Source organism: Haemaphysalis longicornis, unplaced genomic scaffold (genome assembly GCF_048455015.1).
Source record: "Haemaphysalis longicornis isolate Haplotype H1 unplaced genomic scaffold, Haemaphysalis longicornis Haplotype H1 scaffold_7, whole genome shotgun sequence".
Lineage (NCBI taxonomy): Eukaryota > Metazoa > Arthropoda > Arachnida > Ixodida > Ixodidae > Haemaphysalis > Haemaphysalis longicornis.
Window position 1 is genome coordinate 164,883,056 of NW_027526422.1, and position 144,179 is coordinate 165,027,234.

General features: G+C 46.6%; 1 protein-coding gene and 1 pseudogene across 2 annotated transcripts; one reads left to right on the forward strand and one right to left on the reverse strand.

The window, feature by feature from the left end:
• Positions 1 to 20,578: 20,578 nt before the first annotated feature.
• On the reverse strand, positions 20,579 to 29,855 carry LOC144146642 (uncharacterized; annotated as a pseudogene).
• A 17,630-nt stretch (positions 29,856 to 47,485) lies between these two features.
• On the forward strand, positions 47,486 to 103,032 carry LOC144147187 (cyclohexanol dehydrogenase-like). Of its 2 annotated transcripts, XM_077679257.1 has the most exons (9): positions 47,489 to 47,695; positions 61,987 to 62,126; positions 71,583 to 71,675; positions 77,294 to 77,432; positions 92,134 to 92,174; positions 96,737 to 96,806; positions 98,674 to 98,710; positions 99,697 to 99,760; positions 102,435 to 103,027. In XM_077679257.1, the coding sequence occupies exons 1-9, from the start codon at positions 47,659 to 47,661 to the stop codon at positions 102,630 to 102,632; spliced, it is 819 nt and encodes a 272-aa protein (XP_077535383.1). In that variant the 5' UTR covers positions 47,489 to 47,658; the 3' UTR covers positions 102,633 to 103,027. The 2 variants fall into 2 exon arrangements, with proteins under 2 accessions (XP_077535384.1, XP_077535383.1); XM_077679258.1 differs by lacking the exons at positions 92,134 to 92,174; positions 96,737 to 96,806 and having other exon boundaries at positions 47,486 to 47,695; positions 102,435 to 103,032.
• The last annotated feature ends 41,147 nt before the right edge of the window (positions 103,033 to 144,179 follow it).

Below are 144,179 nucleotides of genomic sequence, written 5' to 3' on the forward strand. Positions count from 1 at the left end.
CGACCTCAACAAGAACACCGTAGCAGCGCACCGAGCCCTGCGCACCAGGACAGCTCACCGACAGAGACCAACATGTGAGCGCGAACTATTTTGGGGCGCGAACTTTGTTTCCTAGGACATTCACTGTCTTATCTTGATTAGGTTAATGTTGCTTTATCTTTTTTGTCAGTTCTTTGTCCCGTAAATACACGTTGTCCTTGTCCGCAGCCAACAGCCTCGCTTCTCCGCTGGGTAAACTTTGTCCTCCTCATCCAGAAAAACAACCTGCATCACAACGGGACATCCTCGTAACATAGAGAACCAGGCAACGATTATGAATGAGACACATTCTGGAATAATTTTCACACAAATTCGACGTCGTAAACGTCTGATTTTGCAGTATCCACTGTTTCATACAACGTGATGTTGAAAACTGCTATCTTGCAGAATAAATGTTCTTGTTTTCTTCTTTTTTCTAAGTCAGAGACATGAGGGGTTAAAAATTGTTTTTATTTTACGAGTAGCAATCACATCGTGGTATCTTGTTTGGTGCAATAGCATCTGAAGAGGAGGACACTAACCTTGTATTTAAAAAAGAGCTGAGCGCTCCACAAACTCCCCATTCCTTTTGTAGTCGCAAGGTCGAAAACGAGAAAAATCAATACGGCAGTTCATTCAATTACCGCTACGATGTAGTTTAACCTTGTTTCTTGATCAAACGGGATTAGTACGATTCCTTCCCTACCACATCTCAAAAGCCACATTTGAGTGGAATTAGCACGCCGAGGAAAGGGAATAGGCCTTTATTTCAGCAAGAGAGCATTGGTTCGCGGTTGTCGTCAGCCTGCTATGTCGAGAAGGCCGCGAGCCTGCTCCGAATCCAAGGCGCGTTCCGCCAGGGCTTCTTGAAGTTCCAGTGCCTGGCTGGTCAGTGCAGACTCTCACTGCTCAAGGGATGAGTTTTTTAGCGTGGTTGAGGTTTTGTTGGCAGGAGAATGCGAGCTGATGCGTAGTAAGGGGTGACTTGCAGAGCGGGCAGTCTGGTAACAAGATCTAGTTTAACCGTGTTGTATGATCAAACGGGATTAGTACGATTCCTTCCCTACCACATCTCAGAAGCCACAGTCATGGATTTATTTCATGGCTCCACACTATCAATATCAACCAGAAGGCGAAAGCGTGGCGTGCCCGTAAATGAATATATCAAAAAAAGTTTGCATGTTACAGTGAAAATGAGATATAAACTACGCTACTGCAAGCCTACGCTACTACGCTACTTAACAGTAAACTACGCTACTTCACTGTTATACTACATGGTGGCAACCGCATCGAAAAAATGGTGGTGAATGCCTTCCCATTCAGGTCATACTTCACAGCACGTCCAAGCCAATATCCAAAGGCGTACGGGAGCGTTTGTAGCAGACGAAAATGAAGCAACTATAAGTGGTGCAAGTGGAGAGTGTGCGCAAAATACGATAAAAAAGGGTTCTCAGGTTTCTCCTGAGCTTTAATTTCCTCCTTGAGAGTTAATGACAACCTACAGCAAAATCGAGCAAGTGCTGCCAAGTGTCCGATAAGGCTTTTGTTTAATGCCAACTAACTTCTAGATTACACTATTTGCGTGTTTATGACGAACTGCGGCCTTTTAAACTTTTGATCTCCTGCAATACAAGTACAACAGAGCTAATCTCTTTCTGCAAGTGACACCGTGACACATACGTAAGGAGATGCAGACCGAAAGGTTAAACGAAAAACCGCCCGTATGGCTACAAACTTGATCCTAAAGAAACCGAAGTTCGTTATAATCAATTTGAGCCTAAACGAACAGAGGATAACTTTGCCGAAACATGACCGATTGGTGCAGACAAATGATGGTGAATTCAACACATAGACGCAATACTTGACCATGTCTGCGAACGCTGTCACAATGTGACCCCTAAAGTCACAACCCCATTCGTAAATATTGGGTGTTTATGCGTTTTCCCTACCGGGCGTCATAGGCCAAGTTTCCTGTTACTTTCATCTTTTGTTCCTTTAACAGTGTTAATGTTAACAGTGCTAATGTAAAGACCCCAATAATGAAATGCAATCTAATAAAGGGCGCAGTAGTCAAAGGTTCTTTTTTATATGTGCAGATTTGTGCAGCGAACGTTTTGATCAAGTTTTATTCCCTTGAAAAGCGGCCCACCTTCCCCAAACATATTCCTATGTAGTGAGAAAGAGAAACAGTTACTCTTCGGCTAGTGTCCTTGACGATCGACGTTAGCGATGGCGTTAGCGTCACCTTTGTCGATAACGTCCGTGCGAGGAGAGCGTAGTATTTTTCCGCCAATATCGCTGACCTGCTTTACAAATCTTTGGATCTTATCACTAGGACAAAGTGTGTGGACAGTTCAAGATAGCCCGTCTATTTATGCAAGTTAAGAAAATGAATCACTGCCCAAAAAACCGCGTCACTCACTACGTAGGGAGCTTCCGTGATGCCAAGAGAAGATGGTGCCGCCATGACAACCGCCGCAATTCTGAAGACAATCGCTGGCTCTCCCCAGAACTCGCAGTGAACACCCTTCAAAACTCTAGTACGTCCAAGAGTCATCGCAGCGGAAGGATATATGCAGCAATAACAGCTAGTCATCAAAAGAGAGCTGCCAAAATGTAGGAACGTTTTTCAATGAGATTATTAGCAGGTTCCCAAAACAGAAGTTGCTTGGTCAGCCCGTACGTCTCTAACGACAAAGTTGATGCAAGCGGTAATACCTTGCAAAAATATTGGTCCCCAACCAACAGCATTGTTTCATCGCATAACAAGCATTTTAAAGGTAGATAAGGGCGTTTACCACTTTCACTTCATATTTTTGTATATTTCATCGTGCGCTCGTCGGTGTAATTTATGTACGTGTGCTACATACTTGGAATGCTTCCCTACACACTTTATATTCGTGCGGTTCATCCAAAGCAATCACTACAATCTTCGCGACACAATTTGTTTTGTCCTCTTGCATTTGTTGTTTAGAAACTTTGGGTATAGGCTGTATGCTCTGTGTCCTCGCCCACATGGTGGTGCTACCAGTGCGGCACACGAACTCCGTTTGTAATCTTCCCGCTCAGACACAGAAAACGCTTTTATTAACGAAAATATGGTTTGCGGGGTGTTTTTGGCAAGTGTATTTGGGTAGGTGGTATTTTTGCTGCGTCATCCGTGCGTTTGTGAATGCCTTGTCGTAAGAAGTTAGGAGTAATACTTTCACTTCGGAGTGATGCACTGTGCTATTTAGGCTTCGTACAACCGGACTCAAAACGGGCTGCACGACGAACGTTTCAGAAGCGTCTCGTTCTTTGCTTTTATAAAGCAAATGCTAGGAAATTTATTTTATTGTAACCAGGGCAGACAATACGGGACGCAGAGAAGAGCACACAGTACAGGCGTGATCTAACACCTACCATTGATTAGGATGAAAGGAAATATAGAGGCAAAATAAACCACACCCTGAAACAACAACAAAAACACAACAAAAAAACAAAGACGCCTGAAATCACTGCGCAGAAAGGTACTAAAAAGCTACATAGAAAAAAAACGAATATACGCGCCAAAAAGCAATCATGAGGCCCTCAGATATGCTATCTCTTCAGACTGGAGAAACACGCTCGCCTGGCTTACGCAAGTGCATTCCCTGCACGCATTGTGAAAAGCTTCGACAACTTCACACGTAATCTGCCGACCATGTTTAAACAAAATGACAGTGTCATGTAGATTTGGCAAGCAGCCACATTTAATACAGTGTGAAGACAAGTGAGAGGAGGCGGCACCTTTCCATGACAACTGGTGCTTCCGTAAATGTTCATTCAGGCAGCGGCCCGTCTGGCCTGCATACGTCCGCCCACACGGCAGGGGAATACTATAAACAACACCCGTTGCGCACGCAACCTAGCGGTTTCTGTGTTTAACACCGCAGCCCACGACTTGTTTATCAAGACTCTGCTTAGTCCTACTATCAACTTTGGCACAAACTGAGAGGAGCCTATCACGGGCCGTTATAACAACATGCACACAATACCACAAGCTAACTTTATCCAGCATATGCGTGATGCCATGACTGTAGGGAACGACGGCAGCACTTCCTTTGCTCTTTGCTTTATGTTCAGCATCCAGGTTCTTTATTCCACACATAAACGATTTCAGGAGTTTCTCACAGGTGCGAGATCACAGGCCTTCCAGAGATCCGCCTTTTCTTAATTTTTATCTGCCTTTTAAAATTACTTTCTTTCAGACTGATAGAGGACATTCTGACAGCACAACGAAAACCTGATAAAGCTATACCATTGTTTATGAGCTTAGTATGACCTGATGGATTATGCAACAATGCCTTCACAGACCGGGGTGCGTCTCGGCATTCATATTCCTGCAATTTCTAATTAAATATTTATAGCATTTGTGCATAGATAGCCTTTCAACAACGTGAATTTATTCTATATAACAGTAACTGGTCACATATATGGCTGTACTTGGCACCATATATGGGTTGGCCGGGTCATGTATGGTTGTATTTGGCGCCAAATTTTGGTTGACCGGGGCATATATGACTTTAACTGGCGCGATATACAAGTTGGTCGTGCATTTATAGCTCTACGTGATGTCGTATATGGCCATTATTGACGCCATTTACGAGCACACCGCGACATATATGGCCCGATTTTCTGACAATATTGCAGAAACATATAAATTCTAAGGGGATGTATTGCTCAACGCAATTTAGCTAGCGAAAGGCTTTTAATGACCGTGATCCAAGACGGAGAAGGTTCAGAGGCGCGCGCCTGTCGTCTTCATCGTCAGTGGTTTTTGTTTCGGCTGTCACTGTCAATGCTGCTTTCGCGGCTGCTCAGGCTGGCGCGCTGTCGTTTTCTTTTGTGTAGTGCCTGCACCATTCATCTCCTTTAAAATTTTGCTGGGACAAAGAGTAGCCATCCTGGAGACTTAGGGGCACAAAACCATAGAGGATTCGAAGTATCTCTTCAGGCGTGATTCGTGAATGGCCTCTAGGCCACGGCAATGATTGTCAGATGTAGGATTCAGAGGTTCCACCGCATAATTGCCGGCCGACGTCCGTTCGATGCCGCGATACGGCCCTTGGTACTTTGAAAGGAGCTTGCACGACAGCCCAGGAGTAGTGCCCGGAACCCAGAGCCAAACGAGATCATTCGGAGAAAATTATGGGTTAGGCGTCGATGCATCATGGCGGAACTTTTGACGCCCTTGCTCATCTGACGCGAACGAGCGAGCCAGTTGGCGACACTCCTCCGCGCGTCGGGCGACATCGGAGATTCACGAGGCTTCAGACACGTAGGGACTGTAGGGTAGTATTGTGTCAAGCAGACATGAAGGCTCGCGTCCATACACGAGGAAGAAGGGAGAGAATCCTGGCGTGGGCTTCCTTGGCAGAGTTGTAGGCCTAGGTTATGAATGAAAAAACCATATCTCAGTTGGAATGGTCGGATGATACATACATTGCGAGCATGTCCCCCAAGGTGCGGTTAAAACGTTCGGTTAAGCATTTGTCTGTGGGTGATATGCAGTAGTCGTGCGGGGAACAATACGCGAGCCTTTCAGAGCGGTTCGATGACGCCAGAAAAAAGACACGCCCCCTGCCACTGCGAAGTTCCCGAGGGGCGCCGTGACGTAAGATGAAGCGGTTGAGTACAAATGTCGCAATGGCGTCGGCAGTACCGGCACCCAGCGCAGCGGTTTCGGCACACCGTGTCAGCTAGTCGACATCTACCATGACCCACCTACTGCCAGCTGCAGTACAGGGGAGGGGTCCGCGAAGAAATATTCCTACGCGGTCAAAAGGTCGAATAGGGCACGCCCAAGGCTGCATCTCGCCAGATGCCCGAGAGGGCGGTGGCTTGCGCAGTTGACACTTCCGTGCAAAACCGAACCTAACGGCGAAGGAAGCCGTACATACCACGCCAGTCCATACCAGACATAAAGACATACCAGGTCTTTAGCACGGCGGCGCGAGCAATATGCGGGTGCCTGTGAAAATGGTCACACAATTCCAAGCGGACATGGCGGAGAATGACAAGCAGCCATTTGCGGCCAATGGGGTGGTAGTTCCGCCTATAGAGCAGACCATCGCGAATAGCGGAGTGGGACTCTTAGCGCTGAAGTGCTCGAGGTACCGAATAGTTCAACGTGTTCCAAAGGTAGTCGGAAAGCGACATGACACACAGATCTTTTCGCTGTTCGATGTCATGGAATGGACGTCAAGGGGCGATACAAAGCACTCAGAGGGAAAATTAGGCATCTGGTCCGGCAACATTGGGCGTCCGCGTCTGCGTGCTTGCGGTCAGAGCGATACACCATGCGGATGTCCATGTCCTGAAGGTGGAGAGCCCAACGCGCATACCTCGGCAAAGTTGGCGCGGCTCACTCAAACTCACTCACAATTTTTTTTTCGTATCACCACTCACTCAAACTCAGACTCAATGCTGAGCAGCACATCTGCGCTCACTCAAACTCAAACTCACATTGAGCTCAAAACTCAGAACTCACTCGGACTCAAAACTCAAAATGTACTCAGAACTCAAAATCTACTCAAACTCAAAATGTAATCAAAACTCAAAATGTACTCAAACTCAAAATGTACTCAAACTCAATTTGGACTCAAAACTCAAAATGTATTCAAAACTCAAAATGTACTCAAACTCAAAGTGTACTCAAACTCAAAATGAACTCAAAACTCAAAATGGACTCAAAACTCAAAATGCACTCAAACTCAAAGTGAACTCAAACTCAAAATGGACTCAAAACTCAAAATGTACTCAAACTCAAAATGAACTCAAAACTCAAAATGGACTCAAAACTCAAAATGTACTCAAACTCAAAGTGAACTCAATACTCAAAATGTACTCAAACCTCAAAATGTACTCAAACTCAAAATGTGCTCAAAACTCAAAATGTACTCAAAACTCAAAATGTACTCAAACTCAAAATGGGCTGAGAACTCAAAAGGAATTCAGAACTCACATGGCCTCACAGAGATTGAGACAGTCAGAGAGTGAGAGTGAGAGTTTGAGAGTGTGAGATTGAGAGTGTGAGAGTGAGAGTGTGAGTGTGAGTGTGAGTGAGAGTGTGAGTGAGAGTGTGAGTGAGAGTGAGAGTGAGTGTGAGTGTGACTGAGTGAGAGTGAGAGTGAGAGTGTGAGTGTGAGTGAGTGTGAGTGAGAGTGAGAGTGAGAGTGAGAGTGGGAGTGGGAGTGAGAGTGAGAGTGAGAGTGGGAGTGGGAGTGAGTGTGAGAGTAAGTGTGAGTGTGAGTGTGTGTGAGTGTGAGTGAGGGTGTGAGTGAGAGTGAGAGTGAGAGTGTGAGAGAGAGTGTGAGTGTGAGTGTGAGTGAGAGTGAGAGTGAGAGTGAGAGTGAGAGTGTGAGTGTGAGTGTGAGTGTGAGTGTGAGTGAGAGTGAGAGTGAGAGTGAGAGTGTGAGTGTGAGTGTGAGTGAGAGTGAGAGTGAGAGTGAGAGTGTGAGTGTGAGTGTGAGTGTGAGTGAGAGAGTGTGAGAGTGTGAGTGTGAGTGTGAGTGTGAGTGAGAGTGAGAGTGAGAGTGAGAGTGTGAGTGAGAGTGAGAGTGAGAGTGAGAGTGAGAGTGAGAGTGAGAGTGTGAGTGTGAGTGAGAGTGAGAGTGAGAGTGAGAGTGAGAGTGAGAGTGAGAGTGAGAGTGTGAGTGTGAGTGTGAGTGAGAGTGAGAGTGAGAGTGAGAGTGAGAGTGTGAGAGTGTGAGTGTGAGTGTGAGTGTGAGTGTGAGTGTGAGTGAGAGTGAGAGTGAGAGTGAGAGTGAGAGTGTGAGTGTGAGTGTGAGTGTGAGTGAGAGTGAGAGTGAGAGTGAGAGTGAGAGTGTGAGTGTGAGTGTGAGTGTGAGTGTGAGTGAGAGTGAGAGTGAGAGTGAGAGTGTGAGTGTGAGTGTGAGTGTGTGAGTGTGAGTGTGAGTGTGAGTGAGAGTGTGTACCTTTGGCTGTATACCTTTTGCGATATCCTCATAATTATAACCAGAAAGCATTTTCATATTTGTCCAACGTGACCCCCTCGACGAGACCTTTAATTTGATAGCCCACACACCCTAGCAGGGTCATATGGAATTCATATCAGTCAAACTAACCATGACTCATGACTGTAACCAGGACGCATTAATTAGGTGTCCGACATGATTCCCCTAACTGGAACCTTCAATTTGACGCCCCACATGCTTCAGCGGCCTCACCTTGAATTTAACCCCATCTATGACTCATAATGACCATCTCATGATTCGAACTACGAAGCCTTTTTTTTTATTTGTACCACGTGATTCCCCTCTTCAAGACCGTAAATTTGATACCCTACACTCCCTGCGGGGTCACTTCGAATTTTACCCCAATATAAGACTCGCCATGACAATCTAATGGTTATAACCAGGAAGCATTTTTGTATTTCTCCCACGTGATTCGGCTCATCAAGACCATTAATTTGATACCCATCACATCCTAGCGGAATCAATTTGAACGTTAAACCAATGAATGACTAACCATGACTATCTCATGATATAGCCCTACCACATTTTTGTCCCACGTGATTTTCCTTATCGGAACCTTCAATTTGATACCCCGGACACCCAGTGGCATCATTGTGAATTTTAACCTAATTTATGACCCATTTTGACTATGTCATGATAATAATCAGGAAGCACGTGGTTACCCTCATCGAGACCTTTAATTTGATACGCCCTAGCGTCATGAACCTGAATTTTAACCGAATCTTTGATTTACCATGACTACGTCATGATATATCCATATCTAATGTTCGTCCCGAATGATTCCCCCCATCGAGACCTTGAATTTGATTCCCCACATGCCCTCGCAGCGTCATTTTGAATTTTAACCCAATCTATGACTCATTATGACTGCCTGATGACTACAATCAGGAAGCATTTTTTTATTTACCCCGCGTGATTCCGTTAATCCGGACCTTTCATTTGATACCTTACACGCCTTAGCCTCATCAGTTTCACTTTTCACCCAATCTAATGTGGTCATTATTCTGTCTTAAGGGGCGCTGCCCAGTCAATTCAGCTAATTCATTTGAAACAGTAGAAAGGACAGCCCCCGCCCCCATTTCCCCCCGGCTCTCACCTCTTCCTTTGTGACCCCTAGTATATCAAGCCGTTAACAGTAGCAGGCGAACAACCAGCACGCCAGCGCCGCCGTGTGCTTTCCCACCACCCTTTCCCACGCTCTTAGTGGATCCGTCAGGAGGAAAAGTTAAGACAACCCTTTTTTATGACCTCGCCAGTCAATTATCACTCACGCGCCCAGCCGCGAAAATTAGGTATACAGCAAGTGCTTATGGCCATAAAAATTCAACAAGAAACTAAAAAAAATCAGACACCACCTCCCTCCCAACCGATCATGCAGACCGCGATTGGTGCCATACCCGCAGGTAACTTGAATTCCGAGCCCACAGTGACGCATGAAACTTAACAGCCAACCATAGCTACCTGCTAGGCTACTCATATGTACTCAAACTCCAAATGGACTTAAAACTCCTATTTACTCAGAACTCAAAATGTACTCAAAACTCAATATGTAATCAAACTCAAAATGTGCTCAAACTCAAAATGTACTCAGAACTCAAAATGGACTCAAACTCAAAATGTACTCAGAACTCAAAATGGACTCAAACTCAAAATGGACTCAAACTCAAAATGTACTCAGAACTCAAAATGAGCTCAAACTCAAATTGTACTCAGAACTCAAAATGAACTCAAACTCAAAATGGACTCAAACTCAAAATGTACTCAGAACTCAAAATGGACTCAAACTCAAAATGTACTCAGAACTCAAAATGGACTCAAACTCAAAATGTACTCAGAACTCAAAATGGACTCAAACTCAAATTGTACTCAGAACTCAAAATGGACTCAAACTCAAAATGTACTCAGAACTCAAAATGGACTCAAACTCAAAATGTACTCAGAACTCAAATGGACTCAAACTCAAAATGTACTCAGAACTCAAAATGGACTCAAACTCAAAATGTACTCAGAACTCAAAATGGACTCAAACTCAAAATGTACTCAGAACTCAAAATGGACTCAAACTCAAAATGTACTCAGAACTCAAAATGGACTCAAACTCAATCGGACTCAAACTCAGTCGTGATCACTTGGCTCAAACTCACTCAAGCTCAAACTCACCATGCCACACTAGCCTCGCGCTCACTCAAACTCAAACTCACGCGTGAGTTTGAGTCCAAATGAGTCTGAGTGAGTGGACTCATGAGTGAGTTTGCCGACCTCTGCCAACGCGCCAGTCGCTAGACGAAGGGTCGGCCATACACGTATGGAGGCACTTAAGGCAAGGCCCACACAATTGACAAGCATTCCCGCTCAGTTACAGAGTAAAGCGATTCCGCAGTAGTGAGTGTGCGGCTCGCGTAAGCGACCACGTATTCGCGGAAGCCGGCATTTCTTTGAGACAGAACAGCACCCAGACCAACTCCACTTCATATGGTTTATTTAAATTCTAGGCACCGTAATCTATGGATACAGGCGAACTTGTTCTTAGCTTTAGCGTCCCTTCAATTGCTCCCGGCCTTCGTGAATGTGTGTTGTCTTGTGAATGTTGTTTCTCCCCACAGATTTCCCTCGCCCATCGCTATTGAACCAACTTTCATCCTCTACATATCAGGGAATTCCATCTCTGCACTCCCAGTAAACGGCTTTGTTCTCTCTTTTCGGATTGTCCCGCTTTTTGGGGTGACCCCGGCGCTTGGAATTTCCCAATCACGCGAAATGAGTAAATCGCCGCTGCCAGGGTTGCTGCAACACTGCCAAGCTTTGTAATAGTTCACGACGTTCTAGTCATTGACAATGTGCGTATGACCTTTGCGCGCTACGCACACGGTACATTTGTGGATGATTCGAAGGAAGAATTCGGCCGCCTTCGGAACTTTATAACGAAGAGTGAGGAAGCAGCGGAGCTGGTTGTCTTCACTAGCAAAAAAATGGTTTTTCTTAGGTGTGCCCCTTTCTTAAGAGAGAGATGTTTAAGATTTGAAGCTTTCTTCATGAAGAAAGCTGAATCCAAGAACGAATTCGCGACTGCGAAATTCCGATTATCAAATTGTGGAAGTCCGAGCCGAAACTCCACTTCAACTCAGTCAAAGTCTAAAGCCAACGCCCGTGCTACGAACCCAAAGGAAATGCGGTGCGCCCCGCATGCTATGACAGCGCAACAAGATAGACACCGGTTTCTTAACCCTGAATTTGATGCCGACCAAGGGAAGCATTTTGTTTTTATTTCTTGAGGCGCTCACTTCTAACACGTGCCTGATCGCTTCTGGCCTCCTCGCACCACGGCAAGCGTTTTTTTATTTCTTGAGGCGCACACTTCTAACACATGCCTGATGGCTTCGGGCTTCATCGCCACTTAACCTGAGCTTATGGCCTTGTATTTTCCTCCTTCCACTTCACGGAGCGGCCATTTCTGTTAACAATCCGCACGCTCAAAAGAAAGCCTAAACAGCTCCGTTGTTGAACGTAAATCGGCATCTTCGGTATCTTTTTTCAAGTGTTTCAGCACGAACCTTCACTGCAATAAAATATCAAGCCCGAAAACAGGCAGTCTTAGAACTGGTGCCTTGAAAAATGACGAATGCGAACACACGAACATCTATTTTGTTAGCCAGTTGCAGGAAACGTAACGGATAGCTTATCAAGAAAGGCTCGCGTAAAGATGAGTTATTAAAATATTCATAAAGCGGAGATTAGGAACCAAAGGGGTTGAAAACCTTCAGCTCAAAATTAAGAGAACGAGGTCGGCTCAGCCGTTAACTGCGCAGGCGTTAGCTTTATGTTCATCTGTGCACGCAGTGGTGACAACACGAGCGAGTATACGACTGTAACCAAGGGAGAGCCCTTTACTGGCTTGCGTTGTATTTCTGCGAGCAAGGCCTGTCATAGGTCGTTGAAAATGCTTATCTCTTTCGCGTTTTTTAGCGGTGATCATGCGTCTTTTCTTCTGAGAACTTACGTAGCGTATTTGCGAGGATATATCATTCAGATACTGCTTCTAGGGTTCGTTGGTATATATTGCCCGGAATACAGTTGGCGAGATTGACCAGACTAGGATAGCAAGCCTCCTGTTTCGCCCATCGCTCAGCAGAGCCATGAGCGTCGACATTTGCCGCCTTCTGTGGGTGTCCCACTACAAGCTGGCGGGCCTTACATATCGTGAGAAGCCAAACCTGCTTAAAAAGCTCCTTGTGACGAACCTCATCCTGAAGGCCCAGGACATAGAAGATCCGGAAATCCCAACACCCAGCCTCCCCGGCACGCCCAGTGGGGTCGAAATTGATAGCTCCACTGGGAATGATGCAGATCTGTGGGCTTTCGCGGCGGAACTGCAAGCAAGGATGTCTGCCTTAGAGAGCGTCTTTCGTCATTCCGACTCTCCGCCGCGCAACTGAGCGCGGAAGACACCGCCCGACGTCCGTCTTTTGGTCTTGAGCATTCTTCCTGGACGGTAGCTTACACGGGATGCCAGGCAAGTTTTGTTTTCCCGCTTTATCTGCAACGCCGAGAACTGTTCTCAGCGCATACCCATTCCGCTCACCATGACTTAATCATGAACCTGTTCCGAACAATTACGATTTGTGGGTGCTGTCGTGGAACCGATAAAGTGAATCTACAGTACACCAAGTCCCATCATGCGAGTAGTACTAGCCACTGAAGGTGGACGCCTCCGCCGGATGTGCTCAGCCCTTGCGCTTCTTCAGAAACGCCAGCTGACACCTCGTGCGAGCCAAGTTTCAGCTCAGCGACTGTTGCGTAACGCCGACAAATGCGTTCCCAGCGTGGCCGTCCACCTCATCCTGCTCATTAAGGCCGACTGACGCTCACAAACTCGTACTGGAAACTTATGGGTGGCGAAAGCAGCGCTAGATCAAAGGCTGCCGGCATTGAGCTGCGTACATTGAAAACGAGCCATACCAGCAAAAACTGAGCAAGAACAACGCCGTGCGATATTATTGTGTCCTGTATATTCTTTCTCAACGCAAGCGGACACCTAAATCCAACCATGATTCATCTTTCCGACTCTGTTGCAATGCCCACAATTTTTTTTTCATCATGCTTCTCTCGCTTAGCTTATCCCTTCTGCTTCACGCTTTCAAAAACTGGGACCGCACCTTTAACGATGAAGATATGTATGTCACCGTACCGGCTTTGGCAGCATGTGTGCTGCGATAGTGCGTCTTTTGTCGTGCGACTATTCTATCTCGCAACTGAGCGCGGACGATACCTTCAGTCTTGTGCGTCCTAGGTTATCGCTAGTTGACACTTCTTCTCAACGGCGTTTTTTTCTTCACGTCAGTTCTGCAATACCACTTAGGTTATGCTCTAGCAGCTTGCCCGTCCTGTTCAACTACGATTGGTGGGCCTCCGCAGTGTCTCTGAAAACGCGGTTGTGTAACGTACAGTGCTCAGCGATTGAAACGCGATACTCGGAGCGCGTGGCTGCCGGTGCTTGTTGCGCCACCGGTGAGCGCTTGTGAAAGCGAGCTGACGCATTGTGGTATACGGTGAGGGTGAGAGCGTTCGTGACGCAGGCTGACTGCATCCGGGAGACAGCCTTTCAGTGTGTGGTTCTTCGCGGCGCCATAGGGGTGCAACATGTCATGGCTTCAAAACGCTGCGCCTGCGTGCCGTACGCGCCACGATAACCCATCGCGATAAATGCGCATTCAACTTCTTCATAACGCGCGCGGTGCCAGCTCACCCAGCTTCGCGGGGCGCGGCGCGGCACGCAGGCGCAGCGTTTTGAAGCCATGGCATGCAGCACCCCTATGGCGCCGCCAAGAACAGCACACTGAAGGGCTGTCTCCCGGATGCAGTCAGCCTGCGTCAGGAACGCTCTCACCCTCACCGTATACCACAATGCGTCAGCTCGCTTTCACAAGCGCTCACCGGTGGCGCAACAAGCACCGGCAGCCACGCGCTCCGAGTATCGCGTTTCAATCGCTGAGCACTGTACATCTCTTCTTGAGTCATGCCAGCATCCTTTCTAACTGAGCTCTGACAACACCGTGCGACGTGCGTCTTCGGGAGTTGTCCATGTTGACACCTGCTGACACCTTGTTTCATTTGGGCAATGTCAACTGATTTCACGAAGGGCAGTCCAGCTTGCAATTGCCTGTTCGAGACTGCAATTATTGATTTGTGCGTATGTATTTGCTTTGCATATCATGACTTTTAGAAATTTCTGTTTGTAAGCGTAGACCAGGGGACGGCGTTTCATCATGAGGCGCAACTTAAAGATTGTATAACCAAGAAAAGTATTTCCTGAAGCAGCCTTTAAAAGCACTGATGGTCCCTTAAAGGGAAGCTGAGTAGTTCAATGTATTGTTCACATGCTCGTTGAAGAATAAAGGATTGTTCAAGGAAATTTGGCTTCAAATCATATGTGCCCTTAAACACTTTGTATGTGCTTCGGCAGCAACAAAACTGGTGGATACAGTCGACAAAAGGTTTGTCTATTACACTCGAGCGCGTCCTCCGGACTGCGCGGGAGACACCTAGTGATAACGCCTGGTTTGAGATAGGTGGAATGTGAGCATGCGCGGCCCGTATCAGCGCGATGGCTGTGTCCCTCCTCGCTGTGCCCGTCACCTTGGCTTCAACACCTTCTTTGATCATAATAGGCGCTGCATGCCTGCGCTGCTGCGCCGGGAAACGAAGGGGAGATTGCACGTGCTAGCGCGCGCTGCTGCATTAGCTTTGCCGCACAACTTTTCATTGCGTCGTTTTGCCAATACGCTGCATGAATATCGCGTGCACCACTACACGGTTTCTGCGCTTGGCTTTGCATGTCACTGCTGACGGGCTAACGCCACAATACTTAATGCAGTGGGCAAGCGATCACGGACCGACATCTACTGACTCCAGAGCACCATAGCTACACGTTTTCGGCTATCGTAGTTCGTTTTCTCGCATACAAAAAAAAACAAATCCTGTCTAAATTCTGAAAATTAAGCGGCGTTGCACGTAATTAAACGCAGCCAACGACGTACTAACAATCACTAAACTCCACTTTTGTTTCCCAGCCCGGCAGCGCAGGCAGCGCTTCTCACGGCGAAAGAAGGTACGGAAGCCAAGGCGACGGGCACAGCGACAAAGGAAACAGCCATCACGCTGATGCGGGTCGCGGATTCTCACATTCTACCGGTCTCAAATCAGGTGTTATCACTAAGTGTCTCGCGCGCAGTCCAGAGCACGCCGCTCGCGCGTTATAGACAAGCGTTTTGCCGACTGTACATCATTTGTATGTTCGTACTGCAGATGTGGCGCTTAGTCAGGTTATAGTCTTCTTCTGCTCGCGTATGCTGCTGCTGTTCAGCGATGTGGGGGAAAATTTGATGCCTTTGGGCTAAATATTACTTCAAGAGGAATGGGAAAAGGGTTAGGTCCTGCACTGAAAACGGGTTCAGACAAGAAAATGATCTTCGCACAGTGCCATTATTCAGGTGTTCAGCAGCAAGGTACCAAAAATATTGTCACGAAGCCAAAGACAGGCTCACAACGCGGGGCTTTACAGCTGGGTGCTTTAATTTTTTTCGTCAGTGTTCTAATCATTACATTAATTGCCATGCTAACGCAATCAGAGTTTCTGCCACGAGTTCAAAAAGCTATGAATCGGTTTCGCCGCCCATCTCCATATTTTGTGCACACTTTTATTTTGAGGAGATGAACATGCGCCTCTTTGGGAACAAAAAAATCTCACGATTGCAGATCACACTACGAAACGTACTTCCACGTGCGTATAATGGCGCGTCCTCCTACATACATCCCGATGCACACGAGTGAGGGATGCCCAATCTAGAGGCATTTCTCCCTTTGCGGTGTGGCACTAAAAGCACGAACAAGTGCAGTCGACAAAAGGCTAGTCTATAGAGCTCGAGCGGCGTGATCCTGACTACGCGGGAGATACGTGAAAACCTGGTTTGAGACCGATAGAATGTGAGCAAGCGGTACCCGTATTACCGCGATCGCTACGTCCCTTGTCGCTGTGTCCGTCGCCTTAACTTTTGCACCTTCTTTGACCGTGATAAGCGCTGCATGCCTGCGATGACAGGCCAGGACACAAGCTGAGATTACCAGTTTTCCGTCTGCATTAGCTCTTTCGCGCAGCTGTTTATTGCGTCTGTGTTCTTCCAATATCCTGCTTGAGTACCACGTGCACCACTATCCGGTTTCTGCGCTCGGGTCATTGCCGACGGCCTTGCGTCGTAATCACGGGCGGATATACAGTCACTCTGGAACACCAGCCGCATTGCGTTTTCGGCGATTGTTGTTCGTTCATAAAAAAAATACCCTGCATAAATTGCGTAGATTGGCGCGAAAATAAAGCGTTGCACGTTGTTAAACGCAGTGAACGCTATACTAACGCTTGCTAATCCCCAGATTTGTTTCCGGGCCCGGAAACACACGCAGCGCATCTCACAGCGAAAGAAGGTGCGAACTCCAAGGCGACCGGCACAAGGAGGAGGCAAACAGCCATCGCGCTGATGCGGGTTGCGCATGCTCACATTCTGTCGGTCTCAAACAAGATGTGATCACTAGATGACTCCCGCGCAGTCCGGAGCATGCTGCTCGAGCGTTATAGAAAAGCGTCCTGCCAACTGTAGGTAGCGCACTGCCTCTCTGAAACGGGAGGGTTAATTTGGCTGCACGGTTCGAAATCGTTGCGCATGCGCTGATATTCAACACATGAGTTAAGGCGGTTTGCCATAATTTGGCCTGTTTACTTACAGGAGCTGCGCTGGACATTTTGTGTTGCATTTCAACCCCGCTGAGCAGTCGAATAGAGCGCAAAATCTCTGAATATTTTCGGCCACGGATATTTTGCGCATCTGGCAAGGTCAATTTCTTCGGTTAATGCGTAATTGTAATGAATGGGGGCATCTGTCAACTTTAAAGACACGCCCGTATACTCATCTAGCATTTCGACGTGCGCTATGTGGTTTAGCAACAGGCAATCCTCTGTTTACCAGGTAAATTAGCAGGGATATTGCGTCGGGATGGCATATCTCTAAAATGAAGTATAGATTCATGAGTAACCTTATTGTCGCTCTGTTTTACAGTACGCTTCAATTGCTCAGCAGGATCAGATAGCTAAGTCGGACTTTTGGGCTGTCGTGTTTTTTATATTCTATTGGACAGTGCGCCCTAATCAAGAGTTGCGCTTGAAGGTATATATTCACGTGTTAGAAAAAACATTTCGTTGTTAGTCTTTATGACTTTTTTTGTCACCGTGTAGAATTCGGAAAATACCCTCAATCATTCTTACAACGTACCTAGTAATTTTGAAGCAATGGTTGGTGCCATTATTTTTTGTGTCTTTTACCTATCATTTACCCATTACATATTGCGCCATAGGCTGCAAATTCCGTTTACTTTTTACCGTATTTGGCCGGTTGTAACGCATCCTTGATTGGAACGCACAAGTAATAGACGTCGGAAAATCGAAGAACAGTAAATTGACACCGATTCTTCTACGCAGGCGCACAAAAGTGACACCACGTACCCAACTGAAGATATTTTATTTTGCCACGCAACTGTGACACCAAAAATTCCTGTTGTGTGATAAACTTGCTTCTTCGGCTTCCGCTGTGAGTAAAACTGGCGCGGGGACCATTAAAATTGTTCTTCCCATTTCATGAGCGTTGACCTGCATAATTTTAGTTGAGTCGCTACTAATTTAGGAATTTAACCATGCAGTTTTCAGATTCTCCAAAGAATGCGTGCTCAGGGCCGGTGAAGCCTTTCATGTAAATATGGCTTTGCTTTTGCTTTGTCTGCGCCGATCACGAACTATAGTCACCGGATCACTCAGTCTGTACAACGCTGCACGGTTTCCGTCACTCGCGGCAAGCAAAATTATCGTGGGCTTGATGGACGCGTCATAGTTGTACCTAACTGGAGCCATAATGATTTAAAAGAGAGGCTAATTTCAGCAGCAGATATATGGGAAGCAGCTGGTGGATGTATGTTTATTGATAAATGGGTGCACCAAAATTCACTCAAAGGATGTTGACGGGTTGTTGTAGATAGGATTCACTATAAGAAAAACGGTGTGGTAGTTTCACTCTGATGGGTGAAACAGGAATGTATCAAATACTGCTCCATAAGAGGTAGAAACATTTCCCTTTAACCTGGAGGAGCGCCTTTCTGCCCCTATGCGTGGAGGAAGGTTTCCCCCTTTCGTGAGGCAATGGAGGAGCATCAATCCCCTGGCGGCGCCACCAGAGCAAGGCTTGCTATGCGAGAAAGGCCTAGCAAGGTGATCGGTTTGAGGGTTGAGGAAGTACAAATCGGCAGGTTATTGTGGTTGTGCACTTAAAATGCGCTAAAATACCCCAAAAATTACCCACCAAGCAAGAAACTGCGGTTAGCAACCCATGACGCCAATCGTATATGCGCGACTTATTGCATTCGTCCCGCTAAGCCCTCCGTCTACGCGTTTAGCGCGACTAACGCTTGCATACAAAATGGTGCCTTTATTTCCCAGACGCTTGTAATCCCGCTTTTCACAGACACACGAGATCCCAAGCATTGAATGCGGCCGTTAGAGAACAACTAATTCTTGTTAGTCGTCTTACCTTGCAACAACCGCTGCATCAAAACGCGGATATTCTGCAGTCGTGCATCTGAGCGCAAAGACAGTGCAGGCGGCGCGAAAAACGGACCCGCTGCATCCATAGAGATAGTAAAGATCGTTTCACCGAACTCCGGTGTCGATCAGGAACCCAATCGCCCGGGCTCCGGTTGATTTGGCAGGAAGCTGGCAGGGCGATGGTGTGGAAGTTCTTGAAGACGGCGGTTGAATTGACGAACTCGAGGCGTTGAGGTTGATTAAATGAAACGAAGAGTTTATATACAGCTATTTGCAGTAGGAAACTGGGTACATGAGAAATAAAAAGAAAAACTGCAAACTTCACCTACACAATTGCTCCGAGTGCGCACAAATCACTCGAGCTCCTAGGCTTCGTCTAGCTCTCCTATTCTCGGAGCGTACACAAACCGCTTGAGAAACCACGGGCGAGACTCGGTCTCGCCGCAAGATCCGTCTAGTTGCCCGGTACGGCGCTGTACCCTAAACCTCCGACGCGATCTTAACCTCGACTAAAGGCCTCACAACTCCCAACCTAGCGTTAACGGTCGAGACTCCTTGTCCCGCCGGGAACTGCCAGCTCAGCGCTCAGACAAGAACGATTTTCAACGGCCAAGTTCGGTCTTATAAAACCTCGAGATCACCCTCTCTCGGGAACGCCCTTTAGCGTTCGTCCACGCGCAAGGGAGCGCCTAAATTCACGTAGACAGCTGTCACTCAGCACGACACGGAATATTCATTGAGGCGCCGCCACCTTCCGTTCAACGGCACGCTCGCGGACGAGCATGTTCGGGCGACGCCGCGGGGTGAAAGCGAAAGACGGCGACAGTGCGTCATGCTGACCAGGGCGCGACAACAATAGAGACACGCCGGTAATCCCACCACCTCCGCGCGTCGAGCGGACGTTCCTGGAACCCGGCGGCGCTATTTGCTTTCTCAATGGGGGATTATCCTTGAGGTATGCGGTGGGCCAGACGATCCGACTCCCGTGCACGCCGTGACGAATTGGCGGCGGTTGCAGCGCAGTGTCGGCAGTGCTACGTCGCCAGACAGAGCGGCGGGTTCTCACGCGCAGCCCGGGCGCCAGGCCGCTAATCTCATAAGTGGACCTTACAATTCCCCCCTTTAAGAGGGTTACTGGACCTCTTGGTTCAGTCAATCCGAAAAGAATTAAAAAGGGCCACTCGTTTCATCTGTCCTTCCACAGTTACAGCGGAACCAACAAACGAAAAAAAAAACACTTGAAGGAGCTAGGCGTAATTACAAATGAGCCCCCTCTCATTTCTGCAGCTGATCCGAACTCTCTCTCGCCTAAACTACAAAAACATTCTTTTCACAAGCCGTTCAACAGGGACGGAATACTCTAGCAAACCGGAAATACACAAAAAAAAGATGCTAAAAACACTAAGTGCGAGTAAAAAGAAATGGGGTCGTGTCACCGGAGCGCGTAAACGGCCCGATCAACGAGACAACTCAACCTATAACACTGATGCGCGCTATAACTGGAAACACGCACAAACATTCTGGCACTCGACAACAAGAACAAAAGGAATAAGGACTGGCAAACAACACGGGCAATGTTGCCGTCAACAAAGCTAAAACGTTAAGAAAGTTTGCATTGGCACTTTGCGCACGCACGTGAATGTCCTCCTTGACGGCGTAGCCTGATAACGTTCCTTCAAGAATGTTCGGCTGTGCTTTCGCTCACTTGCGGTGCACAGAAAGTTCAGTTCGGTGCGCCGATCGATCAATTCGGTGCACGGATCGAGCACCCAAGGCATCTCGTCGCGCACAACCACGGCGCACACACACACACACACACACCATCAACAAAAAAGACGGGTGAACGGGAACGTACACGTCCGTCGTGGCGGGGTTAAGGCTCGGAGGCAATTCAGTGGTGGCCCCCTCAAGTAACATTGTGAAGGCGCGACAGTGCGTCCGCGTTCGCGTTGTTTGCTCCCTTCCTGTGAGAAACCACAACGTTGTAGCGTTGCAAGGCTAATGCCCTCCTTGACAATTTAGCCCCATGAGGCGTACAGGTCGTCAGGTAAGACAGAGGGCTATTGTCAGACACGACATTGACTTCTGCCCCAAAAACCCAATAATCAAACTTTCTCAATGCCCAAATGATGGCAAACGCCTTGCGTTCGATGGTTGACCAGCCGGTTTGGGTTGGAGTGAAACGATGGCTGGCAAAAGCGATGGGCTTCTCGCGGCCCTCTTTCCCCATCTGCGCCAGACATGCCCCGGCTCCCACCTTAGACGCGTAAGTAACAGCCAATAGGGCTGGGGCGGGTCAGGGGTGTTTAGCGCCGCGGCTGAGCAAAGGGACTCCTTTAGCTGCTCGAACGCCCGCTCGGACTCGCTACTCCAAGGAATCGGGTTCGGTACACCCCGCTTTGTCAGGGACGTTAGCTGCTCAGCTACCTCCGCGTAGTTGTTGACGTACTCTCGGTAATACCCGCAAATGCCAAGGAGGCTTCGAAGCTCCTTTTTATTCTTTGGTTGTACGAGACCTCTGATTGCGGCCAGCTTTTCCGGATCGGGACCGGGCGTTCCGCTGCCCACTACGTGGCCGATGTACTTAATGTGGCCCTGAGCTACCTGGCACTTCTCAACGCTCGCCTTTAACCTCGCGTCCGTCAACAAGCCGAGGATAGTGTCCACGTGCCTAAGGTGTTCCTCCCATGAAGAGGAGAAGACAGCAATGTCATCCAGATAGGCCGTGGCGTAGGACCGGTGTTTGGCGAGCAACGTGTTCATCATCATCTGAAATGTCGCTGCCTTACTTCTGACACCAAACGGCATGACGCGCCACGCGTACTGCCCGTCGTGCGTGACGAAGGCGGTTAGGTGCTGGCTCTCCGGCACTACCGGCACCTGCCAGTAGCCCCTCCGCAAGTCTATGACTGTAATAAACCTCGAGTGACCCACTTTTAGGATCAGCTCCTGCGGTGGAGTCATAGGAAATGCATCGGCGCGAGTCACGGCATTTAGTCTGCGGTAGTCAATACACATTCTCCACGACCCATCTTTCTTTCCGACGCAAACGACCCGGTGAGCATGCTCAGTTTCCACTGGGTAAATGAGGCCCAATTCTAACAGTTCGTCTACCTGGTGGGTGACTTCTTTCCTGAGCAGCTCCGGAACACGGTAACGAAAAGCCCTCTTTGGCTCATAACTTCCATGCAGCTCGATTCGGTCTTGCCCCACCGCGGCGAGTCCTGGCGTTCCATCGAACAGGTCGGCGTGTTTTTCAAATACGCTTGCAATTTCAGAGCCCTCTCGCTCGCTTAAGTGTGACAACTGCTCGATCGGTAAGGGGAGGTACTTCGACGCGGCGACATAAAGCGCGGGGCGCACTCTACGTCCCAAAACTCGCTATCTTCATCGAACACCACCCCCACGTGACTGACGCGACATTAGTAAGGCCGTAGCCGGTTTGCGTGCATCACCAAAGTTCTCTTTTCCCCCATGGTCAAGACGGTATGAATGCTGCCTCTCCTGTGCAACAACCGTGAATAGGCCCAACCATCTCGGGGCCGTCTTACGTTTACCCTCCGTGTCGAACAAAAGGACCTGTTCACCCACGCTGAACGTCTTGTTACGCGCGGTTCTATTGTACGCCTGCGCGTAGCTGCCCTGGCGCGCGCTCGCCGTGAGCCCCGCCACTTCCGCCGCTACCTCTAGCTGCTCGCGCAGCTGCCGTAGGTATTTCGCTGGCTCCTCTTTTAATGTGCCTGGTACGGGCAGTTCGCCTGTCGAACTGTGCTGGAGGATCACCAGCGGTCCTGTGGGGTTCCTGCCATATAGCATGCGAAACGGGGCGACTCCGGTTGTGTCGTGCAGAACCTCTCGGTAGGCCCACAACACGAACGGTACTAGTCTATCCCAGTTTCTTGGATCCTTCTGGATGACGTGAAACAGCATGTTCTTAAGTACCCTATTCCAACGCTCCACCGTGCCATTGCTCTCCGGGTGTTCCGGTGTCGAGAAGCGTGGCGCGCAGCCCAACCTTTCCAAAAAGCTTTGTGTCAGTTGGGACGTGAAGTTAGTACCCTGGTCAGAGCATATTAACTCAGGGATGCCAGTCCTGCTGAATATTGTCAGGAGAGCCTCACAAGTTGCTTTCGCCGTACGTGACCGCAAGCAAGCGACTTCGGGCCAGCGTGTGCAGAGGTCAACCAGACAAAGCGCATACTTGTGGCCCCGACCCGACGGTACGTCCATCGGACCGATGATGTCCACGTTTACTACCTGGAATGGGTGGTCGGGCCTTGTTAGGGGAACAATAGGGAGCCGGTGGCTGAGCCGTCTATCTGCCCTGATTTGGAAGTCATGACATGTTTGGCAGTGATGGGATACGTCTGCCTCTAGGTCGGGCCAGAAAAAGCTATATTTTATCCTAGCCTTCGTCTTTTTGGGGACTAAATGGCCTCCCCATAGTGACTCGTGGGCCAGCAAAAGTACCTCCTCGCGTCTCTCTGAGGGCAGCACAAGTTGCGTTACTTTCGCGCCGGCTATAGTGTCCCTATGAAACAGCAACCCGTCAGAGACAAACATGACGGCTTTCCCTGTTTTCGCGCCGGCCCAAGCTTTCTTTACGCTGTCATCAGCCAGCTGAGATGCCAGCAGCCTTGCCCGTGGGCCCTCAACTTCGACTGCCTCATCAATCTCCTCTGCCGGAGCTTCGGGTGCCGTCTCTCCCGTAATCCACACACGGCAGCCGCCGGTTCCGAGATCGCCCCGGTGCCGACCTCGCAGTCCCCACTTGAGGGACGAAAGTTTCAGCCGTGCTGTTCGCCTCCCGGTTGGGGTGACATTTCGTCAGCAGCTCCAAATCCTCTCTCGAAAGCAAACAGTCTAGTCCTTTGGCGAGATTGTTGGTGACAGCAAAGATTAGCTGCACCTTGGGGCTCCCGACCACCGACACGGCCTGCCTCAAAGTCACAGGCAGGCTGTCCACTCTCGCGCTAACCGACTCGCCAAATGCTGGAACTAGCCTGACGGTGCCCGACGGCTGCATAGCGTCCTGTGGGACTAGACTTTCTCGTACCACCGTAACTTCGCTTCCCGTGTCGACCGTCGCGGTAACTGTCTTGCCTGCACAGTCGAGTTCCACGTGCTGTAGTCTAGACTTTCTCAGCTCGTCAATGCTTCCGAGCGCATTCACCTCGACCACGAGAATTCGCTGCGCCCCACTCGTCAGGCCGGCATCCTGAGCCTGCACTGCACTTGCGTCCTCTACAATCACTCTCTGCACGTGCGCGTTACGCCCTGGGTTTCCTGGCTTCTCAGCAATTTTCGGGCACAGCCGGAAATGTTGACCCTCTCCCTTACAGACGCTACATGTCCACATTCGCTTGACACGGTTGGTATTGCGCGGAGGTACTTGATCTCTACGCCCAACAGCGGAGCCTCTTCCCTTGGCCTGCTCGAAGGTTTGCAGCACGTTAGCTATCTCTGGCGGTTTCAGCCACGTCTCTGCTTCGCGCAGGCGAACCTACTCGAGTCCCTCAGCGCTCAAGCTGTTCTTAATTCTATCGGCCACCATGAGGGCCACTACCTCCTCTCTTGTTTCGACCTTCCTTGATTTCAGGTAGTAGTCAAACTGGGTGCCAACGCGGGAGGCAAATTGCGACCAGGTTTCGTCGTTACGTTTCGCTGCCTTTGCAAATCGGTCGAGGTATTCTGCGTGGCTTAGCTTCAGCTCCTGCAACAAAGCCTTTTTTACCACTTCGTAGTCATTGCACTCACTGTCCCTGAGTTCACGTAACATGTACCTCACCCGTTCTGACAACGCCGGTACAACTAAATAGACCCGACTCGACTCCGGCACACCGTACGTCACAAACAACCTTTCAACTTCGTCGAACCACAACGGAATGTCCGCATCGCACGGCAGCTTAAGCCCTTTCAGGACATTTCCGCACTGAGTGACCGGGTCTAAGCCCGGCCGTCTACCCTCGTCTGAGTCCGAGCCCGTAGTAGTTTGCGTGCCAGCCCTCGTCTCCAGCTCCTACCTTCGCAGCCGCTCATCGGATTCGAGCTGCAGTTTTTGTATGCGTTCTTCCGATTCTCGCGCCTCTCTTCTCTCTCGCTCCGTCGCCTCTCGCGATCTTTCTTCCGCTTCGCGCGTTTCTTTTCTCTCTCGCTCCACCGCCTCTCGCGCTCTTTCCTCCGCTTCGCGCGCTTCTTTTCTCTCTCGCTCCACCGCTTCTCGCGCTTCTTTTCTGTCACGCTCCGCCGCCTTTCTCTCTCGCTCCTGAAACTCCAACTCCATTCGTTTAAGAATTATTGTTTCAGACTTCGCTTGGACCACCTCTTCGGCCACCGTTCCTCCTTGAGGTGGCGCCTCATGTGTCTGACCATTTCGGTCTCCTTCCGCCATGTTCATCTGCATGCTCCGTGTGACTACCATGCGACCCCAGACTCAGCCTACACCGCCACAACGAAGCGCAAGAAATCGCACTCACCGGCACCTCCGGAGGTCGGCCGCTGCGTCGTTGCCCCGTGCGCTGGTTGCCTCTGCCGCTCCACTCCGCGCGGAGCTCGGCCGCCGCCGATGAAGGCGGGCTTGCGTCTGCTTGCTGCCCCTGGTTGCGGCCCGGTGATTTCTTCTGCCAAATCCTGTCGGCTGCGCCAGTAAAGATCGTTTCCCCGAAGTCCGGTGTCGATCAGGAACCCAATCGTCCAGGCTCCAGTTGATTTGGCAGGAGGCTGGCAGGGCGATGGTGTTGAAGTTCTTGGAGACGGCGGTCGAACTGACGAACTCGAGGCGTTGAGGTTCATTAAATGAAACGAAGAGTTTATATACAGCTATTTACAGTAGGAAACTGGGTACATGAGAAATAAAAAGAAAAACTGCTAAATTCACCTAGACACTAGCTCCGAGTGCGCACAAATCACTCGAGCTCCTCAGCTTCGTCTAACTCTCCTATTCTCGGAGCGTACACAAACCGCTCGAGAAACCACGGGCGAGACTCGGTCTCGCCGCAAGATCCGTCTAGTTGCCCGGTACGGCGCTGTACCCTAAACCTCCGACGCGATCTTAACCTCGACTAGGGGGCTCACAACTCCCAACCTAGCGTTAACGGTCGAGAATCCTTGTCCCGCCGGGAACTGCCAGCTCAGCGCTCAGACAAGAACGATTTTCAACGGCCAAGTTTGGTGTTATACAACCTCGAGATCACCCTCTCTCGGGAACGTCCCTGTAGCGTTCGTACACGCGCAAGGGAGTGCCTAAATTCGCGTAGACAGCTGTCACTCAGCACGCCACGGAATATTCATTGAGGCGCCGCCACCTTCGGGTCAACGGCACGCTCGCGGACGAGCAAGTTCGGGCGACCCCGCGGGGTTAAGCGAAAGACGGCGACAGTGCGTCATGCTGACCAGGGCGCGACAACAATAGAGACACGCCGGTAATCCCACCACCTCCGCGAGTTGAGCGGACGTTCCTGGAACCCGGCGGCGCTATTTGCTTTCTCAATGGGGCATTATCCTTGAGGTATGCGGTGGGCCAGAAGATCCACCTCCCGTGCACGCCGTGACGAATTGGCGGCGGTTGCAGCGCAGTGTCGGCAGTGCTACGTCGCCAGACAGAGCGGCGGGTTCTCACGCGCAGCCCGGGCGCCTGGCCGCTAATCTCATAAGTGGACCTTACAGAGATAATACACTGACTCTAGAGTGAAAGCGCGCCGCTTAGCCAATGCATCGGAACGGTACGACACATGGTGGCAGACATGATACAACGATTTCAAGGTTGCCACCTGAGCTTTTGCTTACCAAAAACGGCGAGAGCGATGGGTTGTAATCTGGCAACGTGCTACTGTGCCGTTTCCGCGTCCGGCTTGCGAATCGTGCCGGGATTAATTGTAACATGGCGGACCGCTGGCCAGGCTGATCTCGTGTAGGCGGCATCGACAACATTGCGTAGTTTATCTCCTGTTGGTAGGTAACCGACGTGTTTTCGGTTTAGCGTGTGATTTATATCTACTGCGACTATTTGAGCAAGATGTGGCAACGCTCACACAACACTTGCGCGCAAGCTCGAATGCGACTGATGGCATGCGCGAGGACGCCATGGGATCAGCTGATCCGTACTGGGGCGCACAGAAAAATGAATCTCCGTCATGATCTCCGTGCATTTTTGCGCTGTGCCGCTTTATTTGCCATTCTGTGACATTTTGCGAGTCACTCAATGCTTTACAAACAAAGTGAACCTAGGCTTTAGCTGAATGTAAAACCTTTAATGACACACGAAAAAAAAAACGTTAGCGCATGGGCCAGCGCTGATTTGCTGGTGAGGAGCGGCACTTTGCAAAGGGCGGCGACTCACCGGCAACGAAAGAGCGCGGTCGATCGCAGGCCAACAGAGTGGCAGAATGAATGCCAAGGGAGTCTGCGAAATAGAGTCAGTGGCGTGCCCGTTTACCCTTTTGACTGTACTTGTCAAGTTCTAACTGCTTTCCTCAACTTCAAAGGGAAAGCTTGCGGGAATAAATGGGCAGTAATTTGCCGCACAGACCGCGCGAGGAGAGAACATTGACTTATTGACTTATTGTGACTGATTAAAAAAGAAACCGCATTTCGTTACCTCTTTTTTCGTTCCACCTTCCCTAACATTTACGCGAACGTTCGAAGCACGAAGAGCTGTAAGATTTCTGATTCTGATTGTAGGGTTTAACGCGTTGACGCAACGCAGGTGATGAGGCGCGCCGTAGTGGAGGGCTCCGGAATAATTTTGACCACCTGGGGATCTTTAACGTGCGCCGAAATCTCGTACACACGGGCGTTTTTGCTTTTCGCCTCCATCAGAAAAGCGGTCGCCGCGGCCGGGAATCGAACCCGCGACCTCGTTCTCAGCAGCGCAACGCCTTAGCCACTGAGCCACCGCGGCGGGTAAGAGCTGTAAGAAGGTCCATGAATAAAACAACTGGAACCTAACGATTATAAAATCTCCTTTTATTCCTTTTCCAACGGGAACGATCGCTGGCTGCCACTCCGTAGCCTGTAGTGAACTTGCGGTAGTCAAGGTCAGCTCAGAATCGCTGTTCCGGCGTCAGTTCAGGGGGAAGAGATAGGGTGCTTAACGTGAAGAAATGAATGACAGCCTAGCAAGCGCCCGGGGAGGCACTTGCTCAGCGCGTGCATCCGAGTTGTACCAGTTGCACACGTTTTGCACGCACGCAGATCTGAGCTGGAGAGTGCACCCACACACTGCATAAGGCAGGCAGAAGGGCCTGGCCACTTCCTGGTACACTTCAAGAAAATCGAAACCAAAACTGAACTACGCAATTACTCTTTGTTCGCTATTTGAGCTTATTTACCCTAAAAGTTTGATTTGAGATAGTTTTAATTACTGAGGCAATTATTTGTAACAATTTTGATTCAGTTCTTTGTTTTAGTTAAATAATTACGGAACAACTTTTTAGAAGGCTGAATACAATTGATCTGGCAACCATGGGAATTGTATCATGTCAGCGCGCACGATTTGTACGGTCTAGGAGCTCGCTTTATCCCCCTGGCCGCATCCTTCCCAGCCAGGAGATGACACTGCTCGCCATCTAGCGAGCTCGAAGTAACGCAACCGGAAACGTTTAAAAATGACCGATAGATGACGCAAAAAAATGTTGTGGTGGCGGAGGTGCAACTACTAAGAATCACTATCCGTGAGCGCTTACATCAAGGCGGTTACTCTACGGCTAACGTATATATATATGCAACATTTCAAGGGCCGCACCGGCCGCACGCTGGCGAGTACAAATTGGAAAGAAACATAGCACAACACAGCAACATACCTTCATTGAAGGCATTGGCAACGCACAATACACGCTATAAGCAACAGCGCAAACATAATACACGTGTACCTACACAATGCACAAAACTTAGTACACTTTTCAGATGTCCGCGTGATCACAAAGCCACACTAAACCATAAAGGCTACAAAGTATATATAACACTGATTGGAGAGCATGCAATTAGGAACATTGGGCTTGTTGTTTGTTTCAAATAACCCACAGCACTGCATAAGCCTCAGCTGTGTTTTGTTGTTTTGCCAGATGTAACTCGTGCAATTGCAACCTTTTATTAGTTTCAGGTTTTGTAAGGAACTATAGAAAGCTCAAAGAAGAAAAAAAACTGTAACGAAAGAGTACGGCGCGTATGAATAGCTCACAGAAGAACAAAACGTGTAACAAAACAGTACAGGGCGTATGTTTGAGTAACTACACTCATGGCCTTCGCTCTTATAGCGAAGAGTGAACCGGTGGTCTGGCAACCATTTTGAATCACTGGCCGAAAAGCTAATCAATGGGCCCTTTCGTTGTTGGTAACTGATGCTTCACTATGCGGCTGTCCGTGCTCGTTAATGAAGGAAAGGGCAGTTACAGTATCATCGCTGCCCACTTTTACCTTTGAGCGTGAGTAGAAAGCGCCCACAAATGCGGTCGTTACGTTGAACTGGGTGCAGGCTAGTCGCTCCCAGCAAGCACGCAGCGGCTACCGCAGAACGTCTGCGAAACACACGGCTGGAGGACCGTGCGTTTGCGTGGCGAGCACATGGGGATAAAAAAAGACAGTGAGAGGATAAGGAAGCACCACACTGCAAGGGCGATGTTGCACAGAGTCATCGTGTACGACCGATCGGCCAAAAGCCACTGTGCAACGAAGACTTGTTTTCGTTTTCGACGTCAGAACCGTCAGAAGCTCGCAGACTACAGGGGAGAATGTATGCTCCCCCGTCACGGCGGGACTGGAGGAGAAGCGCTAAGTGCGCGCTCGCCGGTCCTCCAAGTGCGCGCCCGCCACTCCTCCAGTCCGGCCGTGCACCGATGTCCGTGTTTCGTAGAGACTGTACAGAGTGCGCTACGGGTAATGAGCCAAAGGAAGAAATTCGCCGGGCGGGGGAGGAAAACCCGGATTTGTCTCCCTTTTTCTACCTTTTTTCTTAGAGTGTTTAGTTGGATTTCCAGTGGAGTTTGTGTCCGTGGCAATGCTGCCGGCTGCTGTAAAGCTGACTTCGGTTTTAAACCCTATTTTAACACGCCCAGAAATATCAAGGCTACATTCAGGCAAAAGAGGTACGGGTTAGATTCGTGCAAATACGGTACTCGGTAAATATTCCAGCCAAAGCTAATTTGTTGACAACTTACCGGCACAATTTCTCCGTAACCATGCGGCATTTTGCGGTATTGCGTAAGTAATTATATTCGGGGCAATGTTATCACCGACATCTTTATTTCCCGACACTCGCCGCTGTATAGGAAAAATATATTCTCTGCTGGAGCAGAGAGAACTGAACGACAGAGTAATGGCGTATTCGGTTGGCCGCCCTAGTCCTCTGGCTCGGAGTTCCCAGATGCCAAGCCGGCTCGCAATCAGGGCGCGAGGGGCAGAGTACCAAGAGAATGCATCGGCGATCTCGGAGCAGCGCGCCTGTAGCGGTACCGTACAGCCAGCGCGGGAAAACGCCGGGTAAACATTCCTCTGCTGCATCGAAAAATGGCCCCGATCAGTTAGGTGGCCAAGCCGCGGTGTTTTGTGTCACGTGACCCGTCCTAGAGGCCAGATCGCGCCACGCTATCAATTCGAAGTCAAGGCGGTCGGGAGCGCTCCGAGTCGGAGGCGAACGCCCCGAAAGAACAAACCAGAGGTAGTTCGAGCACTCGAATTATACCAACCGAAGGCGCGACCACTTTTAGGAGCACTCCAGAGCGCTTGTAAACGCCCAACCCAATACGCCATAAGTCAGCTACCATTACCCATACCATATACGCTTAATTTATTCTCGACGAAATAACGAGTACCAGTCAGTCGCTTACATAACACCCTGGACGCGAACTGTTCACTTCAGATGTGTTGACTAAACCTCTAAAACACTTTTGAAAAATTTATCATAATGAAAGCTCTACTACACTCTTTCTAGCAAGTTTATTCGTCTCGTAGCAGTGAACGTGAGCCCCCGCCGTGCTGGTATACCAGGTGTAACACCTCGGTACGCAATCCACTCTAGAGGAACGTCTCAGCTGCGCTCACTCTGAGCCACGCAGTTGCTTTACTAAGAGACTATGAAAGGGATTGAAGTCTGCTTTGCCGGAGCTTGGTCTCTTAGTCTCGCCGTGGATGGCGCACGTGCTTGTGCACAAATGACAGACTGAAGGAGGGGTTTCTCCAGAATTTCGCTTTTCTTCGTGGGGAGCGAGAGGGGGGGCAGAGGAGGGAGGTTCGGGGGCGTGGTTGCGGGGGTGTATAAATCCCTAGGCCGGGTGCTCCTGGTTGTGGAAACTTTTTTTGGGGGGCAGGGGGCGGAGGGGTTAGGGGGTATATAAATTCCTGGGCTGAAGCGAATCACACAGTAGATATAGCTTGACAAGTTTCCCAATCTGAAGCAAAGGCGCTTTCCCCGAGCGTATGAACTTGTTGGCAGCATTCGAGAAACACAAAAAGACACACCATAAGACTTTTAACCAACACTTAAGCCTAACTTTCATGAAACTCTCCCCGTATACTTTGCAAAACCAAGAGAAGCAGACCTTTTCGTTTGTGATAACTAGGTTTACAAGAGTTAAACTTTGCACATTTTTGCTTGCAACTCAGCCAGACGAGAAGGCTAAAGCCGAGAATAAAAGACTCTCACCGCTTGTCAAATATTTCTTGCTGACGTGAAATCTCTATTTTGCGGTTTGCGCACCGAAGCAACACATGCGTAATTAGGAGTGTCGTAGTCAAGGGATCCGGGTGTACTCTACTAACCTGGCGATGTTCATCTGCACCAATATCTAAGAACTTAGGGGTTTTTGTTTTTGCCTACATCAGAAACACAGTTGCGGGAACCAGTATCAAGCCCGCGCGTTTTACGCTATGAACCCGCCGCCTTGGCTGCTCGGCACCCAGGCGGGTAAGGCTTTTACCGAAACGTCGCTGGTTTTATTTACAACTCGGGCAATGGCCTCCATTGCTCTGCAAAACCACCTCTTGCGCGTTCTTTAAGCAATTACAACAATTATTTCGCATTGAAATATTTGGAATAATTATTTCATTATGGTGTTCATTCTTTGTTACTTTAGCACTTTTGGCCTGCGCTTTCGCGGTTGGCGATGCCATTCCTTCCGGTGCCAAGAGGTCACATCGTTGTGGGACTGAATCCACAAAATATTATTTCTGGGACGTCTCTTCTGTCAACAAAAAAAGTCTGGCGTCAAAACTCATGTCTCAACACTTTATTACTCGTCGTTCAAAGCAGCTACAAAATGACGCTGCTTATTTATGGTATAGAAAAGTCACCTCAGCAAGATAATCGCTTCGTACATGCAAAACGCGAACTTGACAGGCTATTCATCAGAAACCTTGCAAATAATTAGTGTAGTTATCTGCAAAAATCACATATATTGTTTTTTTGGGGTACTTTATGCAAAACACGCATTACAGCAATTGCATAAAGTACTTGCTGATACCAAATGAAATCACGTGCCACCACAGGTAGCGAAAACGTTTATTCATGTACGTCTGGGAGAACCCTAACTACTCCCGAGAGATCGGCTAGCTGGACAACCTATTAAACGTTTATTTTTAGCTTTCCCATTCCTTGCTTCTTTCGTCTAGCATTGAGCCTAAAACCTGGGCGAAGCATAAGAGCTGACTCCTGAGCCTGTCGTAATATAGGAAACCAGCTTGGCAAACTTCGTCTTGTGAACAGCAGAAATCTGAAAAGGGTACACACAGAGTTATTTGAAGCTACTGCGTGTGTGCGCAGAGGATTTTACGAGCTTTGTTACGGCCAACACTTAATAAATATTTTGCTGTTCTATAGAGTGAAATCTTGGAATTTCCAACTTTATTTATTTAGCGATAATTCAAGCCGGACAATTAGGTCCGCGCTAGCTCGTTAGGAGCCTATGTATCAAAAAGCCCGTTGATTCGTGCCCGTTGAGCACGAGTACTTTACGGCAGGACTAATTCAAACCACGTGCCGAAGCCCTGGTGGCTCGGCAGACGGACAAAGAAACACACCTGTGTGATTCCACGAGACAACAAACATGCGTGCATACGCGCACTGTTTGTTTCTTCCTTTTGATGTATGAGTTATTCCCCAAGCCAGAGAAGAGCTTAAACCTGAATTCTGTTGTCCAGTAGCGTGCTCACTTCGGGACAAAAAAATTGCAAAGGTAGCGCTGGTGACGCACGATTTTCGGCGGCTGTAGTTTTTTCCACGGTTTGATGACTATGACTAAAATACTTTTGAAAATACAAATACACCAAAATGACAAGTACGTAAAGATTGCGTTTGTTCTGCCGTGGTTTTGCCGTGAATAAAAAATCAGCAAGGAATTCTGAAATCGGGCCAGACGCTAGATTGCCGCTTACTTCGACGCGCCCTATCTCCTTATCTGCAATTGTGACCCACTTTTAAGGGCTAGGTAATGTCGACCACACATTTGTAAACATGCCTGCAAAATATAGCTTTTCTAAAAAAAAACACGAAAATACGCCGAAAAAGATAGAGTGCGGTGCCTTTATTTTTTCTAAAAATGCCTAAGGTGAAAAACCAAAATAAAAACCCTCTTTTGATATTTTTCAAAATTAGGCAAACTAAACTGCACGAGAGGGCCAACTACTTGGCTCAAAAAAGATGTTGCATCATTTCGTTTCTACCGAAGAAGTTACAAGCGGCTGAAATCAAGCGTACGAGACGCGTCTGCGTGCCGTGTGCTTCGCAACTGCGCTGCTTTTCTTGCTTGCGCTTTAATAAAAAGTGTCTGTTCGCAATCTGCTGCCACACCATGGGCTTTTCAGTTTTAGACGTTCTTCTAAAAAAATAAATCCGCGTTTTTATTCATGTATTTGCGATTTTTGACTGAATAAGCGCAAGCAACGCTACTCCTGCGGCGAAGGCCCGCCAGAAAGCGCGCTTTCGCAAGCGTAATATTTCTTTTAGCAAAGTTAAAGAGTGCGGTTACAAAATACAGTGTTATTTTTTGGTGTGTCGATGGCCGTAACTGACCCAGTGCCACCCACTTGATAAAATTTGGATGCATGTTTAAAAATGCAGAAGCAGTTTACATACAAAAAATTGAAATCTGCAGATAAATTTGATATCAGAAAACGCAAAAAAAAATTTCCAGTACACGCCTGTAGCGTGCAGAGACCGCCCGTTAATTTTACGTATAACCGACTTACAGTATCAGCACAAGTGAACTGACAGAAAAAGTCGTAGGAAATAGTTTTGGCACGATTAAAGGGAAATTACGTGGATGCCTGATAATTTCTTGGATAACGTGGCTGAGATTCCAAACAATTTCTATTCTATTTAGGCCTCCCAGACAACCTGATCATAAACATAAAACTAAAGTGCAATGCTGATATCGTTTTCGTTACAACTTGGGCGCCCCCAGATTCAAGCACAGCACACCAAATTTCTTGTAAGGGGCATACGAAAGGTCCCCCTTGCTGCTGAGTTATTTAACCGAAAAATAGACAGGGCTGCATCATAAAGACCACAAAACAAATTTTAGACAGCTTTTCCAGTTAGGACTTTTATTGCAAGGTAATCTTTACCTAGCCTCCCGCTAAGTTAACGCGCTCGCGGCATGTCCCAGCATCGGCGCGTCACAGCCGCTACTGGCGCCATGGTTGTCCGTGCGCAGAAGCTCGCCACCCTATTGGTTGTCTCAATGTCGGTATAGCTGCAACCTCTGTGAATACAGATGTCATTTTTTTGTTGGAGGGCGCCCAACTTCCGTTGCCTGCGGAAATGCGCTCGTCGAGGACAAGCAGCGAATCTTCCACTACATTTACTATTGGGAAGTCAGGGCAACCCCTCTGTTGCACCCTCCCGGCACTGAGTCAGTTACAGCAGTAGTAACACCAAGAAAGCTCATCGTTTAGTTTCCCGTTGTCTTGCCGACGGGCAACAAAACATCCGTTACCCGTTGTTTCATTGTTTGAGATGCTGTTGTCTTGACGACTGAGCTGCCCCCACACGTGGAGACGGGGAGACAGACGGTGGTTTGTATTCAGCGTCTTGGGAGAGGGAAGGGCTCTTCGTGGAGTCGGCACAAGAAATAAGAGTGAGGGAGAGGTAGGAAAATTGGTGATGCCATCTCCTCGCGTGCCGCCTACCTTCTAACCCTTCTAAAGACGCTTATTTCCATTTTATTTCTGCCGACGCCACTCCGTACGGGACGCCGCCCCGGCGAATTCCAGATAACGACTGGAAGACACTCTGGTTGCCCTCTGTGTGGAGGCACGTATGTGAATGCAGGTAATGCCGCATGGGTAATCGTTGTGAGAGTCGCTTACAGCTTCGCAGTCGAACCGCCTTCTCTCAGCAGCGGTTGCGTGTCCTCTAAAGTACAAAGCAATTTTCACTCCATGTTCACAGGTGCTGTCTTTGATATTATGAAGAACTTCGCAACACCGGTGCTTTCTTCCAAACGGGTGCTTTGACGTGTGCCCGTACACACGTGCAAGCTAAATATGCGGAGTGTAAAGTTTTCATTGATGTGATTTGCGGTAACTTAGAATTTTTTGAATATTTTACCTGGTTATTTAGGTGGTTCTCTAAGGTTCTGCAAAGGTTATATATAGCGAGAATTAAATCTGGCTTTCATTTATTCCGAGGAAAGCAAATAGAAATAGTGTCACTGGTTTTTCTTTTTTGAGTCATTGTATACCACAAGTGAGCTCAAGCTTGTTGTGTTGCACAGAAAGCGCAGAAGAAAACGCGTTCAGATATCAGAACAAACCCACGCCCACCAAATACTTGTCGGATGTCTTTCCAATCAGGCTATCTGGACTACAGTATTTTTCGCTTCATTATGGAGTATTTATGTTTATTACAACGGTGTCTTTCGGTTAAAGGGGGCAGCCATCATCAATCTGACAGTTTAGGGTGAAGGGGACCTTCATTATAACCCCCGAGTCATGATTCGCACATCTACAGCGTCTCAAAAGCGTCGATCGAAGGGAAAACCTTCTATGCTCTCTTGTGCACTATGGTGTGGCGCAGCTGAGCCCACGGCGATGCTTGCAGCCCAATATAGTCAGCAATGAGGGCTCGTTGAAGAAATACAACACGGCAAGCCAGCAATATGGATCGCGAATAAAAGCGTAGGGTAACAGTTTGATTTTTTTAAAAAGTTATGCGCCCTGAATAGGTGTTGCGGCTTGCGATGAAAATCTCATAAAAAATGCCTGCGACACTACCTTCTGCACGTGCTGCCATGAGCCAATAAAAGGAGATCACGAAAATATAAACCGGTACCCGCAGATAGCGCGATGTCGTTCGACACAAGTCAAATTGAAGGGTGGCTTGATTAAAGTACGAAAATTGGGAAACGTGGCTTTCGAGTATGCAAATGCTGAGCCAATATTAAACCACCGCGAACAGTATTGTTTAGCTTTGAGTGCTCTCGTTCATATTTTCTCGGTCGCATTTCATTTCTTTATGGCTGCTCATTGGCTCAGAGTAGACCAAATTTACAAGCAGTAAGCCGAACATTGGGTCGTAAATGGTGCAGTTCTGTTCGAACTTTTGATACAGGGTGCAGACAATACGAACTATGTATGGTAGAACGCATTGCTAACCTAGACTGCATTACACGTTCAGTGACAAACTATTTCAGCAAATTGATGGATTCTTTTATAGAACCACCGACACCACACTACTAGATTACGTTGTTTAACAATTGCACCAAGTGTGCTCAAAAGAGCCAGAGAAGGTGTCGAACAGGCAGGAAAAATGGCGCAATGATGTCTTAGCGAACATTTTTCTTTACAACAAAATCTTAGCACTGCGAGCCGTGCTCTCTATGCTGTTCATGAGAAAGAAGATTGAAAAAATGTCACAGACAAACAGGTTGCGTTACTGTAACTGAAGAAACAAATCCACAAGAAGGTATTCTAAAGTGTTAATCCAGATTTCAGCACAGATTGAAAACTCCCCCGAAATACCTAAACTGAAATATAATAATAATAATAATAATATTAATACTTTATTTTCAGCAAAAAAGAGAAACTGTACAGAAGTCAGGCCTACCAAAGCCTCATAGGGCTTGAATGGCAGTGCCTGGCAGAGCGGACAAACATGCTACACAAAGAAACCTAATATAACAGAAATTTGTAGCTAACTAGCAAACAAACATAACACTGTTTACTGGGCAGTCAATGAGGTAAACATCACCAGAATACTGAAAGGACTTATACAATATAATGTCTTAACGCTTTCCTTAGTTTATACTTAGTTTGAAAAGAGAGGTAGTTTGGAGGAAGTTGATTGAAGGCATGGGGCACATAATAAATTCGACTTCTTTTTCCGTATCTCGTGGCGCATCTAGGTATCAGATACGGTTCTTTAGGGCGGAGGCAGCGCTTCGGAATGTAAGGAGTCTTAAAACTACTACTCCAGTTATGCTTCATTACAATGGTTTGTAGCAACAGTGAGTCGAAATTTGGCATAGATAACATAAGTTTACCTTGATAAAGATAAGTTTACCTTGATAACAAGTGCGTGTCTAGTTCCACTTAGAAAGCGCTTTGGCAGTGGTAATGGCGACTGCAAGGAAAGTGGAAGTAATTTAAAAATGTTCCTTTCAGCTCATGAAGGATATATTGATACCGGGGAAGGAGGAGCTCACCTACTAGCACAAAGGGATGATTCAAAGAGAGAAAATGCGAAAAATAATTTTACTGGCTGGCACGAATTCGGCCAGTAACACAAAATTGAAATTTGTAATTTTCGTTATCTCACCCTAATAGAATGATGTACAACCAATGCTATTCGAGTTAGGAATTCCAGTGCAGACTCTTTAGGTTTTGCTTAAAAGGCAGAAACCGTACACGTCTTAGCCCGTATCAGCCACGCAAAAAAGGGCTCCTGGAGGAACGTTTAGAATAAAACGGCATCATAGATTAGGGATCCACTTGTGTATAGAAACACACACTACCCAAAAAAATTAGGTTGGGCTGGGCTTGCAGTATTCAGCAAGGTATATAAAAGGAGGACTACCCTTGTAACTGAACACTACAATAAAGGCGCGGTTAAAACTATCAGGTACAAAACATGCACAAAAAATAAGGCACCTAACCACTGTTTATAAAGTAGTAAATGCGAAAACGTAAGGGTTGAATGTTCTGAAGTATATATGCTGCTATTTACCTGGAGCAAAGTCGGTTTGTGGACGGCGTCGTGCCGTGATAAAACCGTACGATCCCTGTTGCGTCACAGCCGCGGTAGAGGTAAACGCCTCGTAGTTAAACCCCGTAGCTCCATCTCAGTCGCTGGTGTAGCTCGTGGTTATATCATCCCGCCATTTCCGCTGCTCCGTTCTCGGTTATGTTCGCAGTAGACGACTGGGCGTCTGTGGGCGCTGAGTTGACGACGAGGTAACGCTCTTGGCCGCGTTCTGAGACTTACAATGCTCTTTAGCGACCAATTTTCAAGGCTTATATACATGTACGCAGTTGGCAGTCGATGACTGTATACAATCCCGCCGATAAAATTTCAGTAAAAATATCTCCTGAAATGTAGCGCGCATACTCATAATGTAGCTCCTACGGCGGTACAACTTTCTCATATTCGCTTCAAAGGTGGGGGTAGAGAGATATGGCGGTTTTCTCACAGTACCAACAGGTTTATTTCCTTCTGTGTCTTGTAGGGGTGAAGTCGTTTAGGGGCTGTGGCTGTTGGCGTCTCCTGTCATCGTCGTAAGCGTCGTCTCATGGAGTCACGGTAATGAAACACCAGGAAACTCGTCTACGCCTCGCGCTAGAGCGCTTCGTAATGCGTACTCGAAAACACGGGTACACTTTTTTACGCCTTGCGCTAGAGAGCTTCATGCTTCAACAACTAGAGACTTTTACATCAAAACTGTATACCTTACCCCCCAACGGTTTCATCTCCGTTGGTAAAAAATATAAAGAGGCCAAGGATACACCTATACACTGCATGCTTCCTCCCTCCTCTTGTTTCAGGTTAGTGGAGATGTGTCGGGATTTTTTTCTTCCTATCATTGGTACTCTGCTAGAAAGAAGTGGGGCATCGTCCTCGAGAACAGTATTCATTCGATTTCATTTTATTTATGCAACGTTAAGGGCCCGAATGTATTACATAAGGGGGGGGGGGTGCACATCGAAGTTGGAATTTTCATAGCAATGTAACAATATGAACGTACCCAGTGAATACAATAAAAATAAACAAAACAAAAAGAACACGCATAACAAAACAATAACATACATGACCTGTGATAAATTCTGCGAGTGCAGTAAAAATACATATATAAACACAAGAGGTAAATTTTTTGTTAGGGTGTATCATTTGAATTTGGAAAACGGGTTAGTTTATCGCAAAATATTTTGCGGTCTCTGCAAGAAAAAATATTATCTGGCAGTGCATTCCAGAGTGTTATGGCATGAAGGCAAATGAGCTGCTCATCGCGTCGTCCGGCATTTTATGGGCATCAAGGGGTGCGTATGGGACAGGCCAGATGATGTTCTTAATGGGCGTTTTACTGGAGGGTGTCCCGATCTGCTGAAGTAAAGGGAAGTGTGAAGGAGGGAGACACGAGAAGTTATTGGACGTTGCGACGTAAAGCGAGCGATGCGAGTGACAAAGTTTGTTCTAGTGGGGTTACGCTGTGTGTGGAATATTGTGACGTAATAAAAAGAGCGGCGCGGTTTTGAACAGCTTCGAAATCATCGGCGAGATAAGCTTGTGAGGGATACAGATTGACGACGCGTACTCGTGTTTTGGCCGCACATATGTTAGATATGCGTTTTTTTTATGTCGGGAAATGCAGATCGCAAGCTACGCCATAGATAGCCTAATGTGCGAGAAGCTTTTCAACGAATGGTTTCAATACGTTTCACCGGTGATAGTAATAACGTGAGACGAACTCCTAGGTATTTGTGAGTGCACGTGCAGTCAATGGGAACCGAATTAAGGCAGTAGGTGTTGTGTGTGGTGGTGTGTTTATGCGTGACGGACATGACTTTGCATTGAGTGAGGTTTAGAGGTATATGCCATTTTTCGCACCATGAAATGCTGGTATTAAGGCCGTGTTGCAGGGTGATTGCGTCGCTAGAAGAATAAGGGGTTATAAAGAACGCCGTCATCTGCAAACAGGCGCAGCTGTGCTTTTATGTTGCTGGGGAGGTCATTTACGTAAACAAAACTAAAAAAGGTGATAAGCCGGTGCCATGGGGAACACTATTACCCAGAACGTGCTTTGCTTGTCGCCCTTTCTTCACTTCTGCAATGAGCCTGGGTGGACTGCCCCAGTTAGGCGGCAGTACGTCTCTCCGACACGTGCATCAAACTTAAAGGCCTACTGTGTACACCTGTACTGAATGAAATCATTGATTTGTGGTGCTATAGCGCTCGCCTCACATTTTTGTGGTGCCTGATTCATATAAAACGAGTGCCAAATTTACCAAATTTTATTTTAGACTAACGTGTTTACTTTTTTTACAGGAGGTTTCTATGGTTATGGCATATGGCCTTACTTCGGGCATGAATTGATCTGTTTTAAAGTGAAGAGCACTTTAGTTTCAAGGCTTTTTGTCATAGTTCTTCCGCTGTGACGCTATCTAGCCACCCCAGTAACCGACGTAACCGACCCAAACGGAGCCCCGAGGCGTCACACACCCTTAGAGAGGCCCCTTACACATATCCCTTGTCCCTCGATTCAGCCTTCCGGGCAAACTTCAGACCATATATATAAGGAGACCCATTCGAAACCCCTCAAATCGCTGGCATTAGACTACATGTCCCCGTTTGTAGCGCAAATGAAACTTCAGGTACACGTGAGGCAAACTATATCTACTTAACGGGCAATGTCCGCGTTCATGTAGTTAGAAATGCTTGGTGGGTTGCTTTGCAAGCGAAAAAAGTGGACTTTGCAGAAAAATTTTAAAGCCCTTCCACTGAACATTGAGACTTTCGGAAGTGCCGAGCAATGATTCGTGAAAATGGGCTGGGGTGCCGTTATTCCCTCACTGCTACCACCGATCATGTTTTTCGCCTCCCCGTATTGTTGCTCTCCTAATGAATCGAACGGAGGTCTGTCCAACACAATTCAAATTTCCCACCTTCACAGTGCTCGCCCACCCGCGGCTTGAAAAAGCGGGAGCGGACTGGCGCCTCAGTGCGCAATTTTGAACGCGTTCTTTTTGGCTGCCGCTTTGTTTCTTACTACCGTAAGAACCAACCCAACAGGCGTCCTCCACTAAATGGACAGAAGGGAAGAGAAAAGGGGGGGGGGGGGCGGGGGCTGCCGGATTTATACTTAGATTTTGATTGAAATATACCTGCAGTCCTTTTTACGCTAAACAAGGGGGGATGTAGACGAAGTGCAAGCGGTTTAGGAGTTTCGAATGGTCATGACTATATAAACTGCTTGTTTTTCGAAGCTTCTGTCACGGGCTCCACATGGGTACGTCATCTCGCTGCACCGCCTGATTCCGGCAGTTGTTTCTCGTCGTGGATCGTGACAGCGAATGAGCTACGACGACAAGGCGAGCCCCTAACGCGCTCTGCACCTAAAAAATACGAATTTAACATGGGGAATGTTAGCGTGTTTATGGATTACTGACTAATCGCAATGATTACGTTTATTTTTTATGGCACTACTTGCCTAATTTATTTATTTATTTCACGTACATTTAATCGCGAAAAAATTTAACAGGGGTGAGGGCTTTGGAAAAAAAATACAAGTAAAAAGTAACAAAGTGGCAAGAAGCAAACAGAATACTTATGCTGGTAGTACATACAACAAAAATACCTAACAAATTGCGCTAGGGATTCTTCTAGGAGGATCTGTAGAAATAATTGCATTGTAAACAGCAAGCGGAAAGCATTCGCCGGCTACAATGCAAACAACGCAAAGTTTCCAGTACTACACAAGAAATGAAGAAAACATGCGTTCAACAGCAGTTATTTAGGATAAATAAAAATAAGCAACAAACAAGAACAACACCAAGAGCAGAAGGAAATTCACATGCAATCACTACACCCGAAAAAGTCGAACAACGATGGGCGAAAATATCTTTATCGGCTATTGATGCCATATCACCGGGAAGGTGGTTCCATTCGGTCGTGGTTTGCGGCAAGAAATAACAGGCGAGAAGATGGCCTTGCAATTAATTTAGTGGCTAAACACTGGTGGTGATAAATGTTATTGAATAAGCATAGACGGAAAACTTTTCTTCGTAATGATAACAGCGACAGTTGCAGAGTTACCTTCACTTGTGTTGCGCTAGGAGTTATGTTGTAGTTTGAAAGGATGAAACAGGCAGCGTTATTCTGAACACGTTAAAGGGTGTATTGCAAAGAAGTTTGATTGAGATCCCACATTTAGGCGGCCTATCCAAATTTTGGTCTTTGGTAGAGTTTGGTAGAATAACAGCTTTATTGATACGGGGGCTTTGCGGAAGATTCGCCGAAGGTAGCCCAATGTGCGTTTGGTATTGCTGGTTATGTATTCGATGTGTGCTTTCCATGAGAGAGTTGAAGTTATAATTTCTCCTAAATAGCGAAAAGATGAGACGGACTTCAACTGGGTGCTACTGAGTTGGTAAACTGAAAGTGGTTCGTTCTGGCTAGAAAAGCGCATTAATTCGACTTTGTCGGGTATCTACATTATGACTTAAAAAAAATGGCCACAAGTAATTACATTTTACGTATTTACCCCTTCCTAATGATGTTTCGACAACTGAAAATGGAAAGTTCAGAGTATTTCACACAGAAAATAAACCCACACATATGTGTGGGGTGGGCTTCTATTTGTATGATCTGCGGGTAGTAAGATTACCTTAAAAACGGCATCAGGCACACAAACCTTGCATTTTTACACATTATTTATAGGTTTTATATTCTTTTCATGAGTTCTTATAATATAGATAGGATTTTGTGAAAATAAATATAGTGAAGTTTATTTAATATAATTAATTATTAAAATAATATTATCACAAGTAATTACGGAACTAGTCAAAGGTTAGGGTGCAATAAAACATAACCAACGAGCTAGCACAAAACCTCAAATAAATGAGACACCAAGGGAAATAAAAAATAATAAAAAATAATTTATCGCCAGCGCTGTAGTGCACGAGCCCGCCACCCTGTACCGCCCAACAAAATTTTCGTGACAACGAAAGCCCAGTCCACACACACGTGTGGGTGCTTTTTTTCGAGCGTGATGGCGGAACGCACATGAAGGGAACGGGTGAAGTTTTTAGCCGATCGTGTTTTACCAAGTCTTGAAAGTCGTGTCTTACGCTTGTTATTCGGAAAATACGAGAATAGCAAGAACAAATATCAGTTTTCACCTTGGAGGCGACTAGCGCGATCGCGCCGGGAGGGGCGCCGTTTTTAGTGAGCGATTTCTCACCCCCCGGGGGCGCAACGAGTAAACTACCGAAACCAATAAAGTCTCGGAAGCGTTTGCAGCGAATACACCGGGCTGTGAAACCGAAACTGAAACCGTTGCCACTTAAGTAAGCAAATTTTTTGACCCACAAGTTTGTGTGGGCTGGGCAGTAAAGGGCCAGGGTGAAAAAGGGCTGACCCAACAACCAGTCGACGCTACCTCAATATCAATAATGAATTCCCCAGTTGAACCCTGCGTCAATGTGCTTGTCTAAAGCTGTCGGTACATAGCCATGTCTTCGCGATATAACCGATTTCGAATTGGATATATTCTTTGTTCTATGCGATAATGGCCTGGGGTGTGAAATCATCTGCTTGTGATGCTTTTGCGTGTTGTGCTTATGGAACTGTGGCTGCGATGCCACACAGATATGCAGGGATTGTATGAGCCCAGGCAGCGTCACTAGCTGCTCGGTTCCCTACCAGGGATGAACGAACATAGCAAATGCCAGCTTATGTGAATGGCCACCAATTACCGTTGTAAGGATGAGATATCAGCAGCTGTTGTACAGATGCGTCCATTTTCAAAGTTTTGTTTATAGTTTTGTAGTTCGATATGACAGTAACACGTTCTTTGCCCGTGGTAGCTGAAAGAACCATGGCTGCTTCCTCGGCAGTGTCGATGTTCTTTGTGGGCACGGAGGCACAGTTTAACGACATTCCCTCGTTGTTAACTACGCTGATAGCTTTGGCTGATCGGTTAGTGTATAGAGCAGCGTCTATCAACCTAATGTCAGCCCTTATTCCGGATTCAGTTCGGAGAGCTTGCCTCTTGGCTCGCGTAGTTCTTTGTTGTCGGCCGGATAAATGTTACTTGGTAATAGCGAGACAGTGATCTGCGCTCTACCATGTAGAAAAGGGTGTTTTTTAGCGTGTTATGCTGTTCGCATTTCGTAACAGTGTATTTCTAGGGCGAAAATGTTTTAAAAGCACTGGTCAATACAGAATTCCGGGGACATTTAGGCCGTAGATGCGTCAAATCTCGTCGGACTGCTTCTTCAATAGGTACCAGCTGTCGCTATTTAGCATCCAGTCATGACGTTAAGCCTAACGTCTAAGCTTTGGAGTTTGTGATGTACGCCTAGCCGAACAGGATGCCAGGCGTCGTTATACTCATTGTAGATTGAGCTGGGTTATTGATTCCTGAAGTTACTAAGCCCAACTGTTAACCCATTTTTTCGACATTTCACAAGGTACCGATTACGACTTCTTCGTTGGGCACGCGGTAATATTTATCTGCTCCACTTTAGGAAAGAGTGCTGGCAATCTACACTCGTGCTTCCAACTAGTAAGAACATTTAGTGACCAACTGTAAAAATATTCAGCTATTTCTATATATTTCTAAAAATAATCAGGATTCAAATTAGTTTGAATTATAGTTGCTCCCGCACTTTCGCGCACGCGGCGCAGTAGTATTTCTTTTCTTTGTGGTAGGGGTGGTGGTTACGGCAAGTATGCGGATATGTTTCACGCAGTTGTGATCATCTTAGTTGCTAACATGACCGAATTTTACAAAAGGGTACGCTCGTGAGTTTCTATTGTTTTTTCGCTTTTCCGCATTGGTTAGCAAAACTTGGCAGCACTAAGAAATATTTTCACGCACATAAATGTTAACGCGTAAGCCATGTTACCTGAAAACCCAGACTCGAGACAATTCTGAACGAAATTGCGAAAGAAGCCATTTAGGCTATTGAAATTGTCAATGTATTGCAGATGTAAATCATTGGAAGCAATAATTCAGAAAAAAATGACGTGCAGCAAAGCGATGAAAAAACATGGTGATTTTCGCTATTGGTTGCCATGCCTACACATTTGACCAAATATTATTGGAAACATAAATAAAAAGAAGATTAAAATGAAGTATCAGAATCAAATGCCTATGTTTTTCATGGCCCTCGGAATCGTCAGCCAAAAACAAACATTTTAGGAACAAAAACTAATCAAGAAGCTGCATATAAACTGCCAACCTTAACAGTTTATGGTGGTGTGATGCTGATGATGATGGTGACGACGGCGGCGACGACGACCATGATGATGATGAGTCACCTCAGCTGCTCCACGCCCCAACTATCCACCCCCATCGTACAACAGAGAGTCTTGGGATAGGGCAGTCGAATCTGCGGAACTAACAGTTCACGCTGGCGCAGAATTTTTTTTTCGCCAGTGCCCTGGGTGAGTTTACTTCGTTTAGGACAAGACATTGACAGGCTTTACACACAGATCTCGACCATTTCATGCTTTGGTATCAATACCCTATTTTTTTGTTCAGTTAGAAAAAAAAATAGCGGCGTCCCTAGATCCAAGTTGCGTGAATGCGTCATAAATGTTTTTATTAGTTTGTGCAGCCAGTACATCTCACAAATATAGCCCTTGGCTGCGCCTGGCCTACAACGTTTCTACTATTTTTTTTCATCAGTATGTGGAGGCTGACAATTTGTTAGCTTCAAGCGGGGGTCTCTCACGGCCTGATGTCCCCATTGGTTATCTGAGGGCGTCTCGTTAGCCCTAACGTCCTGCTTTGCTGTTCAACTCTTTTAACCGGTTATCCGAAACTTCACGTACATTGGTCCAGTTTTACGTTGCTTGATATGTCATCTGAGTAGACATCGCGGTAACCTAACTTCGCGGCTGAAAATAGTCCTATTGATACACCTAGCCAGGTGGATTTGCCAGTGACGAACACCGCAGCAGTTATAAGCTTGCGGTCAATTCATATATTCTTATTTGACTTCCGCTTCAACATATCTCCCACAATTTGAATTATTCGTTCGGAGTATTAGTATAAGGGTTGATGAAAAATTATGAAAGGATTCTTTCGAAAATTTTAAGTGCAATGCACTTCTTAAGCGGCCCTGAACCGGCGTCCACCGGCGATGTCCGCGCACGTGGAGATGGGCGCGCGCAGCCTGGCCGCTGACATAGCACATACCCACGTGGGGGATTGGCCAGGAATCTCCTCGTCTTCCTTGGCAACGGGGGGAGAGGGGCGCGCGCTGCCTGGCCGCTGACATGGCACATACCCACGTGGGGGATTGGCCAAGAATCGGGCGTGAGAAGGGCTAATGCACCTGCTTAAAGGAGTACTGACACAAAATTTCAAAGCTGAGATCCGCTCTAGCAATCAAGTACAACAACAACACAAATAGGTGTCTGTGAATAAATGCATCTTTCTTTCTTTGTAGTTGTGTGTGTGTGTGTGTGATCTCTCTTTCGCGAACATTACCGAACCGCGCAAATTCAACTCGTGCATTCGCACTTTCACATTCTTCCCCCCGGGGAATTGCGGGGAATTTTTTTGATTACATTGTGGGCTCATCGAGATAGGAAGCGGTCTTTGCCTAAATATGTAAAGCTTATTAGTGCCTACTAAGCGATTTAAAGGTTTGTACCCGGCAGTTCTTAATGGGCGAATATGATTTTAGAGAAAACTGACTCGGTTTGCGTTTTCTACGGTGCGCTTTACACCCGCCGTGATAGCCGCGCCGCTTGTCCCCAGTTGTTGCTACTACAAGTGTATACATGTAGTTCCTTTAATGCGTTTTTTCAACCACGAAAAAATTCTAACAGGAGAGGCAGAACGAACTAAAGAAGAAAGAACTTGAGAAACTATTTTTACGTGCAACTGCAGTGCAGGATTCGTTTTCCCGCCGAGCTTCAAGGCACATAGCATCGCAATATTGTCAATTCCAAGGCAGTTCCTAGAGGCTTGCTTTGCGTTTGATATTAACGTTAATGGAGTAGTTCTACCACGTTTAATTAAGATTGAAGCCGTCACAATTAACAGTGCGGGAAGGCCATTTGAACGAAGGATTGCGCAAAACCACAAAGATTTCTGATAAGTTATTTTGCCAAATGATAATAAAAGCGAGTGCACGCCGTGGGCAAACTACATCGTTTATTAAGAGCTCCTAATGAAGGCAGTAAAAATATGAACAGGAATGATTGTGCAATCTCTCTTAAATATGTAGACGATATTCACTCTGTTCAGCACAGTACAAATCACTGTACAATGCAAAAAAAGGAAATAACGAATTTCTATTCTGTGTAACATGTTCTGTTACAGAACTAACCTAAGCTGCTATAAAGTAGATTTGTCTATGGCTGCTCGAAAAGTGCGCAAATGGTACGTGGAAGACAAAAAGAATGTTTTAAGAATATGTATTACATCGTTTCTGTTTGCTTTAAATTCAACCACTGCCCGTGCGACAATACCAAAAACGCTATATAAAAGTACGCACATAAAAACTTCTTATCACGGTTCGTACTAGCGTACGAGAGGGCGAAGCAGGATGTGAAACAGAGGCACGCAGACCTTTGTAGCGTCGCCCCACTCTACTGCACATAAAACACGATAAGAAAGCTTGGCAAGTACCGCAGGAGTCCCGCTGTATACCGCAGCTTCGTTTGCGGACGCAAACACCTGTGGCGCTAGGACTTCCCCACGCCACTGCATCCGACTAGAAGCCGGCGAGAGTGCACCTGCGCTAACAAAACGCAGCTTTTCACGGGGATTGAAGCGGCTGTTTAAGCGCATCGGCATTCCGTAATCAAGCGAGTCACCAAAAATGGCTGGCATGAAGATGAAAGTGGCCTTGATCACAGGTAGGTGATCAGTTTTAAACGTGTGGCCTAAATTTAGGCCGAATAATACCAGAATGAAACGTAAAATATTCCAGGAGGCGAAGCTATAGATTTCCCTTCACCCTATGTTTTGGCCTTTTAGAACTTGTAGTATAATTTGTGTGCCGCCTGTTTAAAAGGCTGATCGAAAAAATGATAAAGGAGCGAAGGATAGGATTTATCTCAGCTGTAGTGCATTCGTAGAATACAATCAAGTAATGTAGTAAAATACCACTTGGACCAACGTCTTTTAAACGAACTATTCGGTTGCACGAACGTTTTTTTTATATATCACACAGTGAACCTCCTTTGAAGCCAATGCAAACGCCTTTCAGTTTAATGAAATTCAGCGCAGTGCGCACTTAGTTTATGAACCTATTCCTAGACGCCATCGTATGTTTCCCTGGTCATTACCATCCCTTCAACATGTACAGTCGGGGACCTAATTTTGCAGACCACGCGAGCGCGTGGCAAAAGCCACCGATGCGCGCTCTGGAGGCCCAGCCCCTGTTGTCGAGACCGGCGCGGCGCGCGTGCGCGTCCAGTTTTACTCGCACGCACGCCAATTTTCTCGCTAACTGCAGTGGTGCTGCAATGGTTACTCAGTCACCTCATAGCGACGCCTTTGTAGCATTCCTTTCTTCGCGATGGCACATTTGGGGCCTAACGTGACGATTGCGAAGGCTTTGGCGCAAGTGCTCCTCGCGTCATGATAAACACTTGAGCGTAATGTTTTCTTTGTTTGTTTTGTGCTTTATCGCGTATATACGATGAGACTAGCGGCTTGCGAACGGCGTCCCCGAAAGAAGCACGTACGAAGCACAGTCTCACTAGAGTGAACTAGTTCACTGTAGTCTCACTTGTACCGCTCTACCGACGACTAAATGCCAGCTGTATGAATAGCGAACATTTATTCACGTTGTTTATTTTGTTATTTTCCACTGAACATATATTTCAGCTCGCTCTCCGCTGCCCATAAAGTTGGAGATTTGTAAGTTTAATCAAACAAATTATTTCGATGTTTTTGCTGCCAACTTCATCACTTAAAAATGATAGAAATGCGTACCCATATACATTGTCTATTTGCTCTGCCCGTCGCATTCGTAAAAATGGTACCTCGGGTTCCCATTGAATGCCGTAAATTTATTCGCTACTTTTGAAAAGCCGGTTTTCAAAGGGACATTTGCCGGCTTACTAATAGGCCAAGAGGTCTGTTAAGCGAGAAATTCATGCCTATGGGGATAAATTGCTCCAAGGCCGGAGCAATTCTTTACGGTCGGCATGCATTGATTGATTATGAGGTTTTAACGCGCGGATGCTATAGTATACACAGGCTATTAGGCACGCCGTAGTTGAAAGCTCCGAATTAAATTTGCTTCTCTGGTGATGTGTAACATGCACCGAAATACCGAATACACTTGAGCCTTTTCGCTTTTTGCCGCCATCAGGAAAGGGCCACCTTGCAGATGCGCAGCGGAGCGGAAGGACAAGTTTAACAACAAAACAGGAGCTGATTGTTTTTCAGTTTTTCAACACCCATTCATTAGTGACAAAAGCATTCGGAAGGCACTAAGTGGCGAATAATATCATGGCGAAATGTAGTGAATAATGTTATGGAGTTCCTCGATGGGAACCCGAGGTGTCGTTTTGAATAATGCCGACGCGCAGAACGAACAGACAATTTATATGGGTACGCATTTCTATCATCTTTAAGTAATGAAGTAGCCAGCAAAAACACCGAAATACTTTCTTTTATCAAACTTGCAAATCGCCTGCTTCATGGGCAGCGGAGAGCGAGCTGAAATATATGTTTAGTGGACAAATTCCAAAATAAACAAGGTGAATAAAGGTTCGATATTCATACAACTGGCATTTAGTCGTCGGTAGCGCGGTACCGCGAGACTGTGCTGCGTACGCGCTTCATTCAGGGACGCCGTTCGCAAGCCACTAGTCTCATCGTCTATACACGATAAAGCGCAAAAGAAACAAAGAAAACATTCCGCGCAAGTGTTTATCAGGACGCAAGGAGCACTTGCGCCAAAGCCCTCGCAATCGTTACGTTGGGCCCCAAGGGCCCTCGACTGCACAGATTGCCGGCAACTTCCCCGTGTTTTTTTGCGCAAGCACGACGTAAGCAATCAGTGACGTGCTGCACCTATAGCTATGACGACATGCAGTGTAATTTGACGATTCACTCATAAAGATCGCAATCAAGGTATCAAATATTGCGCAAGAAAGACATAAAAACACTTGGCATGTACTATAAAAATTAAGACAGTAGCTGACGCTGACAAGAAAAACACATTTCTGCAGGTCAAAATTGGCGTCAACACCGCAAGGCGATCGAGTAACCTTGATCCAAAAGTGAGCGAAAGACGGATGTCGAACTAAAGAACATTAGACAATTTTTTTACGGTATCTATTTATTTCTTTCAATCGCTTTTAGTAACATAGTTGGGCTCTCAGCTTCAATGCAAGCTTTGTTACGTTATCACCTTCCCACGCTGCCACGCTATCGTCTGCTGCTATGTTACAAATTTATGGCGTGATCACAGAAAAAGACGGCGGCGACCATCGGTTGTGTGACATATAAGAGTAGCAAAGCGCACCCCTGATAGCCGCGGAGCGCGTCGATGTCGCCGATTCATTGATTCGTCAAGCTTGACTTCAATCAGCACTGTAATAAACAAAAGAGTCACTTTTCTTTGTTATTTGGAGGTGTATGGACAAATGCCATGCGTTGGGTTCTCTTTGTCGTGGAGAAACTCGTACTGCCCTCTTATGTTGCGGTTGCGCCAAACAAATAATTTTTATTTTATTGCCAAACATAAAAGCAAACTACGGCACGGGATTTGTATCCTCCGTGATTGCTGACTTGGTAACAGTCGAAACTATTATTTCTTTATAGACAACATGCTTCAAACCGCGCGTCATGCGAAACTGCGCCTGCTGCAAATTGCCGGACATTTCGCGGTGCCGAAAGCCGGGGAAAGTTTTTGCCCTATTTTGCTTGTATTTTGCGACAAAAACAGCCGCCATTTTCAAGCTGTTACGTAACATTACGTCACTTTTACGCAGGCTGAAGTTGCCTATGTGTGACGTAACCTTCGCGCCAACTGTTTAAAAAACGTCACGCCTTCTCAGCCAATCACAGAGAGGGTGTGTATTACAAGCAGTATTGTTGTTGAATAGCAAAGACAGGCTTACTAATGTCCGTTGCATTTTCGTCTAGTTTTTCATTGCCGGCCAAGAATTATGCGCTTTCAGTAAAGAGAAATAAGGCAAACTTTAGAACAGTGCCCGTGAACGTCATGAAACGTCAAAATGACGACAGCACACACAACCGCTTTGTAAACCGGACGCACGTGACCAAAACTGAAAGCCAGTCAGAAAAGACTTCCGGCAAATTGACAGAATTGCCGGCAATTTGTGCAGTCTAGAATAGGGCCCAAAATGTGCCTTCGGGAAGAAAGGAATGCTACAAAGGCGTCGCTAAGCGGTGCTTGAGTGGCCATTGCAGCACCGCTGCAGGAAGCGCGAAACTCGGCGTGTCGGCGAGTGAAACAGGACGCGCATGCGCGCCGCGCCGGTCTCGACAACAGGCGCCGGGCCTCCAGAGCGCGCATCAGTGGCTTTTGCCATGCGCTCGAGTGATCTGCAAAATTACCCCGCACGGGGCACCTTGAGCAATCTTGGTGACGGTACTGGCGATACCGCGGACCCCGAGCCCCCAAACATAAGCTGGATCCAACCGTGGTGATGTGTTTTTAAGGTGAAAGGTAGAAACCTCTAACGGTGGCCGTCGGAGCCCAGGTCAAGCTCCGGCGGATGGGCTCCCTGTCTGTTTACCAGGCAGGGAGCTCCGGGACCTCCTCAGCTATCAGGGTAAGGTTGTGGAAGAAAGTACCCCCGTCTCCCTGCTTCTATACTATGATATATGGCATTTTCTAAACCCCCCCCCCCCCCCAGACGTGATCGGCCCCCGAAAAGGGGCCGCACCGAAGTTTCATTCCCACCTTTGTCAACAACTGTCCTTTCAACAAACACGAATAACTATTCTCGTTTTCTTGTGATCGAGTCAGCTGACCCAACGAGACCCGTCGCTTCACTGTCAGTATTCCTTGTCTCGAAATTTCTGCAAACCACATTAGGTGAAAAGTATGAAGCCAAAAAGCTCAGGACAGGAGAAATCCTTGTCGAACTCAACAATGAAAAACAATCCCGCACACTTCTTGCCCAAACTCGCATCCATGATCTGGACATCAAGATCACGCCCCACCGGAGCCTGAACAGCTCCCAGGGTGTGATTTCAGAGTCGGATCTGCTTACAGAAACAGATTCCGACCTTCTTGAAGGTTTAAAGGACCAGGGCGTCACAGCTGTGCGGCGCATCACGATGCGCAGGGACGATAAGATAATTCCAACCAAACACATTATCCTGACCTTCGACCGTTCGACACTTCCGCAATATATAATTGCAGGCTACATCCGATGCTCTATTCGACCGTACATACCGAACCCGCGCCGCTGCTTTAAGTGCCAGCGGTTCGGGCACAGCACAACCTCTTGCCGCGGCAAAACAACCTGTGCGAAATGTGCAGCGCAGGACCACCCCACTGACAATTGCAATTCTGACAACCTCACATGTGCAAACTGCAGGGGCCCTTATGCGGCCTACTCCAGGAAGTGCGAGAAATTCCAAGTGGAAAAGAAAATAATCCATCTAAAAGTGACAGAAAACATCACCTTCCCAGAGGCGCGGAAGAGGTTCGCCTCTTTCCCCCTGGGGAGGTACGCCGACGCGGCTCGCCGGGGGGCGGAGCGGCGCCTGGTTTCGGCGGGGACCCAGTACCGCGAGTCGAACTTGGTCCCGTGCCCGCCCCCCCCCCCCCCCCCTGGGTTGCCTCTGGCCGCCCAACCCGCCACCACGCCGCTTGCTGAGGCAGCAGCGGTTGTGGTGGCAACCTCTTCCGTCGGGACCGGTGCCGCTCCCGTCTGTGCCTCCCCATCGTCCAGTGCGTTGGAGTGTGCCATGGACACCACGAGCCCCGCACCGGCTCCCACAGCCACCGCACCGCCCGTGCCACTTCTGGTGCCTCCGACACCACCGGCGGTGGCGGCTCAAACGAAGGGCCCCCGAAGGGGGGCCAAGTCCGGGGGGCCCGGTTCGACGGGCACACCCAGGACATCGGACGACGAGATGGACGTCGTGCCGTTCTTGCCTGCAACGCAGCGCAAGGAGCGGCCTCCGACGTCCAAGCCTTCAGATAGGCCGCCCAAAAAGTCCAATCCAAGAGTCACAGCCCCGAAAGACGACACATAAACATACACACTCCAGTAGCTCTCACACTAAATAATGGGAAGAGAAAATATTGTTCAATGGAACTGCAGAGGCCTTCTGAGTAATCTTGACGACGTGTATGAGATTCTGCATACCAATCAGCCAAGTGTAATGTGTGTTCAGGAAACACATTTGAATTCTAAACACACAAATTTCTTGAATGGTTACCGGGTATACAGGAAAGACAGGGATGGCTGCACACACTCTTCTGGCGGTGTGGCCATAATCGTCCGGAAATCCTTAGCATGCCACCCTGTCACCTTGAACACTATCCTTGAGGCTGTAGCAATACGCTTAATAATGTTTAATAGGTTGATAACGGTATGCTCCACATACATTCCTCCTGATGTTTCACTTACGAGCTTCGACTTCGAGGCGCTGGTTGACCAGCTGCCCGAACCATACATCCTTACAGGCGACCTTAATGCTCACAACTCTCTTTGGGGGTCTTCCAGAACGGATGCCCGAGGTCGCCTGATAGAATAATTCCTTACATCTTTTGGTGCATGCCTTTTCAACAATAAACAGCCTACATACCATAACATAGGTCACAACACATACTCATGTCTTGACTTGGCTATTGGCTCCGCAGTTCTCTTTCCTCTTGTCGAGTGGGGAGTGGGAACTGACCCATATGGCAGTGACCACTTCCCCACCTCACTCACATACATAGGTAAAGGCCCAAGCAGTCCATCTTCCCATAATAGGTTCAATGAAGCACGAGCTAACTGGAATACATTTACACAGACATCCAAACTACACCACTCATCCATAGGACACCTACACTTTGAAGAAGCTACTCAACTCCTCACGGCGCACATCCTCGACGCCGCCGAAAAGTCCATTCCCCACGCCTCTGGAGCCCCGCGCAACCAGCGGAGGCCGTGGTGGAATGAGGACTGTAGGCGGGCGCGAGAGGCCGAGAACAAGGCGTGGGGTATCCTGCGTCGGTACCCCACGTCGGGTAACCTCATTTTGTTCAAACGGGCCAAGGCGTTTGGAAAACGTGTGCGCCGTGAGGCAAAACGAGAGAGTTGGCGCACCTTCCTTACATCCATTAACTCATACACAGATGCACGTAAGGTATGGACAAGAATACGCAAACTTAAAGGACAACATACACATAGCCTGCCCCTGGTGAGTACAACAGGGGACATACTCGAAGACCAGGCTAACACTCTTGCACAACACTTCCAACACGTTTCCAGCTCCGCACACTACACAAACACTTTCCTGAAACATAAAAATACTTGTGAAAAGAAGTCCCTACATGACAATAACAGGTCAAAATCTGGTTACAATTCTGAATTTACACTCTATGAGTTGAGGGCTGCACTGAGCACGTGTAAACCTTCAGCTCCCAGCGCAGATAAGATTACATACACCATGATACAACACCTACACCCGGACAGTCTTGAAACACTCCTACACCTATACAACAACATATGGCTTTCGGGGCACATCCCAAAATCTTGGAGGGAGGCTATTGTAGTGGCGTTCCTGAAGGAGGGTAAGGACCCTTCTTCTCCCGCCAGTTATCGACCCATCGCCCTTACAAGCTGCCTGGGCAAGCTTCTCGAGAAGATGATCAACAGGAGACTTGTGTACTTCTTAGAGTTCAATGGTCTTCTCGAGAGCTGCCAGGCCGGCTTCAGGGTGGGGCGATCCACAAACGACCAACTCGTCGCCCTTGAGTCGTATATCAAGGATGCGTTTGTCCATAAGCAGTTTTGTGCTACGGTGTTTTTTGATCTCGAGAAAGCCTACGATACCGCTTGGCGATACGGGATACTTTGCGACCTAAAAGCCTTCGGTGTCTCGGGAAATATGTTTAATACACTTTGTAGCTACCTGGTGGAGCGAACCTTTCGTGTGAGAGTTGGCACTGCCCTTTCAAATGTTTTCCTGCAGGAAAACGGCGTGCCTCAAGGCGGCGTCTTGAGCTGCACATTGTTCATTGTCAAGATGAACTCACTTCGAAAGGCGTTGCCACGAACCATTTCCTGTACAATATATGTAGATGATGTGCAAATATCTTTTAAATCATGCAATATGTCAATCTGCGAGCGCCAAGTCCAGCTTGGTGTCAACAAACTAGCAGGCTGGGCAGATCAGAACGGTTTTAAGCTGAACCCAGTCAAGAGCACTTGTGTTGTGTTTTCCAAAAGGCGTGGGATTAGGCCAGATCCAGACATCAAACTGAATGGTGTCTCGATTCCGGTCAAAAAAGAACACAAGTTCCTCGGTATAATTCTTGATGAAAAACTTTCCTTTATCCCTCATATGAAACAACTAAAACAAAAATGTCTTAAAACAATGAATATCCTTAAGGTTCTCTCACACCAATCCTATGGTTCCGATAAAGAACTCCTGCTGCGCTTGTATACTGCTTTGGTTGGGTCTCGTTTGGACTATGGCAGTGTGGTGTATGGGTCGGCGAGCAAAACGGCGCTACGAATGCTTGACCCAGTACTACACTTGGGGCTACGGCTTGCGTCGGGTGCTTTTCGCACTAGCCCTGTCGAGAGTATGTATGTTGAACGTGATAAGTGGAGCCTTGAGAACCAGCGAACGTACATGGACTTACTTTATGCTTTTAAAATTTCATCGCTGAATAATCATCCTTTTTATCCTGTCCTTAACGATACATCCACATCTGTGCTGTTTGTAAATCGCCCGTCTGTTACTCCGCCTTTTTCACTTCGAGCGAGAGAGCGAGCCTCGGATCTGAGTGCTTCGTTTTTAGACGTGTACAGGTCATCCTCTTTTAACGTTTTACCGCCTTGGCAAGTTCGCCCTGTGTCCTGTGACCTTTCTTTTATAAAGCTTGACAAAAATCGGGTACCGCGTGCTGCAATACTGCAGCACTTTCTTTGTTTGCAGTTCAAATACCCACGTACTGAATTCTACAGTGACGCTTCTAAAACCTCCACCATGGTGTCGTGCGCTGCTCATGGTCCGAATTTCAATGCAGCCAGAACCATGAGCGTGCACACAATTTTTTCAGCAGAAGCGTACGGAATTTTACTGATTGTACGACATATCCTTGAAAATCAAATTCCCAATTCTATCATCTACACAGATTCTTTGAGTGTTGTTCGCGCATTGTCATCGCATACACCCCCCAAAAACCACATAGTTAAACTTGTATTCAACACTATCATGTCGGTGTATGCGGAGAAGCATCGGCTGCTCCTCTGCTGGGTCCCAGGATACGCTGGGATCGCTGGGAACGAGTTGGCAGACAAGAGGGCCGGTGCTGCTGCACTCAGGAACACTGTAGACATAACAAGCGTACCATATACAGACCTCAAGCCACACATAAGACAACATCTGCGCAGAACATGGCAAACACACTGGAACGAACAGACAGACAACAAACTACATGTAATAAAGCCACACTTGGGACGGTACACAGCTGACTCTCACAACAGAAACACAGAAGTCGCTTTGGCTAGGCTACGGATGGGGCACACGCATGCAACTCACTCGTATCTGCTGACGGGATCTCCTAGACCCCAGTGCGGCAGGTGCGGAGAGGCCCTATCCGTAGTGCACATACTAATAACATGCAAGGCACTTCACACCACACGACGCAAACACTTTCCAGAAATGTACAGACAACAAATCCCACTCCACCCATCGCACTTCTTAGGCGATGAACCAATGTTTACTATCAAACGTGTTTTTAATTATCTATCAGAAGTTAAATTTCTGAATCTCATATCGTATCCTGCATAATCACAACCTGGCCCTCTACACCAGCCATCCTCATTGTCTTCATTTGTTTTTACTTCTGGTGCTATTCACTTCTAGTATTGACTTTAATATGTGGTAGCTAACCATCTTTTTTTTGGCGCTCTTTGCCCCAGTTGGCCTTGCGCCATTAAAATGCAACCATCATCAAGGTTCCACCCCTATCATCGACTATTGTTTTGGCGCTCTTTGCCCCAGTTGGCCTTGCGCCATAAACATCCAACGATCATCATCATCTGCAAAATTAAGTCCCCGGCTGTACAACTGGGACGTTTTAACGCGATACCGTTATTAGGCTCATTTTTTGATTTCCGCGTGGCTCCTAGCCGTCCGCTACAGCCGTGCTCACAAACTGTTTAAGGAAATACGCAATTGCTGCAGCCGGATGCTAGGAGTTAAGCAGAAAGATTTGAGGGCTGACCCGAATCGGGGCAAATGAAGTGTGGAAAGGAGGACAATGACACTACGGCGGAGACGTAAGAAAGGACACACTTTTTCAGCAGGTGCCGCGCCTGCGCATTGAAGGTCGTCCAACGCCAAGTTGGTTGTAGCATATTTGACAGACCCAGTCGCCAGCCGTGCCTGCAACTGAAATCACCACGGGAAAGCGTCTTTTCACCTGAATATAAAAATAAAATTCCGGTAATTCATGAGCTAAATCTACACCTTGGCTGCGAGGTCCGCCGTAGCGGAATTTTTGTGAATAATTTCGACCAGTGGGCGATCTCTAACGTCCGCCGAAACCTCGACACACGGCGGTTTCAGTTTTCTGCCTAAATTAGAAAGACTGCGGCCAGGGCCGAGAATCGAACCCGCGTCCTTGGTCTCAGCGGCGCAACGCCGTATCCACGGGGATGCCGGCAGCACCAGGATTGTGTAACCTAAATAAAACCGGCGGCAAATGATTAATGCCAGTCTCTCAGAATCCACGGAAGGCATTGATTGTGAGTAGAAATAAACTAAAATGAAACCCAAGGATCTATTCACATGAATTTTCAAACTACGTTACGACATTCTCGTCATTCTGTATCCACTGCAGCTCCATTTGGGAAAGGATGGAGGTCGCTACGAAGCCCTGTTAAAATCCCTAAAAAAGGTACGGGTGTCCTCTGAGAGAACAGTCACGTAAGGGTACTCGGCGTGGCTAGATCTAGAGTCAAGTGGCACAGCTGACCTCATAATCTCCAAAAACAGGAAATATGTAACCAATTGCCCACATTGTAAAACGCCCAACCAATAGAAGGCAGAGAACAAACAAGAAGAAACGGTAGCGCTCATTCAGGCACTGATCATCAGCTGGACATTGCAGAGCTTACTGTATCGCAGATTTTCCCGCACCGATGAAAATAAACAACACCTTCATCAGGACAGCCTACTGAACAGTTGTCAACCTCAAAAGTTTGACCGTGACACGAACTGAACCCGGTGGCTCACCAGGGTAACATAATGAACAGGTAGAGATGTTTCGAACAGAAAGCTCAGACGAATAACTCGATGGAGGGAAGAAATGGCAACTCTGGACGCAAAGGACGGACCCAGGCAGCGCAGGACAAGACCGGTGAACGTCACTGCGAGAGGCCTTCGTCCTGACGTCGACCTTAATAGAAAGTTGTTGATGATAATAACGACGAATAGGCCCGCAAATTTCCCCTTTATAATGCTCTGGAAGAAATCAGAGAAACCACTCTCTTAGCAACACGTGAGCGCGTGGGAAAACATAATCTGGAAGGGCCATCGTGTAGAACACAGGTTACCCCCCTGAAAAGAAATGACTACACGCCTTCATAGACAGGTCACCGATTCAGCGACTCCGCATAAACACTTTCCTGTACTAGAACCGTGGTTCCAAACCAACACAAGAGGCATATGGCAGAATGAAGTTAATTTCAGGAAAGCTTCAAACTCTTCAGAACACAGTATACACCGACTCGGCACGTACGAAAGTACGAGGCAGCAGTTGTTGTAGTCGACTACTTAGGCAATATTGGTGATTGCATGGCCTTTATACGTAGTGAACAAAGAAATGGAAGTTGGTGACATCCTCTTGGCGATTCGAATAGAGTAGGTATTAATAATAGAGTAAACATAACACGCTCTCCAAATACATTATACCGTTTTCTGGAGGCAAAATACCGAAACGCTTCTGTAAGATACTACCTTCCATAATTCAGAAAATTGAAAAGGTTCCCTGTATGACTAGACACAAGGGTCGGGAAGAGAATGTGGCACCGACCAAGAGGCACGGGAACTCACAAACCGTGCTCCTTCGTACCACGACTGCCGCGCCCCCTTCCAAGAAAAACGCCAAGAATGTCTCCTCCTACGCCCAGGAACACAGTTTTTTCCATCGTTACAAGGAGTTCTGAAGGCCGAATAATCACAAACTCTGTGGAGGATAAACCAACACAAGTATCTACAAATAAACGTGCGCGAAGATGTCTTGTGAGTACATCACGCATTAACTTTGCTAAAATCAGAAAAATGTACATCCTCTTTCACGCAACGTAGCTATGCCCAAGGGTACTTTCAGGGTAGAACAACTCAAACATTACGTATTGTACTTCTATCAAGACATGGGAGGCAGCTTTGACGAACTTGTTGCCTCAAGATCAGCGCGAGCTGATGACTGGGCAAGGGAAGGAGCTGCTGCATCTGGCTCCCTAGACTTCAGGTTACACGCTTGAGCTTCCTACCATCTCTTTACCCCCTTTTCCTAAAGATCAACTACTTCTTCCGTAACAAAGATCTTCATACACACACTCTCTATATTCGGAAAAGAATTTAGGTCCGGCTTAAGCATCAGATAATGAACACATTGAAACACTGACATTGACACCTTCTCACATAAACGGACCAACAGCCAATCCACAGCCGCACCTTTTTACGCTCACACCTTAAGCCAAAGAAACGCAGATGAACATTGTCTCTTCTGAGCCAAGGCGATTAGAATCTTTTCCTGATAGGCTTTCTCTCTTCGCTGACTTGCACTGCTCCTGAAGCATTGGTCGTAAATACAGTGACTGCGTTCCAAACGCTCCCTCGCAGTCGAAGTAACGCCATGGCGTCTCACATGTTAAGACCCATACGTCGATGTCCCCTGCAATTTTTTTTAGCATATTTTTATGTTAAGAACCATGTTTCATTAACGCGTGACAAATAATGGGCACTTTTTGATATTTGAACTTTTGATGTGGATCGCCGACCTAGATAATCTCTTACACAGCCGAAGCGATAGCCATAGCCGCAGCTACAGCTTTCGCCCTACCACCGCTACAATCCCAAAGAAAAGGCATTCACTCACTCGTTAATCATAAGCACCAAATGAAGGCACCTGTCTTTAGACGAAAAACAGGAAGCTTTGCGCAGGATGGACTCTAGGCAGCGTCTAGTCAACGCTGCAAAGACATTTGGGATCCCCGTGTCATCACTTTCTACGATCACAACCAGCGCCAAGGGATCACGGCGGCGTATCTGAAAGTGTGCAGCTCGGCCCCGCGCGCACGAGACTGTGCAATGTGTATTTCACTAAAGTCCAAGAGGCTGTGGCTGCATGTCAAAATGACTTACGATCCACGAACGTTTCAATGTGTCCCATAGCTTTCCTTTATCTGTTAGCTTGTTTTCCTTTAGCATGTGGTAACCAGCTGCAACATACTTACTTTAGGTAAGTGAACTTTTTTCAGAATTTTTTCTGAGGTCCCTTGAAGTTCGTTCAAGTGAAGTTCCACTGTACACCGTCGCTTACCTCGGCAAAAAATTCACGATACGCAACCCACCCGTACTTTCAGTGCCAAGCTATGATGCAGAAACTTGAAAATATAAAGTTGAAATTCGACTTTACGACACTTGTTTTTACGAATTTCCCAATTTAACGAACAAATTAGGATTTTCCCACAGTTGCCCATAAGTCTAATGTTTTGACGGACCTGAAATAACGAAACAAACTTCGCCATCAAATTCGATTTAACGAAGCTTTCCGGTAAAGGAGATGCATAGCAAAAGCGTTTTTTCGACAGTTATAGCGTCTAGAATGCTTGGCACTGTGCTGTTAACTCGTGTTGCGGGCTCCACAAGCCTGCACCAGGAGCAGGAAGAGGCATCGCCCAGTTGTTGGGAGGAGCTTTGTCGGCCTGACGAGGTGGCCGCAGATCAGAACTTCGGTGACTTGGTGAACGCCGACGCAGACGCGCCCGTACTGACACAACAGAAGCTGCTCGAGGACGAGGGGATTGTGAAGCTTGTTCCCGGCGCACAAGAGGAGTCTGAAAATGCGAATGATCCGCTACTGTCGAAGCTGCCGTTCCCACACCAAGCGAGGTGATGGGTGGCGTCGGCATTCTGAGGCGGTTTGCTGGGCCGCACAAGGGTGTAGAGGGCGATTTGACCTCACTGGCCAGCTACGCGAAGTGTTTGATCACGCTGCTCACAAAGAGCGCAGCGAAAATCCCAATCTTTCAAGTTCTCGAGGCAATAAGTTTGTAGTTTCTGGATCGAAATTTGTCGTTCTTTCTATTTAACGAAGTTCCCAATTTAACGTAATATTTCGCGGGTCCCGGCTACTTTGCCAAATCGAGGTTCATCCGTACTACCTGGTTGAAGTAGCACAAAGGCCAACACACACAAGTAACAAGCACAAGGGCACCAGTCAATGCTCAGCAATAGAAAATATGCCCTATGTACTAAATAAAATTATCGCAGAGCAGTATCATAACCAGCACCAGAATAACTATTGGAGTGGGGCTAGGCCTGCATACGGAGGGATACAAACACATAAATTACTTAAGCGACAAACAATGGCAATCAATGCCCGCCGTAGAAGAGTCGGAAAGAAAACGTGTTAAGAGGTTCGTATAGGCAAGTTTGTACACTTTAAATACCCACGAAAGACACTGAGCAGGGCCAGTTGGAAGTTCAGGCGAGAACGGATATAATTACGCTAAGTGTGATTTTAAATTTTCCTCTCTCAAACATCGCAGCTGTGCCATTGGACAAAATGACTGCTTTTAGCAGTCCACACAGCTGTAGATTCCACCACACCAGAGCCGTTGCGTTCTTCACGCTGAAAATACAGAACTAAGTGAACCAAATAGATTGCCCCAAAAATAACCACTTCGCGCCAAAATGACGCGCATTGCGTAAATAGCGCCAAACGCTCCAGGACTCCGCTGTTATGCAGGCGCATCATCAGGCATAGGCGAGAGCACGGCGCTGCACTTCGCCTCACTGGGATGTTGGCTTGCCCTCACGGCCCGAAACATAAAGAGACTGGAGAAGGTGGCGGAGGCCTGCCGGGCCAAGGGGATCCCGCGAGAAAAGGTGAATATTCCAAAGACCGTAACATTTTCAAGTGTATTTTAAAGTGCCTGCATTACTAATGGGCATCGTCCTCCGTTCCGATATGTTTTCCCATAAAGTGTCCTTTAATTTTGCGAGGTTTATGATTTTATGTAAATTCCCCACCATTTTATGCGTATTTAATGGGTTTTTGAAGTAAACATTAAACAGGGAGCATTTAGTGCTCGCTTTATCCTGACATCACTTAATCACTTGGTCCACCCCAGATTTCCTAAATTCGTTTATTCATATAGCAATACTTTGAGCCTGGCAAAATATTATATAAGTTTGCTGCAGCTGCGTTAATTTAGCCACACGTGTTTACAAATCAGGACCTTGCTGCAAAAGACCTTCTTCACACATTTGGGCGCCTCTATCATGGCCGGTATATCTCTCGCACCTTGAGAAAACGCGGAATAAAACATACTTCTAAGGTTAAGGGTTTCACTGTATTAAAGTAAGAGAAGGCTACTTGTCAATTTCAAGCAAAGCATTTATTGTGGATTGGGATAGTAATATTCTTCATTCGTCCCTCAGACGATTGTGTGCGCTGGCTGTTGACAGGCATAGAGTTGGGTGCTCGCTAGCCCCACGCTAACGTTATATTCATGTATATATTGTTATGAGAATAATGAGACACATGTTATACCTATAGAGAAGGACAATCCCCCTAGGACTGTGAGCTAGAAGAGAGGGTGGCTGGGGAAGAGGAAGATGAAGACGAAGATGGAGATCGGGGACTGACTGGTTCGGTATGGGTGATTAAACCTATTACTGTGTTCCTGTTAACCGGTGTGCCGGTGTGAATAGTTTCCCATAGCAATGTATATATATATATATATATATATATATATATATATAAAGGTAGGCCGTTGAGAAAGCCAAGGAAACCAAAGAGGAAAATGCGGTAGGATAGATACATTTTTTGAACGAAAAAATGGGAGTTGAGGAAAAATGCCCGCCGGGTGGATCCGAACCTAAGACCTCCCGAATACACGTCTAGTGCGGTGACCACTATGCTACCGGCGGGGCTATTTTCTCCTCCACCGTCTTGAGTATTTCTCTCGAGGTAATATTTTTCCGTTTTTGCTTTTTTTTCGTGGGTTCGGATGCCACTGAGCGGGCATTTCTTCAACACTTTCGTCTTTTTAAATATATCTGACGTACGACATTTCCGCTTTGGTTTCCTTGGCTTTCTCGACTCATATACATGTACACACACATATTATATATATATATATATATATATATATATATATATATATATATATATATATATATATATATATATATATATATATATATATATATATACATATATATATATATATATATATATATATATATATATATATATATATATATATATATATGGTTTGGAAATGAGAGGCTTCTAAGGAAATACAGAAAGAAATGCCGGCAGTCTACAACGCCAAAGAAGGCATAGGGGAACCGTTAGGCTATTTTTTACCGTTAGTGGCATTACATTATTTTTTATTCTTAATTATGTGAGAAAGAAAGAAAGAAAACACGTGCCCAGAGTGGGGACCGTTCCCCTATGCCTTCTTTGGCGTTGTACACTGCCTGCATTTCTTTCTGTATATATATATATATATATATATATATATATATATATATAGAGATATATATTAATATATCCAAGCCACTCGTCGCAAGGTATAAATACGCCATTGTACGATGACACATAAGCAACCCAATCAGAGCTTTGTGGATCCGTGGATCAGTCCTATGGAACACATTGGACACGGCAAGGTATGCGACCACATGACAACTTTACAAATTTGTATTTGGAAATCTGGACGCACAACGGAAGAGAAAGCATTTCTTGAGTTTCTCGAAACAACTATAAAAAACGTAAAGCTATTCCACTCAATGTACAAGCCCTAGGAAGGGCAGAGAAGTGATTCGCAATAATGGGCTGCACCCCCGTTAACTGCTAACTGCTGCCACCCAATGCATTTCAAATTTCCCGTCTTCGCAGTTCTGGCACGCCCCCTGCCTGAAACAGCGCCAGCGGGAGTTCTGTTCTTTTTGCGCTTGCTTTGATTTCTTGTAATAATAATAACTTTATTTTGCACCAATCTGGCTGAAAGGAGGAATGGGAAGTGGGGGCCTTCCTGAATTCCTCCCCCTGAGATGGCGGCCTGCAGCCCTTAAGTACGAGCGGCATCCTCGGCTAGTTGGCGACCTTGACCTGTGTTTAGGGATCGGAGCTAAGCAAACAGGTCTCCGACTGCTCTGCAATCGCTGGGGCTGTTTTGCGTCGTTTCGAACTGGTATATTTCCGTGCGCGGCCGGAACCTTTTTGCGTCATTTCGAACGCGCCATTTTTTTTTCTTGCGGGGCTGGAGCCTTTCTGCGTCATTTCGACCGCGCTATTTGTTTCTTATGCAGCTGGAGCCTTTCTTTGTCATTTCGAATGCGTGATGTCTTTCTTGCGCGGCCGCTTTTTTCGCTTGCTATCGTAAAAACCAACCGAACGAGCATTCCTAACTAAAGGGACACGTGGGCTGCAGGTTATATACAAAGATTTTGTCTGAAATTTACCTGCAGTTTTCTTTGCGCTAAATAACTGGGAGATGTATGACAAGCGCCAGCGGTTCACAAGGTTTGAGCGGTTATGACTATTTAAACCACGTGGGTTTCGAAGCCTCAGCGTGACAACCTGACACCAGTACATAAGGCTCTACTTGGGTCCGTTAGCTCGAGGCACACGTGCCCGCTCAGTGTGTTCGAATGAGCGTCACGTCGGGTTCGCTGAAATCGTTTCATGTCAATAAAAAATCAGCCCGGTGACTAAACCTTACTACCGGACGTTCTTCCTATGTCACCAGGAAGACGATAATACCATCTGCAACCCTGCGAGTCCAAAATTTGACATTTGACAAGGATCCCAAGAGGGCAGACGAGCTAAGCCTAACAACACCGGTGAGGCAACTACGCCGCCGGCGCCTTTGCCGGTAGCATTTCGTCAACGTGCACCCCCACCGACGATCCAAATGCAACTTTGGCACCTCCCTCAAACCCACCTGAAGACATAATGGAAGCCAAAGACAGATATTACATCCCCACCGGCAACCAGAACCAGAGGAAGAAATAACCAGCCCATGGATTGAGGTAGTACGCCGCTCCCTCCGGCGACGTCCTCCTTCCCCGTCGAAGTCTGCTCCCGAATCGCCACCGACACCAGCGCTCCGCCATCTCCCGTCGACGCGTCAACCAAGGCAACCACCTCTACCATCGGACGACTTCAAAATAGGCATCCGCCCAAGAAACGGCCTCCAGCTTTCCCGTTCGGACCCCATTTCTTTCACTGCGTCAATCGCTCGGCAGATCGGGCTCCCCACTACACCAGCACCTTTCCAGCTCCGCGTTGGTGCAGAGCAGAACGTCAGAGTCGTCAGCACACCTTCTCCAGAAGCTGCACGAGCGCTCGAAAGCCTTCAGAAGATTGTGGTCTTCGGCAACCGACACGAGGTCCCAGTATACCCAATTATCCGGACAACTCCTGCCGTGGCGTCATTCATAACATCACCCAAGAACATACAGACGAGTTCGTCAAGTCACTCATTACTGCTCCTGGATACGAGGTTCTCACAGCTCGTCGCCTCGGAGAGTCCAAAGCATTCGTCATAACATTTCGAGGCAAGCGAGTGCCGTAGTACGTTTACGTTAATCAAGCCCTGCTTCAATGCTACCCTTATCGCCGCACGGTCGCCTTTTGCACCCTCTGTCATCAAACGGGCCTCCGAGCGAACGTTTGCCCCTCGCCTCCAGCCACGCCCAAGTGCAACGTGTGCGGTGCCCCCCTCAACGAGCCTCAGCAAATCTACACACCGCGGTGTGGGCTTTGTAAAGGCCCACACACCACCGCATCTAAAGACTGCCCCAAGCGGTACCTGCCCACCGTGTACAAAGCCAAGAAAACTCCGAACAAGTCCACATCGGATGGGCCCTGTCTCTCGCGCTCCCCCTCTCCTGGCTCGCGACGCAACCGGGGACTTCACCGTTCGAGCTCAAGACCGAGCCGAGATCACGGTCGAGGGCCACAACACGGACGGTCAACCACCAAGAAACGCGCGCCCAGCCAGGCACGCAATCGAGATCAGACCCCAGGGACCCAACGCAAGCCACCCAGAGACCAACGCTCGGCCAGCTCCTCAGTCGACAAGAACCACGCCACGAGGACGCACCCAAGGTGAGCTGGCGAGGGGTAGTGGCCTCCAGAGCTGATAATAAGTATGGCGCACTCATAACTCAATTACAAGCTGAGAACGCGGCTCTCAGACAGGGACTTGCAGAACTGCTTGCGTCCTTCATAAAAACAGCAGCCCACCCCCCTGCACCCTCCCCGCAACAACTTTCTCTCGCTATCAAGCGTCCCCGAACTTCCCTCCCACCGTGCAGTGATGCAACCCCCCCCCTCTTCCCACAACCCTCCCACCGATTTCGGGCCAGGCGATGGCAGCAAGCCCCACGCCATTTATCACTCAAGACGAGGTGATGGGAATACGTTCTATGCTACAGCAGCTGACCGCCTCACAACAAACTATTACTGACCAACTCAAGCAGACCATGCAAGCCCTCAAAGAAATGAATGCCAATTTCGAAGAAGGCCTCTCGAAAATGGAATTATTTATTTTTCAGTGCACTAGCGTAACTACCCCACTTTCTTCTCCACCCAAAGATGCCATGGAAGAAGATGGGTCATCCTAAAAAGAATAGTAGGAGCCGTAGCGAAACAATTGTTTGGCAGTGGAACTGCCGCGGATTCCGCGAAAACGCTCAGAACTGATCCAGTATATTTCAACACAAGAAACACCTCCGTACGTTGTCGAATTGCAAGAAAGCAACACCCACGCTTCGTTCCCCGGCAATATCACCTTTCATACGGATGGCATGGGGATGTTACACACGCTGGTATCCAGGTCTATCACCGCTATCCAGCACTCCCTTCCATTAGCAGGAGCCCCAGGCATACTACTTGAACTACTCCCCGCCAAGGCATCAAAGGCTTCCTTACCCATCTTCCACCTCAATGTCTACTGCAGGCCCAAATGTTCTCCCCAGGCCCTAAATGACACGCTAGAACTGGCGCGAAAGAAAGCTGGGAAGCCCCAACTCATCGTAAGTGGAGACTTCAATGCGGCGCACTCCCTTTGGGGTTACACTTACGCTAATCCAAGAGGCAACTACCTTCACAAGTACGTAGACGTGTAAGGCGTGGCAGATACTCAACGAGCTCAGCATATCCACTCGCAAGGGCACAAGCGCCTCTCGCGATACTACACCAGACCTCTCCCTGAGCAACCAGCAGGTGACGTGCGTATGGAGAAACAAGCAAGAGCCACTGAGCAGCGATAATTTCATAATTGAATTAATGATTTCAGGCCCTGAGCTAGTCCGCACAGTGGGACGTGCCGCCCTGACAGATTCGTCCGGTTTCCGAGAACTGAGGTCAGCGCGCAGCACAGAGGACACCGCAGATCCGGCAGAGGAAGATCAATATTCCGCATGGATAGCCCAACTTATTCAGGACCAGGCCCCTTGTACTACTAACATAAAGACAAATACCAACAGTCCCTGCGTAGACACGCACCTTCTACACATATGGGAAGCTAGACGCAGCTTGCAAAAGCGCTTGAAAAAGCAGCGGCACAATAAAAAACTCCGTGTTCCCATTGCGCAGCTCACTGAAAAAAGGCCTAATACGCACGCAAACTGTCCCGTGAGAGTTGGCTCCCCCTTTGCGACGCCATGGGAAACAACGTGAGCAAGTCAAAAACTTGGAAAATTCTTCGTTACCTCCTGGTCCCCCTCCTCTTCGAAGGCAACGTAATCAAACCAACTACGGGCCGTCCTGCACAGTCACTCCACCGACACACTTTTAAGGAACCTCGAGGCAAAATTCTTCCCGCCCGGTCCGCAACAGAGCCACACAGACTATGATGGATCGCCGAACCCCTCATTGGATCAAGGCATCCTCATCTCGAAGATACGAGCGGCACTGTCGCGGATACAGAAAAACACCGCGCCAGGTCCGGTCGGAATTGCCAAAAGGCTACTAGCCAACCTCGATGACGACTCCCTTGTGTCCCTCACCACGTGCCTCAATAGAGTGTGGCGAGAGGGCAAGATCCCTGCAGAATGGAAGCTCGCCTACGTTCACCTCATCCCCAAACCGAACAGGACCCCTTCTATTGAAAACCTACGACCTATATCGCTAACGTCCTGCGTCGATAAACTCAAGAAGCATATCGTTCTCGCTCGCCTCCCGCGTAACCTAGACGATCGCGACCTCATACCAAACTCAATGTTTGGATTCAGACCCCAGCTCTCCACCCAGCCCAGGACATTCCCCTCCAGATTAAAGTACAAGTCATGACCCCTGCCACCCGACACTCCCCCACAGCAATGCTGGCATTGGACTTCAAGGGAGCCTTTGACAATGTGTCCCATTCAGTCATTTTGGCCCACCTGCGAGAGCTGAATTGCGAAGAACGCACGTACATTTACGTGCGAGACTTCCTTATTAAGAGGCAAGCGGTACTCCACGTTGGCGAAGCGAAGTCCCACCCCATCAACCTGGCGAGCAGAGGCACTCCACATGGAGCAGGGCTCTCGCCAAGGCTATCTAATATCGCCCTAATCAAACTGCCACAACGCCTTGCAGCTCTTCCAAACACCAAGCATGCGCTTTACGCCGACGTTGTGACAGTTTGGACGGGCACAGGCTCGTGGGCGGACATGGACGCTCGCCTTCAAGAAGCGGCCGATGTGGTTACTGAGTACGCCAAAGACTGCGGACACTCTTGCGCCCCGCAAAAGTCTGAGCTACTCGTGGTCCAATCAGGAAGACCCAAGCATGACCCACCTCCACCGGTCGAAATACACCTCGAGGGCCACACTATCCGCCCCACTCCTCAAATCAAGATCCTTGGGATGGTCTTCCAGCAAGATAAACGCAACTCCACCCTCATAACTCCGCTGAAGCACACTACGGACCAGGTGTCACATATGCTGCGCCGAATCATCACGAAGAGGCGCGGCTTCACGGAGAATGCGGTGCTACGTCTCGTGCACGCCTTCATTATTTCCCGCATCACGTACGCGATCTCATATGCTCTGCTCAACAAGCATGAAGAAGAAAGTGTCAATGCAATAATCCGAAAATCATGCAAGCGCGCACTGTGTCTTCCCACAAACACATTCACCTTGCTACTCCTTCAACTCGGTATCGACAATACGTCGTCTGAACTAATTTAAAGGCCTCTGTTACAACAATACCGACGGCTTTGTCTAACCAACGCAGGCCGCCAGGTCCTCTCAGGACAGGGACTAAATACACCGGGCTACAATGGCGCATTTCTAGACCCCCTCCCCCGACCTACTCAAGAATTCATTGCCGCGTAATATGCACCCTGAGCACCACAGTGGACGGCGTAGGGCTCGCGCGGAGGCCATTTCACGACACTACAGTCGAGATGCTGACGCGGTATTCACAGACGCGGCAGCATACTCATCCTATCTAGCGTTCACCTTGGCCGTAAGCCCCGCCCAAGGAGGACAGGCTATCAATGCCTATGTCGAAACACTCTCACCAGCTGAAGATGAAGAGGCGGCAATCGCACTTGCCATCTGCTTTACCCGGGCTACTAGTGTTGTGACGGACAGCCAACAGGCCTGCCGGAACTTCCAGACCGGACCCGTTCACGCTGCGGCCCGCGCAATGCTACTCCGCCACCAGCCGCAGCGACAGATCCACATAATATGGACTGCAACCCCTCTGGGAGTGAATGGGAACGAGATGGCGCACGACCTCGCGCGAGAAATGGCACGCCGCATGAGGAGTGCAGACACCACCTCAGCGAGATTTACTCCCCTCCTGACATATACACAAATGACGAAACAGCTACGCCTGGCCCGACGCACCCTTCCCCCACCCAACGACACCTATCTATCGAGAAGGCACACCACTACCGTGCCCTGCAAACAAACACCTTTTTCCACCTAAAAAGAGTCTGCCACTATTCCGAAAAAATTACGTCCCCTAGCTGCCCCTTCTGTGGAGCAGAATGCACTCTTTTTCACATGGTTGGTGGATGCCCCTCCCACCCTCTCCCCAAGCCGAATCCTTAAACCTCTACCGAGCTCTAGAGGGGCGCCCTGTCCAGCTCATGCCTGTCCGACCAGCTTCGGCTGGTGGAGCGGGCTGTAGCGGCTGTCAAGGCATATGGGATCTTGGACTGAGGACTTCACCTCCTGAAGAGTCCACGCATCCTTTTCCCTCAATAAAGATGTTTATCCTTCTCCTTCTCCTCCGTTACCTCTCTGCGCCGCCTGATTCCGGAAGTCGCATAGACCGTTTGTGATCTAAGACCACAAGGCGAGCCCATAAAGTGCTCTGAACTTAAGAGCAAACATCAACATTAGAGCCTAATTCTCGCCACATACGGTACGCTACCCCTACGCAGCCCATGGCGTCCGAGTTTCCTGCTGCAGAAAGATGCGGCAGTTGTTATGCAGAAGGCTGCTCTACGTATCGAGGTTTTATGGCAGAGCTCTTGCTCTCTCATTGGTCCTTATCTTTGATGTCGGCCGCATGGAGTACAAGGTGAAATCTGAGAAAAAGCGGTAGAGCAAGAACAAAAATGATGGAGGACGTGCTGCTGTCTCCTTAGAAATGTATTATAATCGCATCTTTGAAAGACTTTTTCCAGCTTCTTTCAAAATATCATACCCTTTCAGATTCCTGCAAGCCCTAAAGATCCCTATAAAAAATGTTACGGCTCTATTTCCATCATATGGCATGGAAACTAGCTCAAACTATTTTCCCCTCTTTTGCGGTCGGCACTTGAGCTACAGCTTGACCATTGTACAACTTCTCTCAAAGTTGCAACAATAAAAGCACTCTGTGACGACGTTAAAAAAAACCCCGACACAAGCAAAGGACATACTTGAAGATGTATCGGCTGCGATAAGCAAATCACGCAGGGAAACTCTGGTGAGGCGATTCCTGTAACTTTCGCAGGCACGAGGAAAGGAGTGAAAACGTTTATCATGAGTGCTATTGGTTCCATTTAAGGTTCTTGGGCGGGTTGCCCTAAATTTTCTTTTTTTCTGCCGCTGTTGGCGTGTGGTGTGCGATTCTATAGAAATTACTTTGATGGTACTACTGGTACTTCTATCTAACAAAAATTCGCATATGCATTCTTTCCAATTACAAATCAAATTAAACGAGCTTCAGAGACCCTTTCTACAATTCGGGTCAGTGTTTTTTGATGTGCCAAATCTGGAGCGCATTGTCGCCTACAGAAATTACCAGATTAGAGATTAGCCTATCCGACCGTGCTAGTTATCTCTTCTTATAAATGCTAGTTATCTTTTCTTTTTATTTCTTGCATGGGTGCTACGTAGGTGATTGTGGTTCCAGGAGATGTGTCTGTAGAAGGCGACGTGGCTGCGGTGGTGGAAAAAGCGGTGACGCACTTTGGCAAGATCGACATTCTTGTAAGTGTACTTCATTGTACAGATTTACCATAAGGCAAATTTTGCAAGGGCATTTGTACACATTGCGTTGAATAAATATGAACCCATTCATTAAAAGGCCACGTTCGTATTTTGGGTGGACGCAAATTTTATAATATTGACCAACTATGAAGTCTAAATTCATGAATATGTTACTACAAGTCAATCTTTGTTTGCCTTTTTTACATGCATTTTTATAGCTAAAGTCTCACCTTAGTTATCTCGAATTCCGATACGAGGGAATGATTGGAATAACATAAAATACGCAAACGCCAGCCATCCGGGAAGGGCAACATAGTTTATGGGCACTTCGTATTTACAATTCGATGACAACCTTCCAAAAGCTGTTTGTGATGCGGATAATAAGAAAATTTGCACGGTTATTTTATATATGTGGATCATGCGAATGTCACCAGAACCACAGACGGCAAGTGTTATCGTTTTCGTTCTCTCTGTTTTGTTGTCGTGTTTTACAGAAGCATTTTAACGGCAGAACTACATTGAATCTTACTTGCAATTAACCCACATTCAACCCAAAAAAATCAATTGTTTTTACAGAGTCTTTGAGCACTCATATACTTGAAGAAAGGAAGAGCTGCAGAAACATGGTTCTAAATATTGTCATCAAATTGATAATTTTGGCCTATTATGACATCTATATAGTAGTTTGCTGGGTGCCTGGGCACAGTGACAATCTGGGGAAGGAAATGGCAGATAGATTGGTTGGTAAGGCCGCGCTCTGAAGTGGCATAGACATATCGCGGGTCCCATACCAGTACATGAACACAACACTTTTACAAAGAAAACTCCGGGAACAATGGTAACAGAAATAGGACGAGCAAATTCTTAGCAAACAACATTTATTAAAACCACGATTCAGTCAATATAATACAGAAAAATGAAACAAATTTTTTGAAATACCTATCTGGAGACTGAGAGTGGACAACACGTGTGGTACTCATTATTACCTATTAAATAAACACACAACCACCAGTATGCCACAGATGTGGAGGACGTCTCTCAGTACTCCATATTCTAATGAAATAATGAAATATCCAGAATTTAAAGACGCTAGACGCCCTCCCTTTCTCGAGATTTCATAGATATGCCACACCCCTACAGCCCTCGGTATTTCTAGCAAATGAGCCTAAGTTTCCCATGAATCCTAAGTTTCCCTTTTAACTTGAATTCAATATTTTGTATTTTTAAATCTTATTACCCACCTCACGCAACTCAAAGATGGTATGCGCTAGGATCGTTACATTTTTCGGCAACGTTTTAGACTGAGGGCCTTTCACACCCCCATACCAATGGTTGATTTCTTAGCCTCCTCACGTCCTAGCAATTTGTATTTTACTGGCTGAAAGACCACTAACACTGACATGGCGCTCTTTGGCCTCGATGCCCTTGTGCCATAAACACATCCATTTTAGCTCTTTTTTCATCGCCTGTTACCGACAAGCCTTACAGTCACGCCCGTAACTGCTTTTGTGAGAATATTACTTCATACAAGCATGCACCACTGCTTTTGTATGTTCCATAAGCTTATGGTTCAAAGTATTACATGCGCTTTTCCCAGGATTTGTAATTATAAACGCAGCCATCGCTTGCGCGAGTGTGATTTGTTTACGCACTCCCGCCGGGACGTGCAACGCCACGAGCTGAATTACCTAATTTTTCTGTGAAAAATATTAAAGATAAATGAACATCTGCGGAAATACTTTCTGATACATTTTTTTAACCTTCAGGTTTTCCGGACAAACACTGCCCCTATTCTACAATAATTCTAAACCAGGTGTTAACATGAACGTTTTTATGTGTAAGATGTGTAGCCATAACGAAGTCTTAAAGGTTGCTTCTCCTATTTACTGCAAATAAAAGTTGCTTCCGAGCGCACTCTCAATGAGACTGTAAGAAACTTAGGACCAGGGAAACAACTATAAAATGTAGCACCAATAAATCAATCAATGCAAGAAAAACCGAAATTTGCAGTATACTAATAGCAAATAGCGGATGCATAGAAAATATTTCGTATTACTAGGATACAACTGTAGACTTCAGGTAGGAATATATTTTGTTTGAAAATACCGCTCAGGAGGCGAGTGATAAATATTTTGATATTCTGTGTGCAATCTGCAAAGAATATATCTCGTGCTGAGCAAACATCTCGCGAATATGTGTATCATTCATTCCACGACGTCCACCATGACCCAGTACAAACAGTGGCAAATCTTCTAATTAAATGCAGCGCCGCAAGTGCCTACAAATACCTATAATAATTGTATTTACAACTACAGACAGTACCCTGCGATGGCCGGGTGGGCCACTCCACTAATTACACGATGGGTGGACTATTCTGTGGTAGGCGTAAGGAATACCCATCAGTAACCGTTTTATAAAAAATAACAGGGGATCCTACGGGAGCCGTGTGGTTGCAGAACTTCGCAATAGATGGCGACCGCTACGCTAAGCGAGAAAATTGAACGGGATTCATCTTCAAGGGGAGAGTAATTTTTAAACATTCCGCTTCCCTGCTTGTACGCTTTAGATGAAAAAAAATTTCAAAATGGTTTCTGGACAAATTTATGGGAAGCATGTATTAGCAAAAACAAAACGTATGTACCTATGGACTTTATACTTAATAAAAATCAGTTGCAAAGTACTCTAAGGGAAATCCCGGTTCTCAAAATTTAATGGCTGTTCTGGAATTTTTTTAAAACAATCATTACGCATTTGTATTGTTGACGTATATCAACGAAAACTATTCTATATAGCAAAGCGCCTGCGGTAAAAACCACTTTGGGAAAAAAAACCACAGGCTTTGGCGTTTCTCGCTCCCCCAGTGGTGTATTTTGGGAAAACTGAGTAACCTTGATTTCCTACACCGTAATAGAAATGCGGATCTCAATTTGGGAGTTTCTACAACCAGATTTTTTGGCTAGAGGTTCACATAAAATGTTAAGTCTTTTTGGTCAGACATGGGTGCCAATTCACAAAAACTGTTTCGGACTATTAGCGGCGCCACAGGGAGAAATTCCTAAAACTGGTTGTGTCATTTGTATGAGGAACTTTTCTTAGCAAAAACCAACATGGCTTTCGGCATTTATATTCGTGCGAAACTCACTTGCTGCTGTTTACAAACAATTTGCATACCACACTGCACAAAACATTCAGAGTAAACTGCATTTTTCTAGATATCTCGAAAGCCTTTGATAAAGTTCATCATCGTTTATTATTGTGAAAGTTTCCACTCTGAAAATAAATCCAAAATTATTACCCTGGCTTGAATAATTCCTCACTGACCGCTTGCAATGCGTTACTCTAAACAACTACGATTCCTCTTTCATCTCTGTAACCTCATGTGTGCCACAAGACTCAGTTTTGGGTGCACTACTGCATTTGATATATATTAATGACCTTCAAATTGCGTTAAATCTTGTATCCACCTCTACGCTAACGCCTGTGTCCGTTATCGAGAAACCAGGATTTATACTGACCAGCATTGCTGCAGTCAGATCTAGATAGTATCCTGCTGTGCTGAAAGCTTCGAAAATGCAACTAAACCCTCACAAAGGCAAACTAATGCGGTTTTCTCGGCAAAACGAACCACCTTCAGTTTTCAAACTCCATAACACGCAGATAAACGCCGTATCATGTTTTCGCTATTTAGGAGTAATTATAACTTCAACTCTCTCATGGAAAGTACGCATTGAATACATAACCAGTAGTGCCAACCCCGGCTACCTTCGGCGAAATTTCGGCAAAGCCCCCGTTTCATTAACGCTGTTATTCTACCAAACTCTTGTTAGACCAGAATTAGGGTATGCCGCCTTAATCTGGGATCCGAATCAAACTTCTTGGCAACACAACCTTGAACTTGTTCAGAATAACACTGCCCGTTTCATCCTTTCAAACTACAGCAGAACTGGTGCGCAACACAGATGAAGTCAACTCTGCAACTGTCGCTGTTATCATTACAAAGAAACGTTTTCCGTCTATGCTTATTCAATAAAATTTATCACCAACAGTGTTGAACCAGTGAACTAATTGCAAGGCCCTCTTATTGCTCTTCGCGTGTCGACCGCGCCTACAAAGTCGCGAACATTGGGGCCACAAAAACATTATTTTTTTCGTTCTTGCCGCAAACCTCGACCGAATGGAACCACCTTCCCGCTGATAGTGCATCAGTAGCAAATTAAAACCTTTTTCGCTAATCGTTCTTCCCCTTTTTCGGGTGTAGTTATTTCACGTGAATTTTTTTCTGTTAAACTTGTTATTGCTTCTTGCTTATTTTTATTTTCTCTTGAATAACTGTTGTTGAGCGCATGTTGCACATTTCTTGAGTAGTACTGTGCAAACTTTGTGTAGTTTGCTTTGTAGCCGGCAAATGCTTTCCGCTTGTTGTTTACAATGCAAATATTTCTTCGGATTCGTCCAGAAGAACCCCTAGCGTATTTTCTTAAGTACTTTTGTTGTCTGTACTACCAGCATATGTAGTTTATGTTACATTCTTGCCGCTTTGTTACTTGTTACTTGTATTTTTTTCCAAAACCCACTCCCCTCTCTAGTGCTCGTGCGATTGAAGGTACTTGAAATAAATAAATGAATTAATTAAAAAATAAATAAATCCTACCCTAAACACTTCTTCAAGGGTGGAAAAACTGCGCGTGAGAGACAAGAAAATAAGGAAATGTTGAACCAACTACCAACCCTTAAAATGAAGTACTAACAAGTCCAAAAACACGTGGTATTGAAACACTTATTGAACAATCACTAAAGAACACTCATTTTGTTCCGAAATAAGGAATCGCCCCAATAGTGTTTGTTAGGACGAAACCTTGCAACTGCTTTTGAGATATCCTTAAGGCCTACAAATATTATCAAACGTGCATCGATACGTGAACAGGTTACCGAGATACTGACGAATTTAAGAAGACATTATGGCCAACTTTTTCTTCGTAAGGAGTAAAATTTTCAAAAATATGTCTTAGTAAGCCCCCACACCACGACACAATGCACTCGCGAAATTCCAACTCTCTGGGTATAGCAACATTGGCTGGGCGTTGATGAGCTCGGTAGTGAGTGAGTGAGTGAGTGAGTGAGTGAGTGAGTGAGTGAGTGAGTGAGTGAGTGAGTGAGTTAGTGAGTGAGTGATTCAGTCAGTCAGTCAGTCAGTCAGGACCTTCTTATAGGTATTGATATCAATGTCTGAAGCATAATTAGAAATGCGATGTTGGCACGTAGTGCTTTATGAGAAGAATAATATCAGATCAACACCTTTCACACATTACATCCTGCAGTATTGCTACAGTCTATCACTTCCATTAAAGGTCAATTGTCTCCTGCTTATAGGAGGCGGTGTTCATACACTTGAAATGAACACACAGCATTTAGAATACGTGGAATGTGTCATTAGAAACGTGAAAGATACGTGCATTGATATTTCTGGCAAGATGACATTAGTTGGCTGCAAATAGTCACAAGCGGAACATGCATGTTCATCATCGTTGCCCTGCTTCCTTAGTTGCGGCCCTATCTATGTATTGTGTTTCAACTACCACCAGTGTGTAATGTAATTCAAACTGATCTTTGTCATTTAGGTGAACAATGCCGGATTCCTCAAGAAAGCACCGATAGATACCTGTACCGTGGGTGACTTGAGGAATGTTTTGGCTACAAACGTCGAAGGTCCACTGTGCATGCTGCGGCAGACCCTGCCTTTTTTGCGGAAAACCAAAGGTGTGATATTGGTGTTTCTAACAAAATAATGAGCATATCTGAAACATCATGATTACGTTCGGAACAATTGAGGGCCCTGGCTTGTAGCTCTAGCTCTTCAGGAGTCACGGCTAGCTCCGGTAGCGCCTAACGCCTAACGTAGCGCGTAAAGCGTCCAAAACAGGGTCTTCGAAACGATTCACGCTTTAGCTAGTGCCGATCGAACTTGGCTCACACGCGTTGAAAGCCGTTTTTAAACCTACTCGGTCCCACAGGCACAGGTTCGTCGTATGGGAAGCGTTGCGGCTGACCTCTGCGCTGCACCGTTGCCGCGTGGGCTGCCGTTGCTACAACGCAAGGGCACACTTGAACAAACTGCGGCACAAAACATGATTTAATGCATTAATTACCCCAAAATATTGAAACTTCAAACCAGTGTCTCTGTATAGGCGCTGATGACGATGATGATGATGATGATGATCATGGTGATTAGTGGCTCTTCCTTTAATTCGGGACGTCGGTTACCAGCAACCGACTTGCATGTTTTATTCCACTTACTTGCCCTACTCTTACATAAGCTAATATATTTTCCTCCTCGCACCAGTCCCCCCAACCTGTTTTAAACTCCCATCGCTCCCTCCTCCATTTTTTCTTGCCCCGCGGTTCCAAATTCTCATCCGTATGACTACTCTCCCTGCCTATCTATACGTTCCCTGCTTTTCCTCCACCACCATTCCAGCCAGCTCTTCAACACCTCTATGGATTTGAAGTTGCGGCTCCCTCTCACTCCAATTCCCAAAGCCTCCCCACACGTCATTTCCCTATCGCCCCGTGGAGGTCGTATCAGCTGTCCCTAACAATACGATCTATCGTTTCCTGATCTCTGCCACAGGATAAACATGTTTTGTCCTGCTGCTTGTAAATATCCGTGTACTCTCGCGTTCTCAGGCACGCCGCCCGTGCTTCAAAGACCAATGCACTGCTTCTCGTACTACCATCGATTCCTCCATTCTTGCTCTCTAGTTTCCCTGTCCTATATGTCTCCAGGGTTTTTTCGCTTCCATTCTTGGTGCCCTTTTTGTCGTATCTGGTGCCTTTACCTGCTTTGTAACTGTTGCGTAAGCCGCACCTTCCCCTACCAACTTTCCGTACCGCTTGGTGAGCTGTCTGGTCCTCTTTCCCCACCGCGTCCCCTGCTACTCATATGCAGGTACTTAAGCACTCTCGTACCCCCTTTTTTGTGCCCCATGTCACGAAGAAAGTCCTCAAACTTCATCTTGCTTTGCGCTTCCCTTACTTAAAGGACGACCAGCCCATATTTTCTGTTATGTTTTGTTCGTAGTCTTGCTGTGGGCCCCTAAGGCCAATCTGCCTACCGTCCTCTTATTCCTTTCCAGGCCAACTTGGATATCTGCTTTCATGCAGAGAACCGAATTTCCAAATGTCAATTCTGGTACCATGGCCCATTTCTGGACTCCCCTTACCACCCTGTATTTATTGTAGGCCCACAGCGCCCTATTCTTCATTATTACCGCGTTGAGCCTTCTTTTTTCTTATGGAGAGCCTCACGCGCGCACGTGTAGTCTCTGCCGTCGTTATGACATGCTTTTAAATAATTATACTCTTTTACCCGTGGTATTTGTACTTGTTGAATTACACTGTTTTGCACTTTGTGTCATCGTTAAAGACGATGACTCCCGATTTTATTTCAGCAAAAAACTAGTCCGATGTGTGTAGCTGCTTCACCGCACATATCCACCAAGCCCTCTATACCTATCCAGTTGTCCGTCAACAACAGTACGTCGTGTGCATACATCAATTCTAAAACCACTTGTGCCGCCCCTCGCCCGTTTTTCATCTATGGCAAGTCAAATCCCCGCCTACTGCCGTCTACCTTACTAAGTAATCCTGCCATGTAGATCGTAAACAGCAGTGGAGAGAGAGGACATTCTTGTTTCAATCCCTTGTAGGAGCATACAAGCCTATTGTAGCTTTGTATATTGGCTGTACCTCCACTATATTTGCACTTGGTTCTCCCGCTGAAGTTCCTTCAGTAAGATAATACATTCTGCCCCTCCCTCGTGCTCTGGAATATTTTATAGCTGCTCCCTGTCTACGTTATCATACGCCACTCTAATGTCCACAAAGGCTGAATACAAATGTCCATTTCGCATCTTCGCCTCCTCTGTGCATTCATCATCATCATCGTCATCATCACAGCTTATCTGCACCCACGGCAAGTCAAAGGCCTCTCGCTTTATTCTCGAATCATCCCGGTCCAGTTCTAACTGCGACCAATTTATCCCCGCAAACGTCTTGACCTCATCTGCCCATCTAACTTTCTTCCACCCCCTGCCACGCTTGCCTTCTCTAGGTATCCACTCTGTTACCCTTAATAACCAACGGTTATCTTGCCTTCGCAATACATGCCCTGCTCACGTCCATTTCTTCGTCTTAATTTCTACTAATATGCCCGTAACACGCCTTTCTTACCTGACCGTCTCCGCTATCTCCTTTTTCTTAAATGTGACACCTATCAGCTTCGCTTCTATTGCTTGCGGAGTCGTCCTCAGTTTCAGTTGAACCCTCTTAGTCAGCCTCCAAGTTTCTGCCCCGTAGGTGTGTACCCGTCAGATGCAGCTATCATAAACTTTCTCCTTTAGGGACAATTGTAGGGTACCTTTCATTCTCTGAAAATGTCCTTCGTATGTACTCCACCCCATTCTGATCATTCTAATTATCTCAGCCTCATAGTTGGGATCCGGGGTCACAACTTGGCCTAAGTAGATAAATGCGCTTACCACTTCCACTGCCTCGCCACCTATCTCAAACCGCTGTGCTGTCCCGAGGTTATTGATCATTACTTTAGTTTTACGCATATTCATTTTCAGGCCCACGGTTCTACTCTGTTTGCCCAGTGCAGAAAGCATGCTTTGCAATTCGTCCCACGAGTTACTTAGCAAGACGTCATCAGCAAATGTGAGGTTACTGAGATATTCTTTATTAGTCCTTATTCACATCTGTTCCCTTTCTAATGTTCTGAATACTTCTTGTAATCTTGCTGTGAATAACGCGATTCCTTATAGTTATTTTACTCCTCTCCTTATGGAGGATGATGGTAGCTGTGGACTCATTCGAAATATCCTCTAGTATTCTTACATAATGATAATCTACACCCTGCTTCTGTAATGCCTGAATGACTGCTGGGGTTTCTACCGAGTCAAATGCTTTCTCATAATGTAAGAAGGCTATACATAAGGGCTCAGTATAGCCAGCGCACTTTTCTATCACCTAATTGATCGTGTAAACATGGTCCATTGTTGAATAGCCTTTACCAAACCCTGATTGTTCTTTAGGTTGACTGAATTCTAAGGTGGCAGAAATTCTGTTAGCGATTACCCTGGTATGTACCTTGTCGGCGACTGACAGTAAGCTGATCAGCCTGTAAATTTTCAAGTCCTTCATGTCACCTTTCTTAGGCATTAGGACGATATTCGCGTTCTTCCAAGATTCCGATACACTCGCGGTCATTAGGCATTGCTTATACTGGTTTGCCAGTTTTTCAAGTACAATTTCCCCGCCATCCTTCGAGAGGTCTGCTATTATCCGATCCTCACCAGGTGCTTAGCCCGCTTTTATTTCTTTCAAAGGCTTCCTTACTTCTGCTGCCGGTACTGGTGGGATGTCTATCTCCCCTGAACTATTTCGTCGTTCGGCATTATCCTGGATGTCCCGGCTACTGTGCAGATCTCTATAGAACTCTTCTGCTGTTATAACTACTTTACCCCTATTTGTGATGGCATCGTTTTGCTAGTCTTTAGGTGAACATCTGATTTTCCTCACGCCTAGACGCCTCTTCACTGCTTTCAGGCTTCCTCCGCTCTTTGCAGCATATTCGATCTTCTCCATATAGACTTCCGTACCACATCTGTCATAGGCTGATTGATTAACTCCGAAAGCTCCGCTAGTTCTATTCTGTCAGCTGGGGTGCAGATTGTCGTGGTTTGCCGTTTCTTAATTAAAACTTTCGTCTCCTGGGAAAGGTTACCAGTATCCTGTCTAGTCATTCTGCCCCCGAATTCTACTGCATACTCCGTGATAATGCGTGTAACATTGTCGCTGAATTCCTTAATCGTAAACTCTGCTTCCTCAGTCAGAGTTGAATATCTGTTCTGAATTCTTCTTCTTTGCGTCTTGCTGTCTCATTAATCGGGTTCTTTCGTACCAGATTTTTACGATTTTTCTTCAAATCTAGCGTAATTCGAGATGTTACCATACGGTGGTGTCTACACGTTATCCTTCTGAGCACTTAAACATCCTGGACGACACCAGCGGTATCGCATAATATGAGGTTTATTTCATGTTTGTGCTCTCCATTCGGGCTCCCCCACGTCCACTTCCGGCTCTCCCGTTTACAGAAGGAGGTGTTGATAATGCGTGGGTTATTCCGTTCTGCGAACTCCAGTAGTAGCTCCCCCCTTCCATTTCTACAGCCCAGACGGTAGTTCCCAACTGCTTTGTCTCCAGCCTGATTCTTGTCTACTTTACCATTGAAGCCTCCCATGGCTACGGTATGCTGTGTGTTTAGTTTTGCCATTGCCGATTCCAAATACTTCTAGAGGCGTTCGACTAGCTGGTCTTCGTGGCTTGATGTGGGCGCGTAGCCCTGTACCAGCTAGAGTTTGTACCTTTTATAGAGCCTAATTGCAAGACCTGCTACCCTTTCCTAATGCTATAGTATTTTTCTATGTTGCCAGCTATGCTTTTATTGACTAGAAGTCCTACTCCTACTTCTCTTCTGTCCACTAGACTACGGTAACATCGCAGGTGTTCATTTTGCAGTACCGCAAAGGCTTCACCTGTCTTCCTAACCTTACTAAGCCCTATGACATCCCATTTAATGCCCTTTGTTCCTCGAACAACACCTCTGGACTCCCTTCGTTACATAAGTTTCTCGCGCTAAGCGTTGAAAGGTGCAGATTTTTATGGCGGCCTGTCCGGCTCCAGGGATTCTCAGCACCCTCTCCTGCGTCACAGGTCTGACCACCACCGTGGTCAGTTGCTTCGCAGCCACTGGAAACTGAGGGCCGTGGGTTAATTGGCGTATTAATGGGAGGTTGTGGCCTTGACTAAACCACGGTGGCCAATATTGCTTTGGTGAGGGAGTGCGTTGCCGGCAATGGGCGCCAGGGTCAGGCCGCACCCAAGGCCTGATTATGCAGTTGCATCTGTACGCGGATTTTTTATGCGGTGGCAATGGTCCGGCACCGGGATTCGAAGCACAGTCCTTCTACACGCGAGGCGGATGCTCTACCTCTACGCCACCGCCACCCCCCCTCTATGCATTGGCTCACTACAAATAGGTGGTCACCTAGTCTTCTATGTATTCAAATACCATTTTAAAATTCCCCTAGTATCTTATTTTCTCCTACCCACTGCTCTAGCTTGAATTTCCCTGCCTGCATTCCTAACCTGTACAACACTGACGTGGTGGTGATTGGCCTGCACAGGGTCCGTTTAGTCCTGTCTCCTTTTCCCTTGTGCATTAAGTCATCCTGCTCGTTTTCTACGTGCCCGGCATTGCATTTTTTATATCCCTGTGCTCACGGTTTGTATTAGCTTTCCCTTGCTTTTCGGCCCTCAATGGTTGACAAACACCATCGGCATGCCATCGTTGCCTACCGCGGTATATTGTGAACTTCCTTTGGTTGTTCTACTTTAGCTTGGACAAATCTAAATCCAGACACTCCGGCCTCCTCGTCGTGACACATCTGGGATGGTGAGGGGCCACTACATCCACCTTACAGAATTTCTTCGTGATGTTTTCACGAATATATGACAATGACTGCTCTCCCTTCAGCATCTGCCCCTCATCGTTTTCGATAGTACCACCTTGTGTTTGTCCCGTGCGTGTCCCTAACGCCCACACACGGTTCCAAAACTTCTTCGGCGCGTTTCTAGCCTTCCCTCGTATTTGCGCCACCCATCGCTCACTGTCCTTCTTTATCTTTGCCTGCAGAAGCAGTTGCACTTCCACTTTTGTTTGCTTATAGTGCTCCCATTTTAGGTCCACATCTTCGTGCTGCCTCCCTGCCCTTCAGGCCTGCCTGTGCAATCTAGACGGTTGTGTATGCCTCTCTATAGCCTACATCATTTTTGCTTTCCACCAGCATGTTTGGCGTTTTCTATCCTTTCAATTGATTTTACCTTTCTGCCTTCTTAATAAAGTTTGTTCTCTGTTTGCCTTGACTATTTCTTCCTGCATAATTTTGATGAGCCTGCCGTATTCCCATATTCATTCTCGATTACTTTCTATGTGAGCATCTATTCTTTTGGCCACTGCAGCAATTTATTGTCTGCCTAAATTTGTGTACTGCCTCACTCCGTGTGTTTTTGCAAACCCGGTTTCCCAAAATTCAGCTGTATAGGCTTGCGGTTCCTTCTCAGACTGTGACCCCCTTTCTCATGTATACTCATCCAATTGGACCAGTCACAAAGTCCTTTCGAGGGGAGATAGTAGTCGATACTCGATTGTCTCCTACCACATCCTGACGTGATTTGACCCTCGCATGTTTGTTCCCTATTTACTAAGGGGAAGTTGTGTGGCGAGGTGCTTTAGTTGCTGTGGCGCCCTCTTGTGACTACTGGGGGTGTAAGCTCCAGGCTGCTAATGAAACTGTTCAAGAGAGGGCGCCAGAGTCCATCTAACGAATCTCTGCGATGCACTTGACGGCTTTCACGTTCAGCGAAACTGCTTTAATTTTTATACGTGCTCTTGGCTGATCTTTTCATAATCCGCAACTGAGAGGTGGATTTTTGCAGTACAAATGCCTTTACGTGTATTTGCTCACAAGGGTCTTTTTCGTCAGGAACAAAGGCCGGCATCAAATAGAAACGGAGATAATTTAGCAATATCGTACACATTTTCTATTTCAATAATTGATTTGCCGATCATGCTGAAATCAAGGGGAATACTGAATCTTTCCCGAAAGTGAAAAAGCTGTGATGCGGAGCATCTGAGCAGCTGAAATTCCAGGTCACCTACTGATGAATTACATCTATTTATCGACGTCCAAAACACAGGGGCACACTACAACTCGCAAGCGGACTAGTCTGTCGTGAGCAGAAGGAGGCGGAACAACTCATGAGCGCACTCACTGAGACTAATGAGTGCTCAAACTCCCGCCTGAGCTTGCGTGAGCGTGATACTAGTGTGTAATAATAACTTTGATCCAGAGTGAGTTGGGGTAGGCGTAAATCGGAGTGCGTTTGGGCCCGAGTTGTACTGAGTCGTTTTAAACCCGACTGAGGTTGAGCCCAAGTGATCACGATTGAATTTCAGACCAATTCAGTTTGAGTACGGCTTAGCCCGAGTGAAGTCTAGCCTAAGGGATCCCGAGTGAGTATGAGCCCGAGTGAGTCTGGGTTCAAAAGAAACTACATGACGATAAGTCCGAGGTACTCTAGGATAGCTGAGTTGGCATTCGTATAGATTTGGGCCCCACTGATTTAGCTCCGGCGTGAATATACGCCACAGTTGCGCTCATTAAGTTACATTAAAGCCGAAGAAGCTCTGTCAGTTCACCTGAGCCAGACAGAATACTACATATCCCATGACTCGCTGCTGATCTTGTCTAGTTTAAGTGAATGAGGTCACTGTATGCTACAAATGAATTTGTAACCCGGAATGCCGTTGTGAGTGTTGCGAGGGCATTCCGTGCGACAGTGTAATGAAACTTTGTAACACTGCCGTGGCTCATTACAGTTGCCGTTATTACATTTTTAATTGTACATGGCGTTAGGGGGATCAGATTTTTTTTCGGCCGTCTACTTGAGGTTTCCAGCATGATACGGTTGTGCTAGGGATACAGCATCAAAGATTAGGCTTGCGCGTTGTTTTGTCGTTAGATGCCTGCGTTGCGTAACTTGCGTGTGTAGAGATTTATTATAGCGCTTGCGGTGTTCGCACGCGAGAAACGCTGATTGTTTGTTTCCGGCTACAGCGGCACCGCGAAGAGTCTTACAACACCGTTTCGTCGGTTTTCCGTTGCGACACGCTAACGCTTACTGCGCTATCTGTTGATCTGAATTTGACTCAGGGTATCATTCATCTTCCGGAACGAGGACCTGGAATATTGCACGCCTACCCAACCAGTGGAACCGAACGGCTTCCCGTTAGTATTGAATGCAGAACATATACAGCATGATTGTAATATTTTTTTACGTAAGCACACTCTATAGTAGAAGCATTGAAGCCCCGAGGTTACTTGTTTTCCGCATCTCACACTACACACAGAACTAAAGGACCTGGTTTTACGCGCACATTTTGATCCACTCTAGAGAAACTAAGAAATGTACTTCAAACAAACGAGATGTAAGTAAGTAGCTGTTTGAACTGCGAGGCCATTGCACAAGAATAAAATGCGATGTTTTGCCTCCTTGCCTCCACCCCGTTGTAAACACTGCCCTCATTTCACGTGATGCGCCAGTCACTTCACTCTGGCGCATGCCCAGAAGACTTTGAACCACACAGCCGTGGTTGAGCTGTCGCCAGTGATAATTCTGAACAAAGCAAGCACACAGCAGACCACCACCTCCCACCTGAGACGAACGTCTCAAAGGCACACACAGAGAGCTTCGGGTGGCGGCCTGAAGGATGTTTTCTCCGGCAGTCACTGATTTCACACCAGTTTCGCTCACAGCGACAACAGCGTGCAAACCGCAAGACCCACTTAAGGGGATACGAGAAAAATATTTGCTCCAATCGACATTGTGCAGGTGGTTGGAATGCGAAGCTGCATACGGCGCCCACACCAATTGCCCATGCGATATAACTCAAATTGTCACACGTAGCTCTACAAAGAGTAAAACCTGACATTATGCCAGCCATTACCCGTGATTCGCGGGGGCGGGGTCCCGAACGCAGTAGAGTCTGCCACGGCTGCACTGGGGCGCTGGACACCGCCGCTCTAGCCCAGCCGTGCGTCGGCAGAAAGGAAACGGAGAGGGCGTCTTTCGAAGGGTGACGAGGAGGACGGCATGCACCGCTACTGCGTCGTCTCTTTCACTGCCTCCCCCTAACCCTTGTTTCATGTGTCGCCCACAAAAAGCGCCCTGCCCCTCCCTAGTTGCTGAATAAAAACCAACGTCTGTCTCCCCGTTTCACGTGCGGGCGTAAAGTAGTCGCCCAGATGACGTGCTCTTTTCGAGGCCAAGTTCGATCCCTGGCGCTGCCAGTAGTTTTTAATTAACCTGGTTGGGAATTTCTGGTGGATAACGGCACGACGAACATCTTGGCTCGTAAACGTAGAACGCTTTGCTTTAAAACTTGTTCTATAGGATGCAAATGACTGCTCAAAATGGAGCGAAAGCGCTGGCGCGCTCTTCTCTACCGGCCACCATTTTGTAAGCACGGGGATACGCATGGACCTTAGCGTACGCACGATACTTTGCTTAAATAGCGCGCATTTGATCTACGGCCGCTAAACGCTAAACCAACTTTGCGTACATCGCATGCGCATTGCGAACGTCGCAAGGGAGCAGCGTACGCCAACACTTAGCGTTGGAATGAAAACGCCATACTAGAGCTGTATTGTTGTGCTTGTGTTTGCGTCGGCGAGGAGGCCACTATGGAAGCTGGATGTTCATCTACTTGATTCGCTTTGGGCGCGGCCATTGGGTTAAGTGCGAATAATTCGGGAGTGCATGACCTTCAACTTTCTTGTAGAAATTTTGTGACAAGCGCAATTTGCTCTATACTACGTTTACGCGGTTCGGCAGGGAATAATCGGCTGGTGAGGTCATAAAAGGACGCTTATCTTCAATTTTGGATGGTGAGAAGAAACACGGCAGCGCAGGTGTGCTGGTTGTTCACCTGCATATGTTAATCGTTTGTGATATGTTAGGAAACAAAGAGAAAGAGGTGAGCGCTGGACGAAGGAGGGTGCGGCGAAAGTAAGAGTTCAGCGTGCTTGTTTCTGTGTGCCACGGGGCTGTCTGTCGCCTAACTATCCGACGCGCTTGAAGCTTGACCTCTGCTGGTTCGCGCGGTCGTTTAAGCATTCAGGTTCGTGACATAATTTAATAACGCAAGTAAGGAAAAAAGATGAAGGTATAAACGAAAGAAGGCATAAACGAACAAATAGGCATATTATGCTACCAAGGGTACCTTCCCCGGATATACTTAGGCCCCGACTGACCCACTCTCAGCAACGCGAGGACTTTGGTGATTAGACATAATTACTCGAGGCACCGACAGTCGAACAACAAACTATGTGGTTATGAGGGGATTTGCTAAGTTTCCACAAACGGGGATTGGGCGACCAGTTCCCGTAAGAGAACAAAGTTTAATGACCTCGCATTTCTATGCTACCGGCGCCAAGCCTCTTGCGTCGTGGATACCGCAAATCCGTTTTTCTACGGCACCCTCGCATGGTAACAATATACAAAGCTTCGCTGTAAAAAGTTTTGTACTGCATCAAAGCTTAAACGAAGCAGAATGGGAGCAACGGCCATGAAAACACAGGTCACGGCACCTTGCCGATGCGTCCAAGTGCTCTTCGTGAAACTTGAATAGGGGCCCGAAGATGGAGTTTGGTCAACAACAGCAGCACCAGATCCTTGTCCTAGCGGCTCAAAATTGAAATTCTCGAACGCCGATTGATAGTCTCACGCATTGCTAGGGGCGCGTTTTTTTTTTTTTTTTTTTTGCGCGCACAGGCATTTAGCACGTTGCCATGCCGGCACACCGGTAAATGAGTAATCACATGACAAACCTCTAAGGCACGCGTTTAGCCTAGCCAATCACCCCATCGCAAAATAGTCATGGATAGTCTAAGCTTTAGTTATTTCTAAATTGATGCCATTCGGCTAAGTTGGGTATCAAATTATAGGTCTCTGCAAGAGGAATCACGTTGAATAAATTAAAGTCACACTGCTTATCTGCACTAGTTAGTAGTAGTTAAACTTCGCCAACTCACTATAAGTGGCCGCAGATGCTCAAATAAGGTGTGAAATGAAAGGTCCCGGCAAAGCTCGTTTAGTCCGATTAATGAACGCATAATGATATAGCCGTGGTGAAATAAATGGGGCAAAAATTGTAATTGATGCCGCTTAGGCGCGTGGGGTATCACATTAAGGGTGCCGATGAGGAGAATCACGTGGGGCCAATACCGAAATATGCCCTGAATATTATCATGAAATAGTAATGGTGAGTCATAGATTGGGTGAGAATTCAGATGGATTCCGCTAGAGTCTGCTGGGTATCAAATAAAAGGTTGTGAAAGGAATCATGTGGAATAAAAAATGCTTCCTCGTTTTAGTCACCAGATAGTCATAGTGAGACACCGATTTTGCTGAAATTCAAAATGATACCGTTACGTTGTGGGGGTATCAAGTTAGGATCTGAACGAGGGGAATCACGTGACAAATTTATTATGCGTCTTACAGTCATGCGACAGTCATAACGCTTCATAGATTGGAATAAATTCACGTGAGTTTTAACCCACACACCCTGTGGGTTAAAATCCCTGTGATATCCCACACGCCCTGTGGCTTCAATGCGCAGTCGCGTGCGATTTCAATGTAATCGCGCCAGCTTCGACCGATAAAGACGACAACGCCCGCGCGCGGCCTGTTTCGGAGCGACTGGGACCTAGTTTATGCATTCTCCTCTCTCTCGGTTGCTGTTCCTTTAAGCAGTGATCACTCCCGGGGCTAGTAAACCACCCTTTCCGCTTTGTGGTGATCTTGTGTGGTTGCAATCACGTGTGGGTTTTTTTCTTGGTTATCCTGAGCAACGATAGCACCCATTGTTATAAATGTCCAGTATTTCCCGAGAATGCATTTCTGCGCACCCTTTCGAGAACTGCTGTAAAATACGACAAGTGGGACGTCGTCGCTGGGTGCGCGATAAAAAAAGAGGAGGGGGTTATTCGTTTTGCTGCTGGAGTGATGGCTGGTGGAATAAACAGCGACCGAGGGAGGGAAGAATGCGTAAACCAGGAACCAGGCAGACTAAAGCAACCCGCGTGGGGGCGTTATCGTCGTGGTCGGTCGACGCTCGCACGATTACCTTCATATCGCACGCGACTGTACAGTGATGCCACAGGGTGTGTGGGATATCAAAATAAATGTCTCGGTGAAGAGAGGGCGATTTGATTCAAACATCGGACAGCAAGACACCCAATTATAACCAGTTAAGCAATAAACTCATCCGAGGACACCCAGATATAATTGTACTGGTTGGTTACTAACACGCCGTCTCTATAGCGTGGTTGGTTGGACACATTGCAGCCCTAAACGTCCATCAACCAGCGTGTGTTGTGATGGAACAGCTTCTGATGTGCTCATATAGTTTGCGGATCATAAGGCCTCAGTTACGCCTATGAATCTCTGGCTTGATCATGCATTGCCGTCACATTCGACTTTGTGTTCCGTGCCCGCGCGGGTTGAGCCGCTAACGTTTCACGCACGATTATAGGTTGATACTCAGCCTCCTAATGCTTTTCTGCTTCGTTACGTAAAAGTCACTCAAATGGCCGCCTTTTGACCTGATATGCATATACTGTGGAATAAAAGATATTGCGTGGAAATGAAAATAAATCACCCATGTCTCACACAAAATACGTGATGTTTATCCAGAAAATTGCTTCGGTTATTTGTCGTGCCCAAGGTAGTGGGGTCGGGTGTTTACTACAGAGCTAACCTCCTACATGTTAATCCCCAGATCTGGTTTGGGATGGATGTTGAGAATTCCACATCACTTATTAAATGCGACGCATCTCTTGCTCTCGGGCTTGTCCCTCTTGCGTCGTCGTCGCGGCGTCCGTCCGCATCCCTCCTCCGTTCTTCTCTCCCACAGCTGTGTGCAACCCTCTCACTCCGGCTCATTAGCATACCACAGCTGGCGCGCCTATTTGGCGCGCGCTTCGTTGCGTTAACAACTGCTCCGGTGCGCGCAAGTGCGCGTACGCGCCACTCTCCTCCGTTGTCTCCCCTCCTTCAATCGCTGTGAATATAAAGCGGGTATCGCGCCGCGGCGGTTCAGTCAAGCACTGGCTCTCGCACCGACGTGACATCGCTTTGACTACTTTGTGCTTGACTACGTCGTGCTTGACTTGATTCTTCTAATGAAGACGTGATGGAAGCGACGGTCCCTTCAGTGAGTGGGCTGACACAATCTAATATCATACGCCCATCTTCCCGCGTATGACGACACTCGCATGTGATGGAAATGCATCACGCGTTCACTACACGTTTCACTCGATTTAGAGAATCAACCCAACGGAAACACCAATTGAACCCCGCGATGCGTCGCATCACACCAGGGTTCCCTCGCGGGAAGATGGGCGTAATTTTATCTACGCACCAAAGCGGCATGCAAGCTGCGGATGTTTTGTGCCGGGAATACGCCAGTTTACATAGCAGCGCTTGCATATGAAAGGCATGTTCCCTGCAAGATGTGTTGAATAAATATATCAAATTGAGGTTTAAGGTTTTATTGCGCCGAATCAAGCACTCAGAAAATACTCGCTCCGTATTGAAAGGATATAAATTAATTTTGATTACATGATCATCATTGACGTGCGCTGTTATCTCGACACAGGGGCGTTTCCCCTTTTCACCTTCGCCAGAAAAGCAGCTATGCACCACAGCCGTGTTCAAAGCTGTCTGCTTAGGCTCAGCTGCTAAAAAAGAGCTGCTGCTAAAAACTGCTGCTAAGAATTGCTAAAAAAGAGCTTCTACACACGTCTAGTGAAGCACGTTTTGAGTACAACATTTTTGGACCCTACGCATAGGTAGGAATCGACGAAAATCAAAGCTTCGCACTTGTTCTCGCAAATTGGCTTCATCAGTTGCATAATTAGAAGGTGTACATTGATTGCCGAGCCGTCGGAAAGGTCATGCGGAAGGGCCATAACAATGTGGCTCACGACCACCGGCACAATGGCGATTTTCTTGGCGATACCAGACTGATTCCAATGCACCCTTCGCCTAATCAGTGTTCATGGGTGATTCTACTTGTCGCTTCTGCTCGTCTCGGTGCAGCGCCAACTTCGCTAGTCGTCTTTCATGGCCCCCACGTGTCGTTACGTTCCCTTGGATCTTCAATCCTACTCACATTCACGCTGAGAACCATTTTTCACTGCGTAGCGAAAATGCGTCTGTTCAACTCATTGTTGGTATGCCAGGTCGAATCGCAGAGCACGTCATTGAGGTTTGAACATTGAGGAAGACGCATATACACCAACCAAGGGTGCATATTGAAAGCGGTCCCCCCTTTCAATAAACGCTTTTAGTTGGTGTATTTGCCTCTTCCTCAAGTTTCACTCTACCAAACAGAGTTCTGTCGAAGATGTTCACATTTAAATGTTTGAACTTTGAGACACTTCCCCGCACGCCACGATGCCGTTGGGGGGGAGGCGGCAGGATGATGAGTGCCACCTGGTGGTGGAAGGTCTTCGGTTATCCAAGCTACAGCAGCAGCAGCAGGGCACGAAAATACGGAACGCCTTTCTTGGAATAGATGTAGGCCTTCTTCCAGTTTGGTCCCCATAAAGCCCTCGCGCAGAACTGGAGGCGATAGCGTCAGTTTGCTTTGTGTTATGAATGTGTACATGAAAAAAGTCTTGCTTTTTTTAACTGTAGCATTTTGCGCCTTGTTAAGCCTGATACTTTGAAGCCTTGTTTTGTACTAACTGACTGCCTTAACTTGTTTCAGGATGCGTTGTAAACGTCTCAAGCGTTGCGTCACTAGCTGTGGTGAGTAGTTATTTCTGGTAGCGCACATAGTTTTAAAGTGCGCAAAGTAGGGATGTATGTTATTGACAATGTTTGTCTGCGTTCACAAGCAATTGTATTTTGTGTAATTGGCATCGCATTTTAGAATGCGCATTCATACACTAGAAATGTCTAATCATTTGTATTACAAAATTCGTTTTTAATATTGAGGCCAGTCATACTTGAAGGTGCAATTTATTGCAGCGACATTTTTCTAAATTTTTCTTGACTCCTCTACTCGGAGCGTTTTGGAGTTTTAAACCATGGATTCCTTGTTTGAACCCAGACTCTTCAAAGCGAACGCTCTATTACTCTAGGTGCAAACCGAGAAAATGCTTTGTTCCTCGTAGCGGAAATCTGACCAATAAGCTTAGCCAATGTCAGGGCACCCATGATCAACCCATCAGGGTACCCTGTTGGCATCTTCGCACCCCCAAAATAGGGGTGCGAAGATGGGAACAGGGATTGAAGAATAAGGACGCAATACTCCACAAAACGATACCAGGTGGCACTAGTTGCGTCCACGTTCACGGCGCGTCCTCATCTACAGTGGTGACTGTGCCGAGCAGGCAGTCTGGTTTGTCTTGGCGTACAATTGCGTGCTATTCACCGCGAAGGCTGAGCTCTCGCTCGAAAAATAAATTTGCCTCTATTCAACCAAGGCAAGATGCTTTTAAAAAAGCTTTCTAAAATTGATATTGTAGGGTGTGCTTTTTGTTAGATGATATTGCCGCCTGTGGTGAATGATGTAAGAAAATTGAAAATACGACAATTTCAATACCGAGAAAGAAATGCTTTATTCGTAGTGTTTATTTGCAGAGTAATCACTGATATTATTCAGTCAGCCGATCTGCCTGCCAAACAAAATAGATATCAAAGACTGATTGCATGATCGACGGACCATTATTCAGAAATGGGTTTGCTGGCTTGAGATTTACTACTCAAGTATCGGGGTGCGATTCACTGGTTATGCAGCAGTATTGACCCACCTTGAACCATTAAGGATGACTGGTGCCCTCTACTTTGCGTGCGGATGACTAGTTAGAGACCTAGCGGTGAGGTATTACTCGTGGGCCTAAGTCAAGCCTCAAGGGCAGTTTTTGCGCCAGTCATGCCTGCATAACAAAAGACTTGTGATTAACCAGGTGTCCCCAGTTGTTTATCACTCGTCGCCATTCCTCGTTTCTAAGTAGTGATCACCCACCCGTCTTATTCAAAGGTAAAGCTCTCTTTCACTTGTGTAGATTACGCAACGCCTTGAAATTGAATGCGGCTTCCGCTATAGGCGAAGAAATAAAACATCTAGAAACGGATAAATCGTTCTTTCAAACGAGAAAAAATGGTACATCCTTTCGACGTCACTTGAAGCAAAGAACACGTTACTTGGTCATACAGTCGTTTAATTTCTAGAGAGACACTTAGTAGCCGCTAAATTGGTAACTGTTGTTTCTCCATGGTAAAAAAATACGCCAGTAAGGGGCAGTGATAAACGTATAACGAAAATGTACTTCCACTTTATTACGTTTGCTTTTAAGATAGAAAAAGAAGATATTATGTGTAATAGGTCGGCTTCTATATTTCAAGGAGAAGATATTGTCGGTTTCAGCTACATTTAAAAAAGCACATGCAGTACACTTGTGGTTTACTTCAGGAGCCTTAACATGAGAGGTTCATTGCTCCAACACCAAAGCAGGATGGAGCCGATTTTACACTGACGACACGTTTGATACTGTTGGACCTTCGGCACAACGGTGCTGACGAGCAAAAGAATAGAAATCAGGCTATATCACACCTGCTGCACGCTAGCCATCTGGCAACCACAGTTGTCGGCAGATAGTAGCCTGATTATGCCCTTACCGTGCGCCGTAAGACAAAGCCATAAAAGAGGCTAGGACGTGTGATGCAACGTCTTCGTGGTTTGTGCAACAGTTGCTGCGATGCTCCTCAGGTCGCTAAAAAGATAGTCACAGTTTCAACAGCAGAAAGACGCTGGTGACAAAAAGCCATTGCGCAAACGTTCTGTTGAAGCAAAAACATACTCTAAAGGCTCTCTGTCGAATGTCCTGCTGTGCCCACTTGGGCTTCCAGCCTACTATGACTTTGTTAAAACGTTTCCTTGATGGTCGTGGAAAACAGCTTTTTACCGCTTCGTGGTGTTTTGCACTGCCACGCCCTCTTCGTTTACTAGCGAACATGCTACGGGCTTAAACAAAGAGTGGTGCAATCTCTGACAACTCTGTGGTGTTGTGTAGTCCAGGGATTAGAAAACGTTCGGAATATCTTATGGGGGAACTATGGAAAATAAACGGTTACTACGAAATAAAGACTGAAATAACAGAGTGAAGTTAGGGTTAGGAGAAACAGAAGATACGTTGCGTAAACCAGAGATGAAAAATGACGGCCCTAGATATGTCCTCTTGTATAAGAGAGAGAGAGAAAGTGATAGAAGAGACACTAATGTCAAACTTAAGGAATACGTGGACACGAAGAGTGTAAAGTTCCTGATGTGTTTAGTGAAGATACTAGAAATGTTACATGGAAACTGGATGTGCCTGGTGAAGACGGCTCTTGGGGAGCACACGTAGGAGCACGGGTAAACCCATATACTGCTAAAGAGGCTCTTACAAAGCCAGCTTTGCGAATGTAGCCGGCCTACGCTGGACGCAATTCTATAACAAAAGATGCAGTGAGAAGATCAGGTAACGGGAAATGAACGAGATATTCAGTGGGCCTTTTTTACTGTACTAAAAGAATGGTCAACTTTCTGTAGATTGACACAGAAGCTTTCAAAACTGAGTTAATCGGCACCCTGCCCAGAGAGAGAGAGAGAGAGAGAGAGAAAGACAAATATTTATTGTAATAATGAGCAGGAGGATGTTCTTAGAGCCTGCACCCGGTGAGAGGCATCGTTATTATTGAAGGAAGCAAAGAAAGAAAGATTACCGCAGCCGATAGTACCTATAGGTGCTCAATGCACCACCGACAATATGAAACACGGTAGGTCCTTTTGTATCGATGCACAGAACTGTTGCGAAGAGCTTTGTAAGTAGTTTTGGACTGATTTGATTACACAGTACAACGAGAGCCTTGAACGCAAGACGTTACCACTCTGTTGCTTTGAGGCACGCGCGATGGTTCGTAATCGAAGAGAAGACGCCGTATCGCCCAGTTTCTTCTAGGAATGTAGAATACAAGATTTCTATGAGCATGCGCGCAAATAAATTGGAAGAACCCTCCAGGCGTGCGGCACAAAAGGGCATATATTTTCCTCTAAGAGATAAGGGCAAGGCGTGTCCCGGAATGTCGCAACGCTACCCCAGCTGGGGTAGCGGTTCTCCAGCTCGACCTAGTAAAAAGCCCTGGATGGGTCGTCATGTGCAATATTTATTTTAGGCCATGTGAATGTAGGGATTCCAGATAAGGAGGTGTTGCTCTGGAACCCCCCAACTATGTGAGGCAGAAGTGAAATTTCTGTTCTATGCAGATGAAAGCGGTGTTTTCTGTAGAACTTAAAAAAATGTTGCAATGACCTTCAGCAATGCCGAACGGTTGTGTCCAATACAGGTATTACGGTCAACTTGGGGACGTGGCTGGTTTTGTGCAAGCGGGAGTGGCCTTCTATACCTTACTATTTTGGCCCTGTGAACTAGTAAAGCAGCCACGTTAGAATCAGGCACGCCGCTAGGACGCTAAAAAAACGTAGTGGCGCTCACCAGACTGGTTCCTAGCTTTTATGTTTGCTGAAGAAATTTGATGGTTGCGATTTACTTGCGTACATCAAGACGCATTGCCATTTGCATCGTGGCGCTTTTATCCAATTGCGTATCCACATTACGTACGCCTCCCCGGCAAGAACCGGGAATCCGAAAGGGCAGCTACAAGGAATTACTTATGTGCGTAATTCGCAGCAGGAAATACCAAATCAAACGCCAGGGCTGTGTGCCAGAATGGAGAGAGGTCTCAATTATGCTACTCATAATTTATTGTTGAGGGGCATTACCAGACAGTATGGACAGTATGACAGCCGTCAGACTGTATGGCATGGCATAAGAGAGGGCGTTGTGGATTTAAAGAGCGTTGACCCGCGTCGTAGGGTAGCGGCAGAAGAACCCGCGCTTGAATAAGATGTTTCTATTCACGTCTTCACCTTTTTGACCAGGGCTGTCATAATCGTCGTCCCCAAAATTTAATAAAAAACAATCACGTAATTATATGCATGGTACTCAACAACTGCTTCGAAATACAAGGCCCGAAAATGTTTGGTATTCTGTAGGTGATATTTTATGAAGGTTTATTCTTCGTCGCACCGACGCTCTACATCTCGGACAATCCATGTGGTTATCATAGCGCTCCTGTCGTTCATTGAGGCCAGTGGACTATGCCGGAGAGAACATCCACATAAGGGCAAAAAAAGTGAACAGCCGTCGGAAAAGGCTCGGGGGAACAACTTTTTTTCAACTACGGATGCCAAATCGTGTGGTCTTGTATTTGTCCACTTTGCACACAGCTCACTGGGGCACTTTGCACACTGCACTATGTTCCAGTTGCACAATATCTCCCCATACAGCATGAGTAAAGCAGCCCTCGACCAGATGACCAAACATGCGGCTCTCGGTAAGACTTTATTTTCACCCTAGTCAAACCGCTCAAACGCAGTCTTTCATATAACAGTGACGCCCGCAATGCTCGTTATTTTAGCGCAGGACGGATATGCAAAGCAGATGGCATGGTATAAAAGGCTGCTTCCTCGGAGCACAACAAAACTGTTCCATTAAACTACCTTCAGAATTTAGCGAATCTGAGTTATAGAACGCTAGTATAAACTGCAACCAAGCTGGGAATAGCCCGAAATCGTTATAAAAAAATGAAGAGAAAAGCTTTGGTACAAAGAATAAGAATAAAGTTATAAATAATATTGGGGCAATGGGATTATTCCCTACGGTCCCTGTTTGTGGAGAGTTCGGTAATGCCGTGCCCGTTGCCTTGCTGTCGTTGTTTCACCTCAGTAACCTCCGAAAAACATTTTTCAGGTCCTTTAGGAAGCAAGTATTCACCAACAATATATATTTTGGCGAGCATGAATATTTTCAAATTCCTTCATGTGAGCCCATAGTTTAAACAGCATTTAAGGTCATTCTCAAACAGGCACACATTGCTTCTTGTTCGTACGGTGTCCTCCAACAATGGCGTAAGTCGTGGAAAGTTCGAACAAAAGCCGTGAGGTCGAGATTGCTATGGACAAAAATATTTACGCATTGCTATAAACGTAGACTGGTTTGTTTTTGTTGGCGGCAGCAATAGGCTGTTTTAAAAGAAACTAGGGGATTATGTGCGAAACTTTTTCCTGATATTTAGGCCAAAGTTCAATGACTAACGGTTGTTTATGGCTGTGTAATTATTGTTTAATCAAAAACATTTTGTATTACGCCTCAGCTGCTTTTAAATGTCTAAATGGAAGTGCTTCAAAATGAGCATTGTTGGTCTGGTCCCAAAGAAAAACTAAAACCAACACAAAACTGTGGAAGCTACATAGCTTTTCTTTGAAGCCGTACGGCTGCATTCAGGGGGATGTCAAACTTTCCTTTGCAGAAACTGACTCCACCTTGGGGATTTCCCCCAAATCTGGATAATTAAAACCTGTGCGTCACTTGTAAATGTTGATAAATTCCGTCTCGCGCCACAAACGACTGGCCTCCTGTTCAGCGCAATTGCTGGAGGGCTTGCTCCGATTAAGCGGTGGTCCCGGGTTCGAATCCTGAACCGTTACAAATATTTTTCATCAACTGCGATGTTTCTGAGAAAGCTGTTTAATTTTTCCTTGTAGCCGTACGGCTAAATTCAGGTTGATTTCCAACTTTCTTCTCAAAAAAAAAAGAAATACTTAGCGTACCGTTTTGTATATACTGGAAATCAGTGACTAATATGGGGTGGTTCGTTAGGTACTTGAACCGAAGAATCGCCAGATTTGGCAGTAGGATGTGTGCGTAAAGTTCCGGCCTTGTTACAATCTTGTTTAGGTCACCGAAATTTCACTAAAGACATACCTGAACGTAGCCGGAGCCCCGACTCGTCACAGGTTCAAGAACTTTATGAGTGAACGCTAGCGGGCGCTTTCTGGAAAATGATATTTTAGATAAAATGTTTTCAACTGCACAACTCTGCTCCCGTGAAAGTCAAAATACAAGCGAATTATAATACAAGATCACGTACACGCGTATCTGATCGTTTTGTCACATCTGAACATTGTTTATGGCAGAATAAGGGAACCTGTTACGTGGTATAGTAACGACAAAATAAACATAAGCGCCGGCTTCTTTGGAGAGCCGAAAAAGAACTGCATTCATATATCCATAGTACTTCTTGACGGCCCCTGTTAAAGAACCGTTCCTTCGATATAATTGGATGAGGAAACGAGGAAAACGGGCAACCGTTTTGTGCCCATGGAATTTCCGTTAACGTGGTCTCCCATTTTATATTTCAGAAAATGCCCCGTTCGGTGTCCGTGTAAACTCTGTCAAGTAAGTGTACTGACTTTCAAGTTTTATCGAAAGATTTTAAAAATGTTAATTAGTGGTCGTGTCATTTTTATATTCATTAGGTATATACTGGTGCTAAATCTTCTGTGCGTGCACCCACAACCCCTTGTACACGCGCACGTTGTTGCTAACATTTCGAATAATATGGTACTCAAAGAATACATGTTAAAAGTTAGGTCATATACAGGAGTTTGATCAAACTAGAATACCAGTTAGAATGACACAAATATCGTAAAAACGCTAAAGTTTACATTGCGGATATTGACTTGTCAAGCCGAGTAAACTATTTTTTTGTTTTTCCGAGTAAAATCTGTTTGCCCAAGTAACATTTGTCTTTGGGAAGCAGTACACTGCCATTTCCATCCAAAATATGCATTGCATGCGTTGTTGTAAGGTATAACGATGGCGAATGCAAAACAAACGTTGCAAAGACAATGGTTTTGCAAGCATTACTGCGTATCCAAGTGGGATTGACGTATGCTGTTCTTTCAAAGGATATTTTTGCAGGAAGTATGGTATAGGGTAATGGCGCGTTTATGGTTCAGTTAACATTGTTTTGGTCAGTCTTCATGCATAGACTGACCGATGGTTTTGTGGAAGTGTAATTTTGCTTTATTTATCGTGCAAACTGCTTATTCCGCTAAAAAGACTGGAAAGCCTTGTTGGAAAACTGAAAGGTGTGCAAAAACGTTCGTTTTTTTCACAGAAGAAAATCTCCTCATTCGAAATATTTCGGAAAACGAAGGGAGTAATTCTGCCAATGGTTCTGACGAAGTATACAACGTAGTAATAAATAGCTTCCAAATGGGAAAAAATACATATTAGAAGTTCGTAATTTGTAAGATAATAAATATTGGGGCTAATGGCAGGTTCATCACAAAAAATCAGTGCACCACTGAAGGACCGTCTAGTCAATTCCGATTGTGTTCCGGGATCAATACTTGCTTATAAATTTTGCTTTTCTCCAGCCCTGGAGCGATAACGACGCCGATTGGAAAACCGCCGGGTGTCTCTGACGAGGAGCACAACAAGGTGGGTTTGCAAACACTGGTTTGTAAAGAGAAAAACAGCGCCCGGTGCGGCATTTCGAAATTCATGACAAGATGTAGAAGGTTAGGTAGTAATAAAACAATACAAGATAAACTGCTAGTAAACGCAAAACGTTTCCACTCTACACAACCTAGGCATCCCCTGAATTCGTTCACTAGAGGTGAAGGGGGTGTATCCTACCAGGATTATGTCTGTTTAGGGGACCATTCGCGTGGACAAAATTCGTGGTTGTGGATAGGTGCTTCTGGATGTATTTACGTCTGTATTGGGGGCACGGCGAGTAAACACGAATGACAGCTGCGGATGGAAGAGAGTGAAAAGGGGTGTGGCGGTGTTGATAACGATTAAACATTTTAGGGAACAATGAGAAGTGACTCAGTGCCCGCATATGTGCACGTGAGCCAGAGCGTCCGTCTTTGCGACGTGAAACGCGTCCGAGCTTACGTTGCGGCTGCAGCAGCGGTAATGTAATGACGTGTAATGTAAGGCCGATGCATGGGAGGTGTGGTATTTGCGGAACTGGCGCTTGTGCGCGCATAGTAAATTGGTGGCTCTGCTTTGGTATGACAACTTAGAGCGCATCAGTAAAACTTAGCGGTGCTTGTTAGAGCACTGCGAGAGACCGAACAAGCCGAGACGCAAGGGAGCTGGGAAGCAATAAAGCATTCTAAATCCCTGTTAGCTGGTGGCGTGGTATACAACAGCGTTGTTAGATATCAAATTCCAGCGGAACAAAATGGCGTCTTCTTTTTAGAGCTAACTTACAACTAGGAAACGTCTCGCTAGGTTCTTCGTCCCGTCGCAGCCTCCTTGAGCCCCCAGAGCGCAAGAGCTGGAGGTGTGACTTCCAGCCACGTGATCCGCTGCAGACCGATCGCACCAGCGCTAACTGGAAGCCTCGCCGCTCCGGTGCCACCTTTCTAGAATCTAGACAATGGTGTAACGACAGCTTCGCCGGCACTCAGTCGCTCAGTCTCGCACGGATGTCATGCATTATGGCTAAGGGTCAATGTCTAAGGCTTTGTGTTGTGGCTTTTCAAGCAATACTAGAAATCAGACGTCTCGGTCGTATGCTGTTGTTGCGTAAGGATGATTATGGAGGAAATAATTGGTCGTGGTTTGGGTCTCTGCCGAAGGACATGGTTAGGGTCTCTGCCGCTACGTCCGTTTTAAGGAGAGCGGCAGAAGTTCCTCAGGCACTTAAGTCTGCTTGCATGCGTCAAAGACAAACGTCTTGCAGTTATGAAATACATTATTTCTGCTACGTCGTGTTTGCATCTTTGTCTAAGTTTTCGTTTGTATTTTTTTGCCTTCAAACCCTTCTACAGGCACAACGTTCGCACTTCCGGCCACAGCTTCCACAAAAAAAGAGCTCTCCCCCGCGTGCCCCCGTTCTATTCACGTCCCCTCATGTTCACCTATGACGCTGCACACACCGCCAAGTCGACTCTTGTTTCAGCTGTCACAGGGTTCCCAGTTGTAGCTGCGGTAACACAAAGGCGACAACAATAATAAAACGCGCCCAGCGAGCAGTCCGCAACCACTATCAGCACGACATCTCCCGCCCCAGCTCTGGCTGTTAGATAGCTGAGTGCTTGTTTGTCGCCTTCGCTAATCAATGAATGTCAATTTTCTACATGTCAGCCTCAGCGCTTTATACCTCTCCGAAGTACCGCGCAGCGGAGCCTTATGCAGCTGGACGAGCAACTGGCATGATCTCTGGTGGTATGCGGGATGCGCTGAAGTCCATTACATGCCGATCGCCAACTGTTCACTCACACAAAATTTTTTACCGTCGACTTGCCCCAACAGCAATCTACTGTAGAAGCAAAAAATTGACCATAACCGAGCTATTGACGCACATAGTATCTTGCAGGTAAACAAGCCTCATTGCACGACTTCGACAGATGATGCACGCTTCCGGCCGTAGCAACAAACCTGCCGCTCAGTCGGTGCGCTGCGCAATCAGTCGCAGGTACCCAGTTGGTTTGTGTTTCTAGTACAATGGGCCCTTTTACGTGTTTCTCCCCCGACCCTTCTCATCTGGTTGCCTTAGCCATCAACGCGTTCTGTCAATCACACCTACTCACTTTTTGTATTCGTATAGGTTCCTACCCGAGGAACTGAAGGTTCTGTAAGGTGGGAGCCTGTCTCCAGCTAGGTTCATTGCAAGGCTACTCAAGATGCTCAGATGTCATTGGCAAAAACTCGCCCGTCGCTACAAGGCAGCGCTTGTGGTGTGTAATTCAGTCTGTCCTTCGTCAAAATGTACACAGTTCCTTTGTATCGGACCAACAACTAGCCCAACGTGGCACTGTTTTGGGTTACGTTTTGTATCACCGGAACGGTCCATCTATTTTCAATCCTGCACTAAAGCACACCAGATAGCGTACAAGAACTTAGGCAGCTAAAACCTAAAACATCTTTGGCAGCTTCTCTCTGAGTCATACCTTAATTACAACGTAGACAAAAATATCATATACTCAAGTCAAGCTAAGCGCACACTGCTAAATTTTTTTTGTTTCAAATAGAATACTAGGGACGTTTTCGAAATCTTTTTTATTTCAATCGTGTTTACCGTTCCCGCAACCATAAATGGAATGTCCATTTTTCTTTGAGTGGGGGATTTTTCACGGCCTTTTTTTTTGTTTTTCAGATAAGAGAGCAAGAGTTCAAGGACCGGCATGCGATGGGTCGCTTTGGCACTCCAGAAGAAGTTGCTCGCTGCATCGCCTTTCTGGCTTCAGAGGACGCTTCTTTTGTAACTGGTGTAACTCTGCCCGTTGATGGTGGATTCCTCCTGATGGCCAGCCTGGATGCAAGCGCGCGATCAAATTTTCATGGCTTGGCGTGAGACACCCAAACAAATGTTGTTCTAATTGGCAAAACGCAGGAAATATTAAAGACAGATTGAGTATACGGGTAATAAGGCGTGCGCTGAAAATAAGCTGTGTGTGATTGAATAAGAAAGTAGAATTTCCCTGTCTAGAAAATATCGCAATCATTGGTGTGTTTTGAAAGCACTATATTCGCACTATATACGCGATTTCAATTAGAACAACTGTGTTACTTGTACAGAACTCGCACCTGCTACAAATTTCTTGTACGTGAGTATATCTAGGTCTGTTCTGCTTTCGTGTAGCTCCGTGTGTGCCATGTATCATAGTTCAGTGACATTTTCAAATCTAAGCCGTTTACGTTTACACAATGTGTTTTTGAAATAAGCCAATAAATCTCATGATTTGGCCTTTGACTTTTTATTGAATATCTGAGCAATTTATTGATTTTTTTTGGGATGAATGGCTGTAGTGCTCCTTTATTGGCAACAAACGCTTGAGCTACGGCATGGTCAATTTTCGGATACAAAAATATTCTATTAACAAAGCCGGAGGCAATTCAATAGCGAAACAAAAAAAAAAACCCACATCAACAGCAGGTTGCCGCAAAATGTAGAGTTTTACAGAATTCAGGCAGTCGCTACTAGCTCCGGCATGCCCGCAGACCGGCCAAACGGTGTATGAGCACGCCCGCCTTTTAATATGCCCGCTGTAAAGTAATCTTGATCGGGCGGCTTGGAGAAATCAATTAGAGCAGGCTCAAAACCCGGCAGAGTGTTAAGCAAGAGAGAACATCCGACACGGCGGTACAAATTATTCCCTCTAAACACCATAATTTAAGATCCGTAAAGTGTGGCACAATGTTAGGATGCTAAATACACTGCTAAACAGAGGGAAGGAATTGGCATCAGTTCCTTCCTTTTCAGTTAAGAAATATTCGAGCCAATGAAAAAAAATATTTGTGAGTCCTTCTTCAACGTTGATATGTTGCTTTGAATAGTGTTAGCGTTTTCTGAATCTCAAACCACTAAAAAACGGAGTGCTGCCAGTAATTATCATGAAGGTATTTCCCCCTTAGTTTCCTTTTAAATATTTCTCGTGAATCGAATGGAGGAAATCCGTTTGTTGCGAGGTGGAAGGAGTTCTCTCCTAAATACATCGGAGAAATTTGTAATGCGCAGAGGTATTGATTCTGATTATTTCACTCGTAATGAAACACATAGGGATTCGGACACCTACAAGCCGCAGGTAACTTGTTGCGTTATTCAGCAACAGTAGGGTAAATGATTTTATAAAGAAAAAAGTGCGCGTTTATTTTGCCGAGAAAAGTAAGAATAAGTGGAGCAGTTCGCGTTATTTCAATACGTGTGATTTAATACTAAAAAATAAGACCACGTCTTTGAAAAATTTGCATTATCTAAGAGAACCTTATAATGGCTAAGACACGTCATATACACAAATCGACATCCTTTTTGGCCAATATGGTGTAGCATAACTGGAAAAAGGTGTTTTGAGGCCACTACAACGTTTCTCTAGAATATCAACACCCTTATCTCTAGCTCTACACCCTTTTTCTGTGGAAAAAATGTGTTGATCAACTTTCACACTCTTGGTTTTTGGTAGGGTGTTGAAAAGGTGTGCAAAAAGTGCTTAGCTCTTGATTGATTAAAGACATGCATGCATGTATAATTGCACTGTGAAGCACAGATATCTCCTCAGACCTTCATTCCCCCTCGTCAGAAATGTTCAAAAGCAAGAAAAATCGTTCGTCGGCAAACATGGCTCTTTTCCATATACGTCGCGCCTCATGGCCAAAATTTAGCTTTGGCACGAGAAACGTCAATTGGTACTTTTAAAATTGGAAGTCTATATATACACACTAGTCATTATTACGCCCTCATACCCTAAAAAACGTGTAATATAGCTGGAACAAAGGTATTAGAAAATCATTACGCCTTTTGTTTTAAGGGTCAAATACCCTAGTTTGTAGTCTTACACTTTTTTACACGCGGTAGTCTTCTGTGGGCTACTTAAAGGAAGACATTTTGGTCTGTCTGTTTGTCTGCTTTGTCTGTCTGCGGTATCGCTGACTCAACTCAGCGACCGACCACACTGAAACAGAAGATTAGCAAAATTTTTTTATACCCACAGCCAAATCTAAACGTCTATTTCCGGTGGCAATGTCCATACCTGTGAACATTGTTGAAGAAAAACAAGGGATTACGCAAATATAAGCAAAAAGCAATACATAAGTGATATTTGCACTCTTCATTTAAATAAAAAATAATGAATGCTAGGTTTTAGCGATATCAAATGAAGTATTACATCCACTGCAGAGAAGAATGGCCCCATTCACTGCTGTTGCCCACTCTACTACGGCCCAAGGCGTCATTTTAAGAAATAAAGGGGCAACGGTAGCGAAAGGTTCAACTAAATAGGCTCCACGTTCCGCTTGGAGCGATCCCCGAGTAGGGCAACGTTGTTCTATAAACGGTAATTTCGCACGCGTCTCCGCCGTTGGGCAGCGCTGGCATCGAGGCACCCGACCTGAAGCAGCGGAACACGGCAAATTAAATTTACTTGAGCAATCTTCTAGCCGGTTATCTCGGGACGAACGAGACGGGAGAGGGGCAGCATGACAGATGAGCGGGAAAAAAAAGGCAGGCATTTGCATGGCAGGGGCGCCTGTCGAGTATCGCCTTTCGTCGACATTTGCAAGAAAAGGAGCAGATAATGGGCCGTTTTGGGGTGGTTAAAAGGGCGTTGACAACTCCAATATCATTTCTTTTCTGTAGGATGTTGAAAGGGTGTGAAATAAGTGTTCAATTGCAAAAAAATAGCGAAACTGGGGTAATACCTAGCTTCTTCGGATGTTACTTTGTTTTGCTAGGTTTTGCATTGCGTTGCTAAGTTTTTTTTAAATTTGTGCAACCTTCTTGCTAGGCTAAGCTAAGTGCTGAGGGGTGAGACAAAGTTCAGCTGGATTTTGTAAGGCTGTTCCAGTGCGTCCCACACACAGACAGTGGAAGTAATGTGCAAACAAGCTATGTCGACCCCTGCCCCACTGTTTTTCAAGCCATGCACTACCAGTGTAAGCTGCAACAATTTGTTATGTTTTAGAATCTCAAAACATTTACTATAGTATGAATAGAGTAGGATATGTAGTATACTAAACTACTATACTATATATTATACTATACTACAGGTATAATACATGTACTATATTATACTATACTCATCATCATCATCATCATCATCACCAGCCTATCTACGCCCACTGCAGGGCAAAGTCCTCTCCCATTATTCTCCAATTACCTCGGTCCTGTGCCAACTGTGACCAATTTATCCCCGCAAACTTCTTGATCTCATCTGCCCATCTAACTTTCTGCCGCCTCCTGCAGCGCTTGCCTTCTCTAGGGATCCACTTTGTTACCCTTAATGACCAGCGATTATCTTGCCTTCGCATTACATGTCCTGCCCACGTCCATTTCTTCTTCTTAATTTCTACTAATATGTCTCTAACACCAGTTTGCTCTCTGACCCACTCCGCTCTTTTCTTGTCCCTTAATGTTACGCCTATCATTTTCCGCTCCATTGCCCGCTGAGTCGTTCTCAATTTAAGTTGAACCCTCCTGGTGAGCCTCCAAGTTTCTGCCCCGTATGTGAGTACCGGTAAGATGCAGCTGTCATACACTTTCTTCTTCAGCGACAATGGTAGGCTGCTATTCATTATCTGAGAATGTCTGCCATATGCACCCCACCCCATTCTGATCCTTCTAATTATCTCTGTCTCATGGTTGGGATCTGGGGTCACAACTTGGCCTAAGTAGATATATTCGCTTGCCACTTCCACTGCCTCGCCACCTATCTCAAACTACTGTGCTGTCCCGAGGTTATTGATCATTACTTTAGTTTTCTGCATATTATTTTCAGGCCCATGGTTCTACTCTGTTCGCCCAGTGCGGAAAGCATGCCTTGCAATTCGTCCCCCGAGTTACTTAGCAAGGCAACGTCATCAGCAAATCTGAGGTTACTGAGGTATTCTCCATTAACCCTTACTCCCACCTGCTCCCAATCCAACGTTCTGAATACTTCTTGTAAGCATGCTGTGAATAACATTGGAGAGATTGTGTCTCCTTCTCTGACACCCTTCCTTATAGGTATTTTACTGCTCTCCCTATGGAGGATGTTGGTAGCTGTAGACCCACTGTAGATATCCTCTAGTATTCTTACATAATGCTCATCTACCCCCTGGTTCCGTAATGCCTGAATGACTGCTAGGGTTTCGACCGAGTCAAATGCTTTCTCATAATCTATGAAGGCTATATATAGGGGTTCAGTATACTCAGCGCACTTCTCTATCACCTGATTGATTGTGTGAATATGGTCCATTGTTGAATAACCTTTACGGAACCCTGCTTGTTCTTTAGGTTGACTGAAATCCAAGGTTGCAGAAATTCGTTTAGCGATTACCTTGGTAAATACCTTGTAGACGACTGACAGTAAGCTGATCGGCCTGCAATTTTTCAAGTCCTTCATGTCGCCTTTCTTATGGATTAGGATGATGTTCGCGTTCTTCCAAGATTCCGGTACCATTGCGGTCATTAGGCATTGCGAATACGGGTTTGCCAGTTTATCAAGTACAATTTCTCCGCCATCCTTCAAGAGGTCTGCTGTTACCTGATCCTCACCAGGTGCTTTACCCCCTTTCATTTCTTTCAAAGCCTTTCTTACTTCTTCGGTCGTTACTGGTGGGATGTCTATCTCTTCTGAACTACTGTCTCGTTCGGCATTATCCTGTATGTCCCGGCTACTGTACAGATCCCTATAGAACTCCTCGGCCACTGTGACTATTTTATCCCTATTTGTGATGACATTACCTTGCTTATCCTTAAGTGCATACATCTGAATTTTCCCCACGCCAAGACGTCTCTTCACTGCTTTCAGGCTACCTCCGTTCTTTACAGCGTATTCGATCCTCTCCATATTATACTTCCGTATGTCAGCTGTCTTACGCTTATTGATTAACTTCGAGAGCTCGGCTAGTTCCATTCTGTCAGCTGCGGTAGAGATTCTCATGGTTTGCCGTTTCCTGATTAGATCTTTCGTCTCCTGTGAAGGTTTACCAGTATCCTGTCTAGCCATAGTGCCCCCGACTTCTATTGCACACTCCGTGATGATGCGTGTGAGGTTGTCGCTGGCTTCCTGTGTCGTAAGCTCGGCTTCCTCGTTAAGGGCGGAATATCGGTTCTGCAGCGCGATCCTAAATTCTTCTACTTTACGTCTTACTGTTAGTTCGTTTATCGGCTTCTTTCGTACTAGCTTGTTGCGGTCCCTCCTCAAATCTAGCCTAATTCGAGATCTTACCATACGGTGGTCACTACACCTTACCCTTCCGAGCACTTCCACATCCTGCCCGACTCCAGGGTTATCGCATAATATGAGGTCTATTTCATTCTTGTGCTCCCCATTCTGGCTCCTCCAGGTCCACTTCCGACTCTCCCGTTTACAGAGGAAGGTATTCATTATGCGTAGGTTATTCCGTAGGTTATTCCGCCCAGACCATAGTTCCCAACTGCCTTGTCTTCAGCCTGATTCTTGCCTACTTTAGCATTGAAGTCCTCCATAACTATGGTATACTGTGTTTATAACTTTAGCCATTGCCGATTCCACATCTTCATAGAGGCGTTCCACTACTTGGTCGTCGTAGCTGGATGTGGGCGCGTAGCCCTGTACCACCTTGAGCTTGTACCTCTTATTGAGCCTAATTACAAGACCTGCTGCCCGTTCGTTAATGCTATAGTATTCGTCTATGTTGCCAGCTATGCTTTTATTGACTAGAGATCCCACTCCCAGTTCTCTTCTGTCCTCTAGACCACGGTAACATAGGACGTGTCCATTTTTCAGCACCGTAAAGGCTTCGCCTACCCTCCTAACCTCGCTAAGCCCTATTACATCCCATTTAATGCCCTCTTGTTCCTCGAACAACACCTCGAGACTTGCTTCGCTAGATAAGGTTCGTGCGTTAAACGTTGCCAGGTTCAGATTCCATTGGCGGCCTGTCCGGATCCAGGGATTCTTAGCACCCTCTGCTGCGTCACAGGTCTGACCGCCGCCGTGGTCACTTGCTTCACAGCCGCTGGGGACTGAGGGCCGAGGGTTAGTTGGCGTATTCATGGGAGGTTGTGGCCGTTACTACACCAGGGTGGCCAATCCTGCTCTGGTGAGGGAGTGCATTACCGGCAATGGTCGCCGGGGTCAGGCCGCACCCCAAGCCCATTTGTGCAATCCCATCAATACGCGGATTTTTTTTTTATCCGGTGGGAATTGTCCGGCACCGGGATCCGAGCCACGGTCCTTCTGCACGCGAGGCGGGTGTTCTACCTCTACGCCATCGCTGCACTCTTATACTATACTATAGTACACTATAGTATAGTATGCATAGTATGCGCACCTTCGTATAGTACAGTACATAGTATGCGCACCTTCTACTATATACTATACTATAGTACACTATAGTAGAAGGTGCGCATACGCATGTGCTCTTTGTGCTCAGAATCGAACAGCCTCGAAAGCCGGCTGTACTGTTGTAAAACACTCGCTGCGGTTGTGCATCCTTTTTCAGGTTGCACAGTTTTTTTTTGTATTTTTTGCCAACGCCACTGAATGTAGCTAAAGCTGAAAATGCTCCGCTGGCCAATGATTATTGCAATTGGTATTGTTTTAAACATCGTAAGGTACCAACCGCACCCTTTGTAGAAAATGTTCATTCCACCCGTGTAAACGAGGAACCCCTAAAGTTTGAGGTCTCAAACCATTTTTTTAGTTGGTGGTCTTCACTCTCTTTTTCTCAATTGGTACCTTCACACAATTGTGCAAAAAAGGGTGTTAAAATAATCAACACCCCTTCTGAAGGGAGTTGAAAGGGTAAGAAGTATATGATTGTATATAGAAAATTTTATGAATTAGTTAACATAATAACATCACGATTAAAATGTTTTGTGAATCAGCATACTGACTTATATGTGGGCACATTAAAATGCATAATTCCAAAACTAGCCGTAAAATATCTGGCTTTTGCGACATTCCAGAGACGCTATCGGTGGTCTTTCCTCTGCTGGCTATAAAAGCAAGAAGAGCAGATGCATTTCTATATACGTACGTAGCCTATCTTTCCCCGAAGAACATTGTCCAACCCTTTTTCTCCCGGCCAATCTTCGCCCAAAGTACTTGGCCTTTAGTCCAAAATGGTCCTTTGCCGTGTAAGGCTGGAACCTGGCTGTCATTCATTGGCCAGTCTACTACTGAACCGACCATTGGACTAATACGCATGGCCTATAATTGGCCTAAGAAGTATGGCCTACCATTGGCTGAGCATGTATGGCCTACCATTGGCCAAAAATGCATGGCCTACTATTGGCCTGATTCAGACAGTTAATATCGTCATGCAGGCCAGAGGAAGCCCGCCCAAGGCTGCTGCCATGCATGCCCTATAGCAGGCCGTTAAACTTGGATTAACATTGAAACTATATATTTAATGCGTTTTAAATGCATAAAATGCTTAGAAAATGTAATTTTAAATGCTTACAAAATGCATTAGTAATGCATTTTAAATGCACAGAAAATACTTCTTCAAGTATACTCAAAATGTGTTACTGGTGTAGACTAAATAAAACCCTAAATTGATTGAGAGATACCTTGCAATGTGTCTTAGAGGGAATTGTTAACGTTCAACTAGAAAATATCATTTTGTGGTTTAGAAAAGTTTAATAGGTCCCAGCCTGAAGATGTGCTTCGTTGTGAAAGTGTAAACCGGCCATGCTGCGAGTACGGGCCATCAAATGACTGAAATGACAGCATGTATGCACATAGATTAGCAGTTTGAAAGATTTAATGTACACCTCAGCAAAGTGGCCAATTTCACCATTACTATGCAGCGGGAATGAATGCCTTTCAGCCACCTCTGCAGTCAGCGCAGATGCAGCGTTGTGCATCAGAGTCCTCCTACTTCGGATTCACCACGCGGAAAATTTCACCAACACCTGCAGTGAAAAGGAAAGAAAACAGGGTAAAATATCAGGGAAACACTTTTTTTAGAGGCAAATGAATGTCAAATCAATCAGGCCTTTTCTATAGCCGTACCACCGTTCCTCGTGAGCAGGGATTTTTTAGTTTCCCCTTCAAACAAAAAAGAACCGTCATGAAAACAATGCCCCTTTTACGGACGTAAGCAATGTATGCAATATTAAGCATAGTTTATATCGTCATGCGGCAGAGACATTGGATCTTCAATACCAATATAAAGAAAGGATGGTGGTGGGGGTAGGCTTGTGTTTGGAGATTCTCGAGGGATAAAAATTTGCGAAAATTAGGAGACAAAAAAGGCCGTGTCTAGAGTGCCGTCTGACGGTATTGTAAGCACGGATCTATATCGACGTCCACCGGCGTTTTATAACAAAATTGCCGCGTCTGGCAGTACATCGCTCTAGATAACGTAAAACTAGTCAACCTAACCTAAACATAACATAAAATAACCAATCGCGCACAAAGAAATCATTTAAAGCACCAAACCTAACCTAAGGCATACAAAATACACTTCAAATAAATAATGAAAAAAAAAAACAACCGAGGCAAAAGCTGGTCTCGTACATCCGACTTTGGGATCAAGAAACTAAGACGGATCCTCCACACTACAACGACAGACTCTTTGGGCGGTGCTGGCCTAGTGTTAAATATTCGAATGTCGTCGGACGGCACTCTAGCTATGCCTGCAACGATCGGCTAGAGTGCCGTCGGACGGCACTCTAGACACTGCGGACAAAAAAACAGGTAAGATAACAACGTCACCAAAAATGCAGCAGTGTTCTTAGCGTTACGCCGCTTCTCTTTCTTACGCACTTGAGTTAATTTTAAATGGGTGGCCATTCTAGTTTTTCAACTAACTTGGACAAAACTGGTCTGTGACCTCGCAGGACACTAATAAAATTAGATAAATAGTAATTTTATTAACTATAATTACTTTTATGTCGTCCATATTTCGGCGCCAACTTCTTCGGAGATGAAGTGCTAAAAAATAGTGCGCAGCGAAACAGTTTAAAAATGCATGGGCAGCATTGTAGTAGAAAGCTTACATAAAAGTCATTCGACTGGCGTACGCACTCAACAATGCCTTCAAAGAACGGCAAAGTAAGTTTATTTTGAAAAAAAAGAAACTTTCAAGCCGTCCTTAAAACCTAGCTCTAATATGGTAGGCGTCTAACCGAAGCGATTAAAACAAGAAAAAAAAAAGTGTATTTCTGCGTACACACATATGTAATTTTCTTCCTCTCCTCCGCAAATCACCGGTAATTTTATACTTGTTGCTGTACACAGACAACATAATCATTTAATTAGGGAGCAACGCTGAATATAATTGTAAATGCTCATGTAATTAACATACAAAAACAGATAAACACCTGTTAGCGTCAGGGACCATCAAGTAAAATGTAGTGGCTTCAAAATACTCGAGACACCTAAAAGAAACTCATTTAAGCACACCCTTTAGACGTAAATCAGCGATTGCGGCCGCTGAACACACACAACCGCCAACCAGCCCGCGCGAACCCCCTCTAGACTTGCTATTTTGCGGTGCCTTTGGGCAAATTTTTGGAATTCTCACTCGACCCCGAGCGAGCTAAGGGCTCCTCGGAACGCGCACACGTGTTCGTAAATGCACTACAAAATTAATACAGCAAGGAAGGGAAAAGTTGCTAGGAAACACAAAAGAGGAAGGGTGGAACATCCTGAAGTTTCGGGGTGTGATCCAAGGCACAAAAAGAGACGAACGCGGCCGGTGGACCCGTTCTGGGAGCCGAGGGGTCTCGTGCCGGGAACTGGTTGCCCCCCCCCCCCGCTGCCCCCCTTTTTTCTCCGTCCTTCCTTTACTTGTTCTTGGTTCTGGGTACCCATAGGAACGGAAACTGATTGTAACTTAGCGGCGACTCTCATACAGTTTGTCTTAGATGGACAAATGATTTTTAGTTCCTGGGCATGAAGCACTTGGTGTCACTACAGCCACTTTTAACACCTTTGGTCACGTCCAAACAGACGGCAAAAACTCTTTCATTGCTTTAGTTGACAGAATGGCGACATGCGACAGACAAAAATTGCGAAGGCTTCTCTCCGTATGGCCCAGGCATGCGCATTAGTCGGATGCATGCATTCCACAAACAGGGTTCCTTCTCCGTACGGCGGCTGCTGTGAACTTGCGCAGCTGTGAGCGGCTGCTGCGAACACAAAAAAAAGCGGCGTCCCTGAATACACTGATTTGATTGTTTGTAGGGTGCGATACTTATGTAGTGCAGGCGGCGGGAAACCTCTTCCCCTCTCTCACTCTGTTTGTAGTGTTTAACGCGCCGACGCTACACAGGCGATGAGGCGCACCGTAGTGGAAGGCTCCGGATTAATTTCGACCACCTGGAGGTATTTAACGTGCGTTGAAATCTCGTACACACGGACGTTTTTGCTTTTTGCCTCCATTAGAAAAACGGCTCCCGCGGCCGGGAATAGAATCCGCGACCTCGTGCTCAGCATGAACACACTTCGCAAATTTCTCAAGCGCGTAAACATGGACGGCGGACTTTCTGTGAACAGGCTGTTCTAAAAGCGTTCCTGGCTGTTATGTGTTTACTGCAAGTGTTAGTCTTCAATAAGCTCAGAACGGAATAACTGGACCTACAAGGAAACTCGTTGCAACAGTTCCCCGGCCAGTCAGCAGGACCCGAGCAAAAAATTAGGGGCAAAAAGGAAAGCACTAAAATACGTTTTTTTACGTGTTCTTGCTGCCGTTGATTTGTGAGTACACTCCCTTGCACGGAGTAGATATGGTAGGAAATCTTGCTCGCGCAGGAGGTAAGCTTAACAACCACTTGCGGATTTCATTAAAGGCATTACACTCTATGATTGCAAGGCAAACATAAATCGAATAAATATGCAACACCGTACGCGAAAATAACGGGTAAATCGTGCTTACCTTGGCTACACGGCAATCCTGATAAAAACGCTGCTGCAACGCGCCGTCCAAGCAGAGACTGCGTCCGCACGACGACCGCGCATTGAGGAGTCCAAAATCTTGTAACACCAGAAGACAGGCAAAAGAAACGCAGCGAGGGCAGACAAAACGTGAAGAAGGGGTGTACCGATCACCGCAGGTACCGGGAACAGAGGAGGAGGTAGTGAGCGCCAGTGAGAGGTGCCGAGCTGCTCGCCGTCGCAAGCATAGCCAGCGTTGTCCATCTAAGGCCAATATTTTTGGGAAAGAGTAAATTTTCAAAGCGTCCACAGCGATACCGTCGTACAACGCTGGCAAAGTGCAAGCGTTTTCATACGTATATATACTCGTTGAATTAGATGTTTTTGCTTCGCCGATTGCGTTGGAACACCGCCGCTTACATATTTGTACGCCGAGTTTCGTACATTTTATGTATGTTTGCCTTAAACCGCACAGTAAGTGAAAGTAGCTTCCTCAGTTTCTTTTATTATAAGGAAATATCGTGGAGAAATTCTCAGTACGTTTATTCATTGAGATGTATTTTATCCGGCACTTAAGATATGATTTGCGTGAATCTTACGATTCAACAACTGAATCAGTGCTTCTAGTGTACTGGAAATGTATTTCGGCAAAGCTTTTTTAATACATTTAAAATGTACTTTCAATGAATATTTTTCCTGCATTGAGAGTATCTCTACCATGTTTGTTCCACAAACGTACAATGCATTTGAAATATATTTCGAATATATTCGGGGTATATTTCTATGCTTCAGCCCACTTTTCAAGTATACTCAGAGTGCTGCTCTAAATATAGTTAGGCAAGCGTATTTTTATAATAATTACAGTGCATTTACACCGTGATCGTTTGGTGGGAAGAAATACATTTTCAATATATTCTGAATGCCTTAAGCACGTATTGGTTAGGTTCAGTACATTCCTAATCTATTTGTAGGGTACTTAAAAGCACTGTATTTCTCCGCATTTTTAATAATGTATTTTCAATATTTACTAAACATTGAGAAAATGCAATTTTGAATGCACTTCAAATACAAGTACAAATACAAAGCATAGTTGAAGTGAACTTCTAGCATGCTCGTAGGTATTTCAAACGTAATACTTTTAGGTAAGGGCACTTATCCTACCTCTCCTACCCCTTCTCTTACCTCAGTTACACTCAGCCCGACGTTTGAGCCGACAGTAGATTTTCTATTGATTAATTGTAGTGTTTAATGCGCCGACACAACGCAGGCGATGAGGCGAGCTGTAGTTGAGGGCTCCGGATTTAGCGTGTGCCGAAATCCCGTACACACGGGCATTTTTGCTTTTCGCCCCCATCAGAAAAGCGGCCACCGTGGCAGAAAATTGAACCCGCGACCCCTCGCCTTACTGCGCAACGCCTTAGCGACCGACCCATCGTGGCGGGTGAAAGTACGTTTTCACTTCCTCCCCTATGTTTTAAACAAGGATATAGACCCGCACAGAACCGATGCTTCTTTTTAAGTGCGAATGCACTTTATAAGCGACCCCAAACCATCCACCGCCGGCGGCGGCGGCGGCGTCCGCAGTGCTCCTCTATATTTAAAAAAGAAACAGCATCCGGCGCCAGGTTTCGATCCGAGGACTTTGCGGCCGCAGCGCGACGCTCTACCGACCAAGCCACGGACGCGACGCTGATATCAGTGTTAGTGACGCGCCTTATATCTTTAACGCATTCAAACTACGTCGTCAGCGGCGTGCGTTGGCGACTCAGCGGCGTTATAGCGGCTTGATAACTGCGTGGTGTACACGTGATACTACAAACCCGATGGAAGAGATGGAAGAGAAGGCGGCGAGGCGGTGGGCTGCGGGGGCCGAGCGCAAGCGCCGCAAGCGGGCCGACAACCGTGCATTCGCACTTTCACATTCTCCCCCTCGGGGAAATGCGGGGGAATTTTTTTCTATCTTTTGAGTTAGGAAAAATTCGTAGAACAAGCAAAAAAGCGTTTTAGAAACCACAAAGGTTGGCTAGGCCGGAAATGTTCATGAAAAAATAGGGAGCGACCGGTGCAAGAGTAGAGCGCATGTGGGAGAAACCGGATGGGGGTGGCGGAGGCGTGGGGGCAAACATTTTTGTGTTTTGGCAAGACGCGACCTCATGCCGGATCTTCGTTCAGCAATGTAACCAGTAACGCCCATTGGTGGGTCGTTCACTTTATAGATGGCTTGTCACTGACAATATCGAATATACTATTGAAGTACTTGGCCAACTAATCTCACAAGAAAATTGTATGGAAGTATTTATTCGTAATGCTCTCGTAATAATTCATTTTGGAGACAGATTGATCACCTGGGCTGCGTAAAAATGGCGGCACTCAAAATCGTACGCTAGATTCGGTACTTTGAAATTTGAAAAAAAAAATATGTGATACACACGTTTCCTGGGTGAGAATATGTTTGTGGTAGCGACATGGACAAGAATATTAAAGCGATAATTGAAAGCATGCTGTGACGTTACAGGGAAACACCACTTAACGTTCCTTTAAATCTCCATGTAATAACAGCCGTACGCGTTTCATCACACCCACGGAGTACATTATTTCCAAATTCAAGACGCGCCCAGCACGTGATTTCGTACCATTAAGGTAGTCAAAATCATCGTATGTATAGCTCGGATTCAACAACCTGCGTGCAACCTCGTAACGCTTGTATTGTCCTCTGTGCATGTCAGGAGAGTTCTCATGCCCTGGGTGCCAGAAATATAGGGCTTCGCAACTTGCGTGGTTCCCACCATTTTTGATGAATAACTCACGTCGTTTCGGAGCATTCGCGTTTCATATAATTATACATTAGAGCGTAAAACCTCAGCATGGTCTGTAGCTACCGTAAAATACGCATTTCGAATCCTCGAAGGGTTCTTTTTTTTGTCCAGGTACTGCATTCTATAGGAAATGAAGCGTCAAGGATGTTCCACTCACCAATGACGAAACATCGTGTTTTTGGCGAAGCAGCTGGTTCACAAGACATTGTGGCACAGAGAAGTAAGCGGTCATGCCTACCAGGGCTAAGTAGTATGCTGCTATTACGACGCAAATTTAATATTATTTATTAACACAGCACATGTTTCAAATGAAAGGCTGATGTGAATCAGTAGCGCCACGTGTATCACGGGCACTTAGCTGTATGCTAGGAGCATATGCATGTGCTTGGTAGGCTGGGAAAAAGAAAATAAATGACTTGTCTACATTCACATTGCCTGTTTTTGCTTTTATTCATGGGTATCATGCCTAATGTAACCAGAGTGGCAAGGTGCTTCGAAACACAACACGAATGCTAATTAGATCCATTGCAACAGCTGCCGTTTTTTTCGTTTTTTATTACAATGCCCTTACGTCGCCTTTGAGGCGCTAACTTAATATCCTCGTGTGGTGTAAATTTAGCATTTAAGTGTGCCTTTTTGTTTATGCCAGCTTCGGCGCAAAAAAATTTTGAAGTTGAATTTAGCCCCCCACACACTGATAGATCAGTTAAAGGAAGTCTCATGTCAGCAGCCGTACCTGCTTTATCACAGCTTATAAATTAAAGGGGAAATCTTTCTGCCTAAAATGGCTGTCATTACCTGACTCACAGAAAGGGAGATTCGCGGTAGAGGTCACTGCCACCGCCAAGCACCCGGAAAGCTACATACCATGCTACTGCATGCCATAGAGCCCCCGCGGACAACCGGCTAGTTGCCCCGCACCATTGTATTTCCTGCCCACCGCGACCCCTCCTTCTAGAGGTCGCCACATACACACGCCCAATTCTCTGTCCTGAGATCTTTTCTACATGGGTGGCCGCAGAGAAAATGAGTAATCCGCGGCCAGATGCTTGCCGTTCGTCTTCTGTCCATAGTTGGCCGAACAGGAAAGAAGTAATTCGTGCCCAGACTGTTGCCGTTCGTGTTCCACCTTCCGCTGGCCAAATGGGAAACGATTACTGCGTGGCCAGATGCTTTTTGTTCGTCATCAGACGTATTGTGGCTATGGAGAAAGCGTGTACTCCTTGGGCAGATGCTTTCCGTTCATCTGGGGACTTGGACTGGCCAAACAGACAACGCGGTCCCCATGGCAAGACGCTTGCAGTTCGTCTTCCAACCTCACCTGGTCAAAAAGGAAACAAGTAATCTGTAGCCGGACGCGTGCTGTTCGTCGTCAGACGTATGGTGACCAATAAAAAAAATCATGTTTTCTGTGGCCAGATGCTTGCCTTTGGTGTAAATACCTCAGCTGGCCGAACAGACAAGTATTCCGTGACCAAATGCATGCCAAAGAACATAAGTTCTCGGGCAGTCCAAACATTGCCAATGGCCAAACAGGCCAAGCCAAAGGTTGACGACATTTTCTGTGCTGCCTGGGTACTCACTCTCCTCATGCATCCCGGTGGTTTCTTGCCCAATTCGTTTGTGGTACAATTGTGACTTGTACGTGTCGAATCTGTCTCTTTGTCATGCTTCACGCTCAGCCGATATCGATTTTCAGGAGTACCTGCGATGCCCACGCCCTTATTTTAGGTTTTAAGTATGAAGCACTTCTTAGTCGGGCCTACTCCTGCTTCCACCGCCGTCCTCCGTCCGCAGCCTAGCAACGGAGCTAGCTACCGTGCCTAGCAACGGCGCCGGATTTACGACGCGTGAGGGCGCTCGCATAGCGCCTCCACTTCCCCCTCGCCTACTCTCCTAAAGCCCCTTTACTACTCTCCAGCTCGCAACACCCTCTCTCGGCGCGCCAGCCAGGCCACTACACTATATAAAAAAAAACAGCATCCGACGCCAGGTTTCGATCCGTGGACTCTGCGGCCGCAGCGCGACGCTCTACCGACTAAGCCACGGACGCGACGCTGATGTCAGTGTTAGTAACGCGCCTTATATCTTTACCGCTTTCAAACTACGTCGTCAGCGGCGTGCGTTGGCGACTCAGCGGCGTTATAGCGGCTGCAACAACCCTTAACGGTCCACTTTAGCGACCACAAGGCGGTCGTAATGACCGTCGCATACAACGACTACACAAACAAGTGCTGAAATAAATACTGTCGTTTCACTTTACTTTGCGTGTGTGTGTGTGTGTGTGTGTGATTACATTCCCTCTCGAACATCTCTCGAACATACACGTTAATTCACCAAGATTTCCGCAGAGGGACAAACGAGGCGTGTTAAGCCGAAGGTGATCACGAGGGGGTGTTAATGTAACTAACGGGCAAAATGCCACCAAACTTCAACAAACTCCCCCTCATAGCATAACCCCGTTCTTCGCACTTCCTCATACTCCCCTTCGGGGAAATGCGGGGGAATTTTTTAATCCACCTCACCCGCTCTTTTAACCAAAACACCTTTGAAAGGTATGTGCCAAGGCGCAACATGTTTACACCATTTTCGCCCTAAAATGTGTAAAAACGTTGTCTGTGGCACAGCCGTTATAGCGACAAATGCAGATGTAAGAACTTTTGCACACATCACGAGAACAATTTGTAGGTGTTTATAACCATAGGGTCTCCCCTAAGGGCTGCACAAAACAAAGCAATATTTTCAGTGTTAAGTACGCCACGCGAAAGCGATTTTGAAATTTAGGTCGCACCCAAAAGACTGCGTCCACAGATGAACAATTGCTGGTGTATATAACTTCTGCGTCCTTGAATAAATAAAAAAATTACTGCTGCATGAAAGATACAAATTGGGCAATAGTACGGGCATGACAACCGTCTTGCGTTCTCTCCTACACTCCCCAACAATATGTCCTCCACAACACTGAACATGCCTTGTATGCAGACGGTAGAATCATCTGGATTGCCCAGGTTTCTTCCGGGTCATTCAGGGCAGCCTGCAGACGGTAGTGGACGTGGTCAACACACACACCAGGCGATCTGGCTTTACTTGTGCACCGCGAAGGTCAGAGCTCATAACAGTACAAAAATGCCGTTGGGACTCTTCAGATAACGTCAAAATATGCCTTGACGAGATACCCATCAACCGGACATCCTAAATCAAGATATTAGGAATGGCGTACCAGTAAAACTGAAAAACACCATGCTCCTGAACAGGCTTCAAGAAACCATGGCTCAAATTGTTCGAATACTGCGTCGGATAGCGAACAGAATACCTAAATTGAAAGAAAAGAGCATGGCTAATTTTCCGCAGGCCTTCATCTTCTCCAGAGTGGTTCACATGGCTGCTTATGTGGGTATGGGGTGTCGCTGCGCCAAAATCTAGGTGCAGCTTTTTGAAAGGCATATAAGCAGCCCTGGAATTTCCTACAAGCACCTCAACAGTTCGCCGAACGCCTTTGGGCGTGCACAACCCTATAAAATAACTCATAGAGGCCCACGTGACAGCGCAGAAAGTAAGGCTCGGAGCAATTCTAACGGCAAGTAAAAAGCAAAATCAGCCTGGCTACACGACGCCGCACATCACGGAAAATGCAACGCACAACTACCCCCTCCTCCCATCATAAGGACCAGAATTTTGTTCTTACCAATGCCCCGGAGTATGTACCCACAACACTAAAAGGGAAGACGCATAGCAGGAGCTACTGCATTAGAAAAACAGTTTGTATAGGGACGTATACCGCGTCGTGTATACAGATGGAGTGTAAAGGGCTAGGTACGGCGTAAGGTCGCCGGTCGTTACATCGAGAACCGAACTTTTACAAGTCAGACGCTTCAGTCGTCCAACACCCCGCATCCAGAAGCGACGGCTATCATCCTCGCTCTCTCCAAGGCAAAGTCCAAAGTAATTATTACCTACTGTGAGGCCCCCTACCGATCTTATCCAGAAGGTAGGGACTTAATACAGGTGCTTCAGATTCCCCTTCAACGACTTCAGCAGAAGCGAGCGAAACTCCTACTAACTCCTGCCTATTCTGCTCTTCGCTGCAACCAGGTGACTCGCCTAGCCGACCCGGCACCGCAAGAAGAGTCGAAGCCGACCTGGCTCGCACTCCTCACATGCACCGACATTACTCAATACTACCTACCAACGAGACAACTATATTTTTCATTCACCAATCAGGCCACGAAAGACTAGGGTGCCATCATGAGACAAACAGAGACTAACACGTACCCACACCAAACACGACTACACGCCATCTATCCTGCTCTCTATAATCCCATCCGTACTCTTTGCCAAGCCCCAGGCACACTGTACAATATTGTCTGGGAATGCCACCTAATACAAGGTCTACCCCGTTCCCAACCGCTCAAGCGAGCAGTTGTAGAGTATGCTGGCCCCTTCCAGTTTTGAAACGCCGCTTTGGACAGCGGAAAGGGCAGAGACATGGGGCAGTACCAGCGGCTTCTTGGACTAAAAATTGCGATCACAAGTATGCGTTCTTGAACTCCGATTCAAGCTTCTCTCTCTCGCTCTCTATCACTACAAGGGGTCTCCAATGTGTTGTTCCTGCAGTCAACTCGGTAATACAATGCTATAATCTTTAGGCAGACAATGCTACCAATGTGCTCCCTGGCCCTCATAGCAGGTGCGCAGGCAATGTTTCTTCGAAGTGGTGGGCAGCATAGCAGTCTGTAAAAAAGTTGCGAAACACTATTATCCACTATGTGTCTGATAACGACCCTTCGTCAGCACAGATCTCCGACCTCAAGAACCTGACAGGCTTCTATCGCTTCATCGTTTTAACCATTTTTCAACTACACAAAGGCCAAATATAATTCCAGAGAAACAAAATCACAGTCGCGTGTACCTTTTCTTAGCAATTATGCGTCTTCCTTCGTGAAAAAACGTAAATAAAATTTCAACCCAGTCAACAAGTAATACACGTATCATATATGATACAGTGTACTCTTCTGCTATCTCCTTGCAAGCGCCTACATTCGGCTTATGATACTTGAAGAAGCAGTTACAATGCATCTTCTGGCGGAGAGTGACATTCCATTTCGCGTACACAACTGTGCTAAGCGCTCTTGCACTTGGTACACATGCTCCTGCATCGAAGTGGCTTGCTGACCACAAGTGCAAAATGTCCAACTCCCGCCTCTTCGAACGTCATCTATGGGCTGGCTTGGCGAGACGTTAGTCTTTACAGAAGAGAAGGACGACTGGTGGCCATCCTCTTGGCGCTTCTCCTGGGGAGATCAGGTTTCTGTTTTGCGGCCGTGAGTGTATTCAGCTTGCGTGGCCGCTCCTTCAACTGATTGCTCAGTTGCCTGTGGTCATTCCAAATATTCACGACGCGCAAAAACATAACACAGTTTATGAGATATATGTCGCAGCGCCTTGAGCAAATGGTGTACTTGGACAGCGACACCTTTAGTTACGCTGGTCAATTCCCCAATAAACTGTTGCACACAGGAACAAATGCGAAGAAGGAGACGTCAACGTGAATTTTGTACTTCCGGCCATACGGTTCACCTGTTGGATAGGCTGTTTGTAGGACTGCTTTTGGGCATTTCCTTTCGCCATTTGATGTTTACGTGTTCATCATCGCTGGTCTAGGAGGAGTGCGGGATGGCTAGTGGGATTTAATCTTCATAGTCACTTCCCGACAAGTCCCTAACATTGCTGACATCTTGGACAGCGACGATGTGGTCGAATATATTCCTACCTTCGTCGATGTAATCCAATATGTTCCTAAAATGTAGATGCTTGAAAACTGTACGGCAAGTCGTACCAAAAGCCATATAAAAATATATTACGCAAAAATTTGAAGGAGCAGTAAAAAGTGTGAGGGCCTAGACCACGAAAATCAAACGCAAAATTTGGTCTCGCAACGCTTTCTGAAGAATAAAACAGCAGAAAATTTAGGACGAAAGTGTAAAAGATTCACTGTTGTCAAGTGAAATGATACAGGGGTGATGCCACTGTGCGAGCTCCCAGGTGCGGTAATTTTTGTCTAGCTGCCAGCAGGCCACCACCAGTACCTTGCTAAGTAACGTCATCAGAAAACTTTGACAGGGTGTCCAAAACAATATTATCGGCTTTGTTGTTACTTAAAGCGATTTATCGTCACTTTCTGGCGTTCGAAACACCGCGTATCAAATTTTTCACGCAGGGAACTGTGGAATGCAAGAGGAAAGTCTAATCACTCACAATTAGATGTCACATAGCATGACCTCGGCGTTGACAAGAATGGTGAAAAAATATCATTCGGGACACTCAGTTCTGTTTAACGCTTTGAAGGGTAAAAAATGGTGATGCTTATCAACGACTTCATGATGAATATGACGATATTTCTCTCAAAGGTTTCGGTATGTGCCTACAAGGGGCGATTGGCCAGGGCTAAAACCTTACCATAATTCGCGAGGCCGTTAAAATACTAGTTAAAATACTAGTTAAAACGGCCGGGAAATGTTTGCGCACTGTGGAATAAACTGCCAATAAAATGCAAGCATTCCAAGAAAGCGCTGCAAACTTTTCGCATCCCGTGGTGGTGGGTACTGAAGAATTGCCTGCAGCTTGTCCGGATTAGGCCGAAGGTGGCCTTTATTGATCACAAAACCCAGCAGGTCAATCTTATCAGTCGCGAGCTGAATTTTACCGGTGTGAACCGTGAGCCCGGCAGCGCGCATGCGCTCGAGTACAATACGCAAATGTTTAATGTCCTCTTTAAATGAGCGTGAAAAGACAGTCACATCATCCAAATACCAAAGGGCGAAGTTGTGTTTTGCGTCGCCGAGAACTATGTCCATCATTCTTTGATAGGTACTTGGACTGTTGCTCAACCCAAAGGGCATGCGTACAAATTCAAACAGCCCTCGGTGACAAGTGAACGCCGTCTTCTCCACGTCAGCCGGGTGAATTTCGATTTGCAAATACCCACGAGAACAGTCAAGGGTAGTGAAGTACGTTGCACCAGACATTGCATAGGTGATTTCCTGAATAGACGGAAAAGGGTAGGCACCTCTTACAGTCATCTCATTTAACTTGCGGTAGTCCACACAAATACGGGTCGACCCATACTTCTTTTCCACGGGCACAATTGGAAATACCCACGGGGATTTGGACGGGAGGATCGTGCCGGTTTCTAACATTTCATCTAATGCCTTATCAAAGCCCACACTTTTCCGGTGGCTCAGCGGCCTTGGTTTGAACCGCCAAGGGCGGGCGTTGCCGGTGTCTACACGATGTTTTAACACAGTCGTTTTGCCAGGTTTTTCTGTAAGCATACTGGTAAACTGCAGCAAAAGCAGTTCGAGCCGCTTCCTCTCACCTGCTGTTCCTTGGAATGTTTGCAGCTGGTGTTGTAGAGGCTCTGGAAACGTTGCTCGAACAGCTGCTGAGGTTTCCGTGATAACCTGGACGCTCTCAGGCAGCGTCGCAAATGGGATGAAGACGCCGTCTGCACCAAGCTTGCAACCACCAGCGGCGAAGTCAAGCATCATCTTGCTATCTGCAATAAAGTCTCGCCCCAGGATCATTTCAACCGGCATGGGCGCGAGGTGTAAAAACCTTTGGCGTTTTGCATTCCCCTCCAGCGCGATACGTAGACGTACAGCACTCTTAAAGGAGCCATGAAGAGAAAATGCAAGTTGGTTTTATTCGAAAGATTTCGTGTTTTATAGTGCCCCCAGCGCTTGTCCGCATACAAACGGTGCTTTATTCATTGAGAAATAAACAATTTAGGGTAAAAGTTTGATTTTCCCGCTCAATCGTGCGTTTTCGTGGTCCCAAATGACATCACAGGAACCGACCGCTCTGCGGCCTAGAGTACCTTCATTCACGCATCCGCCGTACAGGGTAGAGACACGTGTACGCTGGCGCCGCCATTTTCGGTTGCTCGCACGCCGCCGAAGCAAGTCATTGTGTCAAAACCGCGCTAAAATTATCGCCGCAACGCGGTTTACTGAAGAAGTTTGAATCATATTGTCTGTTTCGCGTGCTAGGTCTCGTGCGAAACGAAAAGAATAACGCTTTGAGCCCGTTGACCCAATTGCGGCGGCACGGCACCGTTCAAAGTTTGTGTCCACTCTGTACAGCGGAGTTGTTCCCGCGTTTCTTTACGTTCCGTAACCTAGATGGCGCCACTATACCGTGGCAAGCGTTTGGTTTGTTTTTGCCCTCATTTAAACCTGGCTTGTTTTTGTTCTGGGAGAAAATATTCGTTCCCTGAAACAGTGCTCGCTCTACAAATGGGGTCACGTAAGACACCGTTGCTTGCGTCAATCGGCCAGTGTCGTCTGAGACAACCCCAAGCCCCGTAGTGCTGTGCAGCTAAACCAAGCATGCTGTGCGCAGTACGAACAGCAGAACGCATCAGTACTTCTATGTTTACGTGTGCTTTCGTAACTTCCACTGTTTGTTCCATCATTCTTATTGCTTGGTAAAGAATGTGCCCTAAATTTAAGCGCAAATCGCTCGTTCGTCTAGTTTGTAAGCTCTACCTAATTTGCGTCTGCTTCTGCCAGCCTCCGCCAATCGCAGAGCTTAGCTCATGTGACATCATAGGTCTCTTGCGGGAAATGAGCGGGTGGGTCGCATGACCATTCCCGTTTTTCCTAATTATGTAGCTTATTTGAGCGAAGTTTACGTTAAAAGTGGTGTCAGTGTGAATCTAGCGAGACAATCTTTTGAAGGAACCAAACTTGTGTTTTCTGTTCATGGCTCCTTTAATCACAACTGCGGTGTTGGGTGCCATGCGTAATTGAACGTTGGCATCTCGGAACCTTACGTTCTCTGCTTTGCAGCGCTCGTACAGCAATCACCAATAAGGGAAACACTCGAACCGGTGTCCAGGAGTGCTGTTATTATCGTACCGAGCACATTGACTCCTATCGTTGGTTCAAGCGACCCTGGCAGCATTGGGACGCTGCAAACAGAGCGTATCAGGGTGGGCTCACAAGAATTAACGGCAGCAGGTGGCTCACCATACATGTTCGCTTCATAACGAACCGGCAAATGCGACCCAGTTGTTGATTCATCTGGGGCCGGGTGGCCTCTGGCCCCTAGCCCGCGTCGTCATGGACCGGGTGGCCTCTGGCCCCGTCGCCCGCTTTATAGGAGCCGCGGGAACGGTACCGCTTAGGCCTCCTTGCGGTGGGTGCTGAAGGCAGTAGTTCGTAGTCAGGGTGTGTCCTCCAGGCACAGCTGGGTTCCAAGGACACGTCGCAAGGTGGTGGAGGCACGTACTCGGCGGCTGCGGGCAAGCACTCCTGAATAGAACGCGCATGTTTTGCAACGTCCTCATGGCTTGAAAATCTGTGAACATGAAGGTAACGCGTGAAGCGAGGGGCGCACTGTCGCAGAAGCCTCGCTACGCGGTCAGACTCTGGCGTTAGCGGGCTTGCTCGGTGGTTCAAGTCCTGCAAGGCTCGAACGTACTCCGAAAGATATTCGTTCGGATGCTGGGTTCGAAGGTCAAGTTCACGGAGTATACGGTATTCATACCCTGGAGGCAGGAATTCGTCGCGGAAACGCCGACAGAACTCGTCCCAGGTTTGGAATGGAGCCTGCAGGCGCCACCAACATGCCGCTGAACTATGAAGTGCCAGCGGAAGTACCCGGTTGAGCATGTGGCTCTCCGACGCTCCAACAGCTGCTTTATACACGCCCAGGCGGTCCAAAAAGTCCCCAACGCTCTGCGGGTCATCGTAGCCGCCGCATACTGGAACTGTTACTGGCGGTGCTGGTGCTGAATTTTCCAACAGCAGGAGGCGGTTAGTGATGACGTCGCAAAGGCTGGCCACTTTTCCGACGGCGTCGTCTGCATTCACCATTGCTGCTAACAGAAGAAGACAGTCACAGCAGTGAAAAGCATATAATAAAATAAGTCACGGAACCACCACTAAAACACACCACATGAGCCGGTTGCAAAACCACGTTGGGCGCCACTCTAGCAGGTCCGCCTTGCTGCTACCGGCAAGGGCATACGCTGAAGCAGGGGTTCAAACACACAGTGCTTCATTCGCCGCTCACAACAATTGGTGCTTGATAGGTGTAGTCGGGCGCCAGTTGTTGTGAGCGGCGAATAAACCGCTGTGTGTTTGAACCACAGGTTCAGCGTATGCTCCTTGCCGGTAGCAGCAAGGCCGACATGCTACAATCTCTGGAAAGACAGAGTCCGTAATATAAAAGTTAATATTAAAACCCCAGTTGCGCAATAATTATTACCCTTCAGCAATTCAAGCGAATGTTTACTTTCGCTTTGAATAAAAGCTTCTTCTTTTTCACTTCGTCACGTCCGGTGCGCATTGCACCAAAGGGCTCTTTTACTGTCTCACCGTGTTTGTGTTTTTTTTGTAATATTTCTTCGAATTTGGTGGAGAAAAAAAATGAGGCGTAGCCGAAGTTGCTTCTTGTTTCCAATCCTGCCATATGTTTATGTTCATGGTAATAAGCAGCAATCAAGTTCATGTCTCCGAAAAAAAGAACCAAAAGCTGGGTATTCAGCATTATTTCAAGGCCACTTCAGCGTGAACCTATCTCAGCCTATGGACATATTGCGCATGCCAACACTAAACTGACATCTCTACTCTTCAGCGTTTACATTAAAACCATTCAAACAACATGTTCGATACCAAAGTATCTCGTGCTTTGAAAGGGAAAGCGTGTGGGGCTCTCACTGTTCTTCAACTTTACATTTCCAAGTCATAGAGTCGCAAAGTTTTAAAGCGGGTACGTAGCCCTTCAACCCTCCAAATTTCTGGCCAATCGCTCAATTCGCATATGTCATGAAGAAAGACTCAATGGCAACGGCAACAAGTTTTTTATACTGCTACGATTTGCGGAGAAAGCGCAGTGGTTGAGCTGCTACTGAGAAGACCCCATTAAAAATTCCGTAAGCTCAAACGTACTTGTTTGTTCCCACGTGTTTATAGTGGCGGCCATTTCCCAGATCGGATAACGAGACCAAGTAAAGTTTGTCTGAAGAAAGGGGCCCGCCGGCTGTCACCTCCAAATGCCCCACTAGATTTAAGTAATTTAGCTTTCTAACGATATTCCACCGTTGGCGCTGCAAAACTGTCTGCCAGTTCAATGTGTTAAACGTTCTATACATTTTCTCCAAAGCTTCCGGGTTTAATCCGCTGTACGCCATAGCGTTTTTGTAAAGCGTCTTAACACTCCTGCAGCCTTCTATTGTCCATCTGTGCTGCTAAGCCGGTCTTCTAAATCGCCATTTTCACTTTGCTTCTCCGAACTCACAAAGGTTCATTCGTTGTAGTCTTGCAATACCACTGTCGTTTTTTTTTGTGGTGTGCTCCTTAAGCCAATTGGCCAAGTTCCCACAGGTTCACAACAACCTTTGCATAAATCTTTCATTCAATACATAATAACGCCTTTGAAGACGTAATTAGCGTTACTGTTAGCTCTTCTTGAGTTTTTTTGTTACTTCATATTTCTTTTACCTTCATAGAGCTCTGTCATTTAAAACGTGTTTTTTTATAGTTGATTTTAACGGTGTTTGTCTTGAGTTCTGAGATACGTATTGCCTTCCCTCGGCAATTTGCAAAGCTATCGAATTTATCTACGCGGGGTATAACTGCTACATGCACAAGCAACGTTTAGTTAGGGTTGATTTTAAGGTTTAACGCACCGACGCAACGCAGGCGATGAGGCACGCCGTAGTGGAGGGCTTCGGATTAATTTTGACCTCCTGGGAATCCTTAACGTGCCCCGAAATCTCATACACACAGGCGTTTTTGGTTTTCGCCTCCATCACAAAAGTGGCCGACAAAGCCGGGTATTGAAACCGCGACCTCGTGCTCAGCAGCACAGCGCCTTAGCCAATGAGCCACCGCGGCGGGTAACGTTTTGTCAGGAGCGTCATTGCTTAAAACCTTCACACTGCGCTTTTCTGTGCTAAACGCTAATTCTAGGTAGGCGGCTTTTTTTACTTCGAGTTGCGCATTGCAAACAGTTGAGGGTCGAATTGTTTGTATGGTGCACAATAATTGCAGACACGGCATGGCGAGATGTTTGCTAACTTTCATCGATGTTGCCAAAAAAAAAACGTGTACTTGTCCGCCATCTGCTATGCTGAAAGGTAATGTTCATCTTGCGAAAAAGCTGCGCGATTCCTGTCCTCAACTCAGTTCGTTAACTGTTGCTATATCGTGATTTTCGCTCGAAGCTTTGGGTTCTTTCTGCAAAATTTGGTAGGTAGTCTCGAGGCATACATAGCCGCGCTGCATGTTTTTTCTGTGAAGAGTTACGTATTTCAAGGTACCATAACTCGGACAAGAGGTTCTCTTTAGGTGGTCTGAGCTTGCATCGCGTCGTGCCTTATTTTGCGCTGCATTTTAGCACCTAAGCTTTAGTGTTTCTTACTGATGGTGTCTGTAACCAGAAAACGCCCCCACGAGAGCCAACTCCGGCAAACGATGATGGATAATGGGTGACGTAACTGAAAAAAAAAACGGATTACTGGCCTGAATCACACCTGTGTCTCTCACCTTATGAAACAGGCGTATATCCGACTTCTCCATTCCTTTTTTAACAATATATGGTACACAAATTAAAGGTACCACCAACTAAGCATGGTAAATAACATACAATATATAAAGGGACCATACCCAACTGTTGCTTGACCTTGTCCCTTTTTAACTATATTACGTGTAGTCAACGGTCGTACACAAACGTTACTTCCTCATTTTTTTTTCAGCCTGCCTTAATGTCTTACAGCACAAAAACCATTAAGAATGGTGTAGTAACAACACTGTAGAATGGTATGTTCTCCGTTAACATTTGGGCTTGAATGACGCCCAATACACAAGAGTGACAATTCATTATCACCATATCCTTGTTTGGCCTACTTCTTTCATCTTGCAAACATTTTCTGCGAAGCAGTTACTGGACTAGCGTTCTAGTCACTCTTTCTGACAGCCATTCTGCTAGGCCATGTAACATGCAGAACGAGGGGAAAGAATACATCGTATGGCGCATCATTACGTTCCATGTCAAGGAAACTTGTGTCTTTCCTTGTCAGATGGTCTTTTTTAGGCTCCGTTAGAGGACGTTATAGAAGAAGACGGCGCCCCAGCAATCCAGAAAACACATGTTCTACACTTTCTGGCTTTTTACACAGTCGACTATCTTTTTCACAACGCAACAACATCACCCCTTCTCAAGCCACGTTAGGAATGGTAGAGTCTCAGTGTACAATTTATGAAAGCACGTTTTTACCCCGGCGGGTATCATCTTTCTCTTAATGGGTTTGAGCACGTCATCTTTATGACCTCCAGGATATTTCTTTCTATGCGGTGTTTCGGGAAAAAGAAGTTCTCCAAAATTGCACGGCAGCGCTGTACGCGTCACGTTCGACAAGTACTGATCGCTCCTTTCGACACGGTGAAATGCAAGCCCAAACTCATACGACAAGCGAGGAAATCATCCCGAGAAAGCTTCATGCTCAACCACCACCGTCGTTAGACGGGAAGGTTCATGATTTCTATAAGAGACCTACTTCAACCTAGCAGCACTGAAATAAGATGCTTATCTCGGGCTGCCCGCTAATACCTCCCCTTCCCCACGCTCACAAATAAGAGAAACGCGATCTAGTACGACTACTTTGATGAATTCGTTTACTTCCGGCACTACGCAACGAACACAAATAAAGCCGAAATGGAGTGAATGTCTTGTTCTATAACTTAGCCAGGGTTGGAGAAATCAATAATCCTTCCAATAGGAGTATCGCTCCACTCCCAGTATTTTCGCAGTTTATTTCGTAGTATTTGGTAGTAAGGTTTTACTACCACTAAAATGGGAGTTTTCAAGGTGAGCATTGGGAGGGTAATTTTTTCTCCTACTTGGAGTTTTCGGAAGGCGTGTTGGGAGTGCTGTTCAGCTGTATGCGGAGTATTTTTGCTGTTTTTAAGGTGTTTTATAGAAGGGCTGTGGGGGAGTTTGTGAATCTGTATTCGGGAGCTCAGTCATTACCCAGACCAGTGGCCTACTTACTTAAGGAACACAGGTCTGCATTTACTGGACCCCGGAACACAGTCATATTTATCGAATCAGAAATACTACGTGGTTGCACTGGACGCTCTCAATTTTGCAACTTCAGCTGCTTCCCGGCCAATACTTCAACCAACGTGGAAGCCCTCCAATACGCTCCCACCGACGCCATTTTTCCCAGGCACCCCCATTTATTCATACAAGAAGACGACGAACCTACGACTGCTACAACCAAAAATGAGTGAAATTTAGGCGCAAACGGTCCCAGGGACGAGAATGGGAAACGACACCATCCCTTTCTCGTCCCTGTGTCTGTTTGCGCTTAAGTTTTACTCATGGATGTTCACCAACTAGCTCGTCTCTCCATTTTGCTTTAACCAAAAATGGCCGACCTTATTACACCCATCGCACCGCTCAGCAAATACACTGAAGATTTCATTTGTCAATTCTTAACTGGTGCCTCGTACAGACCCGAACTATCCGAAAGTGATAAAACCCTACAATGACACCCACATGTACCCAATGCCTGCTATTCACCCGCCCAATGTTCATTCCCTGAATTGGCACTGGCCTACATTCACGCGATATGGAAATTTTTGATACCCCACCTCAGATCTCAACACCCCTGTAGGCTTATACTCTCTCAACAGCGAAACTCTACAGGATATAGCTGGTTTCGCATTAAAACGTATCCTCACTCGTTCTACGTAGCACGTTATGGCCTGCTAAGCACTGCGAGCCATACACTTCCGCTGCGGGTCGTCTGAGCCTAAAATAAACTCATCGCCAGGCCAATGACTCAGTCCTAAACAATATGAACTCAAAACACATTCCCCCGCTCCCCACATGGCTTTTTGTGGAAAAAAGGTCGTGCCACAACAATTTTTTGTGGCGGCGACAGATCGGCTGCCCTCTAGATTGCTATTGCCTCCATGCAGCATTTTTTCTAACTCTTCTGCTATTTTGCAAAATTTCTTATTCAATCACATTTGTTCTCTTTTTTATTTTTGTTTAAAATAAACGCGGCCACCATCTAAATGTAGTGGGTCATGACTAGCAGTTTCTTGGCCAATTTCCCACTTGGACATGCACCATTATTTGAGGATACCAGCAACCCAATTGAAAAGAAGTGATTCTAACACCAAGTCTTGAGCGATGCTCGGCTACACAAAAAAGAGCAAAGGACAAGACTTAGCAGAAGTTTTGCGCACTTGCGTGGCTACTGAGGACACCAGCGACTCTTCGATGGAGTTCCCTTCCTCTACTGACTATGAAAATTATGTTTTAGCGAGGAGAACTGCTTCCGAAAACCTGCAAATGTTGCCGACAAAGGACATGCCGGAACAGGCTGCTACCACGAAAGAAGCGTTGATGGGTACTGTCAACGCTGAATCACTAGGTGCGTTTCTATCCGATGCCAAAAATATCAAAGTGCTTTAGCATTGAATTCATTTAAATTACGAGGTGTGAGACAAAGGAATGATGTGAGTGCCAGCTTATGTTACGCAAGCCGACTGCAGGGAAGCCATTAAAGCTGCACAACACGGCCGTTGCTAGGTGGTTTGAGAGACATTGAAGGAAGGCGCCTACTGGTGTACTGCGTAGAAGTAAATCCGCCACTTTACACACATTTCTGAAATCTTCCACCGTCTCATACTGAAATTCTAAGGCACGGGGGAGGACTCCGGCGTCGTTGAGAGCCCAAGCTTGCGGCAGAGCTAGGTTCACTTAAGTTACGCAAATTCTTTTTTTTTTTGCGATGCGGTGACGTGAGTAGCAGTTACGGGAATCCTGGGATTTTCAAAGTAAATTCTAGGGGCTGAGATAGTGACAAGCCCTTCGCACTCTACGACGCCAGGAACCTAGTGATAAACGATATGGCAGCTTAAATCATTTCCAATCCGAGCGGCGGCCCGCACCCACACTACCGATGTTTGACGGCACACGACTTGGATCGTCAGTGGCAGTGCGGCTGTACATTCACTGTACAAACAATCCTTTATGACTTCATCGGCCTCCAATATTTCGCCAAAGAATACCAAATGACTTGGTTTATGTGGTCCGTAAAAAGAACCATTACAACACCTCCCTACGGGACATCCGGTTTTCGTCGGAATAGGTTCATGTACTCAACGTCCTGTACACTTGTGCGTATAGAGCTTTGGCAGAATTACTTTACTTTTATACCGATTCCTGGGACTCTACATTACGAACCTATCTATACCTATAATAAGGAATGTCCCGATACTCTTAGTGAACAAATGAGTGATTCATCAACGCCGAGCCAAACCTTCTAGACCTAGAGGCTTGAAATTTCGGTGGTACAATGCTATCATCCGACATTGCTCAATTGTGCCTCGGAAATAGGTGATTATCTCCCTCGCCCATTCCGGTATGAAAGGGGCTTTTGTTCTATATGAAGCGCGTATAAATCTCTTTTCCGGATTTCGCGCGTACCGACACTTCTAGTTAAAAGCTGCCTTTCGAGAAAAATGGTATTTCAATGATTCCATAACTCATGTTCCACATATTCATATGTCCAACTGGTTTCGCTGATAATTGGACCGGGCGGTTGTACCCGGCAATTTACACCAGGACATCTGGGGCACTACCACCAGTTAATTGTAGAAGAACACGGTGGCTCCGAATACTCCCTTATTCAGGCATTGCTGCTTGCGGGGAAGGACCAATGAAGAATCAGACAGCCTAATTGTCTACGATCAGTTATATTTGTGTGCTGCGGTGCAACAGCTAAATTTAACTATCACCTACGTTCGGGCAAGGGTCTGTGTATACTTTCATGCGTGTGGTATTGGCCGTAACTGAAGGAAAAAAAACAACTTTTCGCCTACAACGGTTACGCAGCCATTTGGCATACCAGAGCTTTCGGCGTGCTGCAGTATTTACTTCTGCGTTTCAGAATGCACAGCTTCACGCCTGGCAGCGCAGTGTCCGTCCTTAAGTCCTAGGCTTTACTCCGGAGCACCCGTCTCTGTGCGGTCAATAAGCACATATGCAGCTGAACTGGAGAGCGTAGTAACACTGGGGTACGTTGGAGCCACATGATAAGCATTCAGACCACCGGCACTCTTTTAAAACCACTGTTTTATGCCATCGGCAGCGGCCATTGGGCGTAGCGCGTGACGTGAGATTTGTTTACACCGGGACACCCATTACCGCTGTCAATTCGGTGTGGCTCTGTTGTCGCGTGCACGCGTTCATAGATAATTTGTGATTTTCGGAGAGCAGTGCATGAATATGACACGCTCAGTACGTTATCTCTTCCTATCTCGAAAAGTAAACAGAGATGGAATGGTTGTCCATCGGTGGCGGGACAAATGGGGCCTGTCAACGTCTGACGCAGTTTGGCGCGCAAAGCTGGCCACCCTGGCGACTGGCGCAAAATTGGCAGCTACAACTCACCGGCGGGCATGAAAGTGGATTCTCTGAAGCGTAACTTATTTATGGCACTAGGTTCAGCTATTTCTCCCCCGAGATAAAATGCGCAGAGTAGGCTCATTCAGTGGAATGATAGGAGAGGGTCGTGGTATGTACGAAAAATGGCGCATAAAAGCGAGCAGTCATTTTACGAAGGCTTACATTCCCGCCGCGTTACGGGTCCTTTGATACTGCATTTAGGAGGGCCTGAATGCTAATCTGGCAGCTGTCCTTCTCAGGAATCGGGTGGTATGGTTAGAAGACACGGCGCGGTTTTAGGCGACCTTTGAAAACTAAACATGGTCATTTGTTAGGGCGCATTTGGGTACATATACCACATTTGCTGGTACGACAATTCTTGATTAATTGAGTTATTGAGTGATTTATCGATCGATCGATCGATCGATCGATTGATCGATCGATCGATTGATTGATTGATCGATTGATTTATTGATTGATTGATTGATTGATTGATTGATTGATTGATTGATTGATTGATTGATTGATTGATTGATTGATTGATTGATTGATTGATTGATTGATTGATTTAACGCGCCGACGCTTCACAGGTGATGAGGCGCGTAGTAGTGGAGGGCTCCGGATTAATTTAGACCACCTGGGGATATCTAACATGCGCGGAAATCGAACACATGGGCATTTTTGCTTCTCGCCTCCATCAGAAAAGCTGCCGCCACGGCCCGGAATCGATCCCGGGCCCTGTGCTCAGGAGCACGACGCCTTAGCCACTGAGCCACCCGCGGCGGGTGGGACGACAATGCTAAGAAGGGAGAATGCTTAAAATAGTGGGTGTCTAACAATTTCTCCAGCTTAGCATGAACCATGCTTTATTCAAAAAGAACCGAAACTAGAATCACTAGAAAACAGTAATTATGGAGAATGGGGCACAGTTTGCTTTAAATAATGGATCGCAAAGAGACTAATATTTAAGGTCGATTTATGGTCTGAATTTTTAATGAACGCCAGCATTTCCTCAAAATCTGCGTTCACTCAGATTACTTCACTCTGATGGAGCCATATTACTGCGGTAATAATGCCTCCCGTTGTGTCGAAGACGTGTTAAGTATATAGTTTCTCGTTACGACTGGCATCAGCGTATCTGCCCTCGCTGTGTTCACAGAAACATCAATCCAATCCATGTGAAGGTGAATACCCACAGACGGTGGCGTTCAGGCTATGTATGCAGCGATGCGCCATGGCTGCCACAGTGGCCTTATTATTCGTGTTTTCGGTATTATCATCCCCGGGGTAACGAAAAGAAAAAGTCACCACGCTGTGTTCTACATCGAAGTGCGCGGAGCACCGGAATATACGACTACGTATGAGGCTCAATAGTTGGAAGGCAGGAAACAGGAGGAAAAGGGGCTGGTCAAAGAGTCCCAAAACGTGACAAGGCTCCCCTCCCACCAGAACAGCTCGCATCGGTGCACCGTTGAATTTATTGACGAAGCACGCTTGAATCCCGGTCCTTCAAATGACAAACGAGAGGACTAGTGTCTCACACTTCATTGATTGGACTTACTAACACAGCAAACTACCGTTACAAAATATACTTCTATAATAATTTTATTGATTCGATTACGGTTGTTAAAGAATTGTGGTTTGGGTACTAATTTTGTAGTACGTAAATGGCGGTGTTCCCGTGTTTCTGAACATGCGAGCAATCAGTTGGCGTGTAATGAAAGGTATTCCTGTAAATTATTTACACTGCAATCCTTGACGATTTTTCCGAAATCCCCCGAAACCTGTCCGCCCATGCGTAGCGTGTGAAACCAGGTTCTCTTTTAATATATGCGGCCAGAATGGTGTATTTAGGAAAGTAAAGCAGTGCGTCTTCAGAGGAAAAGCCATTTTGTACAATAAAAGCCTTTATCAGTGGCCCTATGACCAACCGCATAGATCATCCTTGGCATGTATGGAAGTGCATATGCGGAGATGAGCGCCTCGAAATAGTATTCACACACAGATAATTCAGGAATGTTGACCTGATATTTTCGTGAGCACCTGATTGATTGATTGATTGATCGTGAGGTACACAGGCCATGAGGCGCGTGTAGTGGAAGGGTCCGTATTAATTTTCCCCGCCTGGGGAACTTTATTGAGCGCTCAAATCGCTACACACGGGCGGTTTTTCTTTTCGCCTTCATCCGAAAAGTGGCCGTCGCTGCCGGGAATCGATCCCGCGTACTCGGGCTCAGCATCAATTCATGCGCATTTCCTGGCGACATTCGCCCTACTTACTTTCTGAAAGTGGTGCAGAGTGGCTGTCATTCGAAAAAGAGGAGGCTTTTAACTCTACTTCTGGACCTCCTTAGCCTAAGCCTGGCGTACAGCTGTGGCGGGTACCTTTTACATACACATACACACACAGCCAATATTTTATCGATATCTCGGGAGCGTCGACCGTTCGATTCATCAGCGCAGCGTCAGGGAGCAACACGGGCAATTCGGCAAGAGTTGCCACATCTGCTTTAGGCACAGGCCTTTCGGCAGTTGTCTTCTAGGCGGACGACGGCGCAGAGCACCGTCCCCCAGTTTTTTACAGCAGAGCCGTAGTCTGCTAACCTCCAATGGTTTCATCGCCGTGGGCAAATACGGTCTCCATAAGGAAAACCGCAATTCGCAAAGGCCTAAGACGCCAAACAGGCATACAGCTAATAGCACAGACTTCGTATAAGGAAACCACAAAACAAGCATTGAAGCACCAATTATCGATGATAAGACGCCTAAAAACAATGAACCCCCCCCCCCCCATCATGTGTTACATGTAAAGATTATGTTTGCAGATTATCATTACAAGCTTGGCAGGTTAGCATGACTAGTCCTACCTAGGCTTCAAGGACGCCCAAGACGCCGAGCGCACGCGCCAGGCTAGGCAGGACCCAGCATTTGCCACATCTTTGGACACGCTTATGCTGCTGAAATACTATTAAGCGCATTGCCTTTGATTCGCATTCGGAATGACTTCAGCCTCGCGCAGCCGCAGAGCAGGGAGGACGAGCCAAGCCTGCCAGAGTTGACCCAGTAACACGCATAAACAACAAAATGGCGGCGCCCATAAACCGTCGCCGTGTAACCGAAGGTCACGTAATGCTAACTAACCAGTGATTGTGGCTGCGGTATGCACCAATCGAAGAAAAGAGTGCCGATACTCTGTACACTTATCTACTAACACCAGCCGAGCGCAAGCGACAAGCCCGTCGCGACGGCGAGAAACATTTGATACCCTCCTCCCTCACCATTTGAAGTTGTTTAGAACACCTTTGCTGAATGTCCACTTTCCCAGGGCGCGATGCCCACCAATTTTCCTAGCTCCACGCTGTAGCATTATTTTTTCCAATAAGAGCTTCGCATATCTTTGATGTCAGCGAAAACGTCTAGTTCTATTATCATAACAAAACTCCCATTTTCTATAACACGTGTCAGGATAGCGTGGGACTTACGTCAAACAAGACTTGCTGGAGTGTTACTTAATCTGGACGTAAAGAAACTCAACTCTATCGATAGTGAATGTACACTCGTTAGAGCACTGAAACTCTAAATAGCATCTCATTTCAGAAAAAGCATACACTTCTCCTAGAAAAAGCAAAGCTAAGTCTGATATTGCATGATGAGTTCTTGCGGTTCATCAATGCGAAATTATTATGGTATAAAAAAGACCTGGGAAGCGTTGCTTCCACTCGTTCGTCAAAGGGCGTCGTCCTCTGCGTTTTTGAGCGATTTTCTTCGTACTCCCTATAAATACCTTCAAATGGACTCGATCTGTGTCGCACGCATGACGCCGCTTTTCGTGTTTGCACCTGTAATAAGAGAGGTAACGTCGATGGTATGTTTCGCTGCTTTTCTGTGTGCTGGTTTCGCTGCACTCTTCGGCTTTGCAACTTAGCCTGTGACGTACTTCGGCGCGCGCCCGCGTATCAGTAGTGGTGCGTTAAAGCTCGTGCTATGAAACACGCCCCAAACACGTGTGTTCAGAGCCATTTCCCGGTTTAGGATAGTGAAGTCAACGGATACGCCTGCTGTATATTTCAAAGGACCATTCATTGCTTTCGCATCCGAAAAATAAGAAGCTCCAAAAGCAGGCCTTCGTTTCTTGATCCTTTAAGAGTAGCGATTTTGGAGTAGCGCTGCCTTCTTCTATGCTACCTAAACACCCGAACAAATGCTAAGTGCGGTATTCGTACTATAGAAGTTTCCTTGCTTGGCCGGAGAAAAAGTGGTCCTCTTTGCTCAAATATAGCATAATTCTTTATACACACCAAAACATGGTAGAAATAATTTTGTGTTCTAACGAGTGACATAATTGCCAAGTAAAGCTTGTAAAAATAAACACAGCAGAACCAAACCTTTTACTCTGAGACCCGCGCCTTTTAGGGTCAATGTCATTGTTTCCCAAGCGCAGAGCGTTATTTTTGCGTTAGAGAAAAGTAAAACGAAAGGTTTTAGTCCCGATGCACGGAACGGCACGCTTTTTTCCACTGGTGTGGTAGTCCATGTTCAAGGTTTTATTTTATAGAACCGCCTATGGCTCCGACGAACACCTGCCGGAAGCGATGTCGCTGATGTGACGTGCCTCTTTCGGGGCAGCTAGCACTGCGTTAGGGATCGGGATTGGGATCGGGACCAGGAATTTGGCGACATCAGAAAAATTTTAACTTAAATTCAAAATATTCTAATTGCATCAAGCATCGCTCGCTGCAGGACAAGCGCTGCAAACATTGAAAAAACACCAAATATTTCGAATGATAAGCACACAAAGCAGCATCGTTCTCTCGATGCCCACATTGTCCTCACGTGTCTACCCACTACACGAGATGAAGCCAGCAATCCCGCGCGAAGGTATTCCTGGCTCGGGAGCTGTATGGAGACAATTCACGCGTCGATTTCGGAAGCAGAGCTGAATTTTGCTGCAAATATTGATTCCTAGACCTTGTGTTTGCAGCTCTATTCACACTTTATTTAAAATACCCTGTCCAAATGTATTCTATATCATACTAGTTTAACGTTGTACGCGCTTAGTAGGTTACAATTCTCAGAATTTTCTATGACACTTCTGAGTATATGCCGTTGAAGCGGCCCCTATGAAGCACAGTTATTCAAGTATCGCTGGGGTCTCTCGTCAAATCCACGCCGTAATATTTCGCCATTTACTAAACATTATCGACCAGAGGGACACTCAAATGAGCCTACAAGACAATCTTTGGGAGACCTTGCCCATTTGGGTAGGGTAAGCTTGAAATTGAAATCAGAAATAATACTTGTTGGGTCCTACACCTCGCGGGCGTTGTGGGTTCCGGGAGCGACGGGGCAATGCGAAACTTAATCACCGGCATTGTATATGCTGCGATGGAGACGTCTAATGTCCCTGCCACACGACTTTCAAGTGACAGTTCAACGCGTTCTCAAAGCTGACTCGTGACTAAAAAAATCCCGGTTCTTCACCACTGACGTGAAACCTGGGGAGGGGCGAAGCATGCTGCGTATCAGTGCATTAAAAGATTATCTCTCTGTTCGCTCAGGGCGAGGGCTGATTGGGCGCCGGATAAAGGGAGAGGATGAAACGCGCACTTGTTGAGGCGGTGGCGCCTTCTCTTACGTTGAACCTGATTTAACGAAATTGCAAGTCTCATCTCTTCCATTTTGAGGCAGTGGCATGGGGCAACGCTGGCGCATCGCAATGCCCACCCTGAAAGCTCGTCCTGGGTGATCAACGAAGCCTCGGCACGGGGTAAGTATGCCCTATTTTTGCATCGACCGACCAGCCCCAATCAGGAGTGGCGTCAAGAGCCGCAGGGTGCTGGTGTGTAAATTACGGAGCGCTTACAAACAGCTTCTGCTTGTGCTTGACGATGGCTGAGTGGGACAGGGGCGTTCCACCAACCTTTAAATCATGTTATTTTATTTTGAACCGGTTTTATCTATTTACACTTTTGTACGCGTTACGTTGTCGCTTGAGGCATTGGAAAACAAATGTCCCGGTGCGTTAGTAGCCTCACCACACGAGAATAGAACGACACGAGACGCCGACAAAACGAGCTCCTCAGGGGCTTCGCCCCTAATACAAACGTCTATTTTGACTGCATGGCCCCTGCAAGCCGGATTTTGCACCGATACGCTGTTAAGTTACAAGCTGCGGATGAGGCAACTAGATCGTACTCACGGGGACAGAGGGCGTGTTTTACCGCTAAGATCTTTTATTCATTAAAACTTCCCGCCCAGTTTGATTCCGACTCCTTCTGCTTCCGAACTTCTATACATATTTCTAGCTATATACAGGTTCCGAAAACCGGAAAGGAAGACCTAAAAGTGATTAGGATATTAAAATGTTTACTTCTCTGCACAAGCTAAATGAAGAAGGATGACAAGCACTTCACCGGACATGAAGATTTGAAATAAAAAATTGCACGGCACTTCAGATGCCTACGTGGTTTGTAAGCAAAACCACAGAATAATCAGGATCATTTATCCGGCCGCAATAATGCAGTTATGGAGTGCAGCATGACCCTACCAATTTCAGTCCCTCCTGCTTTCACCCACCATGAGCTGCTACAGTTTGTGGTGCAGCAGCTGTAGACTTGGTGTCAGTGTTAGCGCCAACTTAGGTCACATGTCGCTATGCCTGTGCCACAATATATAGTTCAATGAAAATGTCGCGGACTTACAACAAATATTGCTGAGCTTTGTGCAAGTGTCCGCCTAGGAAAAAGGCGATCAGGGGCTTTGCTTTTAGAAGATACAAGCTCTCTGCCTCGCCTCCCAAATTTTGCGGCTTACGCTATGCCATCCATAAGTGATCGGCGTTGTAGCTCCAATGTATCTACTTCAGCTAAACCCGCCATCTATGTGCGTACGGCTTACCCGTAAACTGTAAAAGTTCTAGACAAGTGGTGCGCAAATGGCTAGAAGCGTTTTTGGTTAAAGTACACTGGCCAAGTGCGCAATACACTTCGTGACTTGTTATGTACGTCCCCACAGCGGGCGTGCGCCTCGCATACGACTGCGCTGGCCAACCTCGCTACGGCATTCTCACGGTGCCATTCCCATACTGGTGCTCAGATACTTTAATGCCCTTTCTAGCTACTGGGGTTGTGCTATCACAATTGAGCGTGGACGTGTGGTAGCTAGCTACTTCAACGAGGCGCATTTCACCCTCCCTAATGATATCTCGTGTCCTACGCGCAGATGCATCATCCTCGGATGCCACCCTATTTACCAGACTTTACCTGGAGGCGTGGGAATGATACGGCCAGGAGACCGTATCAGGAGACCGTATTCACCAGCTACTCGCACTACCACGCCTTTTCAGTTCATTGTCCTAACGTCGCCACGTCGCTTGCGATGGCACTGCACTGCAGAGAACTGGGATAAATTCCGGGATAACAGCAACACAACTCCCCCGGAGGCAAGTTTTTGCCCTATCACTCTCATTAGGAAGCCCTGCTAAGCGCCTGTGAGGACACATGAGTAGAAAAATCGCGGCTTAAGCTTGGCCTTCGACTCTTACAACTATGGGCCTAGCGCAGACAGGCCGCACTGGCGGCCACTGCGGCCTCCCGAGATCCCTCCCCTGTGGCAACCCGAATACGTTTCCAACGCCTGACTGCCGCTGCCAGGCGTCATAAGAAGTGTAAAGGCAGTGATGGCTCAGCTGGCGTAAAGTTTTATGCAAATCGGCCACAGAATCATCTATCTCGCGCAACTTTCGTGTGGTAGAAAGTGAAGGCCGCGTTCCAAATGCGGCAGCCAGTGCGTGTCTTGAATCTCACAAAGATTTTCTTGAATTTGCCACCGACGTTGCCCGTGTCCTGTTCCCTGCCTTTCGCTTTCTTCCAGCCAGCAACCCCTGCCCGCTGTGCCTGCGGAGTCAAGTCGTTTCCTCCCTTCCTGATGAGCCAGTGCGTGGAATTCAATCGCCTTTCACAATAGCCGTGTTTCTGGCTTGGATTGAAGAGGCAAAACATGGGACGGCTCCAGGACCAGATAGCCTTACGTCCGAGGTTTAAAAACCTTAACGATCCAGCACTCACCTATCTCCTCGACTATATCAAAGAGGTGTGGCTCTCGGGCCAAATGCCAGAATCTTGGCTTCTCCATCATATCGTCCCGATATCAAACCCTGCTAATCCACCCGATCAGCTCCCTAATTTGCTCTCCAATGCCTTGACGAGCACCCTGTGTATACTGTTGGGCCGCATACTGGCAACCCGACTAGAATGGCGGATGGACAATTTCCAGCAGGACCACCCTGCACAGATTGGGTTTAGGCCTCGTCTGGGTACCGAAGATGGACTTGAACACTTCCGTTCAATGGTGGTACTTGAGGGAGATGAGACAAAGTGCGAACAGTGCTTGCCATGATCATACGAAACGCCTACAATGACGTTTGCCACAAAGCCAACTTGGAACTTCTCCAAAGGCTTCTTCTCCCAAAGTTTGCTCTTTCTTCTGGAACTTCCTCACAAAAAGATGCGGTTCGATTCGCATTGGTAGGAGAAGCAATGGTCACTTTACGCCACTCCGCGGAGTTCCTCAGGTAGCGGTAATCTCACCCTTCCTAACTTTTTTGTCATGTTACCGCTGGCCTGGCATGTTGCCTCAATGCCAGGGTGCACTATGATGTACACGGACGACATTAAGGTGTGGACGTTCCACTCAGGCCTGACTGGGCAAACCACGTGCCTCCAACAAGCCTTGTCTGACGCGCAGAAATGGTGTGAATACGCTGTAATGACACTTTCCGTTAAAAAGATAGCTATTCTCCTGGTTCCCAGTGCTTGGGGCCGTCGCCGACGGAAGGTGTCTCCGATCACGTTATCACTCGGCGGCCGATCTGTATAAACTGCCACTTTCGTAGTCCAGGTCAGAGTCTATGTCGCTATGTTACGTTCTTCTGAAAAGCGATACAGATGGTCCAGCTCATACGACGAATCTCAGAAAAGTCTGGTGGTTCCGGTTCAAAATGGCGCGTCCATTGGTGCGGTCACTACTAAAGCTTCTGCTTGTTTACCATGCCTAATTACAATGCCTAAACCAGGCGGAGTGGGCCCGACCTGAGGCAATTAACACAGCAGCAACGCATACCATTACCTGCCTCCCCAAGAGAACACCGTTCCCTGCTCTTGAGCCTCACGGTTAATTTAACACCTCGAATAAGCTTGTCCATCAGCGTCAGTCTGCCCGCATGCACAGTCACTTTTGTTGCATAGGCAGCGACGTTAGGTAACTACATCGGTCATTCACTACCCACAGCCCCAGCGTGAAAAATTACCAGGACAACTTGGCTACACCGCCAGGTGACTGACAAGCAGCCAATAACCAGACTGCACACTCGATCAAATGTAAATACAGAAACGCTTTGTGCGGTCGCGCAAATACTGGCGGCTGAGTCTCAATCACAGATGGTAGCGGCAATTGTGGACGCTGGGGCCAAGGACGATGTGCTGACCACAAAACTGCACGCCCCATCTAGAGGCCTGTCAAATTTTCTTCTATTAAAGACGCTGCGCCCTGCCATCTATGCTGGGCGAACTTGGAGGCATCCGGGGCGGCTTTCAAGCACTAACTTTTGCTTTTCTTGAAACTCATGGAGTTATTACTTTACAAATCTATAGAGACATCACGGCGACCATTCGTGATTTTCGCCGAGTAAATAACGACTCGGCAATTGGGAAGGATATTTATGGTATATTTTATACGTACCCTGCTCTAATCGGCTCTCGTGGGTCTGGCGAAATGAGGTCTCCGCTCACATTGCGGCCGATAGTGCCTAACACAAAACATTCGTCCCACGACAATTGTCATTACTGACCATCGATGCCTCAGAACAATGTCTCTAACAGAAAGATCTCCTTCACACCACACGTGCTTTAATCCAACGGTGTAGAGTGGGCCTCCCCAGTAGAATAACTAGCTTGAGTGAAGTATTGGTACGAAAATATTGTGTTCGTGTAGCCCTCTCTCCATCAGTGACCCGGGCGAGGCCACCACACTACACATCCCGTTCAAAGAAGACTGTCCCTTCTGCACGGCTTCTGCCGAAGATGTTGTTACATAACACCTTGTGCTTGCATGGTCTTAATTGTAAGCGTCTTTCAGTCACCGATGTGCAAGCTGCGCGTTTCTTATCGTCTAATTTTTTTAAGCCTCTAGTTGGTGGTACCACAGGATTCGGCGAGAGTGGAACGACTGCTTCCCCTGGGCATGTTTAATAGCACCAATACTCGGGAA

Coding starts and splice junctions, on each gene's coding strand:
- LOC144147187 (XM_077679257.1), top strand. CDS start 47,659: ATGGCTGGCATGAAGATGAAAGTGGCCTTGATCACAG. Junction 47,696..61,986: donor GAAAGTGGCCTTGATCACAG/GTAGGTGATCAG, acceptor GCTGTTATGCAG/GCGCATCATCAGGCATAGGC. Junction 62,127..71,582: donor AGGGGATCCCGCGAGAAAAG/GTGAATATTCCA, acceptor GGTGCTACGTAG/GTGATTGTGGTTCCAGGAGA.